Here is a 106,859-nt window from a genome sequence, read left to right as displayed (position 1 = left end):
TGCTTTGCTATTAGCATACTCCTAATTTAAATAGAATATAAAAAAAAACATACATACAGCCGAACGTAGAACCTCCTTTTTGGAAGTCGGTTAAAAACTGTCATCATCCCTATTTTTTCTGCAATTTCTTGATTTTTTTTATGTACATAATCTTCTGTAAATTGAATTTTAATTATTATTGATATAAGTTTTGATAAAAACTTCGTCGAAAAGTTTTGTTTTAAAATCTTTTTAAAACAAAACGTTTTTTTAAATAAACAATATTAACAACAGTGCATTCTAACTTATTTTTGGTGATTTTAATTTATTGTAAATTGAAGCATTTTGCGACATATTTTTTTTTCTGTTACGTGCCGGGCGCATAATGGACGGTCTTTTTTAGTCTAGCTGCCTTAGACCTTGTTGTCGATTTATGTTGATTTTAGACTTTATCTAAAATTTGTACGTCAATGTTAATTTGGCAATAATAATGCGTTGCTGCTCGTCAGCTGTAAAGCTTGGTAAATTCGTTCCTAACAGGCCGGAAGCGGGAATAGTGCTTTGCAAAGCCCCGCTTTGTCCTTCCGGCTATAGCCATGTGGCATGTCCATTCTCTTTCTACAATCGCAAACGCTACGAAAAGTAAAAAATGTATGAGAACGATATTCGTTATCGACAGGTCACGTGATCAAGTTGGCGGTCGCATCTGTCATTCCCATTTTTTTTTGTTTTCTAAGCGTTAGCGTTTGTAGAAAGAGAATAGACATGCCACATGGCTACAGGCCCAGATGTTGTACAAAATTCAACGATTTATGTCTGTAAAGACGTTGCATGTATGTTGTAAGTGATAAATATATTTTAAGTTTCATAATTTGTTGTTTTAATGATATTCATTGACGTTGATGTCGCAAGCAAACCGCATTGTGGTAGGTCTACGCTTTCGTCTTCGCTATGTCTCTGCTGTGTTTAAATAAAGCCCGATTTATATTTGTCTGACGTGTCGTGTCGTGACGCGTCAGAACAGAATCGGTATCATACATTTTGTTGATCCGTTTCAGTTGGTCAGAGTGTAAAGACATTTTGTATGCGATACATCAGAAGCCATCACGACATGTCACAACACAAGTGTAAACGTTGCTATATAAAATGGATAATACCGACTCAGTTGTGACGTCACGACACGACACGTCAGACAAATGTAAATTCGGCTTAACTCGGAACGTAATATTTATTTAGTATTATTGTGAGAGCTCGCAGAAAGTACGTACAGTATGCTTATTTTTTCAATAATTATGACCAGGATGAATGACCTAACAAGTTTTCCAATACATGGGGTTGTAACACCACAAAAATACTATCAACTTCTCAACTACTACTGCTGATAATAGGCTAGTTGACATTAAGTCGACACTTTTTTAAAATGGTCTTAAATTGTTCATTAACGTTCTATTTATCATATTTTTTGAGACGGGAATACATATTTTTTTTATTTTTGACAGAAGAGCCTAGACGCTTTAGAACCATGATGGTCTATATTTTATCGCTTCATGACGTCACGTTAACATTAAATCAAACAGTTTAGTGTTTGTTAAAATTATTAGCATTAATTAGTTATTTAGTACATCAAGTAACATTGTGACGTCAAAAAATGAACGACAGCGTTTTTGACGTTTAGAAAAATTTATAAACGTACATAATTTTGGAATTGAGTTTTCTATGAAATCCTTAACTATTATTAGTTAATATCGATATATTTAGGACTTTTATTTCATGTACCTACTCTACGAAATTAAAATTGTTTATATTAAATTTGATACGAGTCAACTCGACTCGGGACATCTGGACACGGGACTCGAACCTGGAACTTCATTCTCCAAAGAGAGTAACATCTGCATCATCATCTCATTCAAAATAACCCAATTTTATTATCTAAGGTCAGTATGACTGCAAGCTTGATACATCATAACAATAACAGTATCAAAACTATTTCTTGAAATTCAATGCGATTATCACTTGTTATTTTAAGCACACGTTATCAACATACTGCGTACACGTTTTTCTCAGAGATAAATAACAAGGCAGACATAATAATTATTTTTTAATCGCGAATAAGTTCACAGGTCATAATGCGTAGAAAAATTTATATTATAAATACAGTATGTAAAAATAAATAACAGTAAGTTTACATGCTAACTGGCAAGCTTAGAATAATACGATCTTTGATCGTCTGACCACCTAAGGCTATGTCTACACTGTGATTTTTTTGCGCAGCGCGTTTTTACAAGGTACGTAAGCTTCCTACTTCAAATGGAAAATAGTCCTTTTGTTCATTTTCTAGTTTCAAACTTTGTAGTCGTACCTACCTTATCTATTGTTTCTTAATACGTTAAAGGATAAATTAAATTATCTATTGCGACATGAAGTTTGAGCACTTCCTGAAGTTTGAGTGGATTTTAATTTTATATATTGTGTATAATTAGAGCCGTGAGCCTTCGGAGGGTGTAGGTTTGAATCCGATCAGGGGCATGCACCTCCAACTTTACAGTTATGTGCATTTTAAGAAATTAAATATCACGTGTCTCAAACGGTGAAAAAACATCGTGAGGAAACCTACATACCAGAGAATTTTCTTAATTTTGTGCCTGTGTGAAGTATGCCAATCCGCATTGGGCTAGCGTGGTGCACTATTAGCCTAACCACTCTCAATACAGATAGGATACTCGTGCTGAACAGTGAGCCGATTATGGGTTGTCAATGATGTGTAGTGATAATATAATAAGAACCTTATAGTTGGTCTGATTATGGAATCTGAAGGTGAATAACTCCTAAACTAAAAAAGATAAACCCATCGAGTTTGGTTTAATATCTTGTGAAACCAACAGTGTTTGTCTAAATGCTAGAAAAAATATATAAATGCTTGTACTTATTTCAAAATATATTTTGAAACACCTATCAATTTATATACTCTAACATAACTTATTAATTATTACAATAACCTAAAATGAAAAAAAAACGCACACAAAAAAAGCTAATGTAGACAGCACTTATAATCTCACTTGATAATTTATAAACTAACTTAAGTACGAATAGGCATGAAGAGTTTATCTACGTTCCACTGGCTTCACAATGTCGAAGGTGGCTTTCTTCTTCTTTTCTCCATTCTTTCCGTACGCGCGTTTGTCTTCGGTAGGTTCAGGGATTACGTCGGGTTGTGGTTGATCGGCCAGCTCGGGAGTTTCCGGAACTGCATCAACCTGAATGAAATAATCTTTATTGTAGACCAACAGTAAAATGATAAATTAAAACACAAGAAATAAAAAGAACTTGAAAAGTTATTAATAAATAATTGAAAAACAACGCGAGGAAACCTGATGCATACCTGAGAATTATCTTAATTCCCTACGTGTGAAGTTGCCAATCCGCATTTAGCCAGCGTGGTGGACTAGGGCCTAACCCCTCTCATTCTGAGAGTATAGACTCGTCAATAATCATCATCATCATCATTATCAACCCATATTCTGCTCACTGCTGAGCTCGAGTCTCCTCTAAGAAAGAGAGGGGTTAGGCCAATAGTCCATTACGTTGGCCCAATGCGGATTGGCAGACTTCACACAAGCAGAGAATAAAGAAAATTTTCTGGTATGCAAATTTCCTCACGATTTTTCCTTCACCGTTTGACACGTGATATTTAATTTCTTAAAATGCACACAACTGAAAAGTTGGAGGTGGACTCCCCGGACTGGATTCGAACCCACACCCTCCGTAATCGGAGGCAGAGGTCATATCCACTGGGTTATCACGGCTCTCCGTTATTAATAATAATGATGTTAAAATAGATGATGGTATGCGCGGTGGATTTACAAGACGGAGGTCCTGGGTTCGATCCCCGGCTGGGCCCATTGATGTTTTCTTAATTGGTCCAGGTCTGGCTGGTGGGAGGCTTCTGCCGTGGCTAGTTACCACCCTACCGACAAAAGACGTACCGCCAAGCGATCTAGCGTTCCGGTACGATGTCGTGTAAAAACCGAAAGGAGTGTGGATTTCATCCTACTCCTAACAAGTTAGCCCGTTTCCATTTTAGATTGTTTCATCACTTACCATCAGGTGAGATTGTAGTCAAGGGCTAACTTGTAAAGAATAGAAAAAAAAATGTTAATGATGTTTGACTTTGATTTTGACGTTTTCTACCCTCATTTTTAATTCAATTGTTGATACACATTCCGCATAGAGTTTGGCTTTAGAAGTATTACGGGAAGGAATTATATTTTTACAATTAAGTAGTATCCTCAGACCGAATAGAACAACAATGGGTATCATTGAGAAAGTGAAATCTTTTAGATAATGTGGAGTAATCGAGTTGAATAGATAGAATGTGAATATTCTTGCTTGCGAACCTGCTTGGCAACGCTTCGACCAGCTGGGAAAGCGTGGAAGGCCTCCGCCAGGTCGGGGTTGATCTCCTCGAGCGGGGTGTCGCCATCACGGATGTAGACTGGCACGTACCCCGGCACTGCGGGCAGGTACTGCCATTTGGGGCGCGCCTCTGGAAAAGGAAGTTGTGGTTATTTTTTTATTGACTTCAAAAAGGAGGTTCTGCATATATAGGAGTAAGACATGGTTTAGAATGGATATAAATTATATAGATCTAAGAAATTAATTAACATGTATATATAGATAGAAATGATTATCGTGTCTTATTTAATTACTGTAAATTAATGCCAATAGACGTAAAAACAAAATATTCCGTAATAACAGAGCAGTATCTTCAAATAAAACCTAAACTGAAGGAAATTACATACAATAAATAACTAAGAAGTTCAAAAAAATCTAAATTGTATGTACCGAACTTCATAAATGAGTATGGTAAGAGAAGGCTGGAATATATTGTTCCAACAATCTTTAACGATTTTCCGGATGCGGTAAAGAATCTTCTAAAAGATTCTAATATACTCACGAACGTACATAAGCGGAAACTTAAGAATTATTTTTTGGGACAGCCTGTGTAGCGTCGCAACACCGGTTCACTCACACTTTTATTTAACTACCCTATAATGATTATTCTTGGTATTTATTCGCTTCTGTTTGTTAATTACTTTTGTTCCTAAATATTGTATTATATAATAATAACTTACACTATATATATAGTTGCACTATGGTTAGGCTTAATTTAAATGTGTTTTTTGTTGAATAATAAATAAATAAATAAATAAATAATAATGTATCTCACGGTCGGAAAAACGTCGTGAAACCTGCTAACCTTAGAATTATCTTCATTCTCCACGTCTTGCATATAGCCCGTATGTTTTTAGGGTTCTGGCCTCAAAAGGAAAAAACCGGAGCTCTTATAGGATCACTTCGTTGTCCGTCTGTCTGTCTGTCAAGGACATTTTTATCAGGAACGCGTGAAGGTATCAAGCTAAATTCATAACAAATACTCAACTCAATTGTTACAGCTGTGAAAAAATCAAACATCTAAACCAACACAAACAAAAGGTACAGCCGTTTATTTGCTTTCGACATTTGCAAAATAATCAAAACCTACAGAGTACCTAGATACTTCCTGTAAACTCAAAATCATGAAATTTGGTACGAAACAACGTCTATCATAGATAAAGGAAAAAATTACGAAAATCATTAATTTTTAGTTACATCATATACTTTTTTTTAAATAGGTAATTTTAAACTTTTCCCTTTTCTTCATGAACGCGTAGAGGTATTAAATAATTTAAGGGTAGTAGGTAAGTTTTTCTTTGAAAAAGAAAACCATTTGTTAGGTAAAACGAAATCTCTTATTTTCTACAAATATCTTATCCTTTTTTTCCGCAGAGTGCAGTTCTCTTCTATCCTATGTTACGGCGTCACTTAATATGGTGAGGTCGTCTCAAGGGCTAAGTTGTAAAAAAACATAGCTGGTCCAATGTGTCAGGGTCGCCACAGGGACATTAGACGCAGTATTACAATGCGTACCAAGCGATATCTCGTGACCTATAACCTAACGAACGATGTTTGAATAACTATAATTATTATTGACGTCTTCAATCGCATTGAGTATTAAGTACAATATTATAAACACGGCTGAGGTTTTGTGCATTAAAAAAACCATATACGAGTAATACTGCCTCGATCGTTCATTGGTTATACTATATATAGGCATCGAATTACATTATCTGTCTGGTCCGGTCGTGTCGGGCTGTGAAGTATTAAGTTTTTTCCAAGAAATTGGTGGTGTTCCTAAAATTCGGAGAGCGCGTTTAGTCCTGATAAATTATCATTAACATCTTAGTGATCGTTAAATATCCAAACATCACTTTGATACGTAGGAGGAACATAGTGGGTCTAAGTTCCAAATCTCATAACAAGGGAGGCCTGGGCTTATAGAAGCCATAAAAGTAATAATCAAGTCAAAATTCAAAGTTCAAAAATCGTTAACTTCTAAAATACCAAGATGAAAAAATCGCTTTCTGGGAAATGTAACCAACATACTACAATACGAAAAGCTACACTGATTCCATCTCCCGAAAATACAAGAAGAGTTAATTAGTAAGTAAGAGAAGAGTACAATGATGTTAAATACTGTTAGATGTGTCACTAGGTCATGAAATGAGGCGCTCAAAAGAGGAAATTTCCACATCTCAGTGTTAGTTGTGGTGAACAACGAACGTTATTTAAACAAATAATACCTAAATATCGCCTATAATGTCGAGTTGTGTGTTCAGGAAGTGTAAAAATTTCATATACCTACGTACATAAATAATGGAATTAAAGACAAAACTGTGCATGTGTGCGCTCAGTTTTGTAGCCTATTATTCGGATCATTTTTTGCGGTTATTTTGTAGGGACATAACCGATCTATAGTATAAAATTATCATTGTACAAGGTACATACTTGACTGCTAACCTTCACTAGTTGGATAGGCACGCGAAAAGAAGATTTAAAACCTATAGTTATTAAGACCTACTTTGTCATGCTTATTTGTTTTTGTTATCAATAACTATAAATCAAGTTATCCAGTATGTAAGTATACCTATATAACATACGAAGTTATTAGTTATGATTAATTAATAAGCCCATAAATCGTAACATCTAAGTCGCAGCGAACGCAGCCGATAGATATAGTCGGGAGGTCAAACAGACACGCAGACGCGTCGTGGGTCGTAAATACACTGATGTAGGTAATCGGTTCTCCAGATTGCTGTTTGTTTGAACCGCTTTTGCTCCACACTACCCTATGCGAGAGATCAAGTGAACTAAAATTGAGGAAGAGCGCCAAAACATGTAATGATACATCGACAAAAAATAGCACTCTAGTTGCTCAATCGTACGAGAGCTTTTTTTAAAGGACGTTCCTTTTTTTTTAACGTCCGTTTAAAAACACTCGTTCAAATCTATAGAACAAGTGCATTCCTCTTAATACCTACATAAATGTTCACACGACAGCGTTTTTTAACCGACTTCCAAAAAGGAGGAGGTTCTACGTTCGGCTGTATGTATGTTTTTTTTTTTTTTTTTATGTATGTCCAGCGATAATTCCGTCATTTGTGGACCGATTTTGAAAATTCTTTTTTTGTTGTGAAGGGTTTGATTCCAGGGTGGTCCCATTTTTTTCATGTCAGGATCTGATGATGGCATCCTGGAGAAATCGAGGGGAACTTTTGAAAATCGTAGAGACGGCTAGTGCGTTTGTTAGTGTTTCCATAAGGTATTTTAAACCACTACAATTTCATGAAGGTCTGGAGTTGGTCTGATGATGGAGCCGATACACAGACGATGGAACTCGTCAACGATTTACAGCAGGTATCTTTTGTTTGGGCTTAATTTATTTGTATTGATGAGAACTTTCCACCTAGATGGGTTGTGACTGTATTAAGGGTCTGATGATGAAGACGAAGGACAGTGAAGAGAACTCCTCGACGGTTCACAGTAGCTACCTTGTGTTTGGACTTGATAAATTTGTATTGATGAGAACTTTCCACCTAGATGGGTTGTGACTGTATTAGGGGTCTGGTGAAGAAAACGAAGGATAGTTAAGGGAACTCCTCGACGGTTCACAGTAGCTACCTTGTGTTTTGACTTGATAATTTTGTATTGATGAGAACTTTCCACCTGGATAGGTTATGACTGTATTAGAGGTCTGGTGATGAAGATAAAGGAGAGTTAAGGGAACTCCTCGACGGTTTACAGTAGCTACCTTGTGTTTGGACTTGATAAATTTTATATTGATGAGAACTTTCCACCCATATGGATTGTGACTGCATAGGGGGTCTGGTGATGAAGACAGAGGTCAGTCAGTTCACACTCAGTAGGTGTGCTAACACTAAAAATTAAAAAATAAAAATTTTAATAAAAAAAATTCAACCGACTTCCAACTCAAAAATTAACCTAAACTAAAAAGCAAAAAATAACATCTTACCTATGTGCTACCTTCTGATCAGTTTGAAGGCGGTGCCAATCCAGTGTCATGTTTTAATTAAAGCTGTTTCAGAAAGAACCATAGAAATTGTGTAATTTAAACGGCTTGAATTAAAACATCACTAGCTTGGCACCGCCTTCAAACTGATCAGAAGGTAGCACATAGGTAAGATGTTATTTTTTGCTTTTTAGTTTAGGTTAATTTTTGAGTTGGAAGTCGGTTGAATTTTTTTTATTAAAATTTTTATAAAACACGGCGTTTTTGTATCGAGCAGTATTGCATTTCCAATTTAACTCTCGTGCGAATGATGCCTTAGACTGTGATTGTGATGATGATTCTTATTACAACAGTAAGCCTAATATAAACACACACTTGGGGTTTCCAAGGTTCGGTAAATTAGTGTCAAACTTAGGTAAAGCCATGAGAAAGAAAGAAAATAAATTGAGAACGTGCGTGAAGGGAAATGTTTGAATTGGAAAAGCAGCAATACATATGAAACAATTACAGCCAAGTGTAAGTAAAAGTTTCTGAAGATATTGGTTAAAGCCATATAAATCTTAAAGACAAGATGGAAGCTTTTCGCTTCATATATGACCATTGACTAACGCCCGTTCATAAAAATCTACCTCTATTAGATGATGCTGACGACAGACAGTACCCAGCTATATTGTTAAACTGCGCCCTACGAGTGTCGGTAAAAGCTATGCTATCTATCGATAGCGATCAGTAGATCGGTTCGCTCTGAAGCTCGTGTGTGTTTTCTTACTACAAGAAACACTAAAATGAAACAATTATTCGAACAATAACGGTTGGCTAAACGGTTGCCTACTGCCATGGTATTTACCATGGCAGTAGGTAATCTCGTGAGCAAGGTCCCAGTATTTTCCTAAGTATATCTTCTTTTTCAATATTTTTCATTAGTAAGTTACGTAAATAGTAATCGTGAAAGTCTTAATTTAGTCGATCAATCAAAAAAAGCAGATACAACATCGATAATGAAGTTAATCCTGAAAAATGTTAATATGCAACATGCTATTTATCAGCATATGTCTTTCGTGCATCGAATTTCTCTAATTAATCATTACACATGCCGAAATACTTTCACGATACTAGGTACATCTACTTCTGGTGCAATGACCGATCATTATGTTCCGTTTCAAATAAACATTTCAAGATTCTAACATATCGGTTACCCACAATTTCGACGTGTGACGTACGGTCATCACATTATTGACGAATGTTTGTAAACGATGCAAGCAAAAATAATTCTTATGTCAATAAAATATGTGTTAGATTTCCTTGGTAGTATTTTCGGAAGCGAGCCGAGGTCGGTTATAAAAGGCTGTTAAAAGCATAGGAGCGAATGTACTCGACTTTCATCTAACGGTCCATGCCCGGGAGGCTGAGTTTTTGCTTGTCAAAACACTAACAGTACACGCTCTGGAGAAATGCAAGACTTCTGCATCAAACAGATTCGATCGGTCTTCATCTCCAAATCAATACGTTAAGGTTGATAATCGACTGAACGTAACTATAAAGTTAATTTTGTTAGCTTAAACAACATCTTTCACTTATTACCCACACGTTGACTGATGTCCGAGATTCTGTAATAGCTACTCAATATTGGTACTAGTTAGTTGGCACACTTTTGGTAATTGTTTCGTAGTATCTTTTCATATTAAATTATTAGATCTGTTATCTAAGCACAGTTCTTCTCTCCTTTATAAGAGGAAGACTGGGAGCTAAGACTTGCTATGCTACGAGTACCTACGACAATGCGTTTTGACAAGGTTTAGAGGGTTGATCAATACCTGGAGCAATGAAGTAGGTATTAAACCACCAACTCTGAACTGCTATTGAGAATGTCTTCGAAGAAAGAAAATCCCAATAGGTATTTGATAAACCCGCCCAGGATAACAGGTAATAGTTACATGAACTTTGTAAGCGGTTAGATAGAATAATATGTCCCTATATCTAATTATTATAAAGCTGAAGAGTTTGTTTGGTTGAAAGTGCTAATCTCAGGAACTACTGGCCCGATTTGATAAATTCTTTCAGTGTTAGATAGCCCATTTATCCAGGAAGGCTATATTATCACGCTAAGACAAATTACAGAATTGTTCCCTTTTAAACGTTCTAAAATGTCCGCGACAGTTCTCGCGGGATTTGTGAAAAACACAAACCGTGTCGCGGGCGTCCGCTAGTCTATCATATGTCTATTGCATGGCATTACTCTGTATTTCCGCACGTTTATCAGGGACCTCTGTCCAGTTGTGAGATTTTAATTAGGCAGATAACGATGACCTCAAAAAAATATTGTATGTATTGAATTTTAGGTAATTCACTGTTTACTTGGGTTTTGTTAACAACTTGTTCCTATATTTGAATAACTGACAAAAGCGAAATATTTGTTCCAAGATTGTTTGACAAGTACATACCACCACACGTTACGGTGTATCGACATATTTAGCTTTGCGAAATCTTGCTTACTAAGGAACAAGTAGGCTTAATATTCCCGCATTATTTCTATCTTAGACAACGCTTGTCATTGCAGCAGTCTATTTTAATGACCCAAGACTTCCTAGTCAATCCTGAATGAATCCTTCCAATACATTACGTAGGTACATTTGTCTCGTTGGTCTTAACTGCCTATTGGTACTGAACCAGACTATGGTTAGTTAGGTTAGCCTATGTGATTTCGGATCACGAGGTCCTAAGTTCGAATGTTGAGTCAGGCTATGAAATACTGAGTATAACTTACAATTAAAATTCTCAGCACGGTGTTGGGATGCTGGTGGTGGTACACCCCGTGCCACGGAGTGTAGGTACGTTAAGCTGACGGTCCCGGTCATATCATGAACATGTGATTGTGGTCGTTGATGAATTTAATCTTATCATCCTAAGCTACGCTTGAGCAAAACCACGTTGAAGTTACTAAGCTCCATATCCCCTCTCTTATAGGGAGGAGACTTGGTCCTATAGGGACTCGTTAGAATAATAAACTCACCAAGTAAATGGCGATGAACTCTTAAGAAGGCAGCACACTAATGCTTACAAAATATTATAATTTAAATATATTTATATACATATAAATATATTAAACCGCTAATGGCTTCATAGGTAAGGTACCTAAAAATACTAAGATCTTTCAGATTGATTTCAGCTGAGTTAGGTTTCCAAATTTTCATGTAATAAAGAAAAAAATAAATCAATTAGGTCAAGACTCATCTTCATCATAATCATCATTATCAGTCGATGGGCATCCAGTGCTGGGACTTAAGAGGCCTATAATGTATAAGAATTTCCAAAAAACACCCTTGATGTCATATTGTGTTGCACTTTCCGGTGCATTTTGGGATCTCAACGTCCCACGGGTTTTCGAACTATCAGCCCGGCTCATTGCCGCTTCAGCTTCGCAACTCATTGAGCTGATATAGCTCAATGAGTTGCGAAGCTTGATGACTTTCAATCTGCGGATCTCCTCATTTCTGATTCCATCACGTACAAATACTCCGAGCGTATAGGTAGCTACATCGCTCTCTGAGTGACTCTCAGCCTCCTAATAAGGTCCTTAGCGACAGGCCTCGGATTCGAAGGTCACTGGCAACATCTCTGAGACTAGCAGATAGCAATTTGTTTTTGAAATTTATATCTAATATTATAAAGCTGAAGAGTTTATTTGTTTGAACGCGCTAATCTCAGGAACTACTGGTCTGATTTAAAAAATTCTTTCAGTGTTAGATATAGCCCATTTATCGAGGAAGGCTATAGGCTATTTATTACCCCCGTATTCTACGAATGGGAACCACGCGGGCGAAACCGCGCGGCGTCAGCTAGTAGGTAGATAACAACTTGCCATTCTTAGGATTTTTTTTTAAATTAGTGTCTATTCGTACAATAGGTAAACTAACTCGTATCTATAAATACTAGTGTCTACTGTCCATTATCAAGCGGCTATTCTTCCACCTTGTAATAAAAGTCATTGTCCTGCCCGTCGGTGTGTGGCCGACGGAACGGGTCGGTCGTGTTTGTTTTTGCATTATTATAAAATTCCAACTCCTCGACAATCCCACAATCATCATCACCGTGTTCCATTGCGGTTTTTGTTCATAAAGTTGGACCTACACCGCTAATTCAAACAGCCATGTATTGCTGAGTGAGTTTAAATCTAAAGTTTTATTATGTTTTTATTACTCACCAGTGCATAAGGGCGGTTGCATATTGATGATCTGTTCTAATGTGAATGTTATGTTAGGTTGTATTTTTATTCTATATTTGTATACTATTATGTATGTGCCTCTAATGATGGTAATATTGAGTTAGATTGATTGGCATAGGCTACTAGCATGTCTCTCAAAAAGTGCTAAGTTTTCATTAAACGCAAGCTTATAGGAAAGTCTTATTATAGTGTTAAAGATTATATAGATGGTAAACATACTGACCGAATTGAGAACCCTCTCTTTTTTGAAGTCGGTTAAAAACGGCTTGGTGTTGTACTGCACAATACGATTGTGTACTTAGTTCTAGATAAGTAAATTAGTAAATAAAAAAATAAGCCTTGGCTGACTTTGTTGTGGAATGTTTAATAATAATAACCCTCGTAATTTAAATTTTTAGTTTTCGAATTTAATTACCACCATTAAATCATGACATAGTTTGACCACAGTAGATATATTACAAGCAGTATAATAACTCGGCCATATTTTTGAAATAAATACCTACAGCCGCGCGCTCCGTAAACATGTGATAGGGCTGCTTGCCTCCAGCATTTTAATTACATTTGCCAACTTTGTGTTTCCATTTAGTTATGTGATTGTAAATATACTTTTTTTTAAATAAACAAATAAAATACTTTGTAAATTGTAGTAAAATAGGAAGTGATCAATAAAATGCGTGTTGTTTTTTGATTGGTAGATTTAAATAAGGCTGATACTAATCAATGATCTTGAAGGACCTTCATATATTTATTTTGGTGATGCCATCTATCTATTACCACCACACTAGGTGACCAAATAATAAAAAATCGGTCAAGTGCGTGTCGGGCCACGCGCAGTGTAGGGTTCCGTAGATTATGTTAGCACTTTAACCCCTTATGTAATGTACAAAAATACCGATAACGATACCCCCACACTACAGAATAGACGATAAAAAATTGACCCTGAACTATAAAAAACAAATTGAGATTGACCGGGTTCGCTAGTAGTTTAATAAAAAAATCTGGATGGGTATATTGATATAAGCTGGCTCTTTACTTTTTTTATTCAAATACATTAAAGTATGAGCAACACAATAATGTTGTTAAATTCAAACAACTTCTTTACGTAACTTCTTTATTACGTTAAAATACAGGTATACAAAACATACATGTCATAAGATTTAAATCTATGTATTACATAATAATCAAAGAAAACAACCTAAATGAAGAAGTTAATAAATAATTATTTAATAATATTATATTAACGTTTACGTCATTTACCTATTTACACAATTTTATCATTTAAGCATTTATTTATATATATATTTATTAAATTATGCCTTTAGAATACAAAATATTAATCAAACTTTATAAAAATAATAACTTTTTTCCTAGTCGTCATAATTAAAAAATCCAATACACTGCGTTCGTCACCGCGGCACAGTCGCAACGGTCTTCACCCCACGATCACCCCACGTACGAGCTGCGTAGGTATAGCTCGCGTTTCGACCTTTAGTATGAAGTCCAACTACTGCTTGTAATATATCTACTGTGGTTTGACGTTTTAAAGTGCTTGTAAACTAAGCCTAATTGAAATACTTAAATGAAATTTGAATTTGAGCACACATACCCCTAACAGAAAATAAACAAACAAAATCATGCTTTACAACATTCAGTAAGAATGGAAAATATCGCAAAATTGTTGCTTACTCTGTTAAATGTCCGTATTAAAATGTTTTAGTATTAAGTATATTATTTAAACAATTCCTACAACCAAACATATTTTACTAGAATGTTTTATTTATAAAAAAAGAAAAAATCTTTTTCTCCCGTCTATAACTGCTGTGTACGCACCCTTAGCGAAAACAATTAGTTTTTTGCGAGCCTATTAATTTTATTCCGGACGTGGAGGTAAAAAGCTTTTCTGTTTTATTTACACCTACCATTTGTACCTACGGACTTTTCTTAGAATAATGATGATATCATTGCATTTTTATGGTTATTACGTACCTCCTATATAAGTTCCGTTGATGCGTAAGCTTGCTAAAAGCTATTAGATATTATGCAGGTATAACCTGTCTACTATTGAAGGTGTGGACCCGCAGGAGGCTGGGATCTTACCAGGACCACGATCTTCAGTAATGAAGGAACGACTATAGAGAGAGAGAGATAACCTATCTAAATATATATAATTTAAAGGTGACTGACTGACTGACATAGTGATCTATCAACGCGTAACCCAAACCACTGGACGGATCGGGCTGAAATTTGGTGCGCAGGTAAATGTTATGACGTAGGAATCTGCTAAGAAAGGATTTTGATCAATTCTACCTCCAAGGGGATAAAATAGGGGCTGAAAGTTTGTATGGTCTTTCATTTTTAGAGTTACAGTTTTAAAAATTTGTTCATAAGTCATAAAAAAATAACGTGATTCAAAAATTTTTAAAATTCAACCCCTAAAGTGGTGAAATAGGGGTTGAAAGTTTAAATTGACCTCCACGCGGACGAAGTCGTCAGCTAGTGTTCTATATATTTTTTTTGTCATATATTTTAAACATCACCAATCCAGTCCAGTGCAATGAAAAGACTTTTTGGTAGTCTAGCGGGTGGAAATCGAACCACCACCTGTCGGTGAAGAGTCCGGCCCCTTTACAGTTAACTTAGTAAGACTTAAATGGAGAGGTATTGTAAGTTGGTAGTGGGTAGTGTAGAAATGTAGTCCATGTCTCGTGGTTACGCTGTAAGGTCAAAAGGCCCTGGGTCAGGCTATGAAAATATTGGGGAAATTATCTACTAGTACCTGTATGTACTATTATTGGATATGACATTGCCTTCGATTCGGAGGGCGGTTCGAATTCGGTCCAGGGCATGAACTTCCAAATTTTCAATTATTGTATTTTAAGAAATTAAGTATTTCGTGTCTCAAACGGTGAAGGGTAAACATCGTGAGTTAACCTGCATACCTGAGAAATTTCTTGACGTGTGTGAGGCCAATCCGCATTTGGCTAGTGTAGTGGACTAAGGTCTAACTTCTCTCATTCTGAGAGGAGACTCGTGCTCATCAGTGAGCCGAATATGGGAATTAATGATGAATACCAGTTTAGAAAGTATTGTGCTTCAAAGCATTTTAAGCCACGGTCTTTATCATTATCATCTGATAGTGGTCGATAAAAAGCAAACATTATCATATAGCCTGCCAACGCCAACCCGTACTGGAGAAACCTGATGGGCTTAAGCTCTATTGCTCTTTAGGAAGAGATAATGATAATATTCACAAATTAGCCTTTGACTACAATCTCACCTGATGGTAAGTGATGATGCAGTCTAAGATGGAAGCGGGGTAACTTGTTAGGAGGAGGATGAAAATCCACACCCCTTTCGGTTTCTACACGGCATCGTACCGGAACGCTAAACCGGCGGTACGTCTTTGCCGGTATATGATCTGATCTGATCTTTCTACGATGCGTAGAACAACTAAGGAGCAGGTATAGCAAGTAGGTAGGTAGCAAAAAATTGTTTGGCCTTGGTGTGATTCATATTTGGCTAATGTTTTTGAACATCGTTTAATTGGATGGATTTGCTGTTTTAATTGATTGATGAACCATGAAATAGTATCTAAATACCGTACAATTTTGTGCAAATTGTATAGGTAATATAATAGTTTGGGTATTTAAATCTGTTATTTCCTGATTTTCAATGGCCACAGACAAATTGTAAGATTTATGAAGAGTTATTGGGCTTTTCTGTGGCTATGTAGCCAAAGATCATTGATGTTTCGGTTGGAAGGGTTAAGTTATCATTGAAATTGTCTCTCTTTGGGTAACGTAGTGAGTGACCAATTCAGGAATATCTATCATCAAAATCCTTTGAGAAAGAATACAATAAGGAACTTAAGCTAATTTGCCCTAATAATTATACAAATCATGCCCACGTGGAATGGTGGCAAGAATACTGGCTACATTTCCGCGCTGGCCAGCCAGGCTGATCCTTTTCACAAAAAAAGAGCCAGCCATTCTGTCACAATTCAACAGGCAATTAGCCCGGTGAAATGATTGGGGATACTTTTCTTATACAATCATCAACATCATCATCGCAACATCGGATTGACATCTACTGGAGTACCTACTCGTACATACGCATTTCGGTCGGACTTCAAAAAACCAAGGTTCGGCGATTGCGTCGTCTGAATCCAGTTTGTCCTATTAATTGATTATGACACGGCTAAAACTCACGTGATACAACGTCGGAGTATGTCCGACTAGTTGCAAGAACCAGCTCATGACTAAAGGCCCCGTATGGTTCGAAACTAGTCGGGCATACTCCAACGTTGTATCAAGTGAGTTTTAGCCGTGTTTCATGATCAATTAATATGAATAACACTCTCGATATTAGTTTATATGTATTCTAAAACTTTTTTTATTTTGTTTTTTTTGCAAAATATCTCTATCTAATAAAAATATTTTGCACAATTGTTGCACTACAATAGAGTTTAATTGTACGTTCAGATATTTAGCGATAGATGCTGCGGGCGCACGACCGCGGAAAAGATGATCACGATCAAGTTACGGAGAAGTCGTGACTTGATAACCGTTTAAGTAGCGTTACCAAGCGTCGGGATAAATCCGGACATAGTTAGGCTTTTGATTGCGTGTCCGGACAAAAAAAACAGCGTCCGGCTTTTGCTAGCCTTTTTACATTTCTAGAATTTAATTTTTATTGATGGTGTTATTAGAATGATTAATTTAAAAAAAAAACTATTAATAATAAATTACTAAAACTGATTCGATTTTATTTATATTTCATTTCAATTTAACAATATTTATAATGATAGTCAAAAAAGCTTATTTAACATTTTTTTTGTCAGACGATACCTACAGAGACAAAATCCTCAATAATGTGTCCGTATGAATGTGTCCGGCCTTTTCACTCTAAAGTCCGGCAAAACAGTTTAGTCTGTCCGGATATTGGACTTGGTAACCTGGCAACCCTACGTATAAGTATTGCTAATGTGTTTGATTAGCAAGTCGTATAGAGTTTTTGTTACATAATAAATGATCGTTTTGTTTTATTACTCAGACATAAAAACCTATTTTCCAACCTGCTTGTAACAAGTATTCGATCGAACTTTTTTGTTTCAGTCATGTTTTTACTTAGGTATATGAATGTATGGTATTTATGTGTCAGCATTTTGTTATGTCAAGGTTGTAAAAATGTATAGGTAGGTATATGAGTTACATTGTTAGTCAAAGTCAAAGTCAAAGTCGAAATTCATTTATTTCAAATAGGCTTAGTTTATAAGCTCTTTCGAAACGTCAGGTAATAATATTAAACTTAAGATAATGGTGATAATAACTATTCGAAAACTTAAAATTAAAGTTACGAGGGTTCCAAACGCGCCTTGTATGTTTTTGTATTACCAAACAATATTTATACCAAATAATATAAATATAAATATTCCAAACAATATTTATTTATTTTCGAACCTAGGTGTGGGTGGGTAACATTGACGAAGAAAGGAATTTAGATGATGGTAAGCCGTCCCAAAGAAAACGAAATTCTTAAAGCCTGATAAAAACTCCGGTTTCTCAAATATCTAGATACAGATCAGATAAATAAGTATGAATTTTTAAAGGTAACCCAGTGGGAATCAGCTTGCATGAGCTCTTCGCCGCTGTTGGGTATGTAGGTAACTGTTATATTATATTGTCGCCTCATAATAAGGTTCAGAGTCAGTCAGCCAGCGATGTAGCGGATACCTGGAGTATCTCTGTGTGATCGAATCAGAAATGAGAAAGAGCCGACATAGCTCAACGAGTCGTGAAGTTGAAGTGTTATTGCTTCATTTGCACTGCTGCACTTCAAATTATGGGAAGAACGATAAGACGATGGATGTTGGGGTCCCAAGGTGTTGGAATAGGTCACGCATCGAAAAACGCAATATTAACCGCCAACTAGGTTAAGATAGAGAACATCGGCTGATAATTATGATGATGATATTTGTATAAGTAGATATATTGCATCGAATTAGAAATGAGGAGATCCGCAAACGAACCAAAGTCACAAAGTCAAAGTCTGAGAACACTAGTGCATATAAGTATAAATGTTTGTTACAAATTTAACTCAAAAGCTACCAGACCGATATACAAAATTCTTTCTTTCTAAATGGGACGAGTAGTTTTTGAGGTAAATTATAATAAACAATCAAATCTTACGTCTATAAAATATTGTAATAGAGATTAGAAAACGTATGAATAGGAGTAATACTTCTAAAATAACACTTAAATCACGACGCTGCTCTTTAAGAAGCTTTAAGCTTAAGGTAAACAAGTTTTTCATTCAGAGATATTATTTTCAAACAGACATATTTCCATAGATGATTAAGCGTTTGATTGAAATGATGATTGTAATACCTATTTACAAAATGCCTTTTAATTTATAATAATCAGTATTCTAATACTGTAGAATCTACAGAATAGACCTGACCTATAACTACGATTAATAACTAAACCTACTTGAATAATTTGTTGCGCTAGCATGATGGATAGGATTCTGACTTTTCAGTACATACAGGGCGAAAAGTTGTTACATTTTGATCGGCAGAGCGGTCGCTTGCGAAATCGTCTGGACTGGTTCTGAGCTGGTTTTAACCGTTGTTTTATATCAAGCGTGGAGTTCTATTTTGGTACATATCTCTTATCTTGTCTGTGTGAGTTCGCTTGCTTGAATTTGCGTATTTGCGACTTGTAAAAGGGTAACTGATTGCCGAACGTTGATCTGTTTGTGTTTTTTTTTGTTGTACCTATTTAATAACTTTTTTATTTTTTTCAACTTCGCGCGATATCTTTTCGTCCGAAATTCCTCGGTGTCTGAAGACAAAAGTCTTCGAACAGTGCGTGTTGACCTATAGTTCTGAGACTTGGTCGCTAACTATGGGCCTCATAAGAAGGCTTAGAGTCACACAGCGGGCGATGGTACGAGCTATGTTAGGAGTATCTCTGCGTGATCGAATCAGAAATGAGGAGATCCGCAGAAGAACCAAAGTCACCGACATAGCTCAACGTCTCGCGAAACTGAAGTGGCAATGGGCGGGGCCCCGCCGTTGGGGTCCCAAGGTGCTGGAATGGAACCCCGCACCACAAAGCGCAGTGTTGGCCGACCCCCCACCAGGTGGAATGACGGCATTAAGCGAGTCGCAGGTATTCGCTAGATGCAGGTGGTTCAGTATCGTGATGTTTGGAAGTCCCTACAAAAGGCCTATGTCCTGCAGTGGACGTCCATCGGTTGACATGATGATGATTATGAGGTTTATACATAACAAAACTTTCTTCAACTTACAGCTGGACTAATAATTTTATAGCATCAAATGGAAATAAACGACAGCCCACTTATTTGAATAAGTGGAAATCATCTCTTAGGAGACAACGCTGAAGGACATGCTAGGAACACATTGTAAAATGCGCCTGTATATGTATTTTGAGGCATAGGTGCTTTTATGTGCTTGTAATTTCACCGGTGAAATTATCTGAATAACGCTGCTTTGCATTTTTCGGATAGAAATAATTGATAAGCTTTTGGCGCGTCCAAAAAATATTCGATGAAAATATTATATCTGCGATGTAATTTGAAAACATAAACTAAATAGTTCAATAAAGTATCTAACCGCAAAGCATGTTTTTTTATGTATTCATTATATTTTTAAGTTTACGCTATTTTGCGTCCGACTATATCTATAACTAAATAATGTAAGACATTGTATGACCCATTTCTGTCTAAAATAAACGATAAATTAATTGATTTCATTGGTATGTTACTTAATAAATATAATTAATGTTTTCTTAAATTAAGCACTCACCGATTAAAACAACGCACATAACACACACAACAACAATAAATTTATACATTTTTGAATATAAATATATGTCAATTAATTAAAATTACTCAAAATATAGTCTAAGTGCTTTTATAGTGGCGGTTGCGAGGTCCGGCGGCGGGCGAGCGAGTGAAGTGCGCGCGCGCATCGAACGGGGTTAAAAAAGACTTCGCCGACCGGCTACCGGGATGCGACTTTCCTCGAGATAAAAGTATGACGGAAAAGTCCAATATGCTTGCGATACCATCATATCCGGATCACTATTAAGTAGACACCTACCTAACAGTAGCGAAGCCTGAAATTTTTTATATGTTTTTAAGTCATGCGCACAGGCGTTTATTGTAAAGATTGTAGAAATTCTGTGGTAATATTATAATACATATTTTGAGTTTCTGGTGACAGAAGGGCTGGCTCATTTTTTGCGCAAAGGATCAGCCTGGCTGTCCAGCGCGGAAATGCAGCCAGTGTTCTTGCCACTATTAAAATCTAATAAATTACGAGATACGCCCCAACAAGGAAGGCAAGGAAGGATGTGACGGCATCATTAGTCATCACAAGATATCGTAGTATGATCACAAATCGAGAGACAGTATTGTATTGTGTTACGTTTTCATTAATAAAAGATACGTATGGAAGTCGTAAGTCATAGCTACGAGAAAGCTCGCGTCTATAAATAAATTGCTTTCTATTTTCTACTCATATTATATATTTTATGGCCAACATCTATAAAATATATTATATATATAGTATATTATAAATATATATATTATTATAAATATATAATAAAATATATTATAAATATATATAGTATTACTGTACAATAATACAAACAATTAAAAGGATAAAAAAAAAACTTAAAAGTAACTTAAATTAACTGAACTTAATTTTATGATAATGAATAATTATTGTAGGATAATATTATTAATTAATTGTTGTTGTTTTATTTGGGTACCCATTTTCGGGTAAAGGCCTCCTCCATCATACTCCAATGTGCTCTATCTGCAGCAATCCTCGTCCATGTATGACCTGCGATCTCTTCGATATCGTCTCTCCAACGAGCGTGCGGTCTTCCTCGCGGCCGGATGTGAGTTTAGTGACAAAGCTCCTATAAATATGAGCAAAAACCCGTTTGGCTGGTGGGAGGCTTCGGCCGTGGCTAGTTACCACCCTACCGACAAAGACGTACCGCCAAACGACTTAGCGTATACGATGTCGTGTATAAACCGAAAGGAGTGTGTATTTCATACTATTCCTAACAAGTTCGCTCGCTTCTATCTTAGATTGCATCATCACTTACCATCAGGTGTGATTGTAGTCAAGGGCTAACTTGTAGAAAATAAAATAAAAAATCTATTCGGAAGGGAAAATAAAGGATTTACCATAAAATATCCCGACTTTTTAATCAAAAAACAAAAACATAAATCGAGGTCTCAGCTTTTTGATAATAACGCAAAAAATAATATTGTACAGCTGAAAATAAACTGCTTCAGCAAAAAAGTCTCTTAATAAAAGTTTGTACCTACGAAGATTCTCCAAAACAATAAAAAAATGGAAAATCCTTTCTTAGCGAGCCAAATAGCAAAACTCGTTAAGTGTCTAGCGCTGGGTATCAGTCAGTCAGTCAGTAATGCCTTTTATATGTATTTACAGAGATAGTATTTTATGCGATAGCCTCTGACACAATAGAGTTCTAGATTCACATAACGTCTGCAGTTTTGTGGACGCCATTACAGTGTGCGATTGCTGATTACATACGTATGCAGAAAGTTTTCTACTACAAACATTCTAATAACGAATACTTAGTTGTTAATTAACAGACAACTCATAAAGATTAATTAAAGATTCGATTGATTATTTTGTCAGACATAAATGAGCAGCCATAATTGATTATTTTCTGACATAAATCTTATACACATGGTATTTGCTAGAATAAATTATTTGCGATGCGAGAAATTTTGCAAATGCAGGGAGAAGTTTTGGGATGGACAATCTATCTTTAAAAAAAAAAAAACATACCTACAGCCTTTAACTAATATTGTGTTTCAAATCTTGCTGACTAAAGAATTATGTTAGAATGACTTGGATAATGGTAGCGAGGATAGACTTCTTTTAAGTTAGTAGTATGTACGTGAAATATTGTAATTATTTTACCTTTATTTTTTTATTTTTATTTTTTTGTTCTTTACAAGTTAGCCCTTGACTACAATCTCACCTGTTGGTAAGTGATGATGCATTTTAAGATGGAAGCGGGCTAACTTGTTAGAAGGATGAAAATTGACACCCCTTTCGGCTTCTACACGACATCGTACCGGAACGTTAAATCGCTTGGCGGTACGTCTTTGTCGGTAGGGTGGTAAATAGCCACGGGAAAAGCCGCCCACCAGCCAGACCTGGACCAATTAACAAAACCTCAATCGGCCCGGCCGGGGATCGAACCCAGGACCTCCGCCTTATAAATTCACCGCGCATACCACTGCGTCACGTCAAAATTATCGATAACTAAACCACTGATCAATATAACGCTTTTGGCGGGAAAGTTAATTAGTCTTAGTTTCAGGGTATCTGCCCTGCTGTCCCCCAGACAGGGGAAAATTGTCCCGCTTTCGTAAACAGAACATTTTTTTTGTTGATTGATAAAAACAGTCGCGTCCCAGTTTTAAAAACGAATTTTTAAAATCATGTACTGAGCTTTATAACTACCTAATTTGTTCAACCGAGAAAATAAAAAAATACTGTCTCGAAGTAGGTTCACCACACTGGGGTGTATAATAACTTATTTATACCTATTATTATATATTTAATTTATTTAGATTAAGTGCTTCGACTATTTTGTACTGTTATGTATTCTATAATGAATCTGGTAAAACACCTGAAACTTTAATTGTAGTTGTAGGCAAAGGTGGATTTACCAGTAGGCTAAGTAGGCTGCAGTCTAGAGTAAATTTCAGTGGGCGGCAAATTTGGCCCAATTTTTTTTTTATTACAGAAATAAAGAAAACAACTCTTGAAAAGTTCAATAAAAAATTTTAATATTTTAGTCCTACTGTACGTATAAAAAATATTAATAATCGCAATGTTTGACAGATAAATGTAATAAAAATGTTTTCGAACAATAGTATCGACTTCAGAGTAGGGGCGGCAAATAGCCTAGTGGCGGCATATTTGTAAATCAGCCCCTGATTGTAGGTACCTATGTAATTTTGCAGATCCTCGCTCTGAAAATAAATGGTCACTTTAAATAGAGGCTTTATATAAAGGCTTTGTCACACTACAGTAATGATAGCTTTAGCGCTTTATCCAAAGATTTTATAATAGAGATATGTCATTAGCGCGTCAAAACTGAGGCAAACAAAAGTGGCTAATTGTCTTAATTTCATTGAGTCGCATAGTAAACAAAGAAAGTTATTTAAATAAATAATACCTTAATATTGTATGCAATGTCGAGTTGTGTGTTCAGGAACTGATAGTATAAGATAATAAATATTCGTCCTATCCTACTAATGTTATAAACACGAAAGTTTTTATGGATGTATGTTTGTTTGGATGTTTATTACTCTTTAACGCCGCTACTATTGAAGCGATTTAGCTGAAATTTGGAATGGTAATAAATTTTACTCTGGATATACACATAGGCTTTTTATCTCAAAAAAATCCTTGGATTCTGGAAATTTGCGAAAATCTGTCGATGGCGGACGAAGTAGCGGGCGTGCGCTAGTAATTATACATGATAATAAACACATTTGTGCATGTGTGCGCTCAGTGGAGTAGCTGAATTCAGATCACTTTTTGCGGTGATTTTGTAGGCACGTAACATGTCTATAGTATAAAATATCGTTGCCTTTATCTATGTTCCGTGAATGGGACATTAAAGTGGTATAGGTTAAGGTCGGTAGATCAGGTGCGATGACCCTTGGAGCGATGACCGCGGTCCCTTCATAGACTATTGCAAGCCAAATGATCCGTGCTGACCACTATAAAATTATACTCCATTACCCATACCCATGCAACTGCATTGCTATACAAGAATATAGTCTGATTTTGTATGTCTAATTTGAGATTTATTAATCGATTTAACAATGATCCAGTCCCGGCATGATAAAGGATGCTTTACATTGAAAGGACAATGGTCTATTTCCAAACAAATTTTTGCTGACATTTTTTTTAAGCGTCTATGAATGAAAAAAATATAAAATGATAGATAATTATTTTCTTAACAATTTATTCTTATGGTTTAATATTATGTGAAGTCTGGAATTCGAGATATTTATGTTTGAAGTTTTAGAGGTTATGTTTTGTCAACAACGATCTATTCGTTACTACCTACTTTTTAAATTGAAGTCTTAATTATTCCACGATTATGAAGCCGGGTATTTGGGTTCGATCGAAGAACATAAAAAGTAGGTTTGATCCCCATTTTTCTCTTAGACATGGATAATATACATACTTTATCAAAATGAATATAATTAAATCTAAAAATCAACGTGGATTTTAATACAATAGTGTTTTAAGTCAGTAGTTTAGCGGGAGAATCGGTGTCCATAAACATAAGCGGTCGTTAAAAAAGAATGTAGGTACAGAAAATCATTTGATAAGTATCGGAAAAATGCAACAAGATTTACAAGACGCTTAAGTACGCAAACAACGAAATTACGACGCGATGTGACAACTGACTTACAGTTCACAGTTGAATTGATAGTGCATGACTTGTCATAGGAACACGTAAAAGTATCGATACTTTACAGTCTTATTATAGATTAATGATTATCGATCTCCTTTCGATACTGTTATTTTTGTAATCAATAAGTAATCTTCAGGAAATTACTTACTATTTTTACTTTTATTTAAAATCATGTCGAACATACTTAAACAATAAATACGTTTGTAAACACTTGTTCCTTTCCTTTAATTATTAAAATATATCATATGGCTTACTGTTGTTAATAATTGTTATTAACATGTTTGACTATTATATTTTGGTTATTTTATTACTTAAATGTAAAATCCCGCCAAGTAAGAGTGAACTTTAGCAGTATTTTGTCATGATTAGAAATAAGTAATTTAAATTAAATAGGTGTACCTATTGCATTTAAATTAATTACTATTTCTTGTTTGAAAATCAAAATATTTTATATATATTTCAAAATAATTATATTAATTCGGCATAAATATTAGTTTATATGTTTGTTCTACTGAAATTAAACTGATGTCATTTAATACGTGTAGTTCAATGACGATATTTTATTCGATTCGATACTGGCTTTTCGGTATCGTGCGCGTCCTTAGTTGTCCGATATATGCAATATTCATATAAATAGTATGGTTGCCATACTCAATTATTTAAATGTAATTGATGTGAATATATTTTAGTTTTTGGACTTAATTAGACATTTTGCTCTGTTTCATAAAATTAAATAAATTATTTTCTACAAACTGTAATAGTTTACATTAGTAGACGCTTATGAATTCTATCAACAAACACCAGACCATTGTCCTTTTTATTCAACAGAAAGTATAAATTTTGAATTTTTATTCGCCAGAAAGTTTATAGATTCCTTTGAGATATTGATATGAATTATATTTTAATTTTTTTTTATATTGTTTTTGTTTATGTATTGTTATTGAGATATACGTTTTTTGTAAGCGGCCATCTTTTTTTTTACGTTAACTTAAAAGTTTGATGTTTTCACAGCTTCAAGGGACTGTAGACCAGAGTATACAGGGAGCTGGGGAGTATTTTCCATAATTCTTTACCTAAAATTAACTATAAATGTTCAAGGAACGTGTGTTCTATAAATAAATATTTTCGTAGTAAAAAATATTTCTTTTGTAATAGATCTTAAAATGTGACCCTTATAAGCATCCTTATAATTATGACGTAGCCAAGTATTACGTATTTTAGACTGTATGGATAAAAAAAACCCTGTATAGCTTTGATTTCAACTCAACGGGTTTCCGAGAAAGGGTCTTTACAGACAAGCGGAAAACATGAAATAAAACTTTATTAAATGCGTTTATTCCCTTTTCAGATAAGGAACCCTAACAATAAAAATTCTTTTTAGGGATAGGTCTTTGAAAGATATGAGGGGTCTGCTACCAATACTTTAAGATTTAGGCACCCCTTTGTAAAATATTAAGCTTTTAAAAGAGCTCATTTTTGTTAGTGTCAAGTGTCCCCATAGTTTTTTATTTGCGTTTCAATTCTTTTCATTTCTTCAATTAGTGTATCTAAGTATTACTTATTGTTTATACAATGTTTTCCTCATAACAATTTAAGTTATCAAGCATAATAAATTAATAACATGTTATGTATAGGTAAGAATTGTTATCATCAATACACATTTTAAATGAAATTAAAATGTGTGTCTGTAATTAAAAATTAACTGTGCTGTGCCAAGTGCTTATAGTGGTTTACACGTTGCTAAAATATAATCAAGCTCTTTCTTTTATCTGTTTGTTTGTCCTGGTTGATCTCTGAAATAGCTGAACCGATTTAAATGAGACTTTCATTAGTCGATTGAGTTAAGGTTATTGACCACATTTATGCTACTTTTGATCCCGAAAAAATCATGGTTCTACGGGATTTGCAAAAATGGAATTTCACGTGGACGAAATCGTGGAAGTCCCATAGTCCTACTACCTATCGTATTCTATTTGTTTAGTATTGTTAGATTTTTAATTATTTAAATAATTATAAATACATAAGACAAGATATAAAAACTCCTTCTTCTAGATAAATATTTTAATCTGTACTGTTTATTAATGATTATGGTTTTATTCTGAGGTTTGGTTGGATTGTGGTCTATGTAAAGGATGATCACATGTTAAGTGGTGTTAAGTAAACTTAATTAATGTATTAACCATCTACTAAAGTAACAATTTGTTTAAGAATGAGTAATAAGTTATTTGGAATACAGTTTAATAATTACAGCTTGTGTTATTTTATTCCTATTTTATTAGTATTATAAACGCGAAAGTTTGTATGGATGTTTGTTTGGATGTTTGTTTAGATGTTTGTTTGGATGTTTGTTACTCTTTAACGCCGCAATTACTGAACTGACTTGGCTGAAATTTGGAATGGTAATAGATTTTACTCTGGATTAACACATAGGTTACTTTTCATCTCGGAAAAATCCATGGTTTCCTCAGGATTTGTGAAAAACTAAATTTCACGCGGACGAAGTCGCGGGCGTACAGTAGTAATACCTAAAAGTAAATATATACTTACTTAGGTACCTATATATTTCGTTGTATTTAAGGTCGGAGTGTGCTGAGATAAGATTAGGACTTATTTACTGGTAAATGATATAGGAATTCCCATTATTACATAAGTACATAAAAATTAAAAAAAAATAAAGTTTAAATACTTTATCTAATGTACTAAAAGAGACTACCTACACGTAAAAAAAGTTTCTAAATTGGACGAAAAAAGAAAACTTTGCGAATTTATTATAGCGATGTGTATAATAGCCACGGCATAAGAATGGTGATGTTAAATTTAATTTATGTATGTTAGTCTATATGTTCCTGCTAACCTCTGAAACGGTTGGACCGATTTTGACTGGACTTTCATTTTATATCCACGAGAACCGGACTCCTCAGCTGAAACTGCGGAGCGTCCGCTGGTAAATGTAAATAGAGATTGAAGTACGAGTATTTACAACTTGTATTAAAAATTTGCAAATAAAATTTAACTCTATGAGTAAACCACTAAATAATTAATCTAATAATGTTGCTTGTAGTTTGTTTGTAGTCCCTGCATTCTGTAAAGTTACGCTGTGACATCGTTTGTTTCCACTTACCACGGCAACTTCGCTGTTAGTCACATTTTAATTTTGGTATCTACGCCTATAAAGATAAAGTTCAAATTTGAATAAGACGTGTTCGTCGACGAGTGAAAAATGGCGGAATCGCTCTCAGAGATTGCAAAATAAATTAGCAAAAGGATCGGGTCTGATTGTGTTGGTCAGGCTGTCACTGAGCACCCACTCCCGGCCGCTATCCCACTACTGCCCGATACGGGGACTTTTGGCTGCTGGGTTTCCCCTCTGGCCCGGTTCGCCCCTCCTTAGTTAACCTGCACCCCCTAGACTCCTCTGGGGGGTCCATATTAATACCAGGCTTAGTGTGGACGTCCGGTCAACATGGGCCACTCAGCACCAGGACTCCCGACCTCAAACCATCCTCCGAACCCGACCTCCGAGTAGCCGGATTACAGAAGACGCCACGCTTCCAGTCGAGATACATGACGAAAATAAGCTAACGTATCAATCTAGTTACCGGCGTTCGAATCCCAGTGAAGTAATTAAAAAATTGTAAATCACTTTTTCTTTTTTTTTTTGCTTTTTTCTTTGAATTTTTCTAAGAAATTTAGTACAATGTACATTATTTTTGCTATATGCTCAATAAAAATTTTAGTACTCTACATAATTTAGTGTTACATAATTTCAACACGCTGTAAATTTAAATCGATTGGCACAGAATAAATATATTCTATTAATTTTTTAATGCGATCGCGAATGTTGCAATGTAGATAACACGAAAACCGGACCTAACCTAACCATGAAATACTTAAATAGAAACTTTTATAATGTAACGCCTACTATAATTATGCGAGCTATTCTTTCAATTGAAATTTTGATATAAAAAATGTAAAAGGCCCTATTTAACCACATCGTCATTTTCTTCAATTTCCATAATGATAATTATGATACTCTATTTCCTAATTATATCTATAACAATGGCACGGCGATTAGTTTATAATCGCGGCACAAGAGGCGCTAGTTACAGATTCTTGGTATGACTCATACTTCAATTGAATACGAGACATCATTAAATAATACCTACCTATCGAAAGCGGGTTAGGAATCTGCAATGAATATCTAAACGTGATGTATTAACTTAAAATCTAAGATGCAAAGTTATGTTGCAAGATACAACTTTTTGTTGTTCATACAAACTTAGTTTAGTGTTAGACGTTGAGATTAAAAAAATCGTATAAAAGACAGCCTTTAAAATGATGTTAAAGGTCGTTTAGTAGTAATTAACATTAACATATTTTATAGATACGTTATATACAAACCAATAATTATTTTTCGCATAAATTGTTAAGGATTAACGTGATGATTACACAAGGCCGGAGAGGAATGCCAGAGTTTATTTTCCAACAATAATATTGTGGTTTTTACACCTGTCTTAAGTGTCTGTAACAATGTATCCGGCTTTAATAACAAGAAATATTCAATTACCTCCATTTTACGGCGTGATTACACCAGTCAATTAAATTAAAATGATAGCCATAGATGGGTAAGCTTGGTCGACGTCGACTGTTGAAGCGATTGTTTATTGCTTAGCTATTTATTTAACGTAAAACTTAAATACATCTACATAACTATAATAATAAATATAGTATGAAGTTAAATGAAAGTCTATATCTAACGCCCAAAATTGAAAATGCACCACTGCTCGAAGTATAAAATAAAGTTTAATCCGGCTACGTAAAAAGGGGTCTAGAAAGAACGAGACAAGAAAATATTTCAGATTGAAATAGATAAATGCATAGGAACAAAAAGATCACGGTAGAGCCGTGGCTTCGTGAAAAGGTAACACAGAAACGGGCTTTCGCATTCATAAAATTATATTTTGCATTCGTATGAGTAAATCTAACTTGGCATTATTTGGGAATTGAAAAACTATATTGAGATGAGTCACTAACAACCCATATTCGCCTTCACTGTTGAGCACGAGTCTCCTCTCAGAATGAGAGAGGTTAGGCCTTAGTCCACCACGCTGGCCAAGTGCGAATTGGCAGACTTCACACACATAATTCTCATGTGTGTAAAGGTTTCACTCACGATGTTTTTCCTTCACCGTTCGAGACAAATGATGTTTAATTTCTTAAAATGTACATAACTGAAAAGTAGGAGGTGCATGCCCTGGAACGGATTCGAACCTACACCCTCTGTATCGAAGGGAGAGGTCATATCAACTAGGCTATCACGTCTCTCATCTATACTAATATTATAAAGCTGAAGAGTTTGTTTGTTTGATTGAACGCACTAATAATAATAATATCAGGAACTACTGGTCCGATTTGAAAAATTCTTTCTGCATTAGATAATCCATTTATTGAGGAAGGCTATAGGGTATATATATCCCTGTATTCATACGGGAAAGGGAACCACGCGGGTAAAACCGCGCAGCGTCAACTAGTATAAAATAAATGTTTTTATAGACTGCTTCTTGTAATTCATAGCACAATTGTTAGTATGAATCACTTAAGATGTATGACTTGGCTTCCACTCATTATAATTTTAAAGCTCCCCTGTATAACTTTACCATTAAGTCATACTTATAGGGTCTATTTATGTTCGCCGTTTTAGTAAGCGTAATAAATACCCCTACCTCCTTCCCGCTCTTTTTTCGGAAGTTCTCTCGTCCGGGGTTGCCTGGTAGAGATTACTTTTACTTAGTAATAATAGCCTTTGCATGCTAAGTTTAATTTATCTTTTTATTGTTTTAATTTATAATTGTATTTTTGTGTGCAATAAAGTATTTCTTCTTCTTCTTCTTCTCCTTAGTTACAAATGACATAAAATAATTAAATACAGTTTTTGAGGTTGGTTAAAAAAATTGTTGGTTAAATACAATACAGATATTAGTCAGTATAAAATAACAACACTAGACTAGATTTTGTATATTTTTAATTAATCGTAATATTGTTTCTTAAATACCTTATTCACATAATATTTTTTCGGTAGAATATTCATAAACGCTGTCATTCTAGGGGTTTATATTCAATCAAGCCATGAAACAAAATACGATAAATAGAATAAATTACTGAATATTTGTAGTTTTAATCATAAATATTACAAATAGTCAAATAGGTACAATAGTAGTGTTTCATGTCTTAGTATTTGTTATAAGTGTTGTTATCAATAGGTCTTAGTCTACTTAATTACTTATTTACTATTTTTTTATATGCACGGTTCAGTTCGCATTGTGTTTTTGAAGTGGACGTTCAAATTATAGGAAAACATTCTATCATACAAAGTACGAGTAGATGGCACTGCTGCAAAGATCATTATATTCCCAAAGAATACTAAGTCTTTACAAGGAGTAAGGCTGCTCTTTAGCATTCATGCTACATTTCTTTACATTCCCTTTATCCTATGCTTGCTGTTGGCAGTTAATTTGTATGCAAGTTGTTACTAATTGCTATAAATACGTACAGTTATTTGGTTTTAATACTAATTAGGATCACAGAGCAATAAATATAAAGAGCCTTCACACGTTGTTCGTGAAATTAACACGATGTCAATTAGGTAATTTGATATTCATAAAGCATCCATCGGGCAGGTTTCTTTTAAAATGTTTATTAACGTTTTTTGTACCTGGAAACAAAAAAAAATGGTTTTTATTGCTTAAGCGTGATGAAATAAAGGTTAATAAGTTCACGAGTAGGGTACCATAAGTTAGATAACATAAGTTAAATAGGTGTTTTGTGATTTTATTAGTTATGGTCTTCAAAATATAAATAATTCTTCCGTATTGTATTGTCGCAGCGGCCGGCAAGAGAGGTATTATTGGACGAACGTGTGAATGTGGGCCGAGACGAAGCCGAGGCACACATACGTAAGTCCGTCAATGCCTAGTACCGCCCAAGGCTTGTATAGTACTTTTCTCAATAAATGTGTTTTTCACTAAACAGCTTTCTATGTGCAAGACACTTCGAAATTTAAATTAAAACTTTGATAACCTCTTTAGTCGCCATAGAGTAAGAATAAACATTGACAGAAGTTTAATTTTTCTATCCAAGTGAATTTCTGATGGATAAAATTGTGCTCAACCAGTACTATTCAGTTACTTATATCTCTTTAGAATGTTTTAATTAATCTACTTAAACTATTATAGTAGGGGAGTCCGGGATGCTAAATTTGCAGTTACTCGAGCGTCATTGAGACCGATTACATTTGGTAGATTAAATTATAGGAAGAATAAATGGTTATTTACTTTTTCCGCTTTTAGCGGTGGAAAAAAAAACTACAGACTTTAAAAACAATTTTTATTACTTTGGATTACTGAAATTGTATGAAAATTTTAGCGATTAATTAGGAGATTATTTCCTTAAAAATAAGTAAAAAATTAATCGCACTCGTACCTCGAGTACTAAAATATAAGGGTTTAATTTTGTAACTTTGAAACCCTCCCATTCCATTACGTTACGCTCAAATCGTCAGATTTTCGAAATGTATAGTTTTTAGCTATCAACTCACCTACCTTATCTTAATCTGACGTGCTGGTTGAGTATTTATGAAGTTAGTTTTTTTTATATTAAGGGCTCATACTCGGTGGAGGTACTCGACAAAGTGTAAGGTATAGTCCCTTATGTTTATCTGCCGCGCTCGAGTAACTGCAAAAATCCCCTCTTCGGCTCCTCTACTATTAAAAGTACAACTTACCCGGAGTTAGCATTCGCAGTAGCTGTTGCCGTCGCAGTAGCTGTGGCAGTTGCTTTACCCCCGCCGCCGTAGTTACCACCGCATCCACCCCCGCAGCCTCCGCCGCCATATCCCCCATGTCCGCCTTCATAGCCACTGTTGTATCCCCCACCCCCACTGTTGTATCCCCCACCGTAACCACCGCCTCCGCCACCGCCGCCTCCGCCGCCGCCACCGCCACCTCCGCCGCCGCCTCCGCCGTATCCACCGCCGTAACCGCCGCCAAAACCACCGCCGTAACCACCGCCGTAACCACCGCCAAAACCACCGTCACCGCCGCCATAGTTGCCCCCACCGTATCCACCGTGATGACCGTGATGATGACCTAAAAGAAAACCATGTATTTAGCTTTATTTATCGTTTATGAGTAGAAAACACAAACATATTATTAAGTCGGGTATAAAACAGTAATAAGACCTACGTATTGTGTGTGAGTTGTAAAAAATTCAATAAACCAAACAACAGTAAAAATCACAATAAAACGGAATATTTTGTAATATGTGTTGTGATAAAATCTATCTACTTCTGATTGAGGTGTTAGATGATTTTCAATTTTTTTTGGCTATTGCACCTATCTACATAAATGTGCTTAAAAGTGTTGTGTAAACATTTCTGCCATGGTTGTACATAATATTTATTCTATGCAATGGTATAAGAAATATTTAAAAAAATGTTGTCTTACGTTACGGAAATTATTGGAACGTTTTAATATGTAATTACGATAGTATTAAAGATATAAAATAATGAATTACCTCGTTCTTTCACAACTTCAACGACGATAGTCTTCGTGGGCTCTTGATAACCGCCCTGATATCCCCCATGACCATATCCCCCATGACCATGTCCCTTGTACCCCTCGTAGTCGTATCCACCACCATAGCCGCCTCCGCCGCCATAACCAAAGCCTCCTCCAAACGAAATCCCACCCCCAAGTCCCAATAACTTGTGCAGGTGACGCTTTTGCCTATTCAATTGACCAGATCTCTGCTGGTCTTCTAATTTCTGGAAGAAACGAAAAATCTCTCTATACTAATCGTTATGCATAAGCTGCTAAAAACCCTGTTTGTCGGCGGTAGCTTTCTTGCCATTGGTTGCTTACGTGACTGCAAAGCGATGCTTGACCGGTAGTATTTAATACTAGCGGACCTTTGCGACTTTCTCCGCCCTTAAGCTTCTCTTTAATCCGGCGTCTACTAACTGTAAAACTACCTCCCTGCCCAATTTCATCTTTGTACGTCAAGACAACCTTTCGCATTTATATATTAACATGGAGAGGAAAGATTTGTTTGTTTGCATTCATAGGCTCTGAAACTACTAGACCGATGAAAAGCTACATTTTCAGGGAGTAACATATTTCATCCCTGTATTCCCATGGGAATGGGAATTCAGCGGGTTATCAAGGGTTTTGTTAGTTAATTATAACTACAAAGTATACTAATCTAAATTAAATATAATTATGGATAGAAACGCGATGTGTCCAGCTAATAGAACCGAAGCTATTCATTAGTAATTAAATACTCATAGTCTTTAGATGTAAGCAAGTATCAAGGTTGTTTGTTGTTATCTGTTATGTAGCTTGCTTTAACATTGCTTATTAAATTATTTTCTATAGCAAATACATCTATAAGTATAATCTTTAAGTAGCACGTGTAAATAGAGTTCGCGATGGCGATCTTTTTTGACGAAAACTTTGGCGAAATTAGAAGAAAGTAGATTATATATCTCCTTTTTACAATCTTCTAAAACTTGGTCATGTATAATGAAAAACAACCCATATTCGCACGAGAGTTTTTTTTATGCATTCCCAAGTATATTATATTCTCACGACAGCGTTTTTAAAACACGACGCTTTTTTCGAACAGTGTTGGATTTTCAATTTTGGGCGTTGTAAAATAGACTTTCATTTAACTTCATACTATATTTGAATGCTTTTTTATCGCCCGTTAAAAAAAGCCTCGTGCGAATGAGGGCTTACATCGAACTCGCAAACGTCCGCTAGTTTGTCATTATTCTTTCACACAGATGTAAAAAATTCAGCTTTTAGTTCAGTTTTATTTTTTTTGCCAACGTAAAAGTTTAAAAATAAATCACAAAAACTTAAAAAGGCAAACAACAATGCAACACTTTACTCTTTTTCCGAACACTTGATCTAAATATAACTTTCACAAGTTACCTGAACATAAATAGGTTGCGGGTCAACACCCAGCGATTTAGCCTGGGGCTCTTTCGGCGGCGGATTCTTCTGAGCGAGGAGCACCAATATCGGGAACTGGCGCGCCCGGTCAGTGACATGGGTCCTTGAGTCCCTGGGCGGCGCCAAAACCGGCGCGACCAGCACAACTCTCTCCCCGCCTTCGATGTCGTTATCGCTTACCGAAGCGTAAGCTAACGCCACAAGCGCAAAAGCGCTCACTACACTATAAAGTCCCATCTTGGTTACTGGCGCAGGATTCGCGCGTTCGACCTATTTATACATCAGTTTTTCCATCGTACCTACGTGATGTGACGTCATTGTTTGTCTTTGTTTGCAGGACACCCCGCGGTTTCCCACGATGACGTTATCGATTGGATATCGGGCGTTGATGGTTTCATGTTCCGGAATCGAATGCTTAATTGTATTTTAATTATGATCACTGCGTGCCATTTTTGTATCGAAAAAGGATCGTAGCGAAAAGCTTTCCGTCCTTCCTAGACTTGCTGATTTGAGGAGAGGCTTAACCAATGATTGTATACTGTTAGATATGTCACTAGCACGTCTAAACTGAGCATACAAACATGACTAAGTAATTCTATTAATTTCATTTAGTCGCATAGCAAACAACGAAAGTTTATTAGCAAATAATACTTACCTAAATATTGTCTACAATATCGAGTTGTGTATTCAGGAAGTGTAAAAATTATATACTTGTATGATGTAAATAAACACAAAATTGTGCATGTGAGCGCTTAGTGGAGTAGCTAATTTCGGATCACTTTTTGCGGTGATTTTATAGACACGTAACATGTCTAATTGTACAAAATCTTTGGGCTCAACATTACCTAATGTCTCATTGACTTGTGAGCCTATGGCTTCGGATCATGTGGTCCTGAAATTCTGAGCTTTCTTACATCCGACAAATTTTCATTGAAAATTCTCAACTCCAAATTGGGAAATTTGGAGTGTTATATGCCCGTGCCCAATGATAATTTTATACTGTAAATAGGTTACGTGCCTACAAAATCACTGCAAAAAGTGATCCGAATTTAGAGACTCCACTGAGCTCACAAGGTATGCACAATTTTGTCTTCAATTCCATTATATATTTATGTGTATATAGTTTTTACACATCCTGAACACAGAACTCGACATTGTAGACGATATTTTAGTATTATTTGTTTAAATAACGTTCGATGTTTAATAAGCGACTAAAAAAAATTAAGACATACACATTTGTGTTTATGCACTAGTGCCCATCTCTAGTATAATACATCATTGATGTCGTGTAGAAACCGAAAGGGGTGTGGATTGTCTTCCTACTCCTTATAAGTTAGCTCGTTACCATCTTAGCATCATAAATCATCACTTACAATCAGAGATTGTAGTCAAGGGCTAACTTGTAAAGAATAAAAAAAGAAATATCTCTAAAAAGTAAATAAAATATCCCCGTAAAAGCCCTGACCGCCACTACAGGTAGAGTATTAGTAAACCATCAGGCTCATATATGTTGAACTTTGCAAGTAACACAATATAGTATAGTTTAGGTAGGTAACTTCATATGTATGATTGCTCAGTACAGAGTAACATTTTACTTGCATGGTAATTTGTGGATTCTACTCACGTACAATATCAGGTTAGCCCCAAACCGGATATTGTGCGATGTACGCTTAGACATTACAGATTAAGGTTTACTCAAACATTCCATAAGGTTTTTCCAGAATTTTATTATGGTAACATACATGCTAAGACCACGGAATACAAGCTTAACATGCCAGAATACATAAAAGTGACTCGTTTACGCTAACTTAAGGGAGCCTACGGCAATTACACAAGAAGGCAATATTACTCCGAATATTGCCTTCTTGTGGAATTGCCGTAGGCTCCCTATTAGGACCTGAGGACCGCGAGCGCTGAACCATTGCCTGATGGGGCCCGAAGGCAGAAGCAGAATAGATGGGCAGAACGAATCTCTAAGGGCTCCTCACTAACACGGACCTCGGCTTAGAGAAGCGTTCTGGCAGGGTGTTTTGGCCTGAGTGTATCAGTCCAGCCGTCTCCGAGATCGTAAGTTAAAAGCCCACATCCGAGTGAACTCAGATATCCGAGACCTCGCCTTAGCCGGCGAAGACGCTGTGTAGCTTGTGTTTGTGTTGCCTGGAAAGCATTGTAGGTCGATATGTCATCGTCAGGATTGTAAAGGACGATTTTTGGGCGTCTAGATCTAAATTCGGCGTTGGAATCGGTGTAGTTACAAACCTCAACCACCAGTTAGTTGCAGTGGTTAGTTAGTGGGTGGTGGGTAGTGAGTGAGGTGGTCATCATCATCATCATCAATCATATCAGCCGATGGACGTCTACTGCAGGACATAGGATTTTTGTAGGGACTTCCAAACATCACGATCCTTAGCCGACTGCATCCAGCGAATCCGTGCGGCTCGCTTGATGTCGTCTGTCCACCTGGTGGAGGTTGAGCAACATTGCGCTTTCTAGTGCGTGGTCGTCATTCCAGCAACTTGGAAGCCCAACGTCCATCTTCTCTTCGAACTATGTGCCCCATTGCCATTTCAGCTTCGCGACACGTTGATCTATGTCGGTGACTTTAGTTCTTCTGCGGATCTCCTCATTTCTCATTTCTGGGGTGGGTGGCAGCTCTCAAAATAAGTTTTCGATTTTTTATATATTGAGCAATTTTGGAATGGCGTTGACTGCAATCTCACCTGATGGTAAGTGAAGATGCAAATGGGCTTACTATAAAGAGGTACAAGGTTATTCTACCTATACCTTTGACGGTTTCTACGCGGCATCGTAAAATCGCTTGGCGGTCCGTCTTTGACGGTAGGGTGATAACCAGACTTAGCCTAAGTCCTAAACTGACATTGGCGTAGCTAGACGGTGCAATGCCCTGGGGCACTCAAGCTTAGGGGCCCTCGAATCCTTACGATCGAACTGAACTTAGAAAATTTCGAAAACGAAAAAGAGCTGACGAATATTTTTTGTTGATAAAACCCAACCAGTTTAGATAGTAGTGGGACTCCATTTTTTATTTGCACTAAAGCCCTTGGTTACCTAGCTACGCCACTGAAACTGACCCGTGCTGGGAATCGAACCCAGAACCTCTATCGAGACCCACAGCACTACCAAGATCCAGAGAGGTCGACAAAAATACTTGGGTAGGTTAGTTGTCAATCTAAGAATACAAATTGTATAAACATCGATAAATGATGGCACATCCCTGACGAGTTTCAAGTGTAAATAATAGATCGCGATGTGTGGATATACCTTTATTACTTCGTGGTGGGATTTTTTATTTTTTTTTGTCCTGTTATAAAATTTCCTTTGTATGCTAAACAAGTACACTTACCAAGTTGTTTACCATTTTTTTGACGAGCTCGTCGGCGCGGTTGCGGGAATTCCTTGCTAATTATAGATCAGGTCTTTTTCGTCACTGTATCGATCCCTAGATCCCGGCTTTTTAAATGATCGTATCTTGTAATTTACTATCAGCAAATAAAAAGGGTTTCGATGTCTAAGTAAAGCCAAATAACTTTCGTTGTCTACTATGAGACTAAATTAAATTCTTCTTTGCTGACTTTGTTTGCCTTAAGCTTTGACGCGTTAGTGTAATATCTAATAGTACCTATATAATAATTGACTTGATCGCAACTATATGGGTCTTATTAGAAGGCTTAAAGTCATTCAGCGGGCGATGGAGAGAGTTATGCTTGGAGTTTCTCTACGTGATCGAATCAGAAATGAGGAGATCCTCAGACGAACCAAAGTCACTGACATAGCTCAGCGAGTCGCGAAGCTGAAGTGCCAATGGGCCATATAGCTCGAAGAGTGAATGGACATTGGGGTTCCAAGGTGCTGGAATGACGAACCCGCGTCGGTAGGCACATTGTTGGCTGACCCCTCCATTAGTTGGACTGAGGACATTTAGCGGGTTACAGAGAGTCGCAGGATGCTGGCGGATCGATAGCGTTGTGTTTGGAAGTTAATGCAAGAGGCCTATGTCCAGCAGTGGACGTCCATCGGCTGATAATGATGTTAAAGATGAGTAGTAGTACTCTCCGGGGAAGTACTATCGCCATACTTATTTCTGCTGCCAAGCAACATTGCTATGTTCCGGTCTGAAGGGCAAGGTTACTCGTAATTATAGCTACACGCCTCAGGTTCATAGACAAAGGGTGGTACGCTCTGCGGCGTGTTTATTGCATGCCTGCGAAATATTGCTCTATTTGTAGGTGCTAGTTTTTACTTACCATCACCAGGTGGTGAATAATTGACGCACGAAGCAGATGATCCGTCAATAATTAAAAAAAAATACCCTGGCTTAGTTTGTTGGCTCTTCTTAGACTAAGCCGCGTATGGACAATTGTAAATTCGTATTATATACCTGAATTATTGAGATTATATGTAACAAATTTCAAACGGTGCCTACTGGTGGATATCATACAGTAGGTAGATGACATTTCTCAATTGATTTGACGTGATAATACCAAATATTTAATAGACCAAAATAGTAAATAGGTTCGCTGACGTTACAAAAGTGCTTGTACACTAGTCGTACTTGAAATAAATGAATTTTGAATTTAAATTATTATAAAAATCAACAAACTGAATCCTCTCTCAAGACAGCCGGCTAATATTTTCAGGCTATTTGAGTATCCAATATCCATAAAACATACATATTTCTAAGCTTTTCTAAATTTTAAAAATTCTTTCAACACTGGAAAACTACTTTATTATCGTGTAACTAAATTTTATCCCAGTATTCCCTCGAGAACTACGCTGGTAAAATTAGTTTAGTTAAACTAGTCTAGTGTAGTTAGTTTATTGTATAAAAGATATAGCTAGGTACTCGTAGAATAGAAACCTATAGACTAAAGCGTAAATAGATAAAGGAGTTGTAACGCAACCGCATAGACGTATAATTATTACAGTATCACGATATTATAATTATTAATCGGAAAAAATGTACGGGAAAAAGTATTTTACCCACACAATGTTACGTTTTTACCTAGGATTAGTTTCCTGAGATGTAATTAACTTTGACAGTTTTTACTGCCTTCAACTATCTCACATCGAGAGTGAACAATAATTAGAATTGTAGCTTTATTTGTACCGTTAATTGGTCTATTAATTGCTGGCGTGTTACACAGAATGAATTTATGACAGGACCTCTGGTGTTGCGAATACCTTGATCTATATAGCGAGTGGTCCTAGGAGCTGACGGCCTCAGTGGCGCAGTGGTATGCGCGGTGAATTTACAAAACGGAGGTCCTGGGTTCGATCCCCGGCTGGGCAGATTTTATTAATTGGTCCAGGTCTGGCTGGTGGGAGGCTTCGACCGTGGCTAGTTACCACCCTACCGGCAAAGACGTACCGCCAAGCGATTTAGCGTTCCGGTACGATGTCGTGTAGAAACCGAATGGAGTGTGGATTTCATCCTCCTCCTAACAAGTTAGCCCGCTTCCATCTTAGACTGCATCATCATTTACCATCAGGTGAGATTGTAGTCAAGGGCTAACTTGTCAAGAATAAAAAAAATAAAAGTCCAAGTGAACGACACTTGTGATCGGTGGCTCCTACTTTAACCCCATACATGCATATCATCATATTATCATAATCCCGTGAGTAGCGTGTTGCGGCGTTTTTTATATTCGCTCCATGGAATGCTTATATTCGTCTCTGCTCAATAATCTCCTCTCTTTTTCAGTGAAAGTCCCGTTAAAATCCGTTCAGCCGTTCTAAAAACTACTCCGGACAAATAAATAAATAAATATACTTAAACAATACACATCACTATCTAGCCCCAAAGTAAGCATACAGAGTAGCTTGTGTTATGGGTGCTAAGATAGTTGATATTATAATATTAATATACATTTATATACTACATATAAATACTTATATAATGAATAAATACACACAGACACTGGAAAACACCCATGCTCATCACACAAATATTTTCCAGTTGTGGGAATCGAACCCACGGCCGTGGATGCAGAAAGCAGGATCACTGTCCACTGCGCCACGCGGCTGTCTAATAAATAGGCAGGTAGATAAAAATTTTAAAAAAGTTTTGATATCGCGAAAATAGCTATACCTAAGCAATCAAATACCTAATAGACACACAGAAAACCCAGACAGATTATATTATATGTATTGATGCTAAAGCGTGTACCAAGAGTATTGATGGTTAGTGTATATACATATACTATATAGTAGGTATATGTAAATCTGATCAGATTTCGCAGTTGTGGTTTGCAGCATTGATGCGAGTGTTGAGATTTTATATACAACTTATAATTTAATACTATTGTATGTAACAAAATGTTCCTTGTTTGTAGCACTTAACGATCGATAAAGCGAAGCTTGGAGTTTGTAGAAGAATCAGATATATCTTAGCGCGACGCTAATCCAGAGAATAGATTTGTCAACTGAACCTTGATAAGGAATACCTTACATTTAGTGTAGAAAATTGACTTGACTGCATTTTCTAAAAAACAATGTTCAGTAGGTATATTTCCGTGTATAATAATTTTAATTACAGGTAATTCCTAACACCACAATTATGGAAATGACGTAATCTATCTATATTATATTAAGAGAGTTAAGTGTCCGTATATAAAAATAATAATTTAGAGTTACAGAGATCAGAAATTAGAACCGAAATAAATATTTTTAAATTTATTGTCCGTTTGTCGTTCTATCTGTATTTTCAATAAATAAATTAATTAAACAAATAAAAAAAACCGATTACATAAAGTATAAAAAAACTGAAAAGGAATTTTTTTTTACTTTCACCTACCTAAGAACACTTGGGTTATTGAGACAAATCTAACGATATCCTAATTACGTAAATCCGTTCAGTGGTTTGGAATATATGAGGTAATAAAGAATATTACATACATACATACATACAAGATACGCGCGAAAAACATAACCCTTCTTGCAGTCGGGTAAAAATATCTATCCATTCTATTCTATATGTGTAGTTCTATGTGTAAAGGAGGAGAGGGAGGGAGCTTCTTTTGCAACTAATTTGTGTGAAATTCTGTTTTTTACAATTCGTAGGGTTTTCTTTACGGACGAAGTCGCAGGCGTGCGCTAGATTAAAATATGGTAGGGACTAGGGTTATAAAAATATTGTTAAGTAATAAAACACGTTTCTTTTACACTGTTCTAAAGGCAACTTTATGATTTATCTAACCATATTTATTTGCGTAGTTATTAGGCAAATATTTTCCTCCATGGACGCTATCGTAATTGCTATCTGGAAACAAAAAAATAAATGAATTATGTTTTCTTGTCACAACATCATCTATAATTATATGAAGCTGAAGAGTTTGTTTGTTTGCTTGAACGCGCTAATCTCAGGAACTACTGCTCCGATTTGAAAAATTATTTCAGTGTTAAATAGCCCATTTATCGGGGAAGGCTAGGTAGGCTAGGGTAGGCTATATATTATATCCGTATTCCTACGGGAACCGAGTGAAACCGCGCGGCGTCAGGTGGTAGTTTATATTATGAAGACTTGTAGGCTAATTCACTATCATTGACTATGCTAGTTCACATATACGAAATTGCGATTCAATGTAACAAATGTCATACGATGCTTACTGTAAGATATCATGCAGTAGTTAAATGACATTTCTCAATTGATTTGATGTATATTTTAATAGATTGAATATATTAATAGGTCTGTTGATGTGTGATAATCCAGTCGAATAAATATTCCACTTGCGATGAAATGGCAGTAGGTATCTACAGCAATTATGGCGAAGTTGTATAATAAATAATGTATAATAAACGATGGACGTTGGGGTCCCAAAGTGCTGGAATGGCGACCCCGCACTAGTAAGCGCAGTGTTGGCCGACCCCCCACCAGGTGGACTGACGACATCAAGCGAGTCGCAGGGATTTGCTGGATGCAGGTGGCTCAGTATCGTGATGCTTGGAAGTCCCTACAAAAGGCCTATGTCCTGCAGTGGACGTCCATCGGCTGATATGATGATGATGATGTATAATAAAAAACGTTTCCCAAAAGTGAACTAACCTGGATTACTAACAATGACAGTAGTTCCCGTATTTGCTCCGTAGCGAGAAGCCGGATTCCCTGGATAGTATTTGTTATAAGGATAACTGTTTACACCTAAAAACAAATTAAACAATTTTACAGAAAGGAGTGTCTCTGCATGATCGAATCAGAAATGAGGAGATCCACAGAAGAACCAAAGTCACCGACATAGCTCAACGAGTCGCCAAGCTGAAGTGGTAATAGGCGGGGCAATCGGTCGAAGAGCCGAAGGATATAGGGGGTTCCAAGATGCAGGAATGGCGAGCCCGCATTGTAAAGCCCAGTGTTGGTCGACCCCCCACCTGCTGGATGTAGGTGGCTCAGTACTTAACATGGTGTTTGGAAGTCTTTAGAAGAGGCCTATGTCCATCAGTACATGATCATCGGCTGATAATGATGTTGATGACAGATAGGCTGTAAGTAGGTATGTTATAAAATAGACCTTTTGTAATTTATGGTTATGATGATACATTAAAATAGCTTGAAAAGTTCGATTTGAAAATGTCAATTTTGTTTTTTTTTAGTTTTATTGGACCAGTAATTAGATGAAACAATGATATTACCTGTGTTTGGTACAATTATTACTGTTTCTTCTTTTGGTTGTACACCAGGTATTACAGTATCTGAAACAATTCGGAACAAAAATGTTTAGGTGCATAAAAATCATTGTAAAGGCGGCTTTAATTATTTCTAGGTAAAAATAATATCGGCATAGTGACTCCCACACTTCGAAAAGTTTTCCTTGAGAAACTTTTTCAATTGTGTAAAGTAACTTTTCAGTTGGTTTACTCTGTCTATGGGTGATTTTCGATTCTAACCTACGCCCTCTTAACGAAGGCAGAGGTCATATCCACTGGGCTAACACGACTCTTTATAATATTAGTTTAGAAAATATCACACTTTGAGAAAATCTCCTTGAGAAAAGGTTTAAAAGAGTTTTTGTATTATTTACCAATACTATAAACATCTCGTTTTTTCAGCGCATGCGTTGGACCGATCATGTAGACGTAACCTTTAGCGAGATTCTGTAAAAAATATTCGAGATAACATCTTTAATCAAGTAAAATAACCTGAGGCTATAACAATAATAAAGCGTACGGTTTAGATAACTATTATAATTTTATCTTCTTCAATCAAATGGATTTTTTGTCTTTTAAATTTTTGGTTACCTACTCGGTGGAATAACAAAAACTAGTCAAAACAACATCAAAAAACATAAGATTATAATTAGAAAACTGCGAAGGAATGATTTTTGTTTGTTTCATTTTAATTTATTATTCCGCGAAAATATTACTAATATTAATAATAGGAAAATTTTGATTTATATTTGAGATGAGATTATGGATTTTTGTAACTTTTTCACAAAAAAATACTGGATATTTTTTTTTATTCATCAAACATGTAATAAACTAGTCAAATATAATATATAATTCTATATACCTTTCCCTGTCCAATATTGTTAGAGTAATGGACAAACATACTGTCAGTAGAATTACAAGATATTATAAATATTACGGCGAGCCATGTATTTCTGTACATTTTCACATGTGGTGGAGAATTCAACGAATAAAAAAAAAACTGTGATGTTGACAGTATTCACATAGTTTCAGTTGTATTTATCTCACCATGCTCCTTTTTATACGATAGTAGATAAAAAATCTTAGTAATTAATTCTTATCTCGCATCTCTTAATTACTTTACTTATAATCGTTGTAGGTAAGTTACGTGTTATAACACTTGCAAAAGGATCATATTAATATTAATATGTAGAGTTTCTAGTAAAAACCACAATATTTTATTAGGACTAACTTACGCCGGTTAGTCCGTATGCATGGAAATGCTTATGAAGGATTTTTAATACAAACTAATTACACTTACTTCTTTCCTACCCCTACACTACCCTCCCTTTTTTTTTTACGTGGGTACACTACCCTCCCTAGCCTAACCCTACTCTACTCCTACCCTATTTTCTCACAGTTTCTCACCTTCAAACAGCATACATTTCAAAACCAAAATCAGCTAAATCGGCCCAACCGTTTTTGAGTTACAGCGATATAGACGAATGAACAGCAATTATTTTTCAGATAGATACGCGTAGATACCGAATTTGTGTTATACTGTATTAGTATATACTGAATTTGTGTTCTTTTTATGTGGTAGTTCCCAAAACTACCCTATAAAAAGACCGTATGCCAAGATTCGTATGCCTATTTAATATTGGTTCTTTCTGTAGATGCCTACCTCTACAATAATGAGTTTGTATTTAGTCTGAACCGATTTAGATATATAATTCACGAAGGTCATGAAATTATTAATTACACTCTCGATCAAGTCATCAATATTCTCTTTCAGTGCGTTTTCATTTGAGACCCCGCCCGAGTATATTTGCAGACATTCAGTTATTCTTCCCCACTTTCACCCCCAGAACTTTTAAACGGCTCAACCGATTATCATCAAACATGTATAAGAACACTCGCACATAATTCACCTTTCATACAAAACAAACTAAATTGTAATAAATTGTAATCACTTCATCCGTTCGGAAGCTATGGTGCCACATACAGACAGACACGTCATACTTATAGCACCCCCTTTTTACGTCAGGTGTTAAAATAAAAATACTTCGTGTGTGTTTGAATATCTGGTCTGATCTGGGATAGTTTGGACCCGGTAAGCGTTGTAATTTGGTTCTGGTTCTTTTACCTATTTTCAAATATACTTACATAGAACCTTTAAGGGAAGGACCTTTAGTTCCGTTAATCTCATATAAATATGAGTCAAGAAACTTCTTATTCTCATTAATTAGATATAATGAATGCGCATTAGCAGAAGGCGTTGGAAGAACAAAGCCATGGAAATACCGTTTAAGTCAGACGCATGCGGCTAATCGTTTGATGGCATCAGTAAGTGAATCTAATAATATCATAACGTAACAACCTCTTTAGCGTACTTGTGTATGCGTTAATTTATCAGCCTGTATAATTCCACTGCTGTAAATAGGGCTTTTTGATAGAGCGCCACCCCATACGATCCTTCATACGAGCCTTCGACTTCCAACCAATACCTTCTTAAAGTTGTTGGAATACAATAACCCTGAAGAACATCTTAAACTGCGCGAGGAATACACACACACAAACTTTCGCCTTTATAATATTAGTTATTGATATAAAATATACCTATAGACCTCTTCAATGACGTAGCATTCTACTGGTGAAAGAATTTTTGAAATCGGATCAGTATTTCCGAAGATTATCCCTTGCAAAGAATGTTAGAAACTCACAAACTTTACCTCTTTATAATATTAGTATAGTAATAGATAAGTATAGAGGGAGGAATAATGGGGATGATGACTAGGTTTGAATATATTGATTTTTATGATACGTTCGGGTAAATAGGGTCAATGTTAACTAATTTATACATAAAAAGCAAAGATTGTCTGGATATTTGCAAAATAAATGAGATTATAAAATTTCAAAAACTATTAAAAATATTTTATCGTAATTAGATGAAAATTTATACAGTTTTAGCTTCCTTACATTAAATGTGACATTTTTTAATATGTGAACTATAAGCATAAACGCACAAATAACAAAGATATTAGTCATTTTGTTTGAACACGCATACAAATCTAACGATCATTACATTGCCTATGACGTCATTATTTCGAGCCATTTTGTATGGGGCGTTTTTCAGGGATCCGCGGCAGCGCCGCAAATCTGACTCTTTAAATCCCTGTAGCTCCGAAAGTAATGATCGCAGATACCCTGTTCCTTTTAAAAAATTGCTTTACTATTAGTATACTCTTAATTTATATACAATTTAAAAAACTGTCATCATCCCTACATATTGTGGCCAACGAGTAGCGCTTAATAATCTTAAAACTGGGTTTCACGCAGAACTCTATACGCTTTGATAGAGTTATAGATTTTAAGGTATGGGTATGTTATAAGCTTTTCTATAAGAATATACATATATGGCTCTTCATATATATATCTCTTCAATTCTTCATATATATGTATATATGGCTCTTCATGAGATCTGATTGACAACAATGACAACGTAAGCAATATGCATTTACATGAAAATGTTTTTGGTGAGATTTATGAACTTGTTACCAGCTGACGTCTCGCGGTTTCGCCAGCGTAACGGTTTCAAAATATAGTCTGCATTACTCGCTGATATTGTGGCTTTTCACTGGTGAGAAATTTTTAATAGTTGGTTTAGCCGTGAAAACTTTACAAACAAACTGACATTTGCGTTTATATAATACTCGTATCGTATATACTTCTATACTTACTTTTAAACAAAGGTATTGTAGATAACGCAGGCGTTAAAAAACTAATGGGAACCGGATTGTCTTCTTCGTATGTTAATCTGATCTTCAAGTTTCTGTAATAATTTATTTCAGTTTTATTATAAATAAATTATGCATTAGTTGTTAAGTTTGTTAGTCATAGTTATGAGATACTTAAGCGATAGATTAATGCATAGATTAAGGTTAATTTAGACGTAAAGTTAAATCAATTAATACAATTAAGTATAAAAAATTGTCGATTGTCACTCAATCACACATGAACTAAATGTGATGTCAGTATATTATTCAGGTATAATCCTGGTTATGTTTAGAAACAGTGAATAGTTAAGTGTCTAATATATATTCTGTGGTATAACTAACTAACAGGTTTCTAATATCTGGTATTTTTCTTTAAAACCTGTTTACAGTATGGGTTTTCCGGATATCGTATCAAATACTAGCGCAACTATTTGTACTGTACTCGTATGTACACGGGATATATAAATATAAAGTTTAAAGTACAAATATAAAGTACACAGGATATATAGATATAAATATAAAGTGCTGTGTACATAGGATGTTGAACTGTGTACGTGGCGGCACCTTAACTGGGCCCTAACTGAAAATCAGTGCGGCATACTTTTTTTTGGATATTAAGTATGTAGCAAAATGCTGAGTTAGGGCCTTTTTCTAGGTTATGCCACATATTGCAGGGCGTTCTTCTTTTTTTGTTTTAGCTATAAGTTATATATTTAAATTTTATTATTGTAATGTGTGGCACTGCCTAAAAATAAAGATATTTCTTTCTTTTCTTTTCTTTCTTTTCTGTTCAGAGATTCACTGCTTACCCTTAGGACTCATGAATCTATATTAGATATTCCATGGCATTGGCAAAAAAAATTCAGGCTTCCTTATAAGATACAAAATCTAGAAGGCCACGCCGAGACTAAATCTAGGCCATGCCCAACGGCAATTTACCAAGTTTTGTTAACTCTTTTATTTCTTTTACCATGGTCGTAGAAAAAGTATTGTATGCCACTGCACGCAATTAGCCATTGTATTACTCTTGATACAGTGACCTCATTACATGACAGTGGCATAAGTATAACTATTTATCTTTCTTTTTTTATCTAAGTAGATATTCTGACGGCCTCCGTGGCGTAGTGGCGTGCGCGGTGTATTTACAAGACGGGGGGCCTGGGTTCTATGATTCGATTCCCGGCTGGGCCGATTGAGATTTTCTTAATTGGTCCAGGTCTGGCTGGTGGGAGGCTTCGGTCGTGGGTAGTTACCACCCTACCGACAAAGATGTACCGCCAAGCAATTTAGAGTTCCGGTACGATGTCGTGTAGAAACCGAAAGGAGTGTGGATTTCATCCTACTCATATCAATTTAGCCCGCTCGCATCTTAGATTGCATCATCACTTACCATCAGGTGAGATTGTAGTCAAGGGCTAACTTGTAGAAAATATTAAAAAAAATACAGCTATGAGTAACTTACTTCGACATAAATAGGCTGAGGTTCTGCCGTGCGTGCGGATGAGTATGTTTTCGCTTTATCCGTGGTTATCAGTCTCACAACAGGAAAATCCTTGGCAGTTTCCACTACTCTTGACCGCGAGTTTTTATTCGGTGCCAATATAGGTGCAACGAGAACAATTTTTTCATTACGAAACTTATTTACTTCGTTTCCATTTGTAAATAAGATAAATTGTAACAAAAATAATAAAACAATAAGTCTTCTTAATATTAACATCGCGACTGAGTGGCTCGGGATGTTTATTGGAAGCTTCATTTATATATTTTTGAAGTATATTAACATCACGATCTTCCGTGATAGATGGTCTGTGGTAGCCAGACTTCATTTTATGTAAGCTGTGAGTTTGTTAGGCTATCCTTCTAGTCAAAGGTCAAATTTCATTTATTTCAAGGCTACAAGCACTTTCGAAACGTCAGTCGTCTAAACGTCATAATATTGTTTGAAAATGGTGATAATAATTGGTGGATAACTTAATATTAAAGTCACGAGGATTCTAAACAAAACAAAAAGCGCCTTGGTCCAAAAAGAGTCCATAGGTAAGTAGGTACGGTAGTCAATTATAGAGTTTGGATCGTGATGGTATTGGAAGGTTTCAAGATTCCATACTCCAAGTTTTGTTTATTCTTTTATTTATTTTATCATGATCATAGAAAAAGTATTGTATTATATTTACGCCAATGCACGTAAATAACCATTAACAATTCGGTTTCGCCTCATTGCACAAAAATCACTAAATGCTACAAACACCTTCATTACATTACAGTGGCATAAATATCTAATTTTAGTGGGATAACTGAGAATCTGGACCCTTAAAACCTGCTAACTTGTAAAGCCATCACGGTCTTACTCGTAGTTAATTCCATAATTGGCTACCACTCTAACCTATGGCAAGAGACTGACAGATTCACAGCCTTCATAAAATGTGGTCTGGCCATCGCAGGCCCCCGTTCTATGAGCTCTTCTGAGTTTTGCATATCTATCGTTGTTTTAAATTATGACATCATAAATTATTATCTAATATTAAAATTATATTACCTATGTTTACAACATTTTTACATTCTAATTGTTGTATTTTAAATGTCATCTGCTTTACGAAATATTGATGTGACCTCTTGAGATTATTTGACATTCTAAGGCTGCTTAAATTACGAGCAGTTTTACAATATCCATTTGCATTTATTTCCAAATTGTGCGTGATTTAATATGTGAACACTCAGCTTTACAGTGACAGACTTCATCATTGAATTCATTTCATCTTCATCATATCAGACGATGGATGTCCGGTGACAGTAGACAGACTACTGGTATCAACTGAAGGAATCTTCAGTTTATATACTCGTAGACAACACACACTTGGCCAGTTATCATACACCGACATCCAAAGCGAACAGTATCGTATGGTATCGTAGCGTGCCTTGGAGGACTTTATATCAAACTAGCGGACGAATTCGTCCGCATGAAAGTCGATGTAAATTTTCAACTACCCCTACCCTAGGCCTACCCTACCCCTACCCTACCCTACCCCTACCCTACCCTACCCCTACCCTACCCTACCCCTACCCTACCCTACCCCTACCCTACCCTACCCCTACCCTGGTTCAACGAATTTTCTAAGCGACGTCAAAAAAAGGTTCCAGTTTGTTTGGTAGCATTATCTTTTAACTTTACTAACACTATAGTGACACTTAAATAGAAATAAAACATGGTGCAATAGCTAATACTTTTATTAATTATAAAATGTACAATTTACAAATTATACTAAAACATAAAACAACCAAAGCAGATAAATAAAATGAGTGTTGTGATAATCATATCTACCTTGTTTGAAGTATTCGCCATTAAAACTATACAGTCTCGTCATACATGAGTAAGAACCAAGTAAGAACATAACAATACGATAAAATAGCATTTTCATGAGTTGTATATTTATAAATAAATTATATTTTCTATATTTATCATTCTATCATTTATCATTGCATCATATCATTTATTACTTGGGTTTTGAGCTAACGTTGCATCATTTTGATATCTTTATTATATATTTAAACAAGTTGTCTGTAAGTAATAAATTATAAGTAAAATAACCTTCCTTAAAATCAAGCTTTTACGAGTATTTAAATGCGCTAACAAGAATAAAATTAACTTTTCCTGTAAGAAAGCCTATAGTTTGATACCCATATTGTGGACTATATATATAAGTAGTCTGCTATCTCGATTAAATAACTAGTCCACCACCCCGGTAAACTGCCATGTTGGATTTAGAATAGCGTCAAACAGCGAATCATGAATTGTCATGTCATGTCAAAACTAAATGTTCCGATAGATTACCGAAAATAACACATTATATTGTAATGAGTATTTTCAGTTCACAATGACGGTATGACGGTAGATTATAATATCACAAGTGAGATTATAAACTAACGTATTTTATAATTTAACGGTAAAATATACATTCAACTTTATCGATTAGGTTATACATAGGATAGGTTGAAGATACGAGTGTCTGGTTGAAAATTGAGTTGCAAAATTACACCCAAACTAAATATTACATTCATTACTAGTTATGTAACAGCTATTAAAAAGTGGCGTAGATGTGTAATATTTGCAAACAAACAGTGTCACAATAATCTCGGACAACTCTGCTTACAATCTAAAATGGTTTCTCATAAGATAAGAATGATTCGGTATAAATGCTCATTTAACTGTTAATGTTGTAGTACATTGCTTTAAATAGGTACCTATAGTATAACTAATTAAGTAAAATCTCTTATATACCTAATCAAAAGTGACTGAGTAAAAAATAAGTGTTTCTTTGAAAGATCTTCACAAACATTTCGTTGTCAGATGTGTATAAAACACTTATACGTACGTACGCGTCGTTCGTTTAATGTAAGTGGTCCTTAACAGTTGTTTGACTAGTCTTCGGGAAGTTCATACAGTATTCTTGAAGGCATATTAACTATATGTTTATGATATGCATGTATCTATAAGGATAAAGGTAATATTTTGGAATTCATCTACAGTATTAAACAGAGGTAAAGTTTGTGGTGTTGTAGGGGGTAATCAATAGCGTGCACATGGCTCTATGGCATTATACGTAAACATTAATTTATTGTGGAACACGGCTAAAACCACAGAAAACATATGTACAAGCTAAACTCACGTGATACAACGTCGGAATATTCATTCATTCATTCATTCATTGTCAGCCGATAGACGTCCACTGCTGGACATAGGCCTCTTGCATGGACTTACAAACAAAACGGTCTCGAGCCGCCAGCATCCAGCGGCTCCCTGCAACCCGCTTGATGTCTTGGTCCACCTAGTGGGGGGTCGACCAACACTGCGCTTTCCGGTGCGGGGTCGCCATTCCAGCACCTTGGGACCCCAACGTCCATCGGCTCTTCGAACTATGTGGCCTGCCCACACTTCAGCTTCGCGACTCGCTGAGCTATGTCAGTGACTTTAGTTAGTCTGCGAATCTCCTCATTTCTGATTCGATCACGCAGAGAAACCCCATCGGAATATGTCGGGGTATTAATATCAATCATCAATTATGATACGTATTTATAATGATACGTATAAATTATACAAAATGAAAAATTCTTTCTCTACTACAGGTTCCTAATAAATCCTTAGAGTAGGCAGTACATTTTTGCATCTATGAAGTTTACGCCACAGGGGGTAATCTCTGGATCTACAGAACCGCTCTTGAATATTATTACCACTAGAAAACCACGTTATTTGTGAGTGTCATAGGCTATTTGTCCCCGTATTCTAACGGGAACGAGAAATACGGGTGAAACCGCGAGTCGCCGGCTAGTCACTAATAACTGTACTGATTATCCTCCTTACTTGATATAGGATGCATTGTCCAAATCTTGTTATGAGGTAGTTTAAGTTTTCCTTCATCATCTGAGTGTATCATGTTTTCCAAATGAGTTGTCATTGTTTCTGAAAAAATCAAAAGAACTTGTTTTAATAACGTCACAGTAAGAAGAATGAGGATATTGTTTATAGCTCCAATTAGGTATGTAGGTATATGATAACCATTCCATGACCTCTGCTAAAACTTTCGGATAGTACTTATGCGTAAGGCAAATCTAATTACATGACTAATAATAATAATTGGTAATGATTCATTAGTCAGATTTAAAACAGAACGAGAGGATAATTGAAAGTAAGCTCTAACACGTATGCGAATCAAATTTTGTCCTCAAATAACTTTAATACTATTCGAAAAAGTGACGATATGAAAGAGAGATCATTCATCATCATCATTATCAACCCATTCGGCTGCTGAGCTCGAGTCTCCTCTCAGAATGAAAGGGGTTAGGCCAATAGTCCACCACGATAGCCCAATGCGGATTGACAGACTTCACACACGCAGATAATTAAGAAAATTCTCTGATATGCAGATTTCTCACGATGTTTTCCTTCACCGTTTGAGACACTTGATATTTAATTTCATAAAATGCACACAACTAAAAAGTTGGAGGTCATATCCACTGGGCTATCACAGCTCTCATTGTTGGATTGATAATACTCTGTATTTACCAATCCCAATGATGTCATAGAAAGATATCTGCCTGTATAGAGGCATTTTAACACTCAAGACAGCGACCAGACGGGTCGATGGTTTGACAATATTTCCGTTATAAATTGTAAATTAAGTTACCTTGGGTGGTAGGAGATTAATCGCAGGTACATCATACGTTTCCAATATGCTAATTTTCGGAACACTAGTCGGTGATATATCATCAATTGCTTCAGCAGTAACTCCTGGTTCTGACTCAATGATAGCGGCTAACTTTGGCGTAGGTTCTACTGTTATATGCTCAACTGGGGTCAATGTAATCTTTTGTAGACCCGGTATCTCCGTTTTCAATTCAAATGTTGTTAGTGGAGGAGGTAAATATTCTTCTATAAAATCAGCTGCGACTGTTTCTGTAGTCAACTCGATTGGTATAACAGGAGAGGGTTTGACATTAAAACTACTTGCTAAAGTCACCGCCGTGCCGTCCATGGGCAAAACTTTTACACACGCAACATAACACAAAACTGTTGTAAACACAAACAAGCTTCGTTTTCGTGTCATTTTATTTATTAATGAATAATACACGAAAGCACCGGACGACTGATAAAGCTTGACTGTCTGGCTGTACATACGTTTTCTCGACTATATGTGTTATACAAGAATAAATTTCCACTTATTCGTACCCAGTTTGCCGTGAATTGAAATAATGTGTTTCATAAACATCTGTTGGCAATGTATCGCTTTCCTCGGAATTGATACAGTGTTTATTTTTGTATCCGATTAATTGCGTCCATTTTATCTTCAATGGTTAGGTACTAGTATGTTGTTGTTGGTCAGTGTGTAAGCTAAAGTGGACCTTATAGTTTGACCTGTAGAATTGATATTTCCTTAAATATTCACAATGTCTTTAGATATTTTGAATACATTATGACTAATATGCAATAGTGTTATTTCATATAATAACTGTTTTTTTTGTATATTCGTATACTACATAAAAAAAATAAAAAGAAAAGTTTAATTTTATGACTTTATTAGTACTGTATTGTAATATTTGTTAGGCATAATATTATATTATATTGTTTGTACCTACACAATATTATCTTGTATGTTATGTTTACTTAATCCATCTAATATTCCACATATATATTTTTATCTTTAATATTGGGACAAGGCTTAATACGTGGAAGGTAAATTGGAACTTATTCCTGACGTTTGACGATCATGGTACCATATAGTTGGTTTAATCAATATACAGGGTGATTCGGTCTTTAGTGCGGATATTTTTTTTCGTGGTTCTGTATCATTAATAGAATATAAATCTACAAACAGTTCGATACATTTTATGTAATTTTTTTTTTTAATTTATGTCTCTAAAATAACAAAATAATGCACACATTATTACTAAACAAGATATATTCAGCTTAAAAGTGATCTGGTGACGTCCTTTAGGTATCAAACGAAAATAAAATAAACGCACAATAGGGTGACCCTAAAATTCTGTTCAAAAGTAAATAACTTTAGCTAACGATAATTTTGTTATTTTTGAGTTAAAAAAAAAAGAAAAAATACGTGATCATTAAATTTTGTTTATGTACAAAATATAAAAATATCCGCACTAAAAAAAATTTCTTCCTGTATTTATAGAAATTCCAAAGGTAAACAAAAGCCTAATATTGCTCATATTATGTCTACTAATGGTAGGCGTCCACAAATCAGGATCATACGTATCGGCCTCATCGCATCAAAGACAAATTCCGAATAGCTGTTTTGAATTCAATTCGGTACGCAAAACCAAAATTGATTCTGGATAAACATTAAGTTGTTCCAACTTAAGGACCATTTGTATTACAAGCTCGATTCAGACACTGTCGTGACTAATCGCTTATACCAGGATCTTGAACGATGTGCGGTCATTTATTACGTAGTCAGATTTGACCATTGTTTCTTTTGCAACGTGTGAATGTTTTAAATGAAATAGAAATTGTATGGAAATGTAAATAATTGTATTGGGAATCTTATAATAGCGGGTTTTTGTGACGTCCATCATTTGCTGTTCGCGGAAACCATCGTCATCAATAATTGTCAAGTGATTTAATTATCGTCTTGCCGCTGTCATTTGTTACGTTATCTTTGTATTTTATACTAGTCAACACCGTTCCCGTTCCCGTGAGAAAATATGGGCATAAATATGCCTTTGACAGTCAAAAATAACGTGGCTTTTTAGTGGTAAAAGAATTTTCAAATTCAGTTCGGTAGAGAGATTCACCCTACAAACTTTTTAACCCTACGAAACCCTACGAAGTTTAAAGTCAAACTGTTAATGTTGAATGATTTTATTAGAAGTTAATGATTTAGGTGACGGTCTGTAATTAAAAGAACTTAATGTTTATCTTAAATTAATGTTATGTTTATTATCTATTTACAATATTAAGATCTATGCAGGTGAGTAAGAATTATCCAGAAGTACAAATAAATAAAATTGAAGTGTCTGTTTAAATAAATTCATATAATATGGTAGGATGTTTTCACTCGCCTTGTTTATATATGCGAGCAAAATTCATACTAAAGCATAGAGCCTTTTGTTTATACATGGCAATTTAGATTCAACACAGTTTTAATACAAGTATAAACTTGAAAAAGCCTTAGGAGGTTTTTAAAAACTTATGGAAAATGGAAAGAAGAAGTCTTTCTTATCCACATATCCGCATCTCCATATCTGTCCGTCTGATGTGATGAAGACCCTGCTTACTTCGTTTTTATTTTGCTAACATACACCGTATACCACGCCTTGAGACTGCTATTTATCATTCATCATCATTATCAACCCATATACGGCTCACTGCTGAGCTCGAGTCTCCTCTCGGAATGAGAGGGGTTAGGCCAATAGTCCACCACGCTGGCCCAATGCGGATTGGCAGACTTCACACACGCAGAGAATTAAGAAAATTCTCTGCGTGTGCGTGAAAATTAAGAAAATTTCCTCACTATGTTTTCCTTCACCGTTTGAGACACGTGATGTTTAATTTCTTAAAATGCACACAACTGAAAGTTGGAGGTGCATGCTCCGGATCAAATTCGAACCTACGCCCTCCACAATCTGGTGCAGAGGTTATATCCACTGGACTAAGGCTGCTACTTATGTATTGAAATTTTCCTCAGTCTTTCTGACTTACTGATATAAATATAAATGACTTCAACGAATCATATTCCCTTAAAGCACTGACAAAACTTGTTACCTGTTTACTTATTGTATTGCATAATGTATATACAGGGTGTTGCGGAGTATTTGCAGAATGTTTCTTCAAGGTTGAAAAGTCCACTTATACAAGCCGAACTGCATAACAAATTTTTTTAGCCAAAAAAATCTTTGTATGTTTTCATACAAAGTAATTCAAGTAATTCCGACTATCTATGTAACACACGTGTTTATTTATCCTTACATTTTAAAATACGTAATCTTAGTGGTAAGACTATCAACTGGCACTCCGCACTTCAATAGTAAGCTACTTCATCATATTTATCTATGAACTAGCTGACGTTGTGCGGTTTCCCCCACGTGGTTCCCGTTTCCGTAGGAATACAGGGATAATATATGGCCTATAGCCTTCCGCAATATATGGGCTATCTAACACTGAATTGTTTAAATCGGACCAATAGGTTCTGAGATTAGCGCGTTTAATCAAACAAACAAACTCTTCCGCTTTAGAATATTAGTATAGATAAGTTAGACTAGGTCATAATATAAGGATGCCATATAAGGGATCTATTTACAAAAGAAATATTTCTTTTGCTTACTCCGAAAATATTCATTTTAGAACACATGTTCCTCATACATTTTTAATTAATTTTCCTTAAAGAATATAACCCTAGAGTTATGGAAAATACTCCCGAGTACCCTGAATAATTTCACACCACTTTAAAAATCAGTGAGATTTAATTGCTTGCCATTTTTTTCTTCATCTCTGACCGGGCACTGACCTGACAATGCGTCTGGTTAGAACATCAAACTTGTCTGTCTTACAACATGACAAGCAAACGTGGATTGCTATCACTATATTTGGATATGTGTGAAGCAACAATATGATGTGAACTTGGTGAGAACAGGTTCATATTAACTGGCATGCGAAGTTTTTGTTGCTTTAACGGACCACTGACTGTTTCTTGACCTTAAACCTGAATAGATCACAATATGCACGATCAAAGAGCCTGCACCAACGATATTTTATAATAGAGATAGGGCACTAACGCATCATAACTGAGGCATTTGTCCGCTAGTACCCTACCTATCTCTATTATAAAATATCGTTGGTGTAGGCTTCCTTCATGACCAAAGATTGCTTGGGCACTCAAATGTCCCGCGGCGGGAGAGTTGATTATTTTCTTTATAATTTATTGATAGTGTTTTGTATTTATATTTTATTAACATTTTTAAAAATTAAAATAAAAGGTCAAATAAATGAATGACAGAACAAGAACATTTCCAATCACAATGGTTAAAACATTACCAGCTTTATAACTGTCCTGGTTAGATTATTTTGGAAGAAGGGTGACTTCAGTATTTCAAAGCCATAGCTTCGAATTCAGGAACTCACATCCGATGCAACATCAGCTAACCATTGTATCAAGGAGGCAGATAGGAGACAGTGCATTCATCATCATCATCATCATTTTCAGCCGATGGAAGTCCACTGCTGGACATAGGCCTCTTGTATAGACTTCTAAACATCATGGTCTCAGGCCGCTAGCATCCAGCGGCTGTCTGCGGTTCATCTAGTGGTCTAGAGGTCGACCAACACTGCGCTTATCGGTGCGGGATCGCCATTCCAGCACCTTGGTACAATAACGTCCATCGGCTCTTAGAACTATGTGCCCTGCCCATTACCTTTACTTCGTGACAGTGCTTTTAGGGTACTATAAAAATAAGAACACTTACTTTGTAATAATATATTGATTATATCATAAAGTAAAACTATATTAATCAATAAATAGTGCGTCAGTCGTTAAAGTTCGTTAATAAATTGATTCGTTACAGCGTATATTACGCCATAACGTTAAATGTTGACCATAATCTATTAATTTACAGAAAACTAATCGTTAAATGGTAAAATAAATAAAATAGACATAAAATGAGCATTATGTTCGTACTTAGTGTTTTTTACTAAATACAAGAAGGTAACACGAGTATTGCGATTCAAAACTGAGCATATTCGCATAGAAAAATGCAAGCTAGAGTAAACTTTGCAATTTGCCGATCGCTAGCTAACTATTAATAATGGAACTTGGTTATTGCTTGCTTATCTTATAATTAGCCATATTGACTAATTACGAAAAAACTATGAAGCTATCGACGTATCCGGTGAATCAATATGTGACATAATCCAGCATAATACGTTTTATTATTTTTTGCTTACATGTGTAAGAAATAATTTCTATTTTAATATTAATAATTTCGTCCAATACAAAAATCACCGTATTAGGGTTCCGCAAAAATATTTAAATTATTACTTTGATTCTACCCCAGAAATATGCATACTGATTACTACATTTACCAATGTATGAAGCATATGCATTCAATTTTAAGTATTAATAAAAACAATTACACAGTTACTCACATTAAAAATTCAATCAAGGAGTGTAGTGTTTCAGTTTTAAAAATATTCCTAATACAAGTTTTTGATCTTATGTAAATTACAGTGTTTTTTTATAATCAATTGATACAGATTCCATAAAATAAAAATTATTTGATGAGTGTTCTCTTATTTTTTGTGTTCTCTTGTCTTAAAAGTTTGAGAACATCTTTCATACACTGCCATTTTTACATTTTTTTTTATTCAATGAAAAGATAACTCTTGACTGCGATATCACCTGGTGTAGAATATTTAAAGCGGGCTAACTTGGTAGAGATAAAAGTTAAGCATTCGTGCACATGAACGGAGGTAGGGACTTACTTTACATGATTCATCTTGGTATTGGTATGTAATTGTAACGTAATTAGCTTACTTTGTCATACTAATTGATAGAGTAAGCAAATAAGGTGAAACTGGATTTTTTTTATTATTACGCTCGACTGCAATCATGCCTGATACATGATAGTAAGCAATGATGCCTATGATGGAACGCCATTGCCTAGAAGATCGGCTATTCACTTGAATATACCCATACTGATTACTAATTGGTACTTGTTTACTGATTGATCAACCATGGTGGACCATGGTGCCATGTGTCTAAATAATGTTTTGTCTGTAATTACAACATTCACAGCAAATCACGGTACTGTCTGGTATAGACTACAAGCCCTTGAACAAAAATTACATGTGAAATGACCACTATGCTGCCATTTCTGAGCGGTACAGTTGAGTACGCGACGGTAAGGTTTGCGACCCTTATATTTCGACTCCTGCGGTGGAAAAATGTACGGCGTTTTTGGGTAAAGTATCTGTATATGTGTACAAAACGAATTGCACAAATGCCGTACAGTAATAAATGACCTGTTTTACTTCTGCAATTGTCGACAATTAAAAGTTTGTTTTGACTTCTGGCACCACCATTTTAGTACAGCACTAGGATTTTCGACATTTATTTTAAATCATCTTTAACACTATAACAAAGCCGTACAATTATAATTAGTCGTAATTCATCATTTGTACCTGAGGAATTCCATTTATTCGCGTACTCACCACTGTACCGCTCAGAAATAACGGCATAGTGTTCAGAGTTATTTTCTGATATAGTAAGCCTTGTAAGCGTTATTCACGTTGGGTAATTTCACAGGTAATTTTTGTTCAAGGGCTTGTAGTCTAGTACTGTTGATTGGCAGTAAAATAAGCATGGCGGTATTTCCTTAGAGGACCTCTGTTTCATTGAGCTCTACTATTCTTACAAAAGGATTAGAGTTGCAACTAATTGTTATTTTGCATATAGCGTCCAGCGCTTTTCTTTGGATTTTACTAAAGTATGATCGTACTAAACCTACTATGTAGCTACATTGTTTAAAAGGAAACCAGTGTAGCTAAGAAGTCATCGTTGTTGTCAAATGGTAAGGACTTGAACGTGGCAGCAGTCAGGGCCTTATGTCTCCTGACGAGGTCAGGGAACGAAAAACCGGGCACGCCACGGTGTCTAACGTCCAGGAGACCACCTTCGAATGACACCTGGAATCATAGAAACACATAGGTTAATTGAGCTACAGAATGGTAGTTTTTACTTAATGTGTACACCTGCACGGTATCATCATGAGCCTGTATCCGTCCACTGCTGGACATAAGCCTGCACGATGCTCCACCATCCTCATCCGGCCACTTCCCACTGCCCTCTTAATGTCGTCGGATCATCTGGCTACAGGGCGTTCTACAATGCGTTTGCTGGTCCGTGGTCTCCACTCCAGAACGGATCTGCCCCAGCGTGACGTAACATCAGCAAACTGATGTTACATACGTGTACGGAAGGCGAATCCCAGTACCTGGACGCATTTTTTTCTCGAAGAGATCCAGGATTAGGGGAAGCTACTACTATCAAGCTAATTTTCATCATGTTTAAGCGTTAGTTTTTGTCCCTTACAAAAAATCTCAATCGTGGAAGCAAGCTTACTTTGTTTTCACGATACTGACTGGATTACCAGGATATCGTATGACTCAATAGTGAAACTCAAAGGACAACGTAGCTTTTAAATCACGTGAGTATTAATTAAACAACAGTAAAATATAATTTTGAGGTAATTTCGTATTCATATAAAATGATTTGATACAATAAATCTATATAATTATAATGTCTTTCCGTCTTAAAAAGTGCATAAACAACCTTCAATAAAAAAATCATCTTCAGTGACATTTGCCGTAAAAGACAAGGTAAAGGTGGAACGTAAAAGTCCGAATTGGATCCTGATTCAACAAGGATATGAAAGTGCGACCTTCACATTAACTTTGGCTCAGATAATAAACTGCCGGATCACAGATATCAGTCACTACTGGTTAAATTACCGTGTCATTGAACTTTAAATCAATTAAGACTTATAATCTTTATTGTAGCATTTGTGAGGTCAATAACTCAAAAAGTTTTAGTAATATTTCTAATCAAATTAATTTAAACTTTATCTGAATTTTGTTTAGTATATTGAGTGTATATAAATTATATTAAGCATTAGCAATGCCCTGACAGGGCCTCATGTGACAACCATTCTATTAACAGTAAGACTATCGATGTATTAGGATATAGGTACATGAATGCCATATAAATAAATAAATAATATTAAATAAGTAAAATAAAAGTTGTAGACTTAATTATAAATCTAAAAAAGAGATTTAATGAAAGCACCCAGGCGGCTTAACTTTTTCCGAATTTCCAGAACCATCGTAAAAGTTAGGTACTCTACGACTGCGGAACCCGACACTGCGCGTGGCTTGACACGCACTTGGACGGTTCATTTTTAAATATTTATCATACGATTAGGTTTCTTTACGATTTAAATCTAGGTTTATACGTATACATTATACTTGATAATTAATTACATTTTGACATTATATTATACCAACGTTTTGACATTGGGCTGCACATAAATATTCATTAATTAATATTATCTACCTATAATTAAATTCGATGATATAATTAATTTATTCTGGTTTTGATATGCCAGATAATTTATAATGTTTTATGCATATTTTTTTTAACAGGTTATGTTCGTGAGAGAAATACAAGTAGGTACCTTGGCAGCTGATACAATAAAACTTAAGTATTATGTCACCGTATCATTCAAATTTAAGTACATTGTGATTTAATTTTTGGAAAGTTGGTGAAAAAGATAAATAGTAATAGGGAAGTTAGATCTGTTATAAGTATACGTGTACCTAATACGCATACTCGCAATTTGTGCGTATCTACCTCAGATCAATCACCTTCTAAAAGACCTGCCTTGCTAGAGGGTACTCCTCTGTCGAATATTTTAGCGGACTCAGCAGTGATTACAAAAATAAGAAAACTAATGTCGAACAAATTCACAACATTTGTCAGGACAACTTAATTAACAAATCAAAATAAGACCCTAGAATGGCAGAGAATGACCTTGAGTGAAGTCACGCACTTGTGAACGTTGTGTGTAGGGTTAAAGGATTCGTTGACAGTTAACAAACACTCCCCTTTTCCACTCAAGTCACTCTTCCCGCCTATTCCAAGTAACCCATAAAGAATAGGGATGATGACAGTTTTTTAAATTGTATATAAATTAAGAGTATACTAATAGTAAAGCAATTTTGTAAAAGTAACAGGGTATCTGCGATCATTACTTTCGGAGCTACAGGGATTTAAAGAGTCAGATTTGCGGCGCTGCCGCGGATCCCTGAAAAACGCCCCATACAAAATGGCTCGAAAAAATGACGTCATAGGCAATGTAATGATCGTTAGATTTGTATGGGCGTTCAAACAAAATTACTAATATCTTTGTTATTTGTGCGTTTATCTTTATAGTTCATATATTAAAAAATGTCACATTTAATGTAAGGAAGCTAAAACTGTATGAATTTTCATCTAATTACGATAAAAAATTTTTAGTACTTTTTGAAAATTAAAATTTTGCAAATATCCAGACAATCTTTGCTTTTTATGTATAAATTACTTAACATTGACCTTATTGACCTAGTCATCATCCCTCTAATTAATAAGTGGACGTATATTTTGATAAAAATCTTACCGGGTCATTTTCGAAGCCATTCAATGAGTTAAAGCCAAACGCAGACGAGGCGCTCTGGCTGCCCGATAAGCCATTGAAGCCTCCTAGAGCAGACGCAGAGGACGCAGCGCCCGTCGCACCTGCACCGTTGAATGAAGCCGCTTGGCTGCTGGCTTGGCTACCGCTGAAGCCACTGAAATTACAAAATATTAGAATTAATTTCGAATCAGAAATGGGGAGATCCGCAGAAGAACCAAAGTCACTGATATAGCTTAGCGAGTCGCGAAGCTGAAGTGGCAATGGGCAGACCACATGGTTCGAAGAGCCGATGGACGTTGGGGTCCCAAGGTGCTGGAATGGCGACCCCGCACCGGAAAGCGCTCTGTTGGTCGACCCTCCACTAGGTGGACCGAGGATATCAAGCGGCTCGCAGGAAGCAGCTGGATGCTCGCTGCTCGAGATTGTTTTGTTTGGAAGTCCATGCATGAGGACTATCCAATGGAAGTCCAATTGTCCAGCAGTGGACGTCCATCGGCTGTTAATGATGATGATGAGTTTGATATACAAGAAACTAAAAAGGCTATATATATATTACGAAGTATTTCTGGAGGACGAGCCGTAAGGCGAGGGCCGCTAAATAGAAATAGAGTTTATTTTGGCCCCGCGTGTTACAGTCTACTTTTCACTACGACTGCGAGAAAATAAAATAATTTAGTACAATATTCAATGTTAAAATTTTTTTTGCAGACGCAGCTCGCAACTCAATAAAAATCAAATGAACAAAAATTGCGTATTCCGCAGATAAGCAAGCAGAACGCTGCATTTCGTTCCAATTATAAAATTTCATCAAGCAATCAGGGCCTTACCTTACACATGTACGTACTCGTACCTGCCTATGCTGGTTCTATTTACGAATAAAACCTCCTTTGTTTTACAGAAGTCATTATTTTAGTATGACTAAACTATTTACGAATTAAACCTTTTTCTTTTTATAGTAGGCTAGTACTCGTACTCGCAGACAAAAATTAAAAAAAAAAAAAAACAAAATTACTTTTCCCCTTGGAGGCTCAAATGCTTGCTAAGCCCCGCTGTGGAGTGGTGACATATGACATATGACAATGATTTTGAGCAAGAGTAGTGAAAAATAATAATCATCATCACTATCTGCCCGTTTAATGGCCCATTATAGGGCGAAGCTTCCCTCCTTACAGAAGAGGGGATATGGAGCTTAGACCCACCGCGCTGCTCCAATACGGGTTGGTGGATGATAATATCAGACGTTAATGATAATTACATAAGGTGCTCTCTGAGACACGGGTCGTAATACCTTATTTTTACTTATTTTTACAACTAATAATTTTAACTAAAATTTTCTTAAAAGAAAGAAAACTCTCTATATCATAGTTCGTCAAGAAATATCTCGAGACGATAAAAGACATGTGGACCAATTGGCTCACGAGATAGGCACTCAAGGGCGAACTCTTTAATTGTATTCGACTTATTCAAAGTCGGCTATTTATATTGACGGCTTACAAAAAATCTAACTTAAGTGGCAATGAAAGTAATCCGATTATAGAATCCCAAAAAACAAGTAAATTGCACAATTCAATACATCACAATAACACCAAACAAGCAATTATCGTGCCCATTATTGGAATATTGGTAATGTTAATCATTTAAAAATGCTACGAAAGCGAATAAAAGAATATCTCGCACTCTTAATCAACTGACTAACCTTAGCATCAAAGATATGCGACAATATCCTAAGATAAGAAGTAGCTTAAGCAGAAAAAATTATACTACGGTGCTAAAGTAACTTACTTTCCAAATCCATTAAACGATGAAGCCTGGCTCGCCGAGTGTGAAGCACTGAATCCTTGATTGAATCCAAACGAAAAGGATTGCGAAGCAGAATGACTAGCACCGGCACCATTAGCACTGCTGCTGATACTCGCAGTCAACCCCCCATTACCAGAGGGCTTCACATTAAAACCACCCCCCAAACCAAATCTAGGCTTCACTTGATTCACTGCACCACGTTCACCAGGCAACAAAGTGCTGGGGTCACGTTCCAAATGCTCTAAAACTGGTAGAACTGGCGGTGTGATAATCGGCTCCAACTTTCTTTGTTGCCTCCTTTCATCGGGGAATACGAAGCCATTGGCCGGCGCTGACTTCGCGACACTCACTAGGGAGATTAATAACGTGTAAATGAACAACATGGTACCAGTGAGACACTCGTACTATAGCAGGTTGTCAATGTTTGTAGTATTATAATAGGGTCTCGCGAGGTCAGTGTCGTTGGCATGCGACTCGCAGCACAGCCTTCAGAAAACCCACTGCGCTAGACCCCAGCCAACGTCCAACCCGCCAAGCATCCCCTCTACGCGGTCACATAAACAGTGTCCTTTCGTAGCTAACGGATCATTGTTCGCATCTCGTTTAGGTAACCGGAAAAAGAGATAAACATCGGCCGCGATGTTGGGAAAACTCAATTGTCCCACTTTAAACATCGTAAGGAGTCCGAACACGTTGAAATGCTAAACAATGTTTGTTATCTAAGGTTATGTATATGTGTAGGTATGTATATTATTCATCTCATATTTACTTACCACATACTTAAAAGGTAGATGGCTAACATAATTGAAGAGAATAGGTTTTTATCATTTCTGTTGTATATCTTAATATTACGTACTGTTTAATTCATTTTCTCTAAAGACTGTTATGTATTAATCCGTTATAGCCCAGCGGATATGATCTCTGCCTCCGATTCCGGAGGGTGTGGGTTCGAATCCGGTCCGGGGCATGCACCTCCAACTTTTCAGTTGTGTGCATTTTAATATCACGTGTCTCAATCGGTGAAGGAAAACATCGTGAGGAAACCTGCATACCAGACAATTATCTTAATTCTGGTGGTGGACTATTGGCCTTACCCCTCTCATTCTGAGAGGAGACTCGTGCTCAGCAGTGAGCCGAATGTGGGTTGATGAGTCAAGACTGACAACAGAACAGGGTGAATTTTAGAATCCTATATTCTCTACTTATAGATAAAATTGTATATGAAACTATATACGTATATATCTACTTCTAAATCCTATTTTTAGAGAGTATATGTAATATATTCGGTAGTTGTAGATATAAAACACATGGTTGCAAATTAATTTAAAGTCGACGACTTTTTGTGAATATTATTTTCGGACATCATAAGATAGCTTAGAATTTAGATATTCAACTGGTTGAGTTGAAATCATCCAATTATTGTTTTAATGGTACAATATTTAAATATTAAAAAGCTATAATAGACAGGTTTTAGTGACGACTGTTATAAAACGTTATAAAATGCTTAAGCATTGATAAGCCAATATATCCGCCCAATAAAGACTCGTCCACAAAAGGATACAACATTTGGAGAGAACAGGAAATTTTGCTTTTCTGTAATTATATACGGAACGAATCTACATTGAAAATATGATCTATTGAATAAATATTAAAAAAGAACCTTAAAATAAAATGTTTGAGTCTCATTCCTTGTGTTTGGCATGTTTGAAACTGGTCAACGGATTTCAACGTAGGTAATTGAGTTTTGAGATAAATTTATTATTCCACACCATTAGATTCGCATCAGTGTGGGAGTCATTCATATAGGGTACTAATATCTTATTACTTTTTAGGCAGTCAGTTTTTTTTATTTTACATTTTGTTTTGTATATTGTGAGAACGTCTTTATATTTATAACGCCTGTATTGGTTTATATTTTATTTTGTATATTGTGAGAACGTCTTTATATAACGCATGTATTAGTCTTTTTGGAATAACTATGCATTGAGTTGTAAAATGTAGTTTTTGTGACCCTATCAGATCCTGGATCCGTGTATCGAATTTAGCATTCGAATTGACTAACGCTGTTAAGTAATTGTGTAGGTGTTGGATTGAACGAATGACGCATGACTTATTTAACATTCCAAACTTGGGAAACTCTGACATACCTGGCACGCTGTTAATTTGTGCATAATTTACACAGAGTAAAAAAAAACATAAGACACGCGTCTCCTTGACATCCGCATATACAAACTTTTTTCATAATTTGTATTTCAAAATTTAACACTAACAACAATTACGTAAATTAATATAATAATCAAAAATAACCAATAAAAATATCTCTATCTTATTTCTTTAGTTTTTGTGAACAGTTTTTTTAAAATATTTAAAAACGTATGACGCCATTTTTCTTGAATAATATTGAAAGTTACTGATGCGACGGTTCGTATCGTACTGACAAGAGAACGTATTCGTTTTTGAATTTCGTATCCGTGACGGGTACGACACCGTCATGTTCCGTACGCTACGTCTATATATTATTGATTAATCTGTGATAATTTATTGATGCGTGTTTAAAGTATAGACAAACGACGGTTATTACATCTTCGGTCATTGCGTTTAAGCCTACGACGAAATGATGATGTAAAGCTATTGAATTTGTTTTTACAGCTATCTATGAAATTACCGTTTTCCATACAAAATAGTAAAGTAGGTTTTGTTATGTTTTTATTTGTATTACATAATCAAAGTTTTCATGCCGATGCTTTGCGGCCATTTTTATTTGTTTTAATTATTTATTTCTTTTTGCACATTAAATTGAAAATATTACATTTAAAAGAAAAGAAACAAAAGTGTGCAATGGCGGTCTTTTTTTTCAATGCATAAGCAATCTGTACGAGACAGTTATTCGATAATAACCGAATAACCATAGAGCAATTCATCAAAGATCTTCTGGAAGAATTGACAGGGACCTACTTACTATTATGTATTCTGTGCTAGAGGCGACAAAAATCTTCTAAGACAGTTTCTATGACCTATCTGTTATTGAATTTCTTGCCAAGAAATTGACCAAAAAGAACTTCAAACGTAGCATCTATAGATTGGAGACTATCAGTTATTACCAGAAAATTGGAAGTTCGAAGTTACGTTTAAAACTATAGTATTAGTATTGATAAGTGAATTGTGAATGTCATGGATATGAGACGATAACTAAAATATCACTAAAAGTGATTTATGTATGAATTCAGTGTTTCTATAGGTAGGTCGCTCAAGGTTCAATCAAAGTAAATATACGAAAAGAGAGAAAGAGAGAGAGAGAGAGAGAGAGAGAGAGAGAGAGAGAGAGAGAGAGAGAGAGAGAGAGAGAGAGAGAGAGAGATAGCGACTGTAGCGAGAGAGCAAGAGATTGTACGACGCATAATATAAAATGCTAATCATAGAATATTCAGGTGTGACTTATGTCAATCGTCGGCAAGGTACATAATTATGACTCTTTGACAATTATCTATGTATCTAAGATATGACTGCTCACCTACATCATCCATAGCTATTACCACAGAATACAAGTATTACTATGCTATTACTGTCTTAGCTGTCTTGATTATAATAATAAATATTTAAATATGACCATTTCATTCTATAATTTATTGCAATTTAAATAAAGTAGTGTAAACCTTCAAATTCCTTGTTTTGAGACCTTATGGAGATTGCGTTGTCGATGAATTTATTGCTTAAATTTTAAATCGTTTTTACCTTTAATGGCTAACTTGTTTGGTACTCGCATTTTTGGAACATGCAATGCTTTTGCGATGCAATGTTGCAATTATTAATCATAATTCTTTATATGTCATTCATTAATACTCGACGGAACTAGCAAATAATCAATGATTGATTGATTGATTTGATTGATCAATCTTGATTGATTCTCCTGCGATTAACAACTGTATCGATACTTCGCAGCAGTGGTTGGCGTATCTTTAATCTGAGTTTGCTTAATGTTTTCAACTAGGGTAGGTATTATTCATACAAAATGTAAAATGGAAAATTCCTCCTCCAATACAAGTTTGTAATAAATTCTTAGTGTAGGCAGTTTATTTCTGCATCTATGGATTGCACGCCATGTGGTGCATATAGCTAGGAACAATATAATGCGATGTAACATATAGTCCTCGGTATCATCATCATCATCATCATATCAGCCGATGGACGTCCACTGCAGGACATAGAGCTTTTGTAGGCATTTCCAAACATCACGATACTGAGCCACCTGCATCCAGCGAATCCCTGCGACTCGCTTGATGTAGTCAGTCCACCTGGTGGGGGGTCGGCCAACACTGCGCTTACTATTTTTTAAGTGCTGGAATTACGGGGTCGCCATTCCAGCACTTTGGGACCCCAACGTCCATCGGCTCTTCGTACTATGTGCCCCGCCCATTGCCACTTCAGCTTCGCAACTCGTTGAGCTATGTCGGTGACTTTGGTTCTTCTGCGGATCTCCTCATTTCTGATTCGATCACGCAGAGATACTCCTAACATAGCTCGTTCCATCGCCCGCTGTGTGACTCTGAGCCTTCTTATGAGGCCCATAGTTAGCCTCGGTATAGCATAAATTAAATAGCATATGTCTCAAACGGTGAAAGAAATTATCGTGAGCAAACCAGCACACCAGAGAATTTTCTTAATTCTCTTTGTGTGAAGTCTGCCAATCTGCATTCGGCCAGCGTGATGGACTATTGGCCTAACCCCTCTCATTCTGAGAGGAGACTCGAGCTCAGCAGTGAGCCGATAATGATGATGATGATGATAGCATAAATTAGTCCTTCTAAAGAAAATTCAATTCCACGTGGCCGTAGTCACGGTCGTCCGTTATGTACTCGTAATGTCATAAATAGTGATAAGGGTATTAATATGCAAGTCTTTCTCTAACGCGGTTACGAGGCACACAAGTTACAATGTCAAGTGGACTGGTTACTTAATACCCAGTAGGGTTACCGCTTCGAATTTCTTCTAGTGATTATTGGATATCTAAGACTATTAGATACACTACTTTATCAAGATTAATACAATGTGTATAAGAATAATTCATTCATTAATTCTACAATAATTCATAATTTAAAAGAATATATCTTCTTTGAAATTTAATTTATTTTTGTTCACCCTTGGGCTTACACAGTCGCTATTACCTCCCTGGATGGCAAGGCGTATATCCTTAACCTACTTAATAATGTAATACAATAAATTATCATCTTGCAAGTAGGAAAAAGTTATACTCGTAAATAGGTTTCAGGTGGGTTAATTTTATTAACTCCGTGCCTGTTAATTTTACTGACTACCACTCTTTCGTGCTTTTGCTTAAGTCGTTGTCAACCAAACTAAAAATTTCGAGTCAAACCAGTTGGGTATTGGTATAATTATTAATTGCTAGCGGACGCCCGCGACTTCCTCCGCGTGGAATTTAGTTTTTCACAAATCCCGCGGGAACCATGGATTTTTCCGGGATAAAAAGTAGCCTATGTGTTAATACAGATATATAATCTATCTCTTATTTAAATTTCAGATGATTCTGTTCACTATCTGAGGCGTGAAAGAGTAACAAACATTCATACCATCAAAATCATCAGATTTTCGCAAATCTCTGGAATCCATGGATTTTTTCGGGATAAAAAGTAGCCTATGTGTTAATCTGTTTCCATTCCAAATTTCAGCCAAATCGCTTCAGTTAAAGAGTAACAAACATCCAAACTAACATACATGTTGATTCTACAACGTGCAATTGCTGCTGAGACTTTGCAATTGCTCGTTTTAGAGTCACCATCTCCTGAGGATGCTCCGCTCCGGTTTCGGAGTGAAACGTATGTAGAGAGTATTTTGTCGGACCTGGGTGACGTTGTCGCATGGGTTCGTCGGCTTTTCGCGAATCTTAACAAAATAAATAAATTATTATATATTCATGATGAACTTCCGCAGAGTAACGCCTGCTTCTATCCAATAGCTTATAAATTGACGATAGACGTTGAATCTCAAGCTGCTGGATAGACGACCCTGCACCGGAAAGCGCGGGTTTGTTTGAACTGCGCTAGATCGACCGACGACATTTATCCAGGGAATTCAGGGAAACGCTAGATGTATGAGGCTTAAGGCATTTGGAAGCCTTTACAAGATACCTATGTCCAGTGGATGCCCATCGTCTGTTAATGATGATGAAGATTTTTATTAATTTACAAGTTAGCTCTTGACTTCAATCTCACTTGATGGTATGTGATGATACAATCTTAGATGGAAGCGGGCTAACTTGTTAGGAGCAGGATGAGAATCCACACTCCTTCTACACGGCATCATACCGGAACGTTAAATTGCTTGGCGGTACGTCTTTGCCGGTAGGATGGTAACGCCACGGCCGAAGCCTCCGACCAGCCAGACCTTATTCGGCACAGCAGAAGATCGTACCCAGGAACTCCGTCTTGTAAATCCACCGCGGATACCACTGCGCCACGTAGGTCGTCATAATAATTGATGACGATGATGCATCAGCATTAGTGTGCGATCGACCAGCTGCAAATTATACGCTAGTGAGACGGTACCTTAAATTAAACATAGTAGGTACTTAGTACTACATCCTTTTCAAGAACTAACGTGCGATGATACTGAAAGGTAAATGGTTTACTGGAAATACAACTGAGGTACTTATGTTTTTATAACTAAACCTATTAGCTACTATAGTATCTATATAAATAAGCTAAGTAATGTAATGTATGATGTATCTAGTAATCGTTGTTTGCGTAATATCAAATGTTCGAGTCAAAATTTTAGTTAAAAAAAAGTTAGAAATAAATAAAAATGAGAAAAATCTAAAAGAACAGAGCAAATCTAACGAATCGCATAACCTTTGTTTTTTATAAACTTCGCTTATCTATCAGAAAACAGCATGAAAGTCCGTCGAGTAGTTCCACAATACTGAATTACAATAGGAATACAAAACTGAATAGGTACTCAACATACAGAAAATTGGATTTCTTTGTGATCCTCGGTTTTTATTTGTTCATTCCCTTTTTATTTTATTAATTATGTATTATACAACGTGGCAATACTGCCAGCCTTCCGAATCGACGATAATTGGTAGTGTCCAGACACTACCAATGATCGTCGATTCGGACGCATTCTACTACGCCTGAGTCTTTAGATATAATTTACTTTTTAATTTTTATAATATGTAGTTATAGATATGTAGGTACGTAATTTTTATATTATTGTAAAAAAATTAACAACGACTAACTTATATAATGTATAACATATTATGTATAAATAATATAGTACAATGATGAGACAACCCTAGGATTTAAGAAAATCCAAGCCTGTATGGTCCGGGGTCACACGTCTCGTGTCACGGTCGCGTATACGGGTGTACTATACATGTAAAGACTCACGTATAAGTATCAAAACCATTTTACAAGATTTTATGTCATTTTCTACACAATGCTGCTTGAAACATACTTCTTTTCACGTCTTTTAGAAAAAACTACGTAATGTATATTGAAGACATTTTAGTATACGTTAATGAAACACACTAATGTGGTGATAGAATAGAAATGGCGCTGACGCGTTTTGTATGTGACTACACACATGTACAACTTTGAAATGAACTGTGAAAAACTTCATGAAGGTAACCTAAGTTATATACTTGTACATATTATGTCTTCTGTCCCAGTAGATGTGACCTCTGCCTTCGTTTCGGAGGGCGTAGGTTCGAGTCCGGTACGGTGCATGCACGTCCAACTTTTCAGTTATGTGCATTTTAAGAAATTAATATCACGTGTCTCAATCGGTGAAGAAAAAACATCGTGAGAAAACCTGCATACCTGAGAATGTTTTAGTTATCTACGTGTGTGAATTGTGCCAATCCGCATTTGGCCTACGTGGTGGATTAAGACCTAACCCCTCTCATTCTGAGGAGAGAGGGATATGGTTTGTTAAGAGTGCAATATGTAATTTGGTGGTTACAAATGGTTCTGGATCTCAGATTCTGGAAAAGTTAGGAGCCTGATATTTGGGTAAATGATATTTCAAAGTGTTAGCTTCGTTATGACTATACAAAATACACAATTTGTAAAACTTTTCTCGATAGTTTATTTTTTTGAAATATACATGTTTTGCTTACATTTTGCTTTCAATCTTAGGAAAAGCAAACTTATTTTCTTAAATTTTTGTTTTGTATAGAAAATTAGGTTTATATCTTGAACATGGCCATTTTGTTTTTCGTTATGTTGTTTAATTTACTTGCAATTAGGTAAAAATGGTTTTGGCGCTCACGTTATAAAATTTGCGTCGCGCGTCAATCGCTCCGTGCTTTTCACTCACGTGAAAGTCAGAATTCGGCGTCTCGTTTGCGCTTCGAATTTTATCCATATCGTACCGACGCGCTGCGCGCTCTTAATGATGATTACAAATGCAAAAGTCAGTTTGTTTGTTATGTTTGACACAACAATTAATGGCTACTGATTTGAAATTTATGCATTGAACCATTGAAGTTAAGTTACGACATAATATTATTGCATACGGCCTAAACTGTAACTATAATATATTGTTACTAAACAAATATATTGGAAAGAGATGTGAAAAGTTCTTGAAAGATGTGAACATTTCTATGCAACTTATTTTATACTAGCAGAATCCCGCGGTTTCACCTGCGTTTCCATCCACGTCGGGATACGGGGATTAAATATAGCCTTTGACACTCACAAATAACGTGGAATTCTAGTGCTAAAAGTATATCGAAATCGGTTTTGTACATTCAGAGATTACCCCCTAAAATATCACAAACTTATTACATCTATATCTATACTAATATTATAAAGCTGAACAGTTTGTTTGATTGAACGCGCTAATCTCAGGAACTACTGGTCCGATTAGAAAAATTCTTTCAGTGTTAGATAGCCCATTTATCGAGGAAGACTATAGGCTATATTTTATCTCCGTATTCCTACGGGAATGGGAACCACGCGGGTGAAACCGCGCGGCGTCTACTGGTAATATTAATAAGTACAGAAGTATAGACAAAGAGGTCATGAGGTCGTCCCGAACGTTGGAAATGTCTGTAGCCTTTGACAAGTAGGACACCATTAAGGCGATACTAAAAGTATGTTTACGATGTTAGTTTGTTATTTTTATAGCTGAAATAGGAATTTGTGTTATTTCCCGTAGCATGTTTGTTTTTTTCTCTTTTCTATAATTCGCTTTCCTGTTTCTGGCACAAAAAGCCACCTACCGTTGAATGAGAAGAGCAGTTCTACATGATTTTGGGCTCCCATGTACGAGAGGCATATAAATGCTAATTTATTTTCTTTTTATGTTTCTGTTTGAGAACTGAGAGCCTCTATAGCTATCACATTTTTTTACTTCTGAGTGTAGCGCAGTAGCAGCGCCTGGTGGGGCTCGAAGGCAAAAGAAAATACAGGGATCTACTCACTAAGGGCATCTTCTGTGAGACTCGAACCTCTGCCTCGTGTGAGGGATGAAACCCCGTCCCAGTGGCGTGCCATAGACATTTAACTTGGGTATGCAGTATACGTACATACAATAGTTAAAGACACTAGTAAAAAAATTAAGTTTCCATTTCCAATACAGGTTCGTATTGAGTCAGGGTAAGCAATGCATTTTTGAATCTGTGAAGTCTCGCTTTCCCTGCAGATGTTGTGAACTCTACACACAACATCAAGAAACAAACAGCACTAGTCATCTTTTACATATTTATCGTGATAGATCTTCTACAATTCACAGGTTCTCAAAGTGGGCGATAACGCCCCCCTGTGGGCGTTTGAAACTTTCAAGGACGCAGTAGTAAGATAAGAAAATTGGAAGGCATTGAGATGGCACATAAGGGAAGGTCAAGCGATTTAGCGTTCCGGTACGATGCCGTGTAGAAACCGATAGGAGTGTGGATTTTCATCCTCCTCCTAACAAGTTAGCCCGCTTCCATCTTAGACTGCATCATCACATACCATCAGGTGAGATTGTAGTCAAGGGCTAACTTGTAAAGAATAAAAAAAAAAAAAAAAAAGGTAGGCAAATCAATAAATCAAATAAATATAAATATAGTTAAACAATAGACACATTACTACTTAGCCCCAAAGTAAGCATAAAACCGGTGGTGTGTTCTAAGGAAGCAGATTTTATCAATTATAAATTTATATCCGCATTGGGCCAGCGTGTTGGACTATTGGCTTAACCCCTCTCATTCTGAGACACGTGCTCAGCAGTGAGCCGATTATGGGTTGATAATGATGATTATGAAATTTATATAATACTTACATAATGTATAAATACACCCAGACATTTAAAAACACCCATGCTCATCACACAAATATTTTTCAGTTGTGGGAATTGAACCCCAAACCGTAGATGCAGAAAGCAAGTAACCTTACTGCGCCACGCGGCCGTCTGATATACAATATATATTAAATTATAAAAAAATATTTTAGGACTAAATAAAATAGCCTAAATATTATTTTATTTAGTAAAATCTATGTAGGTGGAAAATAAATTGATTTTAAAGATACTTTAAATCTACATTTATTTGGATAATGTGAATAATTTTGAAAAGAAACTGGGCCCTTTTGATTCTGGATCCGAAAAAAAATCTCCAAATAAGGTTGAGAACCGGTGATCTACATAATATAATTAATTAATTAAAGTGAACGTCTATATTACGTTAGATTGATGATTGAAATTATATGTGTCATGTTGCAACAATTTAAACTGACGTGGTTTAAATATATGAGAAGCATGTAAGTGAAGAAAACGTGTGTGTTTAAAAAGGATGAGTCATTTGAAAACAAAAGAAGGATTACTAATAGCATATTTTGTTGGGTGTTGTATTTTTGCTACGCAGTTATTTACATATTGGAACAATAAATGAATGATTTAAATTTTCAGCAATTCACAGAAACTTAATTTTAAATGACTAGTTATTTGCCTACCGGTGAGTATCAGATATTGCTAGAATTTCACCGAAATTCTTCGAAGTCTTTGTAGAAATCTGTCTTCCAAACCAGTGGCTGAGTAATAACGATTTTATATTAAGTCTGAATCAATTCACTTGTATAAATAACCGACCTATAGGCTTAAGTAGAGTTAAATTTTAATGACTAGATGTGCCTAGTAATGAGTTAATTTTTGGACTTTACCGTGGCGGGCAATGATATTTTATACTAAAGATAAGGCATCAAAACTAAGGCGGACAAAATATGAATAATTGTCTTAATTTCATTTAGTCGCTTTATAAACAAAAACAGTTATTTAAACACATAATAGCTAAATAGTGTCTACAATATCGCGTCGTATGTTTAGGAAGTTTATAAACTATATAGGTCTAAGATAAATATACAATATAAGTAAACACGGAATTATGCACGTGCACGCTTAGTGGAGTCGCTAAAGTCGGATCACTTTTTGCGGGGTTATGAGAGGGGTTAGACCACGCTGCCCCAATGCGGATTGGCAGACTTCACACAGGCAGAGAATTAAGAAAATTCTCTGGTATGCAGATTTCCTCACAATGTTTTTCCTTTACCGTTTGAGACACGTGCTATTTAATTTATTAAAAATCGGATGATGGTTAAGTACATAATTTATAGAAAACAAGCTTAATACATTTATATTTATTATTATTATTTTAATAATGAATATAAATGTACTAAGCTTTAATTAAAAATTAATAATGAATGTTATTAAAATATCTACTCAATGATGGATACGTCAATATGTCTACGTACATGTCCCTTCCAGGAGGCAAACTCACTATCTTTGACATAATATGCTAGTTGATTTAAAAGAAATTGAGATTATGTAACAAATGCCATCCGGTGCTTACTGGTGGATATCATACAGTAAATGGATGACATTTTAACAATTGATTTGATGTTTATTTCAATAGATTGATATTAAAGACCGAAATAGTGAGTAGGCCAGCAGATATAAATCAACTAATATTGAAAAACAATATTGTATAGACACATGTATAAATTATTACTAACGTGAAGAGAAAATTATTGATAATCCCATAATTAATTGTGTTATAGGCCTAGACTGAGAAAATATTTATAAGAGCTTAATGATTTCCCGCTATGTAAGCGACTTGTAAAAGACGTTAATTATTATCATATTCATAGAATGGAATTGGTTCTATTGTAAAGGCTTGTCCACATTAATGCATTAATTTTCGGGAGTCGTATCATTTATGTTCTATACTAATATTATAAAGCTGAAGAATATGTTTGTTTGTTTGAGTGCGTTAATCTCAGAAACTTCTGGTCTGATTTGAAAAATTCTTTCAATGTTAGATAGCCGATTTATCGAAGAAGGTTAAAGGCTTATTTATATTATCCCCGTATTCCTACGGGAACGGGAACCACGCGGGTGAAACCGTGCGGCGTCAGCTAGTATCTAATATTATCAGTGTTCTTTTGAAATTGAAGTGAAATAAAATAGCTGGATTCACTTGCATTCAATTAATTATATTTTCTTTACATACACTTTATTTAAATATTGTTGTACACAAAGAAAATAAAGTACTGAAGCTGCGCTGTTGTACGCATTAGCTACATTAAGTCTAGTCAAGATCCTAATTATTGTAAAACATTTGAATCCACAAAATACATTCTCAGAATGGGATTGATTCTATTATAAAGGTTCACTCACATAACTGCAGGACAATGTCGATAAGACGATATGTATATTATGCTAGTTTGTAGGTAGTGGTGTATTTTTTATTTTTTTAAATGTTACTTTAGTTTTCTCTAACAGCTACTAAGTTTTCTGCTTCATAACATAGTTGCTGAGATAGCACATAGCATTTTGACGGCCTCCGTGGCGCAGTGGAATGCGCGGTGGATTTACAAGACGGAGGTCCTGGGTTCGATCCCCGGCTGGGCAGATTGAGATTTTCTTAACTTGTCCAGGTCTGGCTGGTGGGAGGCTTCGGCCGTGGCTAGTTACCACCCTACCGGCAAAGACGTACCGCCAAGCGATTCAGCGTTCTGGTACGATGCCGTGTAGAAACCGAAAGGGGTGTGGATTTTCATCCTCCTCCTAACAAGTTAGCCCGCTTCCATCTTAGACAACATCATCACTTACCATCAGGTGAGATTGTAGTCAAGGGCTAACTTGTACAGAATTAAAAAAAAACATAGGAGTCTAAGGCTAACCGTTATAATTTAATGTGCAATATGGTTAATTAACTGTCTTGAGAAAATGATTGTTTCCTTACTTAAAACAGAGCATTAAAATTACTTATGCCATAGTAAGAAAACCTGTTTTCATATTTACGTTGAATCAGTGACGTGGTTTCTGCGTCACGAAGTATTTAATGTGCGTACATTTTTAAAGTTATTATTGAGTAAGTATGTTTAAAACATAATAACAAGTGAAGACAAAAGACGGAAACGAGATGTAAAGAAAAAAGTGGACCAACAAACTAATACAGTTAATAAAATGCAGTTAAGTAATACTAGCTAAAACAATAATATTTAACTAGGCTAAAGGAGATCATTCATTTTGGGCCCTTTTTGAAAGTGCCCGCCAAGAAAAAAATCTGGTACGTATCGTTAGAACTATCCATTTGGTGCAATAGTTACTACGGCTCAAATGTTGTAGGACTGCACTGAACCAAGTTATACAGGTTCGTTGACTCGTCACTTATATACATTTTACTGAGTTTTGTAAGTGGCCGCAAACAAAATAAATCATACGTATCGTTTTAACTAGCCATTTGCAGCAATAGTTACTATGGCATAAACATTGTAGTATAGCTTTGTGTCGAGTTATACAGCTTCGATAATTCGTCCAATCCATATATTTTACTGATTTTTTAAAGTTCCGTTCACCTAAAATAAGGTATTTAACGTTAAAACTAGTCATTAGGAGCAATAGTTAGTTACTGAAACAATTATAGTACTGAAACAAGTTATAAAACTTTCTTACTTTGATTTCCGACAAAGTTGGAAAACATAAAAGCAATAATAAAATATAGAAATAATGATTCTAAGCATTTGCACAAATTCAACATAATGCTGCAAATGTAACTAAAAATTGTGTTATTGTGCATTGAGAGAAATAAAAACGTTTTATTGAGTTCTTCAAATAATGGTAATTTCGGTTTACAGGCTTGAATAACAACAAATACACGCACAACGGCCAATCACATGGCCAAGTGCAGAAACGGTCCAGAAGGACGAAAATAACAAATAATGATGAATTTATTTCATATTATTAGCTGAGTATTCATCATTATTACCTATTTAATGTTCCCCATTACTATTAATTGATTATAAAACACGGCTAAAACTCACGTGATATTAGGTCAGAGTATGCCCGACTAGTTTCGAATACGGGGCCCTTAGTCATGACTTGGTTCTTGCATCGCGGCACGATCAGTTTGGTTCGACCTAATATCACCAGTTATAATGATACGTACCATTTTTATAGTTTGGCACTGAAAAATCAAGAAAATGTATGGATATTACAAATAGTCACACCTGTATAACTTAGATCAGATCATTGATACAACGTGTCTGCCATACTAACTGACAAAGTATGTCTAAATGATCAGTTAAAATGATACCTGTAAGAATTTTATTGGCAGGCACCTTTTAAAATCAATAAAATGTATGGAGATGGCAGGCTATTTAACCTGTATAACTTGGTTTAGAGCAATCCTACAACATTCGTGTCATACTAACTATTGCCACAAATGACCAGATATGGATTTGACGAATCATCGAAACTGTATAACTGGACACAGAGCTATACTATAATGTGTATGCCATAGTAACTGTTGCTGCAAATGGCTAGTTACAACGATACGCATCATTTATATTGTTGGTGGGCACTTACAAGACTCAAAAAATATGTATAGAAGTGACGAGTCATCGAACCTGTATAACTCGATTCAGAGCAATCTTACAACATTTGTGCCATACTAACTATTATTCCAAATGAGCAGTTCTAACGATACGTATCAGTTTTTTTTCTTAGCGGGCACTTTTGAAAATTGACAAAATGTATGGAAATAACGAATTGTCGAACCTGTATAACTTGGTTCAGAGCCACCTGACAACTTTTATGCCATATTAGCTATTGCTCCAATATTAAAATAATAATAAATTTTAATTAATTCTAACGAGTCGTGCCATTTTTTTTTGTTGGCCGGCACTTTCAAAAAGAGCCCAAAAATGTATGGAGCGTGAATGATTATAAAATAAAATAAAAGGAAATATCATTATATCTAACTATAAAATTAAAATAAATTAAAATTAAAACTAATACCTAAAAATACTTATCAAAATTTGCCGCCCTTGGTAGGGTGCCCATCACGCAGACAGCATTCCCGCGTTGAATTGCGATTGAAATTCTTTGCGCAATAATACTTATCTATACCTTCGAATTAATTCAATTGGCGACTTTTTCAACTGTTTTGTGCCTGTTTCGGTTACACATTCTCAAACTAAGGAAGAGAACAAAGTATACTTTGCGCATTATAACATTACAACAAAGAAGTCTCATTGGAGATTAGAGTCATAGACTTATAGGAGATTTGGACCCCGCGCGGTTTCACCTGCGTGGTTCTCATTCCCGTAGGAATATGGGGATAAAATAAAGCTTATAGAACTTGGAGACGGTGTAGCTTCCCAACAGTGATAGAATTTATCAGAAACCTGTTCAGTAGTTTCAGAGCCTATTCAAAACATCATCTTATCAACCCATTTTCGCCTCACTGCTGAGCTCAAATCTCCCCTCAGAATGAGAGGGGCTAGGCCAATAGTCCACCACGCTGGCCCAATTGGATTGGCAGACTTCACATACGCAGAGAATTAAGAAAATTCTCTAGTATGCAGGTTTCCTCACGATGTTTTCCTTCAATGTTTGAGACACGTGATATTTAATTTCTTAAAATGCGCACATCTGAAAAGTTGGAGGTGCATGCCCCGGACCGGATTCGAACCCACACCCTCCGGAATCGGAGGCAGAGGTCATAATTCAAAACATACAAACAAACAATCAAATCTTTCCTCTTTATAATATTAGTTGGCATCTAATTCTCATTCGGTGTATCCTACGCCACAACTGAGACGAATCTATACTAATATTATAAAGCTGAAGAGTTTGTTTGATTGAACACGCTAATCTCAGAAACTACTGGTCCGATTAGAAAAATTCTTTCAGTGTTAGATAGCCCATTTATCGAGGAAGGCTATAAGCTATATTTTATCCTCGTCTTCCTACGGAAACGGGAACCACGCGGGTGAAACCGCGCAGCGTCAGCTAGTCAACTGATAATGAAATAGACAACGTCAAATTATTGAGTCTGTAGAGTATGAAGCAGACAATAAAATATAATAAAAATCCTTTAAGAATATTATTATGATATTTTTAAAGGATTTAATAAAATTAATTAATTAAATAAAATTAATTAATTAAATAATAAAATGCTGTAAGTGATTTTCTACAGACCATAGTTTTCTCTAATTTTGAGTACCTATATGATTTATGAGTTTCTATAGTTTTATATAGTATGAGTCTCTATAGTTTGTTCTATACATTTTATACTTTAGGTATATTCGAATGAAATAAATGACCACTCACCAACATAATTGTCGTTTTTATTGTTCTAGAACGTGGCTTTTTAATATTTTACCCACTACAGTCACTCGTTAGTGTACTAACTATTTATACAGATGGGCTGTGAAAAGCGATTAATGACTTGTACCTACATAAACGTGTTCTATGTGAACAAATTTTCAGTATAGTTCGAACAGTTCTTAACGCAAGCATACAAAGAAATTAATTATCGCCAAGTGATAATGCAGCTCACGATATACATTGTTGTGGGTTTAATGGTCGCCACGGCCAATGGTGAGTGATCTTTTGAAGGCTTATTGTGTAGTAAATATTATGCAGTAGCATTACACAGAAACTAAAGTAGGAAAAATTCAAAATTGGAACGAAGTTACTTCGTGCATTGCCCTCTCTCGGATGGGATGGATTCACAATTTTAGCTGACCGGACAAAATTGCATCCGGTCGGCAGATAGTAGAAAAATCTGACCCCAACAATTTCTAACAGTCCGGTTTAAATCCGGACGGTTGGAAACCTTGGTGAGACCCAATGGATAATAAAAGTATAATAATAGTTTTTTTGAAATTCGCCCTACAGTTTTGCCGCCCTGTTTTAATAATTTTATATTTATATATATATTCGACGGCCTCCGTGGCGCAGTGGTATGCGCGGTGGATTTACAAGACGGAGGTCCTGGGTTCGATCCCCGGCTGGGCAGATTGAGATTTTCTTAATTTGTCCAGGTCTGGCTGGTGGGAGGCTTCGGCCGTGGCTAGTTACCACCCTACCGGCAAAGACGTACCGCCAAGCGATTTAGCGTTCCGATACGATGCCGTGTAGAAACCGAAAGGGGTGTGGATTTTCATCCTCCTCCGAACAAGTTAGCCCGCTTCCATCTTAGACTGTATCATCACTTACCATCAGGTGAGATTACAGTCAAGGGCTAACTTGTAAAAGAAAAAAAAAAAAAAAAAAATGTAGCGTAGTATATTGTTATTGTGTGAGAGTTAACTATTGTATTCATATACCTACATATACATATAATTATGTAGTTCTTACTAAATATAACTAAATACTTGGTGATAAGCGTGCAATGCATACAGTTATGTCGTATTTATATATACTTCTTTACTAATATTAGAAAGATGTAAAGTTTAAGGTATTGTTGGGGGTTATGATTGGATCTACTGAACCGATTTTGAAAAACCACCATAAAGCCACGTTATTTGTGAGTGTCATAAGGTATATTTTATCCCCGTATTCTCTCAGGAACGGGAACTACCGCGGGGCGTCGCTCAGTTTGTAATAAACTGTGTTAGTAATAAAACGATGCCTCAGACAAAGATACACTCGTCATAGGTAGCATATTTTTATGAAAGTATCCTATGTCAATTGCCCACTTGGGCTTTGACAGTTAATTACCACTACTACAACGAACGTAGATACCGCTAAGCAATTTTACAAATATCCACAGTAGCGATTGAGAGGTTTGTAGATTAGAACGGTACCTTTACCATTCATTTATCCGCTGTGGAACCATTTTCAGAGGACTTATTTTCAGTGCGTTAGTGACCTATTAGACTTTGCAACTTTACTTAACCTTAGTGCGTATTGCATCTAAACAAACCCTTAAAATGGTCCTTAAATCCCTTATGGTTTTTTATCATCTAGTAAGATCGTATTTAATTGCGATGTTGGTGTTTAAGCTTTCATTCGCACGAGAGCTTTTTTAACGGACGTTAAAAAAGCGTTCAAATATAACAAATGCTAGCAAGCAAATCTACTCACCAATTTAATGACAGTCATGGAACCCAAATGGCCTGTCATACCACTCTTTAGAAGTTAAACTGTTTTTAGAAACAAATGGCGTAGTATCGGAAAGTCACTAAACACAAAAGAGCTACTTTAAAATCCCGAACTACAAGTTATACCATACAATGCACCCAGATGGCACAGCTCACGGTTGTTCCGCTAACGATTCCAGTCAAAAATGCTGCGCATGATTACCAATGCTCTTTGGTACATCAAAAATTATGGCCTGCATCGTGAATTAAAAATTAAAACTAAAAAGACAGAAGTTGCACACTCAATGAAAACATACCAAAAGCGTATTCGTAGACATCCAAATCAACTTCCGAGGAACCTAATGATGAAAAAACCTGGTACAACTTACAAAAGGCTCAAGAGACCGAGCACCACAAGATGTCATGAAATAGACACTACGCTATTATATTTGGGCAAATCACTGGATTTCGCACCAAACACGCCTTAATTCAAATACTTAAAATCCCGCTGAATGTCTCACGACAGATTGCAGGAATAATGAGAGACTAAAAAAAAATATAACAAATGCATTTCATGCATATGTTCACACGATAGCGTTTTTAAAACACGACGCTTTTTTTCGAGCTGCGTTAATTTTTTCAATTTTTCGCGTTGAAAATAGACCTTCATTTCACTTCATACTTTCAACGCTTTTTGAACGTCCGATAAAAATGCTCTCGTGCGAATGAGGGCTATATAATATTGAAGTAAAATATAAAATTAAAGTGCATAAAACAATTGCTAGACACTACGTAATGTAGCCAAATTAATAAAAGTATTGTTACAAGGCGAGCCAAAAGTCCGATTAATTCAGTTGTGCAAATATTTTAAACAATGATCTTTATGGAGTAAACATGCTATAAATTACAGAATTGTCTTTTAATTACAACTAAAAGTAAAGACATAGCAAACAACTAACATAATTATACTACACTAGATGCCTCTACCTTTGCAGTGGATTTAAGTTGACCGTCTTTTAATTAATGTTCTCCTTAGAACATTGATGAAAAGACTTATTTAGAACATAAATTAGGCGTCCACACATCCGTATCGTACGCATCGGAGGAAGTGGTGGATTTACAGTATGCTAAGTAGGCTGTAGCCTAGGGCGGCAAATTTGACTCAAAAATTTTCTCTTCCACAGAAATAAAGAAAATGTAACGATAATTTTAATATTGTAACGTATGTCCTGTACGGTCCTGCTAAAATGTTAAAGCTTGCAATTTTATTGACACAATTTAAGGTAATTGTATTAATTGCGAACTAAGATACTATCGAATTTCAGAGATCAGTAGGGGCTGCAAAAATTCAGTAGCCTACTGGCGCCAAATTTGTAAATCCGCCACTGATCGGACGCATCGCATAAAACGAAGTATTTTCAAAATCGGAGTGGATCCAAAGATTACCCCCTCAACGTCACAAACTCTCGAACTTGACCTCTTTATAATATTATACTCTTTAAAGACTACGCCTATAACTTTGTCTGCGCGGAAAACCCTAACCATTCACAAATTAAAAAATCAGTCTTTTGGGGTCGGGATCTTTTGGAGTCGGGGGGCCTTTTGGGGTCGGGGGGCCCTCTGGGGTCGGAGGTCTTGTGGGGTCGGAAGGGCCTTTAGGGTCGGGGGGAATTTTTTGGGTGGGGGATTCAAGTCTGCCAGACCACCCGTGTCTGGGAGACTTAGAACAGTGTGCCTAGTGGGAGCTTTCGATGTTTTCACACGATGTTAATATCGCGTTAACGTAAACGCAAATGTATATGGAATTAAACCGTTGTGCCACTAGATGGTGTTGTTTCAATTCCTTAAAAATTCGCGTTAACGTGATCTTCACAGTATCAAACTTCCACTTGGCCCTCAGGAGGACCTTGGAGCTTACAACTGTAGAAAAAGTGTCGTTACAAATTTTTGGTCTTAATTTTTTCCTTCCACCCTTTCGCAACGCGCGTTAAGGAACTTCGTTCCAAAAAAACTGACTTCCATCAAAGATTTCCCAGTGTCCACTTATTTCACATTTGAGGGATGAATCACTTTTGCACATACGTTTCATCGAAGAATTCTCATAGCTTTTTTATTTTTCTGTTTTAGGCAAATCTAGAAAAAAATACGGTATAGTATTACGTTAATTATACATTTGTTTTATTTTATCTCGTAAAAAGCATGTCATTTAAATAAAATTATGTTCACTTGCAGCTTTGTAAATATATCTATTTATTTTATAATTTTTAGTGTAAAAATAATAAGTATACAAATTCACCTTCGGGATATAACCCTTTCCAATAAAAAAAAATATCAAAATCGGACTACTCTGTAAAAAGTTATTCGAAGTTTTACATCACAAAATCGGTAAACAATCAATCCTCTCTGTTTTCCTACCCTAGAACTTTTTTCCATATTATAATATATAATATTAATTATTATAATCCTAATTCGAAATTAAAAAATAATTATCATTTCGTCGGTTGATAAAACGTTTTTGTTCACAGCTCGCTTTGTGTGGAAAGATGATGACGATGTTCCGTAAGTATAAAATAAGTAAAAAGAATATTACATACATACATACAAACATACATACAAGATACGCGCGAAAAAGATAACCCTTCTTGCAGTCGGGTAAAAAGTAGCTATAACAGTTCTGCTTCCTTACTATAGCTCTCGCCTACGGCTCGAGCTTGCAATATCGCCTCGGCTGTAACTTACCGCACTTAGATCATAATGTGCTATTATATTTCTTGTGATTTAATTGCATGTGTAGTTACAGATTTTTCCTTAGTATTACTTGGACGGAGTCTAAAGTGATCCGTTTTTTTCAAACGTTTTTTTAAATAGTGTGATATAATCTTTTTAGACATTTATGTAAATTTTTAATATACATAAAACTATTTTCTTTATTTCAGAAACCATCATTCGAGGGTAAGTCGATATTATTTTCCTGTACAAGTTTTACTTTATTTACCACCATTTGTCCGGAATAAATAGTAACCTATGATCTGCTCTAAAATCCTCTTTATCTCTACCGAATTTTACTAAAATCGGTTCAGTCATTTAGCCGTGAAAAGGTAACAGACATACAGATAAACAGACAGGCAGACAAACTTTCGCATTTATCTATACTAATCTATACTAATATTATAAAGAGGTAAAGTTTGTAAGTTTGTAAGTTTGTCACATTTTTTAAATGGGGTAATCTTCGGAACTACTAGTCCGATTTTAAAAATTCTTTCACCAGTAGAATGCTACATTATCGGGGAGTGCTATAGGTTATATTTTATATTGGTATCATATATATTAGCCGAGTTATCACAGTTTTTATCATACAGGTCGGACTGAAAATCCTCTTAAACAGACTTATTCGCATGCGCTGCCTTAACTATTGTGTAAAATTGAAATTAATGTATGGAGACTTTATGTATCTTTAAAAGTTCTACAAAAAAGTCCGCGACACCATATATCTATCTTCTATATATTAGCAGATATAGTACCTTTTGTGTTTTAAAAAATATTAATTTTATATACTTAGGTTTACGTCATTATTTATACAACTAAACTTTAATCCTTATTAAAATAAATTATTTAATAATCACAAGGATATTATGGAGATAAGATTTGCCCTTTACAGTATGTTAATTACTTAAATAGTTTCGGAGATAATACAAAATTTCTAAAAGACGCAGAAATTCCGCTATATGACGCCCGGCGCTTTCATTTACTTAGTTCCCGTTCCCGTGTGAATATGGGGATCAAACATAGCCTATGACACTCGCAAATAACGTAGCTTTCTATTGGTAAAACAATTTTCCAAATCGGTCCAGTAAATTCAGAGATTACCTCCTACAACCACACGAACTTTACCTCTTTATATTATTAGCATAGAAGTCTCTATTTCTCTTGGTCATACCACCACTCTCGAAGGACTGGACCGATTTTGCTAAGGGTAGGAGTAAGATAGAGAAGTTACAGGGTAGGGTAGGGTACGGGTAGGGAAGTGTAGGGGTAGTGTAGGGGTAGGATAGGTTTAGGGCCGGGTTTAGGGTAGTGGTAGGGTAGGGGTAGAGGTAGGGTAATGGTAGGGTAGAGGTACGGGTAGGATAGGGAAGTGGTAGGGTAGGGGTAGGATAGGCGTGAGATAGGGGTACGGGTGGGATAGGGGTAGGATGGGGGTAGGGGTAGGATGGGGGTAGGGTGTAGGTAAGGTAGGGGTAGAGTAGGAGTAGGTTTGGGGTAGGGGTAGGGGTAGGGGTTGGGTAGGGTTGGGGTAGTGGTAGGGTAGGGGTAGGGTAGGGTAGGGGTAGTAGTAAAGTTGACATCGAAATTTACGCGGACGAAGTCGCGGGCGTCCGCTAGTAGTATGTATATTGTACAATGTACATGCTCCTTATGTATTAATGGATTACTATGAAGTTTGGATTTTAATTGTTGATTTTATATTACTATTATTATTTTTACTTGCTATTACTATATATTTTCTTTTTCTAATATAGAAAGAATTTTCGATGATAATGATGAGTAAACATTGTGTATCTGGCAGAAAAATAGTTTAAATTCTCTTTTACAGTTCAATGGAAGAAATTTTCCAGCTTTTCCATCATTTCCGCATTTCAATTTCCCAAAATTTCCCAATTTCCCTGAAATAAAGTTTCCAAAGCCGCAAATAGGTTCTAACGGTGTTGCCGTAATAGCCCAAAGTTCTTCATCAGTTGGTAAAGACGGAAAGACGCACAATACCGGCGAGATTGTTACTAGCAATGATGGTGTTGTGAAGAAAATAACATGTAAGTGTTTTATATACGTCATCAACCCATATTCGGCTCACTGCTGAGCTCGAGTCTCCTCTCAGAATAAGAGGGGTTAGGCCAATAGTCCACCTCGCTGGCCCAATGCGGATTGGCAGACTTCACACACGCAGAGAATTAAGATAATTCTCTGGTATGCAGGTTTCCTCACGATGTTTTCCTTTACCGATTGAGACACGTGATATTTAATTTCTTAAAATGCACACAACTGAAAAGTTGGAGGTGCATGCCCCGGTCCGGATTCGAACCCACATCCTCCGGCATCGGAGGCAGAGGTCATATCCACTGGGCTATCACAGCTCTAAATTGCGTGTTTTATATACATAAGTAGTAAAAGTATTCACGCTTCCTTTATTCACGTTCTCACTATTCGCGGACTAAAAAATTGCAACCCAATTCTATTATAGGGTAATGGGTAGGGTAGGGTAGAATAGGGGTAGGAGTAAGTGTAAGGGTATGGTAAGGTAATAGAAAGGGAAGGTTAGGGGTAGGGTAGATTAAAATAAATAAATACATATACTTAAACAATACACACATTTAGCCCCAAAGTAAGCGTAGCTTGTGTTATAGGTACTAAGATATCGGATTTTATCATATATATTTTTATGCTACATATAAATACTTATATAATTCATAAATACATACAGAAAAACACCTATGCTCATCACACAAAGATTTTCCAGTTGTGGGAATCGAACCCACGGCTGTGGATGCAGAAAGCAGGCTCACTGCCCAATGCGCCACGCAGCCGTCGTTTATCGTAAGTTAGGGGTAGGATTAGGGTAGAAGTAGGGGTAGAGAAGTAGTAAATGCACATAAGTCTAAACGAAGCTTGACCGGGTCTGCTAGCACTTAAGTAACGTTCACAATTTTTAAAATGAAATTAATAATATTCTCATTTTCAGATGACAATGGCGAGCCTAATGTTGTTGTGTAAGTATTTTTCGCGTTTAATAGATAATATTTTTTTTTTGAAATCAACATTTTTTAATTTATTTTAAATACCTAAATTCTGATATTTAAATAAAAGAAAACCTTTAGTTATATTTAAGCATTTTTTAAGAACACTAGAGACGTTTATAAATAGGCGAATAACACTTCTACAACACAATTGACTTTTTAAAAGGAGGTTCTGTTAGGTTCTTATATATTTTGTATGTTTGTTTGTCCCTGATTTTCTCAACTATTACTCATTCGAGTTGTATGGCTTTTGTTTCAACTGTATGTATATTTTTCTAAGTATGTTTAAGAACATACTCGTAGATATGAAATTAGAAGTCAATTCATTTTTACTTGAAAATAATCGAATTCAATTCAAAATCAATTTCGTTGAGTTTAGTTTACAAACACTTGTAAAGGTCCGGTTATATCTACAGACATTTAACGTGCCAGACACGTGCTGTGACAGACAAAATAATATTCTTTTAATCAGTATTTATTATCGTATTTATATTTATCGTAACGCGGCCGCGCAGACATTGACAGACACGGGCCGCGCCTGGCCAGTATTCGCGGAAAGAATATTTTGTCTGTGCGGTTCATGTCTGTAGAGTCCTTTTCATGAAACCTGAACTAAAATTGACAGCGCCTTACACAAATGACAATAAGACCGCCATTACCAAATGATAATGAGCGCCATTAAACATTAGCGCCGTGTCTGGGGGATTTTTTTCATGAAAAGGACTATAAGTGTCTCTAGCTACCTGCTGGGCAGTGTAAATAGACGGTGTCTGTGAGTGTCTGCTACGCTACTTGTCTGTGACGCATTATGTCTGTAGATATAAACGGACTATTTGTAGATACTACCACCGGTTCGTGAGGCCGGTTCTGCTAAGAGCCGGCAAATATGAATTAATAATTAATTAATAACATTAACAAGTAATTTGTATTGTTACAGGTCGGTGGTAAGCGATTAATTTCATCAGTTTCTACAGTAAAATTATTTATTTAAGGAAACAGAAATATAATTTGTTACAACTTTGAATTGAAGTACAGGTAAATAAAAACGTAGATTGAGTATTGCTTCGCTAACGACAATCACGCAGATACTTAATGCACTGGTAACTATAAACAATTTATTAAACTTCGATAGTCCAGTGGTTAGGCTTTGTAACTTTAGATTACAAGGTCCGGGGTTCGAATCCTTGGGCGGGTAATGTAATAAGGGTTACTCCAGAGTTAGTAAGTTAGTAAGTCCAGAGTTGGCAAGTTGGTGTCATATTTCAAATACTGATTGTTACACAATCACATTTATCCTCAGATCAATTACCAAGGACCTGCCTCGCAAGACGTTACTTACCTGTCAAAAGTGAAAAAAAATATGATCACGATTTTACGTGTCTACTGTCTATACATTACTGCGTCTATAGATTCGATGTTTAATTGTGTTAAAATTACACACGTGTATTATTATTTATAGTTGTGTGTATGTAAAGACACAGGATATACAGGATGCTCGGGAGTAATTCCCATAACGTCAAGGTGTTGACAAGTCCACTTGTAGGAGCCGAACTGCATAACTATTTTTTTTTTCAATATTATTCAAGAAAAATGGCTTATGTTTTTTTAAAAGTTTTAAAAACTGTTCTCAAAACTAAAGAAATGGAGTATTTTTTTATTGGATAATTATTGATTATTGTATTAATTTAGGTAATTGTTGTTAGTGTTCAATTTTGAAATACAAAGTTTGTATATGCGGTTGTCAAGGAGACGCGCGACGTTTGTTTTTATTTAATGGATTTCACCGGCTTCAGTACTTTTTTTTTTATTCTTTACAAGTTAGCCCTTGATTACAATCGTTGCTTGTAAAGACTCACTCTGGTTACTCTGTGAGCACTCGTATTAACAACTATTCTATTTGCACGTTTTAATAATGCACTGCTTTCTTACAGCCCACCATACCCGCCGTCCCGCAGGTATGGTAATAATGACTGCTTGTATTTGTATATAACTAAAATAATCTATTTAATTAGTATATTATTATTACACTAGTAAGCACAGCGTTGACCGACCCCCCACCAGGTGGACTGACAACATCAAGCGAGTCGCAGGGATTCGCTGGATGGCGGCTCAGTATCGTGATGTTTGGAAGTCCCTACAAAAGGCCTGTGTCCTGCAGTGGACGTCCATCGGCTGATATGATGATGATGATGATGATGATGATGATGATGAAACTATTTAATTGAAATTTTAAAGAGATACAACATAAACCTACTGTGGTTTATAAAACTACTAGCGATTGCCCGTGACTTTGACCGCGTGAAATTCAATTCTTCACAAATCCCTCGGGAACCATGGATTATTCCGGGATGAAAAGTAGCCTATGTGTTAATCCAGAGTAAAATATATCTCCATTCCAAATTTCAGCCAAATCGGTTCAGTACTTGCTGCGTTAATGAGTAACAAACATCCAAACAAACTTTCGCGTTTATAATATTAGTAGGATTCATTCATTAATTAGCAACCCATTATCGGCTTACTGTTGAGCACGAGTCTTTTCTCAGAACGAGAGAAGAGTTTATTTGTTTGTTTGCTTGAACGCGCTAATCTCAGGAACTACTTGAAAGCTCTTTTAGTGTTAGATAACCCATTTATCGAGGAAGGGTATAGGCGTACAGTAAAAAAATATAAAATTGATTATGAGAAGTATATTATTTTGGTAAGTGATAAATTCAAATTGAACTTAATCATATTAATAATAACGCCGACCATATTTTTTAGATTCCAAAATGGCAACCCATTTTTGACATTCCATTCATGATGACGAGCTCTGAAACCTCGACGCTACCTGGGAGCAATCAACACGTCGTTTCTTCTTCGTCTTCTTCCTACAGTTCATCTTCTACCAATGATGGGGTTACGAAGATAGCAGGAGTCGCCAGCATTCTAAACAACGTCGATGGTAAAGTCCAAGCGACTACCATCCAACTCAGCGATAATCAGGTTTAATAGAAATCGCTGTTAAATAAAAAGAACCTACCTATTCCAATTACAGTAAAAGCTCCTTATTCACGCTTTCTTCATTCGCGGATTAAAAAATTGCGTCCCAATTAATTTTCGTGGCTAAATATTTCGTTATTCGCGGATCTGTCTGACGAAACTGACGTAAAATCTGCAAATTTAAACTTTAACTTGCAAATACCTATTGCCGTAATTGCGAATGGATGGCTTAAGAATCACACTGCTTAAAATCACTCTGAATAGATGCTTTTAAAAGATGTCCAGCAAGAAAAATTTCAAAATTCTTCAAACCATTGTCTAAGACTGAAATAATAGTTATTCAATAACTTCAATTAATTGTTTTTTCTTTATATATCTGTTATTTATTTTCTCACCCAAGAACGTATCACTTATAATCCCATATAAATAGTAGATTGTTAACCGAGGGTGGAATGAATCAAAAGAATTGATTCTTTTAACCGTGTTAAACACTACTTTTCATTTCGAATATGAGGAAATTTCATTTCGATTACGAGGAAATTAAGTCGACTTTTCAAATTTTATTTAAAGAACTCAACGCGTTATTGTTGCGGCTTATTTCGATTAAGAAGTTTGCGATAAGTTTACACTGTCTGTTTGGAAACATAAAACTTTTCCTCAAGAACTTCATTGACGTCTGAACAGGCTGTATGGTCAACGATCTTTGCCTGTCCCCGAATTTAGTTGGGGACAAATTGAAAAAAAAAACATAAAAGTCTTCACAGCTGATGACAGCAGTTCTAATTTTAAAGTTCATTCCGGATCTTAGGTGGGAAGTAATTTGTATGAGTTATTCCCTCTCTATGGAGGGAAGCAGCATTTTCCACCCAATACTCTAGTATGAGAAATGAAAATACCATTCCATATTCACGGTTTCTGTATTCGCGACACATTTAGAGAACGTATCCCCCGCGAATGATGAGCTTTTACTGTATTTGAACCAAATCCTTTCATTTGACGTATCATTCAGTTAGTTGCACGTTTTTCTACACATTAAAAGAATATAAAATCTAAGCTCAGCTGTTTTATCCAAACAATATTATTTATGTAACGAATTCTCGTACAAAATATCCCAACTGAGGTTTTCGATTTTTTATATATAATTTTTTGGGTTTTATAATTTATCAAAATCAGACCTGTTAAGCCGTTACTAGTTTTAGCGACAAACGAACAAAATATTTTTGTTTTTTATATAATATGAGAAGAATAAAATGGAATTTACAGAATTTATGTTGTATAAATTGTTTTTTTATTAGGACTATGTAGTAATAAAATTGATTTGATTCAATATGTTAATCGAAATCAAAAACATATTTTGTATGGGAAATATTGAACTATTTTTCACGTATCATGGTTTGTTTAATTACATTACATTTTTGTGTTGTTTCTTTATTAAATTTCTGATTTTTAACAAAATTTTGTTTTATTTCCTTTTATATTACTTTGATTATTTATGAACTCTGTGAGTTAATAATAGTAGATTGTTATACAAGGGGCTAAAAAAACCCATTATACAGGGTGATTCGGTCTTTAGTGCGGATATTTTTTTTCGTGGTTCTGTATCATTAATAGAACATAAATCTACAAACAGTTCGATACATTTTATGTAATATTTTTTTTTCAATTTATGTCTCAGAAATAACAAAATAATGGACACATTACCAAACAAACTGCGCAACTGCTGGCGGCACTTTGCAAGACGCCGACAAAGAAATACCGGCCGTAGGCATATCGCTTCGGCTTCGGCTGACGGGGGCGGCAGAGGTGAGGGGATCGAAAAATCCCTGAGGACGCCTACCGAATTGCCGATGGGCGACCAGTGACAGACAATCTGCCGTCGCGTGCGCATTTAAGTTACCTAATTAATAAATCGCATGTCCAAGCCACTATGTCGGGATTTTCAAATCGCGAATATTACGAAATGATGCGACTGTATTGTGTTCCTAGGCTACGAGCCCAAGGAATCCTGAACCGCGCAGTGCCTAATGTGAGGAACAAGTGTTTTAAATAAACTAATTTATTAAAACGTGTTCGGTTGTGCCTTGAAAGGAATGGACTTCATTTCGAACAATTGTTAAAATACAGTGATTAACATTTTAAAATTAACAAAAACAATCTTAGTAAGTAGATATCATTGATTAATGTAAATAAGCTGATTACAATTTTTTAAATACGTCTTTAATGCAAAAGTTTGCGTAATAATAATCATCATTTGTATTTTATTATTTCAATCGAAAGTTCATAGGTTCATAGGTAGTTAATTATTATTACGCATGCACTTCAGGCATTATTGATGGTCCTAAGCCCAATAAAGTATGAAGAGAATATCGGTACTCAGCTCAAAAGTGATGACCTTTAAATATTGTAAATAATAATAGGTATCAAACAAAAATAAAATAAACGCACAAAGGTCAACGGCCCTCGGCGCGGGCGCTCGCTAACGTAGTACCTACCAGCTGATTTTGTAGTTGCCTATTACCTAGTACAGCGATAGGGTGACCCTTAAATTCTGTTTAAACGTAAATAACTTTAGTTAACGATAACTTTGTTATTTTTGAGTTAAAAAAAAAAAGAAAAAATACGTGTTCATTAAATTTTGTTTATGTACAAATTATAAAAATATCTGTACTAAAAAAAATTTCTTCCTGTATACGAGGTATTTTTAGGGCCCGAGACGAGGGCGAGGGTCGCCTAAATAGAAACCGAGTTTTTATTGGGTTTAGCCCCACGTGTTACACTCTGCTTTTCACTACGATTGCGAGAAAATAAAATAGTTTAGTACAATATTCAAAGATTTATATTAATTAAAAATTAAATGTAAAAAGTCTACAATTTTGGATATTAAGGGAGATGCTTTTACCCGGCAACATAATTTCCGACTCCTGTGAAGATGAATATTGATTATGTGAGGTAAGGTAAACGTGGGAAATAATAGTTTAAAAAACTCCTTTCGTAATTGAATCTATTCGTTGTTGTTTTCTCCACTTTACCTAGGTAGGTATTTAAGTAAATGCGTCTCGACTTTGATGGTAACAGATTGAAAATTTCATCCATCTCCAAATTAGGATCACCAATTTAATTAATTTATTTATTTATTTCACACCTTTTTAGTTACAATAGATAGTGAATTTCGGATTAATTTGTTGGTTACATATCACAAAGTAAGATAATGTATACCTACGTCCAACCGAGGTTAAGTAAATATTCAAAAAGATCTACGGAACCTACGGTGGGCGAATCGGACTCACACTTGTCCAACTTTTATAATCAATATAGTTAGTTTAGTATATTTTAGGTGTTATATAACTTCACTTCATAAACCTCACACCTTATAGTCATCCGCCTCGCGTATTTTGTACAGACAATTAATAATAAATAACGTTTTTCTAATTATAGTCTTTTTTAACATGGCTATGATATACCACTTTGAATTCCTCACAAAAAGCCCTTGATTTTGATACCCATGTTGCAATAGTAAAAAAAAAAATTTTTTTTCACCTCGAGTCTTTAGCGTCTCACAGTCGTCTTGTTGTTTTTTTTAATTTCACCTATCTAAGAACACTTGGGTTATTGAGACAAATCTAATTATATCTTAATTACGTAAATCCGTCCAGCGGTTTGGAAGATATGAGGTAATAAAGAATATTACATACATACATACATACATACATACATACATACATACATACATACATACATACATACATACATACATACATACATACAAACATATATACATACATACAAGATACGCGCGAAAAACATACCCTTCTTGCAGTCGGGTAAAAAATACATAAGTATTTTAATTTTACGTAAACTGGCAGCAATATTGAAGTGGCATTAGTAAGATTATTTCAACGAAAATACGTTATTTACATATTTTCGTTGAAAAAATCATGTTAGATGATCGTAAAACAATAAAATCGCTGCCATTTGTAGAATGACGTAGTCAAGATAACTTCGTTAAAATAAATGTGTTAGATGATCACAATTACGAAAATACGATGAAAAACTATATAGTGACTTACTATTTCAATGGTACACCGAGTTACAAAGTAACCCTGTTGATCTGCCATGAGACACTGCTGATTCTCTGATCTGAATCATGCAGTCTTCTCTGCGGTTTACAGGCTACTTGCGTAATATTTTTTAACATACTGAATTCAATAGAAAACACTTTTCATACATTAAATAGATGGGTGAAGGTCGTTCCTAATTCTGTAAAGTGACTATAATAAGAATACTCTAGAATAACATACTAGGAGTTGTCTTCCTCAATACTTATTTACATAAACCTTTGTCCCACTAAGAGTTTAATATTCGTCATAATTTTTGTCATTGCTGCCCAATTATTTTCAGGCGAGTCTCTTGAATATATTTTCTTCGGAACGAGATTCTATTCGTCACGCTGTTTGTTCAGTTGTTCGAATTTTTTCTAACAATAGCTACTTATATGGTAATGTACAAATTTTCAGTTTAGTTCCAAGTGTTCTTTGAAGCGTCACATACGTTGATTTTAACGAAAAGTTTGTTAAACACTATTATTGTCACCATCGATTTATGATGATGATTAAAATATTTTTAATTTCGGCTGTCATAGTCGCCACAGTCAATGGTGAGTATTGTTTTGAATGTTTTGCAAACAAATGATTACGCTGTAAGTTTTTATGTATGGTTAACACAAAGACATTAATACACTTTATTTTCTTTGGAAATCACGAGTGCAACAAGGAAAACATAACTCAAATGGTAGGTACTTAATACTAGTAACTGTGAATATGGGATGGTATTTTATATGGTATTTTAGGGTATACGTTCTTGGCTGAAAGTAGGAATTATCAAGAGTTTTTTTGATACCTATAAGTAGGGTTGCCAACATTTTTTCAGAAAAATATAGTATTTATCAGATTTAGCTACAAAAGAATATAGTACGCTTAAATAAAATTTAATAATAATATATTATATTTTATGGAATAATCGTTTAATGTTTAAAACTCAGTAAGATAGTCAAAAACTAATGTTCATAAAGTTTTAAAAATAAAATTTTGTTTGTTAGATTTCAGTGTTCAAAATATAGTGTTTTTGCGTACTATACATTTCTTCAACAGTATATAGTACTCCGACCCGAAATATAGTACAATACTATGTATATTATAGTACGGTTGACAACCCTATTGCCGGGTGGATAGGGTAGGGTAGGCCAGGGCTGGGGATAATAAACAAATAGTTTGTAGGTCTATATCTATATAAAGGAGTAGATTCATAGACAACAAATGTATAGTCGCTATTGTTATTCGATAGTTATTCTTTTAACAGTACATTGACACAGGTGCAGTGTGAAAATTTCAATATAATTTTTATGACGTAGGTAACTATTTCATGTGAAATTATGGGTACACGTATTGTGTAAACATATTTTATTCACCAGACAATATATGAGTATAAAGAATTGTGTGGGTAACTGTGAAATGTTGGAAAATATTGTGAAACTAGATTGAGAAACAAACATAAAACTAAATTACACTACTACTGAATTACATAAAACTAAACTAAAATAAAGTTTATTCTAGTATAAGCAATGATAATTTTTATAATAGATCAGTTACTTCCCTACAAAATCACCGCAAAAGTGATCCGAATAATAGGCTACAACACTGAGCGCACACATGCACAATTTTATCTTTAGTTCCATTATATATTTATGTATATATAGTTTTTACACTTCCTGAACACACAACTCAACATTGTAGATGATATTTAGGTATTATTTGTTTAAATAACGTTCGTTGTTGACCACAACAAACATTGAGTTGACTATAAATTTCTTATTTTAAACGTCTCATTTTTCATGCTCTAGTAACACATCTAACAGTGTTTAATATCATTAAGTATCAGCTTATTTTAGTAGAAACAGAAAAGACACAAAAAGTTTCATACATTTCCCGTTCGTTCATTACGCTTTCATACCTAATCCACTTAGTACGTTAACAGGCTTATGAAATATATACCCTCATCTGTTATTTAATTGGGATAAGAAATAAATGATAAAAAATCCGGCTCGAAGACCACTTTGTAACGGACGAAACAAAAACCAGAAATATTCGGTGAAAATGAGCTCTTCGGGACGTATATCGGTACAAGGGATGTTGACAGTTGGGTAATTCGTAACGAACTGAACGGTTTAAAAATCTGTCAAAACTGACAGTTTCCCTTGAACGTTATACGTTCCGTTATATGCCCGGCCAGTTTATTTTACTAATACATTTACAAATAAAATGTACAATTGCGTCGCTTACATTCTCCCCCCCAGTGCGAAGCTTCGCACTCATATCCTGTGGAAGTAAAAGCGACGTACAATCTTTGCCCACAATATTTAGGTAATTATCGGCATCTTCTCGATTCAAATCCACCGCCGGCGCGCGCCCGTCCGTAGTTACTCCAGCGCCAGTATGCAACGAGGCAAAATAATTCATTTTGTTTAAAATCATAATGACACGACGAATTAGCACGATCGCGCTGCGCAGGCCGAGCTACCGTCGTGCTATCGAGTGCACACGACGCGTCATCCGTACCTTTCACTTCTGGCGATACAAGTTCAATCAATCTTGATCGTTCTGTCCCATAGTCACAAGATACATTGTAAACGGCGATCTCGCATATTTCTATTTCTTTCGCACGCATGACCTCTCGCTTGCCGCTTGCAACAAGATGTTCCTTAGTTATATTTTTGCCTAGCTGTGAGCAATTTGTTTTTGTTACTTTCGGCACGTAATATACTAATTCCCTACAAATATTGTTTATTGCTTCTGTATACGTATTCGTAGTATCATTCGCGAAGACCTTTGGAGTATGTACTTGCAATTTTGTTGTTCTTGGACTGTTTAATGTTTTATTAACACAATTATTAAAAACTCCGTGCGGTGTTTGTTGATACGGATCTTTATTATACGCCAGCTGAGGAGGGCATGTGATTGTAATTTTATGATCACATGCCAGTGTAAATGGCTCAATGCGTATTGCCGAAAGTAATAAAGACATCATAGGTGCGATTTTCATGATTTTTAGCTGGCGTTCATTGTGATTGTGTATCAAAAAACTGCATGTATTTGTGTATTTTGGTGAAACGGTAAGATTTACGTGGACTGTTGAGTTATATTTACCGGACATTATTGATATCCAATTCATGTTGTTATCACCGTTAGGTAGGCGGTCTTTTGTATATATCTGTTTTAAATTATTGATAGAGGATGAGCTCTTGTTAGATTTTTGGTCCTTATTTGCATTATTCACCAATTGAACTGCATTATTAGTGCCACTGTATGAATCGGTGAACGTACATAGCCCGCCAAAATGTAATTGCAGTTTCTGATAAGTATGTGTGTAGCGTTCCGTTCGTTTGCGTTTTGAACCCACCTCCTGCTCCTTCGGTAGACTGTAGTAAATTAACTTAGTAGGTTGCGATGAATTATCAACGATTGCTCTATTTAATAAAAGCGCAGCAGTTGAACAATAAGTGGTCGCCTGACGACCGGTACTGACACTTTTATCCCGTGCCTTATGCGCGGCGTCATCTTCACCTACCTCTTGGTTCCGTGTCTGCCTAAGCCGTTCCGTAACCAATAGCTGGCTTAGACAAGCGTTTCGTACCTCCATATATTTTGTGTCGCAGATTCTCGTACATAAGATCTGGCTCGAAGACCACTTTGTAAGGGCCAGGCTTAATAAAAACACAGATTTACTTTGTTAAAACGGCTTAAATCGGGAACGTATATGGTGACGGTTAGGCACTTGGCGTAAAAGTCAGTTTGTATGTTTAAACGGCTGTCACAGTATGACGTACGCTGTCACCATATACGCTCCGTTTTGCCTCTTTATTAGAACACACAGATTAACCAAACATAGTAGCATTTGCGTCGCTAACATTGACATTGACACATTGCAAATAGGTTGCCTAGTTAAATTGCGGCCAAACACATAATTCATACAAAATCTAGGAAACCATAATGTGGCACTGTGAACATTATCCAAGTATCAATAATTATTTCTTGTCACTGAATGTCACATTGTATTAACAGATGATCTAATTCCGGATATTAGACCAACTAAACCGATTTAGAAAATTCTTTCACCAGTGGTAAGCTACATTATCAGCGAGTAATAAATGCTATATTTTGTTACCAACTGTTTTTTCAAATTTTTTTCAAAATTTTAATTCGTTTGGATTTCAGCTGGCTGGGAGTGGAAAGATGACAACGAGTAAGTAATTAAATAAATAATAGATCATCATTATCATCATCATCATCATCATCATCATCATCATTGTTATCAGCGTATATTAATACATTAATAACTAGCGGACGCCCGCGACTTCGTCCGCGTCAAATTTAGTTTTTCACAAATCCCTCGGGAACCATGGCTTTTTCTGATCTGGATTTTTTTCTGGAAAAGTAGCCTATGTGTCTGAACCGATTTGGTTTTATTTCAAATTCCTACCAAATCGGTTCAGTAGTTGCGGCGTTAAAGAGTAACAAACATCGATACAAACTAAATTCTGTGTTTTCTAAGTGCTTATTGTTTTAGTTATTCACAAGATACTAAACTGTAACGAACTATTTAAAAAATTTTGTCTGTATGTCTGTGTGTCCTTGTCTTTGGAACAGCTGAATCAATTCTACTGGGAATTTTACGTTAAAATAGACGGTCCTAGCAGGATTGGCAACAACTAAATATCCTACGGACGAAGTCGTGGGCGTTTGTTAGTAATAAATCAAAAATGATACCTAGGGACATAATCAAAGTTTTTATACAATTAACAAAAAAAACCATTGCAATTTTTTATACTCACAACATTTTATTTTCTTTCAGCAACCAAGGTCAACGGGTAAGAAATATTTTACTTACACATATTTTGAAATTAATATTTAGGAGAAATGATCTATTTTTTTTGATAACGTGGATAAAGTTAAGAGTAAGGGATGATTTATATAGTAGGTACTCAGTGGAGACGAGAACGCTCACTTTAGGGGATTGCAAAAGTTGAATCGCGAAAATACCTTATATTAATTGACAAGTTAGTTTTTCTGCTATGATGATGAAGTTCACCTGATGATGCGTGACATTCTAAGATGGACGCGGACTTGGACCTGTACCTCTACAGGTTTATTCTACGCAGAATAGTGACGGAACGCTATATCGTTTGGCGGTTCGTCTTTGCCAGTAAGGTGGTAACTAACCAATATAGAAAATAAAAAAGCCTTAACTGACATTAATCGAACTATAGCGACAAGCGACAGAGGTCGTCAACAAATATATTGCTAATTTAAAAAAAAAAATGCACCTTAAAAAGCTTCAGTTTCTGAATAACATAGTTACGTTTTGATATTACTGTTGATCAAATACTTTTTTCAACAGCCATTAAAAAGTTGTGTTTTATCACGTTTCGGGTTTTCACTCGGAAACGTCTTATCTGTTTAACGTGAAACTTACATTAAAAATAGGTTACATTTTATGCAACAAAGTTACCATTGAGTTTTATTATAAATTAAGTCATCACGGATTTGATGACTTACGGATCCGAGACTTGGTCGATAACTGTGGCCCTCGTAAAAAGGCTCAAAGTCGCTCAGCGGGCGATAGAGCGAGCTATACTTGGAGTTTCTCTGCGTGATCGAAACAGAAATGAGGAGATCCGCAGAAGAACCAAAGTTACTGACATAGCTTGACGTTGGAGTCCCAAGGTGCTGGAATTGCGACCCCGCACCGCGGTAAGCGCAGTGTTGGTCGAAAATTTGAATAAATATTTTATGTCAGCAAAAATCTTCAGCTCCAGGAGCGATGTCTAGATAGCCGTGATAGCCCAGTGGACATGACCTCTGCCTTCGATTTCGGAGGGTGTGGGTTCGAATCCGTTCCGGGGCATGCACCTCCAACTTTTCACTTGTGTGCATTTTAAGAAATTAAATATCTCGAGTCTCAAACGGTGTAGGAAAACATCGTGAGGAAACCTGCATACCTGAGAATTTTCTTAATTCTCTGCGTGTGTGAAGTCTGCCAATCCGCATTGGGCCAGCGTGGTGGACTATTGCCCCAACCTCTCTCATTCTGAGAGGAGACTCGAGCTCAGCAGTGAGCCGAATATGGGTTGATAACGAGTGTTTTTTTTATCTTTTTAGTATAATTAAATGAGTTTTATTTTACAGTTTCCACGAATGAACTTCCCACCTCTGCCCCAACTGCCTGGATTCCTACCCTTGAATTTCAATTTCCCACAGATTAAATTTCCAACTATCCCGCCCATCAATTTTCCGAAAATTCCATCTGAGGCAGACATCGCTTCAGAAAAAGACCCCAATTTCAATGGAGTTTATTCCAAGACTGAGAATGGGTGTACCACCTTGGTTTACAACATTGGTGGTAAAGTAACAACGGTGAAAGGTAACTAGATTAATAAGTAATAAGGTTATTAGAGCTGTCCTATTATATTTTTAATATTTTCACACATCCATAGGTCTAGTACCTATCAGGGCGATGGTTCCTAACAACCTGATTCCTATCGGGTTATCTTTTAAAAATCCACGAGTTTTATGGACGCCAAAAACACATTGACAAAAAACCACATGAACGGGTTACCTACTAGTAAAATTTCAGTCTTCGCTACTGTCACACGTGATATGGATGGATGGGTTGGACTTAATGGATGTGACTTTTGATTCGGAGGGCGTAGGTTTGAATCCGGTCCAATCCGCACTTGGACTAAGACCTAACCCCTCTTATTCTGAGAGGAGACTCGTACTCAGCAGCGAGTAGAATATGGGTTATTAAAGACGATGATTGGTACTATTATAAATGCGAGAATATGTCTGTCTGTCTGTTAATATTTCAGGGCTACACCGCTAAACCGATTTGGATGAAATTTAGTAATGTGATAAATTGGAGCTGAATATCTATATACTATCTAGACCGAAATATTATGGTTCTTGCGTGATATAAAAACAGCATTTTACGCGAACAGAGTCACGGACGTCCGCTAGTTATATATGCATTATCAGCCTATTTTAACGGCCCATTTTATGGGCCCTGGCTCTCTTTCATAAAGAGAAAAATCTCATTCCGAAGATGGGAAGTTGTTGGTGTTATTTCTCCTTGAGAGTCTCTTCAGAGTGCACGTCAAAGGGCACATACAACACATATATCAAAAGGAAAAGGATCGTAACCATATCGCCTTGCAGTCATGATGGATACCTATACACAAACAATATTTTTTACTTTATCTTTGTAACGGCTGAAATTACTATAAATTTATTATTGGTATTCTGTTTCAAAGTTTTGTTTTTTTTCAGTTCCGTCGGAAACGTGTAAAAATTAAAGTTTTGTAAGTATTAATTTAAGTTATACTAGTATTTAAATAAAAAAATTAAAATGAAAGTTGAAGAAGTTGAGATGAGCCATCCCAGGGCTTATTATGTTTATAGCAATATAGCATGGCTTGCTAGCATTACGTAACTACAAATACAAATAATAAATATACATACAGCCCAACGTAGAACCTCCCCCTTTTTGGAAGTCGGTTAAAAATATAGCTATTACGGCCCGGTTTCACCACCTTCTGATTACTGTGATTATAACTTATATAAGTAAAGTTATTAAACCGGTTTGGACGAACATATAGATCCAAATGTCCTTGTCAGATAGGCTACTTTTCATTCCGGAAAAATCTACGGTTCATGCGGGATTATATAACACTTAGAAACCTGGTTACTAGATGAAACCAGCCATTTTGTTTAATATTGCAACAGCTAATTACTCGTATCTTATGTCACATTTTAGAGCCGTGATAGTCCAGTGGATATGACCTCTGCCTTCGATTCCGGAGGGTGTGGGTCCGAAACCGATCCGGGGCATGTACCTCCAACTTTTCAGTTGTGTGCATTTGAAGAAATTAAATATCACGTGTCTCAAACGGTGAAGGAAAACATCGTGAGGAAACCTGCATACCAGAGAAATTTCTCAATTCTCTGCGTGTGTGAAGTCTGCCAATCCGCTTTGGGCCAGCGGTGTGGACTAACCTAACCCCTCTCATTCTGAGAGGAGACTCGAACTCAGAAGTAAGCCGAATATGGGTTGATAACCGATGTCACATTTGTTTCAGGCAAAATATCAACAACATATTATTAGTATTATCTTCAATCCAATGAAAAAACAAAAATGTAACAAAATCATAAAGACAGAGTGTAACATCAGTAGCCTACATCTGGTGGAGAAAATTACAACAAATAACAAGAAAATGGGTTGTAAGACTTTTAACCCCAAGACATAATTTTCACATTGACAAGATGAAGCTATCCTGAAATTAATGGACTACTAGAAGTGGACTATATTTGACGAATATCTAAATTGATACTCTTATTTAGATTCGAAATTGAATAAAGGAATTCAAAAACTAAAAGAAGTAAATGGAAGCAACAAGTTGAGATTACGTTTTACAAAAACATCTCTTAAAACAGAAAAAAAATAGTGCTTTTGTATTAAAAAATTAAAATCAAAGATCTATATTTCTTCCGTAAAATTAATAAACCGGGGTTTATAAATGTCTGCGCTAGCCAATTTTGTCTGTATATACATATATATATACAATAAAATAACATAATGTACCTACCTATGTTTAAAAATGTTTATTATAAATTATACAAAAATTATAAAGCAGTAGTCTAGAAGCATGCTTATTCTTAGAGATTAGTTGCTGTTTTTTTTTAACTATTTATTGTTTAATTATGTCTAATTTGATTTCTAATTTTCTTTTATTAAAATTTTAGTTATAAGGAGATTTGTGCTTTATTTAACTCCATTATTGTTTATTTACGTATTTTTCGTTGCTAGTAGTTGATAGGAAAGAGTTAGAAACTAAATAAATGCAAAGAACTAAATGTTAGAAAATATATAACTACATTAGTCCACACTCATTATAGTCCTTAGGCCTAGTGCCATAATATTTATTTGGGACCATAGTTTAAACTGTTATAGCAAATTGGAAAAGATATGGGGGAAAATTATGAAGAAAACCATGATAGTGGAGCGTTTTCCTTTCAAGCCATCTAGGTTACGTTATGTTGTAGTACATTGGATAATTCCTCATGCAAGGGTCGATAAGAGTATTCAAGGTATGCATATATGCATTGGACATACATCTTTAAAGTGCTCATGCACACCACTGCTTGACTACAATATCACTGGTTGATAGTTGTAGATTTGGCCTTGCCTAGATGGATCGTGCTTGCCTAAACTATGCTTATTTAAGCATATTTCAAAGATACTCAAGTTCTAAGAAGTAGGTATTCCAAAATCTATGCCATACCTATACTAATACTAACTACTAATAAAGCTGAAGAGTTTGTTTGCTTGAACGCGCTAATCTCAGGAAACACTGGACCGATTTAAAAAATTCTGTCAGTGTTAGATAGCACATTTATCGAGGAAGGCTATATATTATCCCCGTATTCCTACGAGAACGGGAACCACGCGGGTGAAACCGCGCGGCGTCAGCTAGTCAGGAATATACTCAACTCAGCTCAGTATCTCACAGCCAAAGCCAACGACTCAAACCTACGACCTTGTGATCCGAAGGCACATGGACTAACTACCGGGCTAACCTTTGGAAATGCATCCCGTAAAATACTGATAGACTGGCAACTATAGGAACTTTTGTAACCTAATAGGGTTAGGGTTATAATCATATACAGATAACAAGGCTCATAATATAACCCTATTAGTATTAAAATGATGAAAAATGTACCAATCAAGTTGAGAACCTAATCCTCCTTTTTGGAGTTGGTTAAAAAAACAAAATATCCAATAAGGTTTTATTGAGTAAATTCACCTACTTTTACTTGTTTATTGCATCGATTTAAATCGTTAGATGGACCCAGAAGCCTAGCGTGCCTGGGAGGGGCCCTGTATCAAAATTCGTCAGGGGGCCCAATAGACAAGCGGTAAATCCGAAAAATTTCCCAAAAAGCTTTCAATTCCCTTACTCAAACCCAAAAAAAAAAACACAAATATAATGAGAAAGTTGTTACTTTTCATTCGTAAGTATTTGCAAAACCAATGACAATTCCGCGACGCTTCGGGGCCCATCTAACGATCTACGATCGATGGTTTATTGGTAATTTACCTGTAATATAGTTACGAGCAAAAGCGTCAATAAAACAGAATGCTATAAATAAACTAGCCGTTCGTTAAAAAAGCTCTCGTGCGAATGAGGGCTAGAGTGTAGGTTTTTTTATTCTTTACAAGTTAGCCCTTGACTACAATCTCACCTGATAGTAAGTGATGATGCAATCTAAGATGGAAGCGGGCTAACTTGTTAGGAGGAGGATGAAAATCCACACCCTTTCGGTTTCGACATATCGGAACGCTAAATCGTTTGGTGGTACGTCTTTGTCGGTCGGTAACTAGCCACGGCTGAAGTCCCCCACCAGCAAGACCTGGACCAATTACACCTGAATCGGCCCAGCCGGGGATCGAACCCGGGACCTCCGTCTTGTAAATCCACCGCGCATACGTCAGGTAAGTACGGTAGCAAGACA

The 106,859-nt window shown here is 35.8% G+C and overlaps 5 protein-coding genes across 8 annotated transcripts; 1 reads left to right on the top strand and 4 right to left on the bottom strand.

The window, feature by feature from the left end:
- Window positions 1-2,064: 2,064 nt before the first annotated feature.
- Window positions 2,065-20,597, bottom strand: LOC112053734 (uncharacterized). The gene is made up of 3 exons (XM_024093264.2): window positions 20,437-20,597; window positions 4,374-4,522; window positions 2,065-3,233 (listed from the first exon to the last, which is right to left on the bottom strand). Exons 1-3 carry the CDS (start codon window positions 20,483-20,485, stop codon window positions 3,081-3,083), a joined length of 351 nt encoding a protein of 116 aa, XP_023949032.2. The 5' UTR covers window positions 20,486-20,597; the 3' UTR covers window positions 2,065-3,080.
- Window positions 20,598-31,137: 10,540 nt separating this feature from the next.
- Window positions 31,138-35,408, bottom strand: LOC112056394 (uncharacterized). Its single transcript, XM_052887667.1, has 4 exons — window positions 35,125-35,408; window positions 33,704-33,953; window positions 32,913-33,276; window positions 31,138-31,844 (listed from the first exon to the last, which is right to left on the bottom strand). Exons 1-4 carry the CDS (start codon window positions 35,380-35,382, stop codon window positions 31,829-31,831), a joined length of 888 nt encoding a protein of 295 aa, XP_052743627.1. The 5' UTR covers window positions 35,383-35,408; the 3' UTR covers window positions 31,138-31,828.
- A 6,779-nt stretch (window positions 35,409-42,187) lies between these two features.
- On the bottom strand, window positions 42,188-50,524 carry LOC112056397 (uncharacterized). Of its 3 annotated transcripts, XM_024096823.2 has the most exons (6): window positions 49,024-50,523; window positions 47,526-47,617; window positions 44,181-44,253; window positions 43,792-43,851; window positions 43,208-43,303; window positions 42,214-42,424 (listed from the first exon to the last, which is right to left on the bottom strand). In XM_024096823.2, the coding sequence occupies exons 3-6, from the start codon at window positions 44,227-44,229 to the stop codon at window positions 42,357-42,359; spliced, it is 273 nt and encodes a 90-aa protein (XP_023952591.2). In that variant the 5' UTR covers window positions 44,230-44,253; window positions 47,526-47,617; window positions 49,024-50,523; the 3' UTR covers window positions 42,214-42,356. The 3 variants fall into 3 exon arrangements, with proteins under 3 accessions (XP_023952589.2, XP_023952591.2, XP_023952590.2); XM_024096821.2 differs by lacking the exons at window positions 47,526-47,617; window positions 49,024-50,523 and adding an exon at window positions 44,669-45,039 and having other exon boundaries at window positions 42,188-42,424; XM_024096822.2 differs by lacking the exon at window positions 44,181-44,253 and having other exon boundaries at window positions 42,215-42,424; window positions 49,024-50,524.
- Window positions 50,525-50,770: 246 nt separating this feature from the next.
- Window positions 50,771-65,615, bottom strand: LOC112056395 (nucleoporin NUP42-like). 2 transcript variants are annotated; one of them, XM_052891527.1, is made up of 5 exons: window positions 65,079-65,615; window positions 63,279-63,450; window positions 53,741-60,750; window positions 52,918-53,016; window positions 50,771-52,046 (listed from the first exon to the last, which is right to left on the bottom strand). In XM_052891527.1, exons 1-3 carry the CDS (start codon window positions 65,477-65,479, stop codon window positions 60,589-60,591), a joined length of 735 nt encoding a protein of 244 aa, XP_052747487.1. In that variant the 5' UTR covers window positions 65,480-65,615; the 3' UTR covers window positions 50,771-52,046; window positions 52,918-53,016; window positions 53,741-60,588. The 2 variants fall into 2 exon arrangements, with proteins under 2 accessions (XP_052747487.1, XP_023952587.2); XM_024096819.2 differs by having other exon boundaries at window positions 50,771-53,016.
- A 16,192-nt stretch (window positions 65,616-81,807) lies between these two features.
- On the top strand, window positions 81,808-93,693 carry LOC112050204 (uncharacterized). The gene is made up of 7 exons (XM_052881516.1): window positions 81,808-81,980; window positions 85,993-86,026; window positions 86,404-86,419; window positions 88,062-88,278; window positions 89,205-89,232; window positions 90,197-90,294; window positions 92,020-93,693. Exons 1-6 carry the CDS (start codon window positions 81,929-81,931, stop codon window positions 90,213-90,215), a joined length of 366 nt encoding a protein of 121 aa, XP_052737476.1. The 5' UTR covers window positions 81,808-81,928; the 3' UTR covers window positions 90,216-90,294; window positions 92,020-93,693.
- Window positions 93,694-106,859: the final 13,166 nt, after the last annotated feature.

This window comes from Bicyclus anynana, chromosome 1 (assembly GCF_947172395.1).
Source record: "Bicyclus anynana chromosome 1, ilBicAnyn1.1, whole genome shotgun sequence".
NCBI classification, from domain to species: Eukaryota; Metazoa; Arthropoda; class Insecta; order Lepidoptera; family Nymphalidae; genus Bicyclus; species Bicyclus anynana.
This window is presented reverse-complemented; position numbering and strand designations above follow the sequence as displayed.

What these genes read in the sequence shown, in the direction of transcription:
- LOC112056395 (XM_024096819.2), bottom strand. Translation starts at nt 65,479, where the DNA reads ATGTTGTTCATTTACACGTTATTAATCTCCCTAGTGAGTGTCGCGAAG. An exon ending in TCGTTTAATGGATTTGGAAA is followed by an intron (nt 63,451 to 65,078) that starts GTAAGTTACTTT and finishes TTGTAATTTCAG; the next exon opens with TGGCTTCAGCGGTAGCCAAG. An exon ending in ATGGCTTCGAAAATGACCCG is followed by an intron (nt 60,751 to 63,278) that starts GTAAGATTTTTA and finishes CTATGATTCCAG; the next exon opens with GTGTCATTCGAAGGTGGTCT.
- LOC112056397 (XM_024096821.2), bottom strand. Translation starts at nt 44,767, where the DNA reads ATGTACAGAAATACATGGCTCGCCGTAATATTTATAATATCTTGTAAT. An exon ending in ACGAGATGTTTATAGTATTG is followed by an intron (nt 43,852 to 44,180) that starts GTAAATAATACA and finishes GAATTGTTTCAG; the next exon opens with ATACTGTAATACCTGGTGTA. An exon ending in TGTCATTGTTAGTAATCCAG is followed by an intron (nt 42,425 to 43,207) that starts GTTAGTTCACTT and finishes TTTTGTTTCCAG; the next exon opens with ATAGCAATTACGATAGCGTC.
- LOC112053734 (XM_024093264.2), bottom strand. Translation starts at nt 20,485, where the DNA reads ATGTATAAATTTATTGTTGTTGTGTGTGTTATGTGCGTTGTTTTAATC. An exon ending in TATGTGCGTTGTTTTAATCG is followed by an intron (nt 4,523 to 20,436) that starts GTGAGTGCTTAA and finishes TTCCTTTTCCAG; the next exon opens with AGGCGCGCCCCAAATGGCAG. An exon ending in GTCGAAGCGTTGCCAAGCAG is followed by an intron (nt 3,234 to 4,373) that starts GTTCGCAAGCAA and finishes TATTTCATTCAG; the next exon opens with GTTGATGCAGTTCCGGAAAC.
- LOC112050204 (XM_052881516.1), top strand. Translation starts at nt 81,929, where the DNA reads ATGCAGCTCACGATATACATTGTTGTGGGTTTAATGGTCGCCACGGCC. An exon ending in AATGGTCGCCACGGCCAATG is followed by an intron (nt 81,981 to 85,992) that starts GTGAGTGATCTT and finishes TTTTGTTCACAG; the next exon opens with CTCGCTTTGTGTGGAAAGAT. An exon ending in TGTTGTGAAGAAAATAACAT is followed by an intron (nt 88,279 to 89,204) that starts GTAAGTGTTTTA and finishes TCTCATTTTCAG; the next exon opens with ATGACAATGGCGAGCCTAAT.
- LOC112056394 (XM_052887667.1), bottom strand. Translation starts at nt 35,382, where the DNA reads ATGGGACTTTATAGTGTAGTGAGCGCTTTTGCGCTTGTGGCGTTAGCT. An exon ending in CGCAACCTATTTATGTTCAG is followed by an intron (nt 33,954 to 35,124) that starts GTAACTTGTGAA and finishes CGTTTCTTCCAG; the next exon opens with AAATTAGAAGACCAGCAGAG. An exon ending in TGAAGTTGTGAAAGAACGAG is followed by an intron (nt 33,277 to 33,703) that starts GTAATTCATTAT and finishes GTTTTCTTTTAG; the next exon opens with GTCATCATCACGGTCATCAC.